The 144179-nt window shown below is 45.4% G+C and overlaps 11 protein-coding genes across 11 annotated transcripts in view; 3 read left to right on the forward strand and 8 right to left on the reverse strand.

The window, feature by feature from the left end:
• LOC311313592 (extracellular calcium-sensing receptor-like) overlaps nt 1-4258 on the reverse strand; it is a gene marked incomplete at its 3' end in the record, with an annotated part of 13380 nt that extends 9122 nt beyond the window's left edge. The window contains exon 1 of the mRNA XM_084443754.1: nt 4119-4258. Coding sequence (XP_084299880.1) covers nt 4119-4228 — 110 coding nt within the window. The 5' untranslated portion in view covers nt 4229-4258. The remainder of the gene's footprint in view (nt 1-4118) is intronic.
• An 11041-nt stretch (nt 4259-15299) lies between these two features.
• LOC311313695 (extracellular calcium-sensing receptor-like) lies at nt 15300-20335 on the forward strand (the record flags this gene model as incomplete). Its single annotated transcript, XM_084443869.1, has 12 exons — nt 15300-15470; nt 15660-15779; nt 15938-16090; nt 16213-16413; nt 16606-16850; nt 17010-17232; nt 17482-17612; nt 17744-17840; nt 18095-18218; nt 19223-19695; nt 19807-19887; nt 19967-20335. The coding sequence occupies exons 1-12, from the start codon at nt 15318-15320 to the stop codon at nt 20333-20335; spliced, it is 2370 nt and encodes a 789-aa protein (XP_084299995.1). The 5' UTR covers nt 15300-15317.
• A 919-nt stretch (nt 20336-21254) lies between these two features.
• LOC311328690 (extracellular calcium-sensing receptor-like) lies at nt 21255-24669 on the reverse strand (the record flags this gene model as incomplete). Its single annotated transcript, XM_084461309.1, has 7 exons — nt 21255-22168; nt 22280-22403; nt 22493-22714; nt 22940-23148; nt 23246-23544; nt 23950-24239; nt 24376-24669. 7 exons carry the CDS (start codon nt 24667-24669, stop codon nt 21255-21257), a joined length of 2352 nt encoding a protein of 783 aa, XP_084317435.1.
• A 1092-nt stretch (nt 24670-25761) lies between these two features.
• Nucleotides 25762-30618, reverse strand: olfcv3 (olfactory receptor C family, v3; the record flags this gene model as incomplete). Its single annotated transcript, XM_084443989.1, has 8 exons — nt 25762-26663; nt 26837-26934; nt 27169-27464; nt 27670-28209; nt 28424-28615; nt 29548-29634; nt 29915-30203; nt 30368-30618. 8 exons carry the CDS (start codon nt 30616-30618, stop codon nt 25762-25764), a joined length of 2655 nt encoding a protein of 884 aa, XP_084300115.1.
• Nucleotides 30619-33967: 3349 nt separating this feature from the next.
• Nucleotides 33968-44054, reverse strand: LOC311313870 (vomeronasal type-2 receptor 26-like; the record flags this gene model as incomplete). The annotated part of the gene is given in 5 exon segments (XM_084444111.1): nt 33968-34418; nt 34420-34468; nt 34471-34719; nt 43454-43602; nt 43819-44054. Coding segments are annotated over 5 exon segments (1134 nt in total).
• Nucleotides 44055-49612: 5558 nt separating this feature from the next.
• On the reverse strand, nt 49613-53695 carry LOC311328794 (extracellular calcium-sensing receptor-like; the record flags this gene model as incomplete). Its single annotated transcript, XM_084461320.1, has 6 exons — nt 53571-53695; nt 53172-53460; nt 52008-52820; nt 50994-51221; nt 50625-50748; nt 49613-50529 (listed from the first exon to the last, which is right to left on the reverse strand). Exons 2-6 carry the CDS (start codon nt 53457-53459, stop codon nt 49613-49615), a joined length of 2370 nt encoding a protein of 789 aa, XP_084317446.1. The 5' UTR covers nt 53460; nt 53571-53695.
• Nucleotides 53696-57426: 3731 nt separating this feature from the next.
• LOC311313965 (vomeronasal type-2 receptor 1-like) lies at nt 57427-72799 on the reverse strand (the record flags this gene model as incomplete). The annotated part of the gene is made up of 11 exons (XM_084444231.1): nt 57427-58343; nt 58787-58910; nt 59116-59343; nt 59459-60271; nt 60436-60724; nt 60851-61009; nt 68807-69045; nt 69719-69943; nt 70033-70827; nt 71002-71293; nt 72582-72799. The coding sequence occupies 11 exons, from the start codon at nt 72797-72799 to the stop codon at nt 57427-57429; spliced, it is 4299 nt and encodes a 1432-aa protein (XP_084300357.1).
• Nucleotides 72800-73401: 602 nt separating this feature from the next.
• Nucleotides 73402-82493, reverse strand: LOC311314051 (uncharacterized protein; the record flags this gene model as incomplete). Its single annotated transcript, XM_084444346.1, has 11 exons — nt 73402-74571; nt 74820-75050; nt 75164-75976; nt 77104-77389; nt 78306-78513; nt 78939-79829; nt 80006-80129; nt 80408-80635; nt 80969-81778; nt 81896-82184; nt 82357-82493. 11 exons carry the CDS (start codon nt 82491-82493, stop codon nt 73402-73404), a joined length of 5187 nt encoding a protein of 1728 aa, XP_084300472.1.
• Nucleotides 82494-84217: 1724 nt separating this feature from the next.
• LOC311328895 (extracellular calcium-sensing receptor-like) lies at nt 84218-87841 on the reverse strand (the record flags this gene model as incomplete). The annotated part of the gene is made up of 6 exons (XM_084461334.1): nt 87681-87841; nt 87273-87561; nt 86063-86818; nt 85529-85756; nt 85310-85433; nt 84218-85131 (listed from the first exon to the last, which is right to left on the reverse strand). Exons 1-6 carry the CDS (start codon nt 87815-87817, stop codon nt 84218-84220), a joined length of 2448 nt encoding a protein of 815 aa, XP_084317460.1. The 5' UTR covers nt 87818-87841.
• A 23278-nt stretch (nt 87842-111119) lies between these two features.
• On the forward strand, nt 111120-125003 carry LOC311314135 (uncharacterized protein; the record flags this gene model as incomplete). The annotated part of the gene is made up of 21 exons (XM_084444469.1): nt 111120-111250; nt 111881-112181; nt 112325-112411; nt 112560-112667; nt 112873-113039; nt 113136-113613; nt 113751-113981; nt 114354-114477; nt 114704-115176; nt 116064-116500; nt 117842-117854; nt 119526-119779; nt 120172-120463; nt 120673-120915; nt 121626-121941; nt 122052-122224; nt 122388-122618; nt 123569-123692; nt 123820-124013; nt 124102-124380; nt 124575-125003. Exons 1-21 carry the CDS (start codon nt 111126-111128, stop codon nt 125001-125003), a joined length of 5079 nt encoding a protein of 1692 aa, XP_084300595.1. The 5' UTR covers nt 111120-111125.
• An 8203-nt stretch (nt 125004-133206) lies between these two features.
• Nucleotides 133207-138539, forward strand: LOC311310986 (extracellular calcium-sensing receptor-like; the record flags this gene model as incomplete). The annotated part of the gene is made up of 11 exons (XM_084440591.1): nt 133207-133358; nt 133832-134123; nt 134260-134502; nt 134711-134806; nt 135717-136032; nt 136174-136346; nt 136734-136964; nt 137111-137234; nt 137356-137549; nt 137638-137916; nt 138111-138539. Exons 1-11 carry the CDS (start codon nt 133225-133227, stop codon nt 138537-138539), a joined length of 2511 nt encoding a protein of 836 aa, XP_084296717.1. The 5' UTR covers nt 133207-133224.
• Nucleotides 138540-144179: the final 5640 nt, after the last annotated feature.

The following is a 144179-nucleotide window of genomic DNA, read 5'->3' on the forward strand; positions in this document are numbered from 1 at the left end:
TTATCACTCTGGTAGAGTGTGTTTTTATTTGGTGTGGGTGACGCTGACAGCAGCCAGGCCATGCAGATGGCAGTTTGGACAGAGGTGAGAGTCAGGACAGTCCCTCTCTGCTGCCCAGGACCGAACCACTTCAGGCTGGCTTCACCCCCTGGTTTAGAGGCCCTGAACACAGCTAGAACCACCATGGTCTTCACCAGGATACAGGAGACACACAGCACAAAGCTTATCCCAAATGCTGCATGCCTCAGTTGGCATGTCCACAGCCTGGGCCTTCCAATGAAGAGAAGCGAGCACAGGAAGCAGAGTTTGAGAGACAGCAAAAGCAGGAAGCTGAGTTCAGAGTTGTTGGCGCGCACCACGGGCGTGTTCCGGTGGTGAATGAAGATTCCAAGGACTATGGCGGTGACGAAGGTGCCTAACAGCGAGATGGCTGTCAAGGAGATGCCTAGGGGTTCATGGTAGGAGAGGAACTCCACCCCCTTGGCGACACAGCTGTCGCGCTGGGGGCTGGACCAGAAGTCCTCAGGACACCTAGAGCACTCAGTGGAGTCTGAGAGAGAGAGAAAGAGAGAGAGAGAGAGAGAGAGAGAGAAAGAGAGAGAGAGAGAGAGAGAGAGAGAGAGAGAGAGAGAGAGATAGAGAGAGATGTCTTTTCCCATACAGATAAACAATCCCACTCTACACAATTGATCACTGTCTGAAGTGTCCTCAGGGTTCAGACAGGTCAGTGCACTCACCAGTCTTATTGTTGACCTCCCCCTCGGAACAAGGGATGCAGTCGAAGCAGCAGACAGGTTCCCCCTTCCTCCTGGCCACACGGGTGCCTGGGGGGCAGCTCTCACTGCACACTGACCGGAGAGGCTGCAAGGAGGGTACATTTTTTGTTCAATGAAACGAGCACCACGCGAGGCAGGCATCCAGTAATTACTTCTTTTTTTTTATAGATAATAATCAGTGTTTAATTAAATAGTTATTTCTTTCTACAAACCTTTTTCTCTTTGAAATTCCAGAAGATTCTGTCCTCATCGAGCATCAGCTGATGACCGGCCGGACGTGACTCATCGACCACGCCCACATTCTGAATCTGCACCTCTCCGTCTGGGAGCCACGCCCAGTTCAGTACATCATAGATGGGCAGGGCATCACCATTCTCGTCGAATGAGACACTGTCGCCAAAGCCAGTGGTGAAGTTGACCCTCTCCAGGTAGTACACCAGCTGGCCAGAGGGGGGAGATGGAAGAGAAACACGCATTGCTCTTTATGTGTCTATGGCTTCTGCTGTATGTGTATACCAGTCTGTGTACGAGTATGTGAATGTGTGTGTGGGTCTGTGTGTGTGTGTGTGTGTGTGTATGTGTGTGTGTGTGTGTGTGTACAGTATGTGGTGTAACTTCCTCACCTGCCATGGCTCCACTCTGTGCAGGCTAGCACAACTGTTTCCTTGAAAGGACCCTCTCCCTGGCATACACTGCAGCAGGTCATGGAGGGCATGGGCCAGGGCGTACACTGCCTTGTACACATTATACTCTCCCCTTAGATCAGAAACATCCAGATATACCGACTCCACACTTCTAAGATCCTCCTGTCCACTGCACACAGGACTGTCCCGATCAGCAGGCTCAAACTTACAACCAAATACCTTCTCCCAAAATTGCCGGACCTTAAAAAATAAGAGGAAGATTACAACTAATATCTGCAATAGTGGGCATGTACCTTACAAGGAGAGCACACATTGCTGAGGGTGGATTCTGTTTTATGATTGCAGCTGATTGTACAGCAATTATTACTGGGATATAGAGGTTACAATGAATCTTTACCATACTGTGTCCATGGCCATTGGTGGGGCTGTCATCAGGCTGGAGACGAATAATGAAGTCCCTGAGCCCAGGTATCTCTCCACGGCGGATAGCGATGCCCAATGTGCCCCCCAGGTAGGGCATGAGCCTGGGGTTATGGAGGACTGTGGCTACAGTCCAGCCCTCACTGGCGATCCACTGCAGCCCTGTCACATTCTGTCTCACCACCTTTGGATATTGAGGAATATATTACACTGATATTCATCCATGTCCAAGAAAACTACCTCCCTTTTGTTTTGAGTGCTACTATAGATGATATACAGATGTTCAGCAACTATAAACTTTTAACTAAGTTGGTGTGCAACAAGTGGTTAGGGTTAGTATATATATATATTAATAATATTAGCATATTTCACAGTGTATTCCATCAAACATTCCAAAGTGTTTTACTTGTCATTACCTCACTCATCAGTGGGATCATGTAGCCCTGGTTGGAGAACACCACAACCACACGGGCTGTGGAGCTTCGGACCACACCCACAATCCTGCTGATTTCTGCCGTGTCGCTGTTGCCAGGCAGAACCTCAGAATAGGCCACACAGCCCCCTCCAGACCGAGCCAGGTCCTGCTGGAAGGAGCGGGCTGCATGGATGCCATAGTCATCATCACTGACCAGGAGGCCCACCCAGGTCCAACTGAACCTCTTTAGGATCTGGAGCATGGCACGCACCTGGAGAATCGTGAAGATTAGCACCTTAAATAAGGTGTTTTCTTAACAAGCCCAAAAGGAACACTTTAAAACTACAGTTTGTACGATTTTAAACATTCATCTCTGTATTACAATGATAAATCAAGAGGGGTCAGTAAATTAACTCCTCTGTGAAAACCATGTCTTGGTAAGTTAAGAGGGATCATTAAATGTGGTGCTCTGTATTAACTGTTTGTTTACAGTTTATTAATAGACCACTGTTTGTCTGTGCTACAGTTAATCAACAATTTGGTGTTCGAGAACTACAATAGAACAGCAGGCACTCTGGTTCAAAGTATGTGCATGTGCTGAGATTCAGCAACACAGGGCATTCTTCTACAGTCTTATTTGGGAGAGTGGGTGTACCCACACCCACAAGCCGTGACTGTGAAGAAAAAAAATGTACCCTGGAAGATTGAATTTCTTCTCACTGCTAGCTCATAACAGACTCATAGCACAAAGGTTACACACTGAAGCTTTAACTTCTAAATCAATTATTTCTACTTACTTTCCACTCATTTAGCTGCTGGTGCAGATACTTGTTCACAGATCTTTAATGACATCACTGCCTGCTAATTCTCAGTCATTACCTGGAAGGCGTCACTGGGGATGGTTCTGAAGAAGGAGGGGTACTTGTGTCGGTCGCTCAGGCAGGAACAGGTGGCATAGTAACTCACCTGAGAGGTAAAGCACAGCCAACACAGGCTAAGTCATGACGTTTAATACAAGTCAAACATTCACAGCATAGCCCTTCAGACCAAGAAGTACACTATCATTTAGATACTGTCTATAAGCAGACAATAACTTACCATGGGTACTCTGAAGAGACCGAGAACACTGGAGATGGCAATGGAATGGGTTGACCCAGGATCCCCCACAATTCCTAGCACCGGGGGAGACCCTGTGCAGTTCTCTTCCAATGTAAAGTCGTCCTCTATTCCACTGGACAACGACAGTGCAGCACGGAACGACACCCCCAGATTGAGGCAGTTATCATAGAGACTGTATCCCAGGGTTACATTGGGCAGCAGGTTTGGATTCTTGTTGATCTCCTCTATTGCAAAAGCCATGGTCAGGACCTGAATGTAACCTGCTACGTCAAAACTGACAGAAGGAGCAGACAGAGAGGGAGCAAACAGATAAACATCGTACATTTTAACCAGGTATACAGGATCACTGTTTAACCAGGTATACAGGATCACTGTTAAACCAGGTATACAGGATCACTGTTACAAGAGGTTGTTACCACATGAACTGTCATCTTTTTACAGACATAAAAAGACAACAATGTCAAATTTGTATATCAGTATGTCTATTAGAACATGAGTAAAATGTTAGTGCTCATGGCATCATATCCTACTGTATCTCATCAAATCAGGACAGTTGATTACAATCTGAATACAAATCTCACTGAATATAAAATCTCTCCAGAATTTTAATTGATGTCTCGAGCCCATTCCAATCGAATCAGCAGTGTCAGAACTCCATCCTGTGCCTGTGTGAGATCAGTCTCAGCCACCCTAGACTCTCTCCCCTTGTCTGGGATAGCAGAGACTAGCGTGGGCATCACTCACCCCTGGCAGCTGGGCTGTTGTGGCTTGGAGGTGAAGGACAGCTCTGGGAATGTGGTGGAGAAGTGGACCTCGAACAGTCCACCCAGAACCACGTCCCCCTCCTGGTACATCCCGTTCAGGTGGAACTGCTCCCTCAAACGACAGGAGGAGGAGGACAGAGAGGAGGAGGAGGAGGCCGTTAGAAGGGTGAGAGAAAGGTAGAGGTAGTTACCCTGAGAGATCCTCATGACTTCCTTCTATCTCTCTCTCTCTCTCTCTGTCACTTTTTTCTATATCCCTTGGTTTTATAGAGCGATATACCAAACTCTGTGGCGATGATGTCATTTTCTAATCTAACTGATGGGCAGGACCTTGGCACATCAAGTGCCATGTGGGCATAGGGAAGGCCAGGGGACAGGGGTGGAGAGACACTTTGAAGCATTTTTCTTAAAGTGATGCAGGATTCATTAGGGATACTGCATGATATGAGTATGCCTAATGTGAACCTCCTGTTATGTCCTCTGGTCAATGTCATTGAAATAAATAGCAAAATGTAATGGGAAAGAAAATAGCAGTTGTTATTTCTTCCTGGGTATTTATACAGGTCAGTGATCTTACAGTAGTCTATGGCTATCAGAACATTAGACTTCAACATTTTAGTAGGCTACATGTCCCCTCTCCACCTCCTTGCACCAAAGTTATTATAGTAAAAAAAAAAAAAAAGTTGTGAAAAAACATTTCAGTTACCTGAAATAAAAACAAAAACTAGGCTTTACAAAACCAGGCCAGGTCGAGCCCGGCTTATGTGCGTGGTTGGCTTGTTTCTGTTCAGGACTGGTAGGACGGAAGATAGTCATGCCACTGAAATAGCTGTGAATTGAAATTACACATCAGTTCCAATACTTCCAATGCTAATCCAGCACAATAAGTGCGGGGTAGCCAGAACAAAAAACAAACAAAAAACTAATACTGAAACTAATAAAAACTAAACCAAAACTAAGCATTTTCAAAAACTAAAAACTAAACTAAACTAGCAAACCTGCTTTAAAAACTAATCAAAACTAAACTGAAATTGTAAATAATAAGTTAAAACGATATATAAATAAAAACGAATGAAAAAGGCAAAACTATTTTAACCTTGCACCTGAGCAAGGCAAGGTTGTCTGGCCAGTCTGGACTGTTTACCCAGCCTGCTCCCATGAACATAACGACCCCATGTTCCGGCTGTTTGAACGCACTCATGCTATCGTTTGATAAAGCTAGCACCTTAGGCGGCCTTAGACAATATTGCAGCTTATAAACTCTATAATGAGTGCCATATCCAGCAATGGCTGGACAAGTATCACAGGGATCACTAACAGTGACAGTCCACTAGGTAAATGAAGGCCAACTGAGACATCGACCCAGGCAGTGTATGAGTCCCAAAGTGGTAGAGTAGTATCAACAGTAGGCCACTGACAGCTGATGTGGTCCCTTGCTCAGAAAGGATGTTTGAGGCACTGAAGGATATGTACGTAAGTGAGTGGAGAGAGAGAAGGTTTCAGTATGTTTTAAAGAAAAGAGTGTCCTTTTTTGCATTTTGCTTTATATGACCTTTTTTGTGTTGCACTTTGTCTTGATGCTTTTAAAGGGCAATGCTCGTTTTTGACAACCTGGACCTTATTTACGACATATTATAAGAAGTTTGACTCACCGAGATCACTTTTGTGTAGTTCGGAGGCCTGTAGAAGAAATTTAAAATCCAGCGCGAGCTAGTATATCCAAGAGAATGTGAGCCGGAGAATAGCCAGTCTGCGCGCTGGCCTGTTCGCATGCGTGCTGGAGCAAGTGGGGAAAGGCGTGTAAAGATCATATTACAGAGGCTAAAGACCCCGTATTTGAAAACCACAACAATGCCTCGCGTTGAGGAATCTCAACTGTCGATTCATCCAATCTGATTGATGAAAACAACCGTTTAGCGGCCGAAAATAGATTTTGAGAAACTGCATTCTCGGTGCCCTGATCACCGTCATTACATGGATATACTGGCTCGCGCTGGATTTTAAATTTCTTCTACAGGCCTCCGAACTACACAAAAGTGATCTCGGTCAGTCAAACTTCTTATAAATCTCGTAAATAAGGTCCAGGTTGTCAAAAACGAGCATTGCCCTTTAATGTCTCATGTAAAGCACTTTAAATTGCCTTGTTGCTGAAATGTGCTACAGTATACAAATAAACTTGCATTGCCTCGCCCTTATTAATAAGAGTATCGATAAGTACCGGTATCGATAAGCAGTATCAGTATTTATACCAGTATCGATAAAATCCGCACGATACCCATCCCTAACCGTCGGGAATTTTTACCGTGGTTTACCGCAAACGGGAAACCGTTTCATCCCTAGTCGAGTCCCAAGAGGATGGCCCCATGCTGGCCCAGGAGAGGCAGTCAGCTTTTTTGTGTCAGCAGCATGCTGGATGCCAGTGGCGAACTCTGATATGTAGAAGAGCTGCCGCTGCTGGTGGGTGGACCATGGTTCAGTCACCTTTGACATGGCGAAAGTGAGAGGTATGTGGTCCACGAATGTTGTGAGTGCTGTAACTTTCTATCAGGAAACAGAATTGTTGAATGGTGAGCAAGAGGACGAGGAGCTTGCAATCGAAGGTGCTGTATTTCTGTTACCTGAGGGTTTACTGAAGACTGAAGAAGGCAAGATGCTGCCAGGTACCTCCCACCCACTGCTCGTGCACCACGCCAATGGTGTAGTTCGAAGAGTTCATGGTGAAGGCGATTGGCACCGTAGGTGACGGGTTTCGCCAACGTAGCTGCGTTAGCCAGAGCAGCCTTGACATCCACAAACGCCTTGTCCCTCTCCACAGTTCAGTCTATTGCCTATTCAAGGCGTCATTACAGGGGCTGCATGAGTTGAGCAGCTCGGGGGGAAGTGGTGGTATTCATATCCGGATACAAATGCAGATACAGATAATTTTGTTGGTTGAAATACAAATACAGTTAATGACATCTCGGTACACCTCTACTGGGCTGTGAGCAGGCATGGAAATGTTCTAACGGCATCCACCTTTGACAGGAGCGGGGCTGCCCCGTCTTTGGTGACTCGGTGCTTGAGGAAGTTGATCAGGCCAAAAAGGCACTTAGCTGGGTTGACGATCAGCTTGTGTTGGCTGAACCGCTCGAAGAGAGCCCAGAGGTGGGACAGGTGTTCCGCTTTGGAGGTGCTGGCTACAAGGATGTTGTCTAGATGCAGACGGAAGACGGTCCCATAGCAATGAGTCCATGAGGCACTGGAAGGTATGTGTCATCGAGCGGCATGTGTATGAACTCAAACAGTCCAAATGGAGTGATCACCGCCGTTTTGGGGACATCCTACTAAGGGCCCCCCACTTAGTAGGATTTTCTTAAAAAATAAAGTATAGAGTCATACAAAAATAATTCCTCTCAATGATCACTTAGGCTTCACTAGAATGTGTGATGGTGTGTTTACCTTCAGAGGCCCCTCCGTCTGGCTGTGCTTTGTTGTTGTTCATTCTTCAGCACGTTTCTGGGCGTCAACCTTTGGGCTGTGGGGGTGGCGTTGGGGGGAGGTGGGTACCCCTCAACCAACAATGCGGGTGGTTAGGCCCTCTATACACAAGTTGCCATATCTGTGGAGAGTGCAATAAAACTGACTCAAAGTGAGAAGCTAAGATAATGGTAGAGGAGTTGACTTGTTTTCTGTTAGACGGGTAAGCAGCTCTTATTAGCTAAATGCAGGGGGTTACTTCGTTAGTTATATCGTTAGCTAGCTGGCTAACATTGATAGCGAAGCCAGCCGAAGTTACAGTAGTTAGGCTAGCTGGTGCTGTGCCAATGTGTACTCCCGATAAGATAACTCTAGAAAGTGTCCTCCAGTGTATTTCCCTCAAGCTATAATGATATATACAGTATTGTGGGAGTACAATAATGGGGAGATGGTAGACGTAAGGCGAGTCGAGCCTAGCTATTTACTCTCACATAAAAAACAACAAAAGTTACAGCGCAGTCGAGGTAACAACAAAGTATCAAGTATAAACAATGTAACCACTAACGTCTCCTCTCTCGTAGCCTAGCAACCCAGAAAGTATCCAACGCACGAGCTAAACACATCTGCCAATTGTCTACATTTGAACTAGCTGTTAGTTCTCGTCCTGAATTCCTAACTCATGTCTCAATACTATGCAAATGTGTATCCACCACACAGCCCCCCCCCCAGAATTCACCATATCAAAAAATACAGAACAACAATATTACAGCCAACAGGCAAACATTTCATAGGGATAAAATCAACATGGTGGGGGAGGGATAAGGCGGCCAAAGTGGCTGTGTTTAACAGGCACAGGGGCAGGGATGGGTGTGGAGGTAGGCGCCGGGCCGGAGGCCTGAGCAGGTGGGCGACCCCGCCGCGGGGGCAGGGCCAGGTCAACTGGTCTGTCCAGATCCAAATGGGCAGGCTTGAGACGGTCCACTGCGACCCGCCATGGCTTACCCCCCATGTCCACCACAAAGTTCTTGGGCCCCGTCTCCAGGACGAGGAAGGGCCCGTCGTAGGGAGGCTGCAGAGGGGTATGGTGGCCGTCGTGGCGGATGAAGACATCTCTGGCCGACATCAGATCCTTGGGAACGTAGTACTGAGGGAGGCAGTAGTGAGATGTGGGGACCGGCGCAAAAGCCTTGGCGCCTTCCTGGGGCCCAGTCCGATGAGAGGTAGACCAGGGAGTGGCTGCATCCGGAAGAAACTCCCCCGGAACCCGCAGTGGCTGGCCATATACCAGCTCAGCAGATGAGGACTGGAGGTCTTCCTTCGGGGCAGAGCGTAGGCCGAGCATGACCCACAGGAGGCGATTGACCCAGTTGCTGTCCGTGAGGCTGGCCCGAAGTGTGGCTTTCATTGAGTGATGAAACCGCTCGCACAGTCCATTGCCTTGTGGGTTGTATGCTGTGGTGCGGTGGAGTTTAACCTCCAGGCCCTCAGCAACTGCAGTCCAGAGTTCAGATGTGAACTGCGGGCCCCTGTCGGAGGTGAGGTCAGCAGGTGTGCCAAAACGGGCAACCCAGGACCCGATGAATGCCCGGGCCACCTCAGCAGATGTAGTTTAGGAGAGAGGAACAACTTCTGGCCACCTGGTGGTCCTGTCCACCATGGTGAGAAGGTGAGTGAAACCATGGGAGGGGGGCAGGGGGTCCACCAGGTCCACGTTCAGATGGTCGAAACACGAAGCACTAGAAACGGCGCCAAAGGGGCTTTTGTATGACAGTGCACCTTAGCGCGCTGGCACACCACAGAGGAGCCAGCCCAGGTCTTGATGTCTTTCTTGAGGCCGGGCCAGACAAACTTAGTCGCCACCAGCCTAATAGACGCCTTCACACCAGGATGGGAACAGCATCAAAAATGCGGTGCCACCAGTCTGTGGGCACCATGGGGCGGGGTTGGTCCATGGATATGTCACAGAAGAGCATTGTGTTAGCATCAAACACCACGTCTTCCAACCACAACCCGGTAGTGGTCGTGCGGTAGGCCTGAATGTCTGAGTCCGTAGCCTGGTCTGCGGCCATGGCAGTGTAGTCAATCCCCAAATGCACGGATCCCACCACCACTCGGGAGAGGCAGTCAGCCACCAGATTGTCCTTTCCAGCCACATGCTGGATGTCTGTGGTGAACTCAGAGATGGCGGAGAGCTGACGCTGCTGGCGCAGGGGCCACGGTTTAGAAGTCTTGGCCATGGCGAATGTTAGTGGCTTGTGGTCGACGAAGGCAGTGAAACGGCGGCCCTCCAACAGAAACCTGAAGTGGCGGGTGGCGAGGAAGAGACCGAGGAGCTCCCGGTCGAAGGTGCTGTCTCATTGTCCCGAAGCTGTTTACTGAAGAAGGCGAGTGGTTGCCAGGCACCGCCCACCCACTGCTCGCACACTGCCCCGACTGCGTAGTCTGAGGCATCCATCGTGAGGGCGACTGTTGCAGTCGGAGATGGGTGTGCCAATAATGCAGCATTGGCCAGCGCAGCCTTGGGGTTTTTAAAAGTGTTATCCATCTCAGGAGGCCAGTCCACCTCATCCTTAGAGTCCTTCCCCCTCAGGGCCTCGTACAAGGGCCGCTTGAGGTGAGCTGCATGGGGAATGAACCTGTTGTAAAAGTTCACCATGCCCAGGAACTCCTGCAGGGATCTCACAGTACGGGGGCGAGGGAAACTGGCGACAGCGTCCACTCTGGTGGGAAGTGGAACGGCCCCCTGCGGAGAGTGCCCGAGGAAATCGATGGATGAGAGGCCGAACTGGCACTTGGCTGAGTTGATGATGAGACCGTGCATAATGAGCCGCTCGAACAACTGCTGGAGGTGTGTCATGTGCTCCTCCGTGGACACGCTGGCCACGAGAATGTCGTCCAAATAAACAAACAAGAACGGCATGTCGCGCAACACAGAGTCCATAAGCCGCTGGAATGTCTGTGCCGCTCCCTTGAGGCCAAATGGCATCCGGAGAAACTCGAAGAGAGCGAATGGCGTAATGACCGCTGTCTTGGGGCAGGACCACTACCTGGTGGTAGCCGCGCACCAAATCTACCTTGGAAAAAATAGTGCCGCCTGCCAGGTGGACAGAGAAATCTTGTATGTGCGGAACGGGGTACCGGTCAGGGGTTGTTGCATTGTTCAGGCGGCGAAAATCACAGCAGGGGCGCCAACCACCATCTGCCTTCATGACCAAGTGCAGGGGGGAGGTCCATGCGCTGTCCGAGCGGCGCGACGCCGAGGCACTCCATGGTTGTGAACTCCTCCCTGGCGATGGCGAGCTTAGCCGAGTCGAGGCGCTGAGCACACGCGTGGACTGGGGGGCCGGTGGTGGTGATGTAGTGCTCCACACCATGCTTAGCCACTGCTGATGAGAACGTCGGGGTCACCAATTGTGGGAGTACAATAACGGGGAGACGGTATACGTAAGGCGAGTCGAGTCTACTGTAGCTATTTACTCACATAAAAAACAACAAAAGTTACAGCGCAGTCGAGGTAACAACAAAGTAGCAAGTATAAACAATGTAACCACTAACGTCTAAGTCATGCCAAACACCTAAACATTTTCGGATTGCAAAACATTTCACAGGAGCCTACTAAGACTGGTAAGATTACACCCTGTGCTTCCCGTCTCAGAAAAGCACATTCATCATAGTTTTTCAACACATTTACGTATGCCCCATTGACTTCCATTGTAGCCCAGTGAGAGCCTGCAGATAAACTGCAGCTAGCTCAATACTGGAACGATCAGTGAAATGATGGTCTCTGTTTCAGGTTCATGGCAGAGAGACCACAAGTGTCAAACATAGCAAACTACCCCTTTAATACATTACAGACTGATGGCATACAGTATATACATATAACTGTACACTACTCAGCCACATGATGATACATTATTTTCATTTCAAACCTATTTCAAACCTACATTGTGGACATACTTTGCGCTATTTGCAGATGGCATATTTAACTGTGCACACACCTCAGGATTCCAACAGTCTGATAGCCTGCAGAAAAAAACTGTCTTGCAGCCAGCCGGCTGGTGTGCCCTGATGCTGCGATAATGTCTTCTTGATGGCAACGGTGTGACAAGGGGTCCAAGACTGAGGATCTTGTGAGTGTCATCTTGTGCAAGTGTATGGGGAAAAGGCAGTGAATGAGGCTATAACATGGACTGGAAAAGTAAATAACAAGTACTTCTACTGTTAAATCCAGTTAGATGGATATGGTGTAGGACTGTTTTTTTTTTTTATAGATATCCGAACAGTGGTCTGTGTCTTGGGTGTGGTCTAACCCATGATCAGCTTTGTCATCTGTCTCTCTTGCCTCCAAGTCAAGACTATTGTGGTTCTCCTGGCCTTCTGGGCCACTGTACCTGGTTTAAGCACCCTGAAGCTGTTTGCCCCCACCGAGCATAGGGTACTCATCCTCTGCACCATGGCCCCACACGTAGGGCTTGAGGTACTAGGATATTTGTCACAATTCGTCAAGTGAGGCAATTTTTTTTAAATTCTTTATATTGTATGCTATGAGTAGGCCTTATGTAAACCTCAATCTAATGTTCCGTATGTATATCAATGTAATTGAGATCGATAGTAAAAGGGTAACTGGAAGTAAAACACATATTTCCTCCTGGGTATTATGTGTAGGTCAATGGCTATCAAAGGCTAAATATTAGACTTCCAGGTTCTGCTCCATGATGTGCCCTAGGTGGCAGTAGCATGCAACTCTGTATGGAGGGGAATACCCTCTGTTCTTCCTGTCTTTCTGCCTCTCCTCCCCTCCTCTCCTCTCTCCTGTCTTTCTGCCTCTCCTCCCCTCCTCTCTCCTGTCTTTCTGCCTCTCCTCCCCTCCTCTCCTCTCTCCTGTCTTTCTGCCTCTCCTCCTCTCCTCTCTCCTGTCTTTCTGCCTCTCCTCCCCTCCTCTCCTCTCTCCTGTCTTTCTGCCTCTCCTCCCCTCCTCTCCTCTCTCCTGTCTTTCTGCCTCTCCTCCCCTCCTCTCCTCTCTCCTGTCTTTCTGCCTCTCCTCCCCTCCTCTCCTCTCTCCTGTCTTTCTGCCTCTCCTCCCCTCCACTCCTCTCTCCTGTCTTCTCTATCTACACCTGGAGGGCATAGTTCGGTACTTGGCACCTCAGCACAGACACAAAGCCACTACCCCATCGAGTGTGTAGAATTCCCCCCAAAAAACACGCAGGAATTTGGCATTGGCATCAGAATCAGAAACGTTTATTGCCATGCAGTTTTCCAACATACTAGGAATTTGTTTCGGTCAATGGTGGATAACATGGAGAAAACATTGGACAGGGTGCAGGAACGAGACAGGACAGTACAAATGAGCAGTACAAAATATGAATGCAAAAAGAAAAACAATATACAAAATGGAGTGCGGTCAGTGTATACAGTGAGTGTGCAAAGTGTAATGTGTATGTGATGTTTATGTATACCGTGTGTGTGTGTGTGTGTGTGTGTGTGTGACGTGATATTTGAGTGTGGTGCATGCTATGTACAGTACACAAATGTGCACGCACATGTGACGCACACTAAATGTGTGTTCACATTTATAATTTAATTTATTTCTTATTTGCTTCTTTTCTCATAATTTGTGGGCCCGCCAAGTTTCCTATACGGATACATTACTATCTGTTGCTACCAGCAGGGGGAGTGGTGTGAGACAACAAGGGGGTATAATTGTTTGTTGTTGACTTCCTTCCAGCATTCATATCTGAATAGGAGTTAGCTACTTATGTCCATGTTGACTATTGAATGATTTATGTACTTATTTTCTCTTTAGTTTAGGATTTATCCTGTTCTCAGTAGTATTGGTCTAGTTTCACCTAATGTGTCAAGTGACTATCAGACAACATGTCTATAGGGATCCATTGGATGTGACTGCAGTAAGCTTTAAGTAAGAGATTATTAGCTTTATATGTGAAATTGGTGGTGGATTATTCATTTTGGGAATATTTTAGTGAATTCTGAGAGAACAAAGTGACTTGTTATATGTTATTACTGTGTCAGATTATACATTGCACTGTTTCTTTAGGAAAGAAAAGAGAATATTAGATCTGTCTGCTGAGTGTTTGTAATAAAGATTCATCTGCATGGCTGCTAATGAGGAGGACAACTGTCGTCTGTCTCATCACTATTATCTATTTCCATCCTTCTCATAGGATTGAACTGTTGCATGTCATCCCTGAGCCATAGGGATGTGTAACACACACATACAAAGGTCTTTCCTCTTTTCTCTTCTCCTCTGAAGAGAATGCACATATACACATACAAGCTCACACACATGCACACACACATTTATGTTCTTTTCTCCATTGTTCTCTCACATCTCAGACTGTAGTTCACACAACCTGAGAGCACAGAGGCAGACTGCACTGTCTGGCTGTCACAACACACACTGTACCAATCGAAAAATATTTTCATTTACTGTACATATTACCTTTTGTGCAAATCACAGTACTGTTTTGACAGAAAGACATAAATGTAATTAACAACACGATAAGAGCATCAAAAGGAAAGTTCAGGAGCCCAGAGTGTTGTGTTAATCTGTTCTAGGTGCTCTGGTCGATTATGCTGATGCTCTGACCTCATTGGTCTGTCCGGCTGTCAGTCACTGTATGTGTCTGATGAAGGAAGTGGGCTCACGTTCTTAAGGCGGGTCATCTATCTGTATAAAATCTCAGAGTTCTCCTCTCTGGCACACACGTACATGGCACACACTCTGACAGAAGGTCTTTCACACACGCGCACACACACACACACACACACACACACACACACACACACACACACACACACACACACACACACGCACACTTAGCTCATTGTGTGTCACTCACTAACACATTCACACAGAGTGCTCGCCAGGTAAGTACTGCTCAGATACAGTATGCCTCCTCAGGTGTCAATAGTCTAGTAGATGACCTCGCCCTCTCAGTCCATCACCTACAGAATGGTACCAGCAGTCTACATGGTGCTGCTACCAGAAGGGACACTCTGGGTCCAGCTAAGCCTGCTGCTCCTTCTATCCTCTCCTCTGTCCCTGAGTTCGGAGGAGGGGATGAGAAAAGAACAAATGGAAGGACCTTGGTTTGGGTCTGAGTCTGGAACCAGGTCTGGTTCTGTACGAGTAGGGGCGAACCTGACAGCCAGCACCAGACTTTTTGGTTTGAGCGTTTCAGAGTGTGCTAGTCTGGGAGACAGCTACTCTCCGGTGTTGCAGGCGGAGGGGGATGTTGTGATTGGAGGGTTGTTTCCAGTCCACTACCTGGCCCCACAGACACTGCTCAGCTACAGGAGCCCACCCCGGCACACTCAATGCACTGGGTGAGTAGAGCAACTGTACCGGCAGGTGATATCTGCCACATAAGATATTAACGGTTTTCTTACTACTTACTGCGGAGGCACATAACCAGAGATGTGCAATTGCCCGTGCGATGATCAACAATGTTGTGTCTGTTTTGCCAATCGCTTGTGTTATTTGATAACATACTGCAGCTTTTTCATCCCTATATTCATCTACATATCATTCATTATACTATCCTTCTAATTTGGTTTTACACGTCTGTTGTATTGTCTACAAGTCTCGAAGTTCATACTGAGAACTCTCTCTCTCTCTCTCTCTCTCTCTCTCTCTCTCTCTCTGTCTCTCTCTCTCTTGCCTCGTCTCTCCAGTTTTGACCAAAGAGCCTTTCGCTGGATGATGACCATGGTGTTTGCAGTCGAGGAGATTAACCGTAACTCAGCCCTGCTCCCGGGTGTGACGTTGGGTTACCGGATCCTGGACAGCTGCGACCACGTCCACACCAGCCTGAGAGGGGCCCTGTCCCTGGTCACTGGCTCCTCAGAGACGGCCAGGCTGCTGGGGACAACGAGGGAGCAGACGGAAGATAAGACGGAGGAGAGGATGGAGGTTCCCACAGCTGAAGCTCAGAGCCCGGAGAGAGAGATGGAGTGGGGGATGGAGAGAGATGGAGAGATGGAGAGGGGTGTGCTGCCAGAGAGTGGGAGGGAGAGGAGTGTAAAGAAGAGACGTGTGGAGGGAGGAACGGGGGGGCGTCCATGTCTGGCTGGGGTTCCAGTGCCTGCTGTGATCGGCATGGCCTCCTCCACTCCCACCGGGGCCGTGGCTCACACCCTGGGCCCCTTCAATATCCCACTGGTGAGAGGGACCCACAAATGTAGACAGATCTAAATGCATTACGCACTTTCACTACAACCGTAAATGTACGGCAATAAGCTTGCCTTACTGTATCTCATCATCATGCCCTGGTACATGATCTACTCTAGAATACCATTTTTTCTGTTTCTGTCCCCCAGGTGAGTTATTTTGCCACCTGTACATGTCTGACGGATAAACGCGTCTACCCCTCGTTTCTGCGTACCGTGCCCAGCGACCTGTTCCAGGTGAGAGGGCTGGTCCAGCTGGTCACACACTTCGGCTGGCGCTGGGTAGGCACCCTCGGGACACAGGTAGGATATTCCAAAGAGGTATAAAATGATCATGACAAATATACTGTACGTATTAACAATTCAATGAAAATAAACGGTGGTGTACAGGGACCAACCCAGCATTATGTGTGCGTGCGTGTAAGGATGACTACAGCCTATATGGCATCCAGGCCTTCTCCACGCAGCTGGAGGAGCAGGGCGGCTGCCCGGCATTCCACCTCACCATTCCCAGATCGCCCTCCACAGCTCAGACGCGCGCCCTGGCGGACGCCCTGCAGGCCTCCAGCGCCCGCGTGGTGGTAGTCTTCGCCCCAGAGGGCCAGCTGCTTGGGCTGCTCTCTGAGGTGAGTTTCACGCTCACCGTGAACAGACAGGCTGTCTATGCCGCGCCGGGTAAGGAAGTGAAGTGTGACCTTATTGGAGGGAAAATAATAAGGCAGAGCAGAGGCAAGGGATATGGAATGTTAATGTTAATATTTTTTTTTTTTTACTTTGGGGTACGATGGATCAATCGTCTCCTATTGCCCTGTTGCCAGCTGGCGAGGAGGAATGTGACTGGCATCCAGTGGGTGGCCAGCGAGGCCTGGGTGACTGCCAGCCTGCTCACCTCGCCCCAGTTCCACCCTCTCCTGGAGGGAACCCTGGGCTTCTCCTTCCCGGGAGTGGACATTCCCGGACTGAAAGACTTCCTGCTCAAGGTTCGTCCCTCTGCCTCTCCGGGGTCGGAGTTCATGAACATGTTCTGGGAGGACCTGTTTGGGTGCAGCCTGCGGTTTGGAGGGTCCGGTAAAAAATCAGAGGGTAGAGTTGACATTCTGGATAGTAACCCAGTGGAGAATGAGAGTGTTTCTCAACCCAGCCCTGGAGTTAACTCTTCCCACTTATCTAGTCCTGCTAGGGGCTCTGACACTGCAGGGCCCTTGTGGGGGTCTGGGGGAAGGAGCTCTAGGAGCACAGGGGGGAACCCTTGGTGTACTGGTTCAGAAGATCTGAGGGACACAGATAGCAGTTACACAAATGCGTCCCAGGTCAGGATCTCCTATAACGTGTACAAGGCTGTGTATGCCATGGCCCACGCGTTGCACCAGCTGCTGCAGTGTGATGCTATGAACAACAGCCAGGCCCGGGGGAGCTGCAGGACCATGTCATTCACACCCACACAGGTATGTTCGATAGTTGTGTGTGTGTGTGTGTGTGTGTGAGGGGGGGCGGGGGGGGGGGGGGGTTGTATTTGATACTGTACAAGATGACTTGCACACATACAGTACAAGCAGCTGAGAGGCAAAGTTCCTCATAGAGTTCCAGTTTCATTAAAGTTCATCAAGATTTGGTATCATTATTTTAACATCAGTTGTGTATTTGCACAACATCAGAATGTACTTTGCTTCCACCGCTCCCTGTTCTTCCTCTAGTTGTTACAGCACCTCAAGAGGGTGAAATTCATCAACCAGTTTGGTGAGAAGGTCCATTTTGACTCCAATGGCGAGCCTGTCCCTCTTTATGACATCATTAACTGGCAGAAGGACAGTCATGGAGACATCAGGTTCTGAAGGACATGGCTTGTATCTTTGTTTTATAAAATGGTTACATATCCACAGGTTTGAGAGGGGGTATTTTATGAAATATTGTAGTTTTGTGACTAAATATAAACTATTGGTCTGTTACTGTATGAAGGTTCCATAAGATAGGCGGCTATGATGGCTCCGCCCCTGTTGGAGAGCAGCTACAGATGGATGAGAGTGCCATTGTGTGGACTGGAGGCCAAACCAAGGTGTGGTGTAAAAAAACTATGTTAAAAATAATAATAATAATACGATAGTAATTACATGTCATTAATCAACATCAAGAAACATAAACAAGAATAAACAAAATGACATACATACATACATACATACTGTACATACATACATACATACATACATACATACATACATACATACATACTCATAAACAATGTATACATACAGTGTTACTCTTGAACCATATCCTGACCACTGTACTGTATTGTCTGCTGTCCCTTCCCAGGTACCTGTGTCCCTGTGCACGTCCCCCTGCTCCCCAGGCAACAGACAGGCCGTCCGCACGGGAGAACCTCGATGCTGCTTCGACTGTCTGCCTTGCGCTGATGGAGAGATCAGCAATCAGACAGGTACCTACTACACATATACCTGCACATGTTTGTTATTGCTCCCTTCGTTACGTCGAGAGCTTTATAGTAGGTAGTCCAAATGCTATGTCTCTGTAACCTTCCCACGTCAAGATATGGACACTTCAATCCCCGCCATTGACAATGAATGGGGGTAAAAAATGGGCAGCCGTGTTTTGGGTGGCTCTGTGGCAACCCCCTCGGGTTGGAGCCGGCAGGGGGCAGTTCGGTGCACTCCGAGTTCTCCCCCAGCACCACCCAGTCCAAACCCCATGTCTCTAGTGCCACCAAAGGGAGCTGGCTTTGCTCAAAGTTTTGTTTTAATTTGAGGATCCGCCCCATAATTCGGATATGCTCCAAAGTTTAATGGGTTCTAAGTTGGCCCATGCTAGACCCCTTCATCAAGTTTCATGAAAATCGCTCTGATAGTTTTTGTGTAATCCTGCTAACGACCCAACCAAACAAACAAACAAACAACACACGCCACAGAAAACATTACCTTCTGCCCTGCGCTGTTGCTGGGGCTGAAGTAATTCTGCACCTTCCTAAAAGCTCTGTGGATGTATTATTATTCTTTTTAAAATGATTTGTTTCCCTAAAAATGTAATGTATATCACCTTTAATGTGCAACTTCAATTTACTTGCAACTTATATACTGAGTGCAAGCAGGATAGGTTTGGTATTTCTGAATTCATTACTGTAAGTCAAGTTTTATGCCAGTCCAAACCCCGTGTCTCTGTGACCTTCCCACATCGAGATATGCCAGTTTCAAGACCCCCCCCTCCCCATTGATAATGAATGGAGGTAAATGAGCGGCCATGTTTGGGTGGCTCGTGGACCCGCCCCGTGATTCAGATCCACTCCAAAATGTATTGGGTTCTAAGTTGGCCCAGGCTCCACTCTTCCACCGAGTTTCATGAAAATCAGGCTGGTCGTTTGTGCGCAGCAGCAGGACTGGGGCGCCTAATGTGTGTGTGTGTATTATGTGTGTGTGGATGTTTACTCAGGTTCAACGAGGTGCACCAAGTGTCCTGAGTACTACTGGTCAGACAGAGACAGGGTGAAGTGTGTTGCCGGAGTTGATGACTTCCTGTCTTTCTACAACACCATGGGCATCATCCTTGGCATCCTGACACTGCTGGGCGTTGTCACAACAACCGCTATCACAGCCATCTTCCACCGTTTCCGCTCCACGCCAATTGTTAGGGCCAACAACTCAGAGTTGAGCTTCCTGCTGCTGCTGTCACTCAAGCTCTGCTTCCTGTGCTCACTGCTTTTCATTGGCCGGCCGTCGGTATGGGCTTGCAGGTTCCGCCAGGCTGCGTTTGGGATCAGCTTCGTCATCTGTCTCTCTTGCGTCCTAGTCAAGACTATTATGGTGCTCCTGGCCTTCCGGGCCACCGTACCTGGTTCCAGTGCTCTGAAGCTGTTTGGCCCTTCCCAGCAGAGGGCACTCATCCTCTGCACCACGGCCCCACAGGTAGAGTAGGGCTTGAGGTACTGGGATATTTGCAACAATAACATAGAAACAATAGCAGCTCCATAAATCATTTACTTCCTACTTACTACAAATGACAACTCTTACTTCCAGGTGTGTCTCTGTGCAGGCTGGCTTTCCATGGCACCACCCTATCCGTTCAGGAACCCCTTCTACCTTGGAACAACTGGGAAGGTTAGGAGATATCAGTCATCCACAGTTCATCATTCCTAATAATCTGAATGAAGGTAGATATGTGTGAATTGTTTCACAGGTGGTGCTGGAATGCAAAGAGCCCTGGCCTCCAGGCTTCTACCTGGTCCTTGGTTACATTGGCCTGCTGGCCTCCCTCTGCCTCCTCCTGGCTTTTCTGGGACGGAAACTTCCAGATACCTTCAATGAAGCCAAGCTCATTACCTTCAGCATGCTGATCTTCTGTGCCGTGTGGATTTCGTTCATCCCAGCTTATGTCAGCTCTCCTGGGAAGTACACAGTTGCTGTGGAGATCTTCGCTATCTTGGCCTCCAGCTTTGGACTGTTGCTGTGTATCTTTGTGCCAAAATGTTACATCATCCTACTGCAACCAGAGAGGAACACTAAGAAAGGGATGACAGGGAAATCCCTGAGGCACTTGACATTTTGAAAATGTGGCAGATATATGTTGTCCTTTGCGATGAATAGATTAATTGAATTCACATTTAATCAAATGAATCATTGCATGTTGTATTGCACATACCATGAATAGGCATGTGGAAGTTGTCTTCATGAGATATCAACTGCTTATTGGTCACTTAAGCTATAGACTTTTAAATGATTCCTGTAGAGTTTGGGATTTATCATACTAATTCCAAAAGGAGATTTAGGTTATCCTGGCACCTGTGTACAGTATCTCCACTACATTGAAGTGGTCATGAATCATAGTGTGTGATTGACAGACTACACAAGCAATGTCACATCAAAAAAGCTATGAAAATGTTTATTTCTGTCACAACACTATCATGTTGCATAAACATACAGTATAAGGGGCAAGTGCACTGTTTTGTTCAATTAACTACTTAAATACATTTGAAATATGGAAATGTACAATGTCTACAGTTTGTTTATCCTGGACAAATGTATTTTCCACACAGTGGGTTTGCATGTCTTGGTAGAAAAAATGTTTAAAGGGGTAGTGTGCTATTTTGGACATGTATCCCTATTTGTGATCTGGCAACCATGAACCTGAAACATAAAGATCATTATCATAGTTTTTAAACACATTTGCGTATGCCCCATTGACTTCCATTGTAGCCCAGTGAGAGCCTGCATAAAAACTGCAGCTAGCTCAATACTGGAACGATCAGTGAAATGATGGTCTCTGTATTTCAGGTTCATGGTAGACAGACCACAAATAGGGCTAAATGTCCAAAATAGCACACTACCCCTTTAAGGACAATTTATAATTGTCTGTCAGTTTCTTTGGACAGAGCTAGTTGAGTGTTAGTTCAGGAGGCACATATATAGACCTAACAGTACACTCACACATTACCAGCAATCTGTCAGATTAATTTACTCTGAGTGTCTCAGAGAGCCTTGGAGGGGACTTTTCCCATGAGTTGTTTCTTGGTGTTTTTTTCGGGTCTGAATAATATGATGAAACATTTAGGAGCAAATATACATAGGATCAACCCAAAACTGGAAGCCAGAATAGCAAAGATCTCCACAGCTACAGTGAACTTCCCAGGGGAGCTGACATAAGCTGGGATAAAGGTGATCCAGACTGCACAGAATATCAACATGCTGAAGGTGATGAATTTGGCCTCATTGAAGTTATCAGGCAGCTTCCGAGCCAAAAAAGCCAGGACAAAGCACAAGAGAGCCAGGAGTCCTATATACCCCAACACAGCCCAGAAGCCCACAGCTGAACCCAAGGCACATTCCAGAATGATTCGCTCCTTAAAGGTGGTCAGATTTTTTATGGGGAAGGGGGGTGATATAACTAACCATAGGGTACATATCAGTGCTTGGATAAACGTGAAAGACAACACTGTCAGTCTCTGCTGTGGAGGCCCGAACCACTTCATAGCATTACTTCCTGGAAGTGTAGCCCTGAAGGCCATCAACACCACTATAGTTTTCCCCAGAACACAAGAGATGCAGAGGACAAAGGTGATCCCAAACGCAGTGTGGCGCAGCATACAGGACCACTCAGAGGGCCGGCCAATGAAGGTGAGAGAACACAGAAAACACAGGATCAAGGAGAAGAGCAGCAGGAAGCTCAGCTCAGAGTTGTTGGCCCTGACCACGGGGGTCCCCCGGTGACGGTAGAACACAGTTGCCGTGGCTACAGCCAGGCAGGCCCCTCCCACAGAGCAGGTGGTCAGGATGATTCCCAGGACCTCATGGAAGGAGAGGAACTCCACAGGTTTGGGCAGACACAGATCCCTCCGAGTGTTGGGCCAGAACTCCTCAGGACAGGACTGACAGTCTGGAGAATCTGGCAAAGGAAAACCAGAGAACTGGTATTAGTAGCATATAGCTGTAGCAGTTGTCCTGAGGTTAGGGCAGTGTGGCTGAGGTACATTTTGACGAAGACATTTTCACACACCTGTGGTGTTGCTGATCTCTCCCTCTGCACATGGTATACAGTCATAGCAGCAGACGGGCTTTCCTTTCTGCACGGCCTGACGAGTACCTGGGGGACAGCTCTCACTGCACACAGACATAGGAACCTGACACACAAACAACATCACATATTGTTATGGTACAGTACCTTACCCAAGCAAGATCAGTACAGAACACATGCCGGTGTGCCCCCTACCTGTGTGCCCCCATGTGCCCAGGTGATGCTTCTGCTCATGTGGAACTCCTGACCAGCTGGCAGAGACACATCATAGCGCCCCACTGTCACAAACTCCATCTTTCCACTCTTGAGAGTCTGCCAGTTCACCAGCTCATAGGTGGCGACCGGGTCCCCGTTGGCATCGAATGACACCTGGTAGCCATTACGAGTGAAATTCACCGTCTTTAGTCTCTCCAGAACCTACAGGAGGAGAGAAGGAGGAGGAGTGGAGGAGTGGAGAGTGAAGGGAAAGAAGTGAGTGGATGGAGGGAGAAAGAGATGGATGGAGGTGAAACGTTTGAAAAAGCTTCCATCAAATAAAATAAATGCATCTGATTTATCATAACACGATTTTGCTGAATTCATTTGAGTGACAGTTGTGACTCCTAGTTGTGTCTTTTAATAGGACTGTTGAGTGGCGCTGACCTGCTTCGGCTGGACGTCAGCGTGTCTGTCACAGCGAGCGGTGGAGTTTGTGTTCTCCTCGCAGACGATGGCGTTGATGGCGTGGGCTATGGCGTACACGGCCTTGTACACCATGTTAGTGATCCGCAGCTGAGAAGTGTCCGTGTATGGGGTGTGCAGCTCGGTCATGTCCTCGGTCCCATCACACTCCCGCAACTCATCCCCAGCAGCTAGACAGATAGATAGGGACGGACAGACAGTTCCATGTGACAGAATGATCGAAGAGGAGTTTTACTTCCCACGGCCCCCTGTAACGAACGCTCTCACCAGTCCCATGTAGCCTGCAGTTGAAGGCGCTCTCCCAGAACTCTGTGAGGAGTAGCGAGCCGGTCACCGTGGCAGGGGAGAGGTCCAGGAGGAAGTCTCTCAGCCCGGGGATGACAGAGCGCTGGATGCCAAAGCCGATGGCCCCGGCACACACGCTGAAGCGCAGCATGTCTGGGTCAGTGACCCAGGACTCGCTTCCTATCCACTGGAGAGGTGGAGGGGGCTGGTGCTCCAGCTCCTCCAGTAGGATGCGCATGTCTCCAGGGGCGAGGAACGCCACAACAACCCTGGCTGTGGACCTGAGGGAAGGGCATGTTGATAAGCCTGTGATAAATAGCCTAATATGATTTGCCTGTGATCAGCTATCCTTCTGCAATTTTTGATGACAAGAGAATATTCATAATGTCATTCATGGGGGGGGCTGATATAGATTGTCCTAAATAGTAGCCTAATTGATAGGCTGTAGCCCCCTTGGCTCCACTGCGTTCGTCAGCGTCAACTGTCAGCTTCCGTCAATGAAGAAATGCAGCCTACCTCGGCGATTCTCTAACGTCCGACGCAGGCATCGAACGCAACACCACGGCTGTGGAGCTGCTGTCATCAATTACAATGGATTCATTAGCGTCTGATAGTTGATTGTTGACGCTGACGCTAACGGACCCCGTGGAGTAAAACCGATAGGCTACTGAAATAATCAATCGAACCTGCGGATAACGTCGGTCACATATTGCAACTTGCTGATTGGGTCAGTTCGGTAGAAAGCCTCCGAGTATTCCACACAAATGCCCTCCTTTTTAGCCGACCGGAGGAACGCGGCCATACCGTTATTACCGTAGTCAGAGTCAGACCGGACAGCCCCGATCCAGGTCCAACCATAGTGCTTCACTAGCCGAGCCAGAGCGTCAGCCTGGAACAGGTCGCTGGGGATAGTTCTGAAGAAAGTCGGATAATGTTCCTTATTGCTCAGACACGCGCAGGTGGCAAAGTGGCTCACCTAGAAACAAAGTTCGGGAGAAGGCAGCTATAGGCTACATTAATAAAAAGCCAATTCTAAATCACCGAATTTCATAGACCACATACAAGTCGGTTAGTAAAATAATGTTGGCCTTTCTTATGAGATGTGAATTCACCTGTGGAATTTCGAAAGGCCCGATGATGCGTGCCATACTGATGGATGGCGTAGAGCCAGACTCTCCGACTATAGCTGTTACCGAGCTTGTCTGAGAACACGGTTTTCCAGTGTCAAATACCGGCTCCAGGCCATTTGCCAGCTGGAACGCCACCTTTACAGCCACAGGTACTGAGGCGCAGGAGTCATGGATGCGGTAACCGAGCTTCACTCCCGGCAGCAGCTCCGAGCTGTTATTGATCTCCTCGATGGCAAAGATCATGGCGCGCGCAAAGCGCAGTTCACGTGAATCCATACTATTGACAGAAAGACAGTTAGGCTATCAGTGCAAGAGCCAATGGCTACTCAACATTTACACATAGCAGTAGGCTATTAAACGTACAAGAAGTAGCCTACTGTACATGTGGAAGCCATATTTTTTGTCATATAGCCTACCGAATAGTTAAGCACACACAGGCAAACACCCCTCAATTCTCCTGTCACTCCTCTCCTTTCCTCATTTCACTAACCTCCCTGTGCACTGTGGGGCCTCAGGCAGATTAGTGTAGCTGTGGTCCACGGTGTACAAGTAGTTGTGGATGGAAAAAACGCCCGCAATGACAAAGTCTCCATCCTGGGAAAACACTGGGAGCCGAGGGGAGCCCTGGAGCCTGCATCTGATAGACTCCTGCGCTGACGCAGACCTACTCCTGGCCCTAGCCTCTGCAGCTCCAGCCCTAAGCCCAGGCACCAGCCCATCTCTAAACCCATCCACGGCATGCACGCCAGAAACGAGAGCTAGAAACAGTAGTCTCAGAGCCATACTTCGCTCCACAGGAGTTGAGGAAGCAGTCGTCATTGAGATGTGTGGAGAAAGGTGACAGCTCACACACGTCAGCATGCCTCCCCATCACTGGGTTTTATACCCAGTCTAGCGGCCAGCACTGCCCCGCTGGCTGTCTGGGGGCTCATCATGAGCACAGCTGCACCAGAGGGCAGGGCAAGGGGCTGCACATCCCACATCTTTGTCAAATATTGCTGACATTTTAAGAAAATGGATTGCAAGTGCTACTTTATACAGTATGTATATTTGCTGTTATAGGCTGTTATAACCTTAATCTAATCATCCCTGCAAATTATTTGAGGGCAATGTCCCATGTGTGGCCTACCTGCTGTGTTCATGCTTAGTGTAAAATTGAATTACATTGGAGAGGGAGGATTGTGAATAGGCAATATTTGGACAAAGATTTATTATTATTGTCATGTTGCATTTATTTATGTACTGCAAAATGGAGAAAGACGAAATCTGTGAGAAACATAAGTTAATGTATTCCCTGAAGAGCTTTAATACATCTAAAGTCATATACAGTTTGTACAATTTCCTAGAATCATACATTTTCTATTGAAATCACTTTTTTTCCTTTCCCATCAGATGCTGTTTAGTGTTCTTCTCTGGCTTCAGTAGAATTATGTAACATTTAGGAGCAAACAGACAGAACAGCAGACCAAAACTGGAGGCCAGGATAGCAAAAGTCTCCACTGCGTCAGCATATTTCCCTGGGGAGCTGACGTAGGCAGGAACGAAGGCCATCCACACGGCACAGAAGATCAGCATACTGAAGGTGATGAACTTGGCCTCGTTGAAGTTGCCAGGCAACTTTCGGGCGAGAAAAGCCAGGACAAAGCACAGGCATGCCAGGAGTCCGATGTATCCCAGAACACACCAGAAGGCCAGGTTGGACCCTACACTGCATTCTAGAATGATCTTAGAGCGTTGGTACTGGGTGTTTCTGGAGGGGAAGGGAGGGGCGTCTATGAGCCAGGCTGCACATATTATGACCTGGATCAGGGTACAGCTGAAGATGATGACCCTCTGGGGTTTGGGCCCCAGCCACTTCATGATGTTGTTCCCAGGCCTGGTGGCAGTGAAGGCAGCCAGGACCACCAGAGTCTTACCCAGGATGCAGGAGATGCAGAGAGAAAATGTGATGCTAAAGGCCGTATGGCGCAGCATGCAGGACCAGGAGGTTGGCTCTCCGATAAAGACCAGCGCACACAGGAAGCACAGAGTCAGGGAGAGCAGGATGAAGAAGCTCAGCTCTGAGTTGTTAACACGGACGATGGGAGTGTTCCTGTGGTAAAAGAAGACAGCCATGATGGCCATAGTCAGACAGGCGCCCACCACAGCCATCACTGTCAGGGCGATGCCCATGACATCATAGGACAGGAACTCCACCATCTTAGGGATGCACTGGGTTCCTTCTGCATTCGACCAGAAGTCCTCCGGACAAACTTTGCAATCTATAGAATCTAGAGTTTGAGAGAGACGGGGGAGGAGGGGGGGGGGCAGAGAAAGGAAGATAGAGAGAGGGAGGGATGAAAGAAGGAGCAATTTTTAAAATTGAATGTACAGTAGATTATCAAAGTATTACTTGTTGGTCCAATAGCAGTCAAATGTTATGGCCTTTTGGTTGCTGTTTTACCTGTCTGATTACTAATCTTGCCACTGTCACACGGTACACAGTCAAAGCAGCACACAGGCTCCCCACGACGGACAGCCTTCCTGGATCCTGGAGCACAGCTGGCACTGCAAACAGACACCACCGCCTGAACCACCCCGGGTCAAATTGAAAAGGTCAAATTGCAAACTCCATTGCTGTCTTCCAAAAGGAAAGTTGTGAACACAGCACAATACATTTCATAGTGCGGGATACATTATAAGTGCATCTGCATTTATATTTTGATCTCACAGTCATGAGGTGAAACTACATTACGTAAATCATCAAATCCAAACTGTCCCATTCACCTGACTTACCTCCACCTCGCCCTATAGAACTTCAAAAGTTGGCATCTGATGTAGGTAAATACACAGTGTGAGCAGCTTGCCTCTCTCTGATGCCCCGCCCACACTATTGACTCCTCTTGGATAACCAGCTCCTTCCCAGCATCCTTTGTTCCATCGAACAGGCCGACATTGACAAACTCAATGTTTCCATCTGTGCCTCTCTGCCAGTTGATGATGTCATAGTATGGAATGGAGTCCCCTTTAAGGTCAAAGTTCACCTGCTGCCCAGAAATGGAAAAGTCCACCTCCTGGAGATAGTGCTGAAGCTTTGAAAAACATAGATTGTTACTATAGTACATGGTGTTGGTGTATGACATAATGCCAAGGCCTTAGATTTAGTGCATGCATTTCAACTTATTATGAATCCAACTGACACACTTGGTGTAGCAAACTGTGTCACAAAGCAACAGATTACTTATTTTGTTCTCAGTTTAGGATTTAAAAGTGACTAAATGATAACGACATCTGTACCTGCCAGGGGTGTATGTTAGTGCTTTGAGCACATGAGTTGTTGAGGAAGGGCCCTGTGCCTGGCTGGCAGTGGAGGAGGTTGTGCAGGGAGTGGGCTATGGCGTACACAGCCTTGTACACATTGTAGGCTATTCTGGGGCTGGAGGTGTTCATATAGGCAGAGTGCTGCTCCAGGAGTGCCTCTTGCCCCGAGCATGGGGGCAGTGAGGTGATAGAGGCAGAGGAGGGAGATGGGGAGCAGCCATACAGAGCCGCCCACAGCTCCCTCACCAGGGGGTTGGAGGGGTACCTCCAGGGGTCCACCGTCTGTAGGTAGTCCCTGAGCCCGGGGATGTGGCCCCGTCTGATGCCGAAGCCGATGGTGCCCCCCAGGTAGGGGTAGTACTCGCTGCCTGTGAAGACAGAGGCAGTGACCCAGGCCTCGCTGGCCACCCACTGGATCCCGGTGATGTTCTGGTCCATGTAGTCTCTGAGGAAGGGAGTCATCTCCCCCTCGGCTGAAAACACCACCACCACCCTGGCTCTGGAGCTACGCATCACCTACGGTACAGGACAGGAGAGGAGAAAGGGGAGGGGACGTTGAAGGAAAGAGGGGCATGATAAACATCTAATTATGATTTTAGATAGAAAGAGAGAAGAAAAAAATACAGACAAGAAGAGTGTGAAAAAGGAAATCAATTGAACACATTTTTAATATCCAGTACTATACTGTAGTATATCTCTCCGGAGTATCTCTGCCCCTCTGTAGCTCTACCTGGATGATGTCCAGGGCCTTCTTGCGGTTGTAGAGTAGAGGGATCATCTCCTGGTAGGCCACACACACGTCCGTGCCGCTCAGCTCCCTCAGCAGTCCCTGCAGGGCGAAGCGTCCGTACGCGTGGTCCCCGCGCACCACCCCCACCCACTTCCAGCCGAAGCGTAGCAGCATCTGGGCCATGGCCTTCACCTGGACTCACACACACAGATCCCACTATAGCGTAATGTATACTGAAGATGGACGGTTGGATCACACGCAGGGAGCAAACGGCTCCATTCACTGACGGTTATATTTAGCTCCCAGCCAGTACAGTATACACGCTGGGACTAGAGACTCATGTCCTCACTGTTAAAGGACAATGCTCGTTTTTGACAACCTGGACCTTATTTACGACATATTATAAGACGTTTGACTCACCGAGATCACTTTGGTGTAGTTTGGAGACATGTAGAAGAAATTTAAAATCCAGCGTGAGCCAGAATATCCATGTAATGGCGGTGGTCGGGGCACTTAGAATGCAGTTTCTAAAAATCTATTTTCTTCCGCGAAACGGTTGTTTTCATCAATCTGTCTTGATGAATCGCTAGTTGTGCTTACATAGAGAGCATAGGCCTGTTGTGGTATTTCACATGCCTCTGTAATATGATCTTTAGAAACGTCTTTAGACACGAAATAGCTTCCTCACTTGCTCCAGCACGCATGCGCACAGCGTGCTGGAGCAACGATTGCGCGCTGTGCGCATTAGTGCTGGAGCAAGTGAGGAAGCTATATCGTTTCGAAAGACGTTTCTAAAGATCATGGCATGTGAAAACCACAACAGGCATGCTCTATGTAAGCACAACTAGCGATTCATCAAGACAGATTGATGAAAACAACCGTTTCGCGGCAGAAAATAGATTTTTAGAAACTGCATTCTAAGTGCCCCGACCACGGCCATTACATGGATATACTGGCTCGCGCTGGATTTTAAATTTCTTCTACATGCCTCCGAACTACACCAAAGTGATCTCGGTGAGTCAAACATCTTATAATATGTCGTAAATAAGGTCCAGGTTGTCAAAAACGAGCATTGTCCTTTAAATCTCCCTCACCAGCCCTCTGTTTCTCTGTCAGGCGCTCACCTGGTAGTCATCATTGGGGATCACCCTGAAAAAGGTTGGGTACTTCCTCCTGTCACTGAGGCATGCGCATGATGAGAAGTAGCTGATCTGAGAGAGAGACAGAGTGTAAGGAATGGCTCAGGTCGTTCACAAACACACAAGACAGCATAATAATAAATAAATATATGATCGTTTATGAAGAATCTAACTTTGGGATGTCATTTCATTAAAAGAAATCTCACTTATACAATTATTGTATAAGTGAGATGTTTTACAATCAAATGACATCCCAAAGTTAGATTCTTCATAAGCGATCATATATTTATTTATTTATCTTCTGTATTTTTATGTTGCTGCCAGAAAGACAGAAATAGAAAATGAACTCTACCATAGGGATTCTGAATGGCTGCAGGATTCCAGATACCACAATGGACTGAGCAGAGCCAGATTCGCCGATCACGGCCAGGAGTGGAGAGGCACCGGAGCAGGTGGGTGAGTGGGCCTGGCCCGGTCCGTTCAGCACGGCTAGAGCAGCCCTCTGGCCTGTCAGAGGGTAGGCGCAGGAGTCAAAGATCTTGTAGCCCAGCGTGTGGTTGGGCAGCAGGTCCTGACTGTGGTTGATCTCCTCCACTGCCAGTCTCATCGTCTGGGCCCAGCGGAAAGCCCTTGGGTCAAACCTACACACACACACACACGCACACACACGCACACACACACAAAATCAGTGTGAAATAAAATAAATGAAAGCATAGCATATAACGTTGGCTTTTGTAAGACAATAATCCTTATTTTACAGTATAACTCACACACTGAGTTTGCTTGGCAAGCAGAGAAGACTCACCCATTGCACTTGACTGCAGCTGGTTTGTAGGTGCAGTTGAGGTCTGGCATCTCCTGGTTGTAGTGCAGGGGGAAGATACCCCCAATGACATAATCTCCCTCAGCCACAAACCCAGGCTGAAAGTCACTCTGCAAAAAGCACCCTGAGGCTGGGGCCGGGGCTGGGATAGACGCTGAGGTGTAAGGGGGTGCGGAGGTGAGGGAGAGGCCAGAGCAAGGGTAAATCAAATACCACACAAAGAGGAGAGTCATCCTTGCACACACCCACCTCCTGACAGAGGAAGGGCCCTGAGTGCAGTTTTATACAGTTCTTCTCCTCTCTGCATCTTATTACTGAGGACTGAGACATTTGATTGGATATCACTTTGGTGGGGATGTGATATGTCATTCAGACACTGTACACAATTCCCCAAAGATGTTTAAACTGAAAAACAAGCTTATAAGTAAGTAAGTAAGTAAGTAAGTAAGTAAAATTTTGTTTATATAGCACCCTTCTTAGCACGAGTGCTTTGCAGTAGGAACATTAAAAACATCCAATCAGATATATAGTGTACTGAATACATTAAAGAAAAAGAGTACACATAAACATAGTGACATAAAAGAGGTCAGTGCCCGGGGAAAACAGTCAAGCTGAAAGGAGAGAGTGTGTCAGATAGAGACGGCCTAGCACTCGAAGGCTTGTCTGTATAGGTGCGTCTTTAGCTGCCCTTTAAAACTGTTCACAGACGCAGCAGCTCTCAGATCCTGTGGGAGCATTGATATGATTACATTTATATGATCACATAATGAGAATAGACTGAGAGTAACTGAGGGTACCAAATATATAAAAAAAATCTTAATTCGGACTCAAAAATTGCACCCTCTTAACGTTTCAACTGGCAGGCTCAACGTTTTCAGTGACATTCAGTCTATAGAGAGAGAGAGGAACTTTCTATGCAGCCTGATAGATCAATCTTCAGTGAGAGCAAGGACCTGCTGCCACAGCTGAGGTGTGGCTTCCACATCTGGGACAGCAGTGACGACGCACCCGTGTCCCTGAGAAGGTCTCTGTTCCCGGTCAACGGCCAGCCGGAGACAACCAGTGGCACCAGGGCGGCAGTCCTGGTCCATATCTGGACAGTTCAGCTGTGCGCAGGGCTGTGTCCCCTGTCATCATAGGAGATGCTGTCTCTTGAGTCTCCATGGCTGTGTTAAGCACTCTGGGCTGCTTTAGCATCCACCTGGTGAGACCCAAGATGTCTGTCCAGTTATTACTGTCTGACTCTGAAGCCTAATTGTATCACAATTTTTGTGTTTTTCTTTTCAGCTTAAGATAGAAGTGGTCCCATGAAATAGTACTGTGTTACGTCTCCTAGATCGGGCTCAGCTAGTCTAGGGGTCTAGCGGAGCCGTAACATAAATGGTGTGCACTGAACATGAGAATGGGAGTCAAACAACCACAGCAGGAATAAATGTACAGGAGTTTTTAATGAAGACCTGTACCATAGGCCAACCAAACACAGGCCACAAGACAACGACACAGACATATGTTCAGGGGTAGGGAACAAAACGGGTGGCTGCCAAAGAAAATGGATCATAAGATAATAAAATAAAACCTACCACCTTGGCAGTGAGTACGCACTCACTCTCACTAACCTGATGTATTCTAACAGAGTAGATACCTACGGACAAGGTGTATACCCCGGGGGGTCTAACCTGTTTCCCTCCCCCGAAGTAGTCTACATGTAAACATTTAAAGGGCAATGCTCGTTTTTGACAACCTGGACCTTATTTACGACATATTATAAGAAGTTTGACTCACCGAGATCACTTTTGTGTAGTTCGGAGGCCTGTAGAAGAAATTTAAAATCCAGCGCGAGCCAGTATATCCATGTAATCACGGTGATCGGGGCACCGAGAATGCAGTTTCTCAAAATCTATTTTCGGCCGCTAAACGGTTGTTTTCATCAATCAGATTGGATGAATCGACAGTTGAGATTCCTCAACGCGAGGCATTGTAGTGGTTTTCAAATACGGGGTCTTTAGCCTCTGTAATATGATCTTTACACACCTTTCCCCACTTGCTTCTCTGCGCTACGATCGGATTGTTGCTGACGAATGACGACGACAATATTCTCGGCACCAACAACGATCGTAGCGCAGAGAATGTGAGCCGGAGAATAGCCAGTCTGCGCGCTGGCCTGTGCGCATGCGTGCTGGAGCAAGTGGGGAAAGGCGTGTAAAGATCATATTACAGAGGCTAAAGACCCCGTATTTGAAAACCACTACAATGCCTCGCGTTGAGGAATCTCAACTGTCGATTCATCCAATCTGATTGATGAAAACAACCGTTTAGCGGCCGAAAATAGATTTTGAGAAACTGCATTCTCGGTGCCCCGATCACCGTGATTACATGGATATACTGGCTCGCGCTGGATTTTAAATTTCTTCTACAGGCCTCCGAACTACACAAAAGTGATCTCGGTGAGTCAAACTTCTTATAATATGTCGTAAATAAGGTCCAGGTTGTCAAAAACGAGCATTGCCCTTTAACATGAAAACACTTAACATTAAACTACAACAGACATAAGACAAAACGAATCACAAACTCTACAACAGAAAACTACATAAAGGGAATGACAACTAAACACACTCCAAATCTAACGATCAAACAAAGCAAACGAAAGGGGGAAAGGTGACAATAAGATATTCATTATACCTACACATCACCAGGTTGTATAGCCTGGAATTGAGTACAGTTATGGTATCATTGTTAGAATAGAGGACAATATTTAGTTATGTTGCATACTTGTGCAGCTGTGACTGCCTGACCATGCTAGCATGCCCTAGAACTAGATGCATAAAGAGTCCCATGGGTTATTACAAGCATGTTACAGTAAATTCTTAAATGTGCATGACTTGTTATTTAAACATGACATACTTTCTTCAACCACAAATGATGACATGCAAAAGCTGGTGATAAAGTCACTAGTGAGGCAATCCTTGGGGTTGGGTAGGTAGGCAGGGGGCCCTTTTAGTTTTATGGTAGGAGGTAATAGTGGCTTTGGAGAGTGTGTTTGGTGTCTTAAGAAATGTGTTTGCCTTTCCTCCTTGCCCATTTGTCATGGATGCTCCTGAGTGGTTCCTGGTCCTTAGACCTTAAACCATACAGCAGTTTGCACAAATTTTCTTACACACCTACCTGCTAGGAGTTTACGTTGGTGGTTTGAGCACATGAGTTGTTGAGTGAGACTCCACTGCATGGAGTCTAACAGTGTGTAATGTCAAGCTGACAGTCATACCTAGAGACTTTGTGTAAGTATATATATATATATATATATATATATATATAAATATATACTGATATATATATACATACATACATATAAAGGCTCAACTCCTTATACTGTAACTTGTTCATTCATGTGTTCGTTCGTTTGTTCGTTCATATATATATATAGCGACTTTGGGTTACTGAAAAGTGCTATATGAATAAAATGTATTATTATATATATAGGCTCATCTCCTTATATTGTTGGTCATAATATGATCACAAAATGTGTCTTCAATAATAGAGAGCGAGGCTAGATTAGGATAAAAAAAAAAAAGAAGATATATAGTATTAGAGATATTTAGATGGCATCTTTGCCATCATATTTTTCTTTGAATTAAGTTCTGGCTGGAAAACTATGATATAGCATTTTGGTAGAAATATGCATATCAACAAACCAAAACTGGAGGCCAGCATAGCAAAGATCTCCACAGCTACAGTGAACTTCCCAGGGGAGCTGACATAAGCTGGGATAAAGGTGATCCAGACTGCACAGAATATCAACATGCTGAAGGTGATGAATTTGGCCTCATTGAAGTTATCAGGCAGCTTCCGAGCCAGAAAAGCCAGGACAAAGCACAAGAGAGCCAGGAATCCTATATACCCCAACACAGCCCAGAAGCCCACAGCGGAACCTAAGGCACATTCTAGAATGATCTTTTCCTTAAAGTGTTCCATATTCTTGTAGGGGAAAGGAGGGGAGATTGTTAACCAGAGCACACAGATCAGCACCTGTATGAGAGTGAAAGCCAGGACACTGAGTCTCTGCTGTGGAGGTCCAAACCATTTCATGACATTACTTCCTGGAAGTGTAGCCCTGAAGGCCATCAACACCACTATAGTTTTCCCCAGAACACAAGAGATGCAGAGAACAAAGGTGATCCCAAACGCAGTGTGGCGCAGCATACAGGACCACTCAGAGGGCCGGCCAATGAAGGTGAGAGAACACAGAAAACACAGTTTCAGGGAGAAAAGTAAAAGGAAACTGAGCTCTGAGTTGTTGGCTCGGACAATTGGTGTTTCTTTGTGAACCAAGAAAATTACTGACATTAGCAGTGACAGAAACACACCAAGACAAGAAAATACTGTTAACAAGGTTCCCATTATTTCTTCAAAGGAGAGGAATTCCGTAGGTTTTGAAACACACTTATCTTTCTTTTCATTCGACCAGAACTCTGGAGGGCACTTTAAACAAACGGGTGAATCTGTCAGAGAAATGAAAAAGAAAAGTTTGAGAAATATTCATTTGGTGACTGTGCCTACATTCATTTGGGAACATACTGCTCTACCTATCAAATGAAAGATATAGATTTGATGTAAGCAGCTATGTACCTGTTTGATTGCTGATCGTTCCATCGGGGCAATCAAAGCAGTCAAAGCAGCACACTGGCTTCCTTTTGTTTAAAGCCTTACGAGTTCCGGGAGGACAGGGCTCAGTGCAAACTGATATGGGGACCTTTCAGGCACAAGACGTACAATAAGACTGTAGAACTGTACAAACACTTACAAGACAAACACTGCCTTTTATTTAATGCAATGTCATGGGACTTCCTATTGGACAAAAAATGTATCATGTTTTGTATATCATGTTTTGACATCATACAGCAATGCTCCTTAGTGACAGTTACTGACATATTTGTAAAAAAAAATAAAAAAAGTTTATTCAATGTAAATTAGGAGCAGTCTGAAGAAGTCTCATATAACAATACACATTTTTCTTACCTCCGAATGGTTTCCACCCCACACAATTTTGATAGCATCCTTCATATTGAGTCTTTCTCCATCTGAATAGGATCCGTCATATCGGCCAATATTAACAATTTTAACCGAGCTATTCTCTTCCATTTTCCAGTTAACTAAGTCATACTGGGCCACTGAGTCTCCGTTTGCATCAAAGGAAATTTTGTCCCCAGCCGGCGTGGTGAAATTCACCAATCTTAGCTGTTCAAGCACCTGCATGAAGAGACATTCACTATAGCATACACAGTACTGTAGCATACTGTAGAAAAATTATAATAGAATTGCTCATGTAGACCTATTATAAAGATAAATTAAGAAAGCAAAGAAGGTATGCATATAAACTTTTTCTTTCCTCCTAATCTTACCTGTTTAGGCTGAACATCAGTCTTGTTAATGCAACCCTTCCCTGTGATGGGATTTGACCCATTTTCACATTGCAATAGATTATGGAGAGCATGTGCTACTGAATACACAGCCTTGTACATATTGTTGACAGTCCTGAACTCTGCTGTGTCAGTGTAGTCATTGACGACTGTCCTCAGATCTTCCGTGCCATCGCACTGTTTAGAGGTGTTTGAGGGGGAGAGGCTGCAGTCAAAGACGTCCTCCCAGAATGCCTGGATGTGAGCACTCTCTGGTGCGTCCGATGGCCTCAGACCCAGTAAGAACTCTGCTAGGCCAGGGATCGGAGACTCAGGAATTGCAAAGCCCATCGCCCCCTGTAAGATACTCTGACTCTCAGTAGATGCCAAGTCCCCTGACGTGATCCAAGACTCAGTGCCTATCCACTGTTTGCCAGTAATATTCCTTCCGTACATTCTCTGTAGAAATGCACCAGCATAGGACAGTGACATAAACATCAGTACAACCCTGGAAGTGGACTGTTTTATTGTCTGTTCTATTTTGTCTAGCTCAGTAGTATATTTTTTGAGGAAATATTTTGTGTATTCAACACAGATTCCTTCTTTCTTTGCCTCCTTAATGAATTCTGCAGTTCCTTTTACAGCGTATGTCCCAGAAGCATAAACGATTCCAACCCAGTTCCAGCCAAAGTGTTTCATAAGTTGTACCAGGGCTATAATTTGGAACTGATCACTGGGCACTGTTCTAAAGAATGAAGGATATTGTTTCTTGTCACTTAAACAAGCACAAGTGGAAAGGTGGCTGATCTGTGAGGATGGACAAAGCAAAAACAGTAAGATGTTGCTCTAGAATTACTCATAAAACTACATTTTGAGACAATAATTGATGGAGAGATGCAGTATATGGTCGGAAATGTGTGTGTACTCATTAAATTCAAGCAGACGATTTACACACAATCTATTGGAAGTGGTTGTTTGTAAATCAGGCAGGTTTGACTTTCTCACCTGTGGTATGTGCAAAGTGCCAATGATAGTGCTGATGTCCGCGCTAGGTCCAGAGGAGGAGTGTCCTAACAGTGCCTGTAGTCTTCCTGCGCCACAGCTCTGCTCTGCTCCGTTTACAGCCTCCAAGGCAGCTCTCACCAGGTTGTGTCTCCCACAGCCTTTGTAGATTCTATATCCCAGAGTCACTCCTGGGAGAAGGTCCGGGTTTCTGTTGATCTCCTCCACAGTGAACATCAAAGTCCGGGCAAACTTCAGTTCTCTGTCATTTCTCCTGGTAGTCAAGGTAGTCAAGACAATTGTGCAACTGTCCAATACATATACAGCACAAGCCCAATAATTTACATCCACTGAAACATACAGTATAAGAATAGTGACAACTTACCGTCTACAGTATTCATATGGCAGAGCTTTGAAGCCATAGTCTATTTGAGTTCTTGATTTCTCTAAAGAGAAAATTCCTCCCACTAAAAGGTCACCGTCTTTTGTGAACTCCTCAAAACCTGTATTTCCTATCAGTTTGCATGCTGAGCTCTCTGACTGTGTCTTTGCCAAAAGAGCAAATAGGATAACTACTAACAAACTCATCTCACAGTCCCTCTCCCTCTCAGAGTGACATCTCTGACAGAGGAACTGACCTTTATAGAAAATAATGGATGTCACTGGCCAATGGAAATTCATCGCTAATTCTCAAATGTGCATGATTTTTACATAACAGATTTTCTTCAATCTGCACCATTTTGCCAATGAGCATAATGTTTCCTGAGGTAGTCTTTATTCCCCAATGAATAAATTATATATCTGGTGAGTGCCACTGGGATACACATATTTGTTTTATCCTGCAACAATACACCTCAGTGTTGATTTTAACGTCTACTGTATGTTGTTTTGTAGGGATGGATGTTTGCCAGTGCTCACAGCAGCACTCAAGGCTATGATGATTCATAGGTGATAGATGTCAAAGTTGACAATATTTTGCACATTTGCACTGCAACCCATTTTGTTTAGCGATGATATTTAACTTTTGTGTCATGAGCTGTTTTCGAGCTACTGTCGCTTTGAGAGAAAATAATGTCTGCCAGTGTAAATTCAGTCTGCTTCACAATTACGATTTGACGGTATGGGAACGCACACACTCCCAAATAAGGTTGTAGAATAACACCCTGTGTTGCTGTTTTTTTGTTGTTGTTTTGGTAGCAGAGGTAAACAGGGGTCTACAAAGATTACTTACATTTTGTAAAGCTTGTTGAAACAGCACCAGTTGCTTCTCTTTTGTGAAGTACCTCTCAGTACAGAGCTAATTTTGTAAATGGTTGCTTCTTTGCCAGTATAATTTTGCCAGTAGATTGTATGCAGATGGTATCATTATTATCATATACTGATTTTGTATAGTGACCATCAACCAATTTATTGATCAAATGGAAGTTACTGCCTTTTGCCTTGGCATGACTCCATATTATATGCAGGCAATGAAAAGGCAGAGTACAGTAACTTCCAAATAAGGGTCAAAGGTCAAGTTTGAACTAAATATTTTTATGTAGATAAATTACTTCATAGAAAAACAAATCATTGCCAAATTTTCCAATATCCTACCTACAATAGATTTGGCTGGACAACAAAAAAACTTTAAAGTCATTTTTCTCATTTCAGCACTCTGACAAGTTAAGGTCTTTTGCCTTTGTAGGGCAGTATAAGTCACACAGCTTAGATACTTACATTGTACGAATCAGCACAGTTGTGTGAACATTTCGACATATAATATGTTTATGAGCTGTTAAAACTGTAGGCATAGCGACATGTTAGAAAAAGGGTAAAAATGCTAAATTAGCAGCTCAAAAGCTAGTGCGTCGCCATACGTTTCAATGGGGTGCGCAGTTACCGAACAAATCGTCATACAGCGAAAACTATAAGTCACACAGCTTAGATACTTATATTGTACGAATCAGCAAAGTTGTGTGAACATTTTAATATATAATGTGTGTGAGCGTTCAAAACTGTAGGAGTGCCAGCAGTTTACAAAATGTGTGAACAGCTGCCACCACTCTAAAAACAAAGTTTCTGAACATTCCAAAAGCAGTTTCAAGCAGTTTCAATGGGACAAAAATTACTATTAAAAGTTAAATTACTAAAAAACTATAAAAAATATCAAAAATCTGAATACATCCAATTAATAGCTAAATGTCATGAACATTTTAAAGTTTGAATGAAGTTTCTAGCACAAAGTATGAAGAAGTAGTTAAAGGAGTAGTAAAAGGAAAGTGCATGTTTATCCCTGTTTTAAGGTTACTTATGATCATATACAATGGTTCAGATAAAAACGTTGACAAAACTGTGTGGGTGGGCACCGTGAAAAATCATAAAAAAAACATGTTAAACTCTCAATTTCAAAGACAAGAAAGTCACCGAGCTGTTAGTTGGCGTTCTGACATATAATTCGCCATAAAGTATAAATATTTAGCTTAGAACTATTTAGTCGCAGCACATACGTGTGTAAACTTCCGCAAACTAGGTAGCCTAGCAACATAAACAATAACAATAGCTACCGTAAGTAGTTACGCTTCCTGAATCGTCTCTGCGGATTGATCTACAACGGTCGCGTCAATAGATCAAAGTCAATGGATTTCATAAAATGATCAAGAAAACCCTACAGGATTCATACTTTGCGGTGAATTTGATGTCAGAACACCAACGGACACCAATTACCCCCTCAGTGAGCTTCTTGTCTTTGAAATTGAGAGTTTAATATGTTTTTGAAAGATTTTTCAAGGTGCCCACCCACATCCATTGTATGACCAAAACGGTGGTAGAGCAATTATCACTTTCTCAAAAGTGCTAGTTTTGTCAACGTTTTCATCTGAACCATTGTATATGATCATAAGTAACCTTAAAACAGGGCTAAACATGCATTTTCCCTTTACTACTCCTTTAAGCAATTGACCACGAGAGGCAGTGGGTTACACAGGATTTTACCACAGATATGGGGCGTTGTTAGGCCCGACGCGATAGACACTTATTTACCGATCATTCTTATAATTTTATTATTTACAAAATCTTCCGCGATAGGCTATAGTTCTGAATTAAATGGTTGCCAGGCAACATAGGCTATCTCGCCTATTTGGGTTGGCCTTGTTCACATAAGCCATAAGGCATAATTCGGGTGGTTCACGTTTATTTGAATATTTCCAGCTATGGTGCAGTTATTAAAACAGTTCTCCAGAGCACTCGTTTTTGCTGGTAGGGGTGTGGAAGTGTTGGAGTCGGACTGATGAGTGCGTTTTTGTAATAGAATATGAAAAAGGTGAGGTTGCTGCGAGTAGTTGCTACGCAAAGCATAGGCCCAGTCCCAATGTCCACCCTTGCAGACTCACAGACTTAAGGGCGTGCTCCTGCGAAGTCCGCGAGGGCTAAGGGGTGTCCCAATGTCAAATCGGCAGGTGCATGAGGGCTCTCTGGCAGACATTTTGAGCCCTTTATGCCCCCTTACCGTAAGTCTGCAGACTTTGCCTAAGGGAATTACCCACAGTTCATATCGTTGTGACGTGAAACACAGGGTTACCTGAAGAACATCCAATAAACAAGCACGGACAGATCAACCAACCCTAACATTCACGTTACAAAACAAAATATGTTTTCATGTTTTCAGCTGGACTTGCTTATCTGCACAAGTAGCCTTATAATTATTTGGGTTTCATTATTTTTAAGTATGCGTTATTAACCCCATGGGTTTGTATAATGTGATTTGTTTAAAAATATGTAGGCTATGGTTATAATTTACATTGATTTCTGTTGCTCTAAATAATATGATTGCCCAGTTAAAAGCAGTATGACATTAATCACCCATTTCGGTGCAGTGTTCTTTGAATTGAGATTTCCAACATGAATATGGAAAGAGTTGTGAGGTGCAGAAATGTGTATACATAATATATTATCATTCTTAAGTTAATACTTTTGGATTCATCACAAACAAGAATCACAGGCAGTAATGTAGTTCGCATATGACCACAAAATGAAATGATTTCAACAAGTTTAACAGACATGTTTTGAGGGTAACACAGAGAGTTTGGATAATGTAAAGGGGATTTGACTCAGCCCAAAATTAATTTACACGAAGGCCTACAAGAAACATGTAAAATTGAAAAATTTATTTAAAAAAAAGCCCCACACCCACAATAGTAAGAAATATGTTTTCACGTCAACGTAATGTGATGTCGCAAGTGCTGTCCCATTCCTTTTTATACCAATTCGAGCCCTTGCAGCCTCTTGCACTCAACCACTTTACCAGGTGACGTCAATAAGTCTGTGAGGGCTCAGGGCTTGAGGGTTTAGGGGGGACATTGGGACTGGGCCATAGCCTACCTCTTGATCTTATCAATGGCCTCGTCAATGAGGTTGACGGCACATTAATATTAATTGTTATGCGGTCGCAACCGTGGGTTACAGAGTATTTTACCACGGCTGCTAGCCAATCAGAATCAAGTATTCAAACTCTCCGTTGTAGAAAAACTATTTTAACACAGCTTCCAGCAAATCAGAAATATTTCAAGCCTTTTTTGTTATAATCTTTTTGACTGTACAGTATGTTCAGTATGTTCATTTCTACACTCAATACTTGGTCGGGGCTCCTTTTGCACAAATTACTATATCAACGTGGAGCGTGGCATGGAGGCAATCAGCCTTGAAATATTTCCCTTCATGTGCAATGAATCTATAATACATGAAAGTTTCACTTTTTGAATTAAATTACAGAAAATAATTAACTTTCCACAATTTTCTAATTCTTTGAGATGCACATGTATGTATAAAGATACAGAATTTGATATTTTAATGATATGATCATTGAGTACAGTATAAGGAATAAAGAGTGACACAATAATGTAAATAACCATTTATTATTGCACTCATTAGGACACACATTTTTGTTTACAAAGAAAGCATTGATACAAACTACAGTATGCATGTTGCAATTGTTACTATTTACTTATTTACATGTATTTATTGCATGTATTCAAAAAGCAAAACACTCTTGTTTACAATGAGGATCTGTTTATTTTAATAACAAGAATGTACTTTATTGGTGCTCGGGAGGATTGCAGCCAAGCCATCACTTGTACCTGAATGAGAACACTCAGTAAAATCAGTTTAGCCTGCATAGAATAAAGCCTGTTGGCCAAAATGTATAGTACAAAATACAGAAGAGCCAGGAATCCTATATACCCAAACATAGCCCAGAAGCCTACAGCTGAAACCAAGCAATACTCTAGAAATATATTTTCCTTGTGTTTTATATTATTGCTTGTGCAAAGACGGGATATTGTTAACCAGAGCACACAGATCAGGACCTGTATAAGAGTGAAAGCCAGGACACTGAGTCTCTGCTGCAGAGGTCCAAACCATTTCATGACATTACTTCGTGGAACTGTAGCCCTGAAGGCCATCAACACCACTATAGTTTTCCCCAGAACACAAGAGATGCAGAGAACAAAGGTGATCCCAAACGCAGTGTAGCGCAGCATACAGGACCACTCAGACGGCGGGCCGATGACAGTGGGTGTTGTGAGAGAACACAGTGTCATAGTGAGGAGCAGCAGGAAGCCGAATCTGGGGTTTGTTCCCTGAACAGTTCTGTGAGTCGTTGTCATTGCTCTGGTCAGACAGGTTCCCACCAAGCACAGAGCTATCAGTAGCACTCCCTCCACCCAGCCACATGACACATACTGCTGGCTGCTGTCCTCCAGCCTGCTGTACAGGATATGATAGACATACACACTGTCATCTAGAGAGAAAAAAAAACAGGTTGAAAAGGTTTAGTATCGCAATAAGTAATAGCCAATACAGCATTATGATGTACTGAATGTGACAGCCACATGTATTTTTTCATTGATTCATTCACATTAATTTCTCATATTTTTTGTTTTTTTGATTTCCTCAGTTTTGGAGGAATTTAAGTTGTTCGTTACCATTTTGTTGATTTTTTTTCTCATTCTTTAGGAGAAGATCACAGCAGCTTGATAGTCGTACATGTGTCCTCAGCGGACATGGCTTTATGCATACTGTCATCACCTATACAATTACAAATTACCACAGTGAGGCAAATATGTGCTTTCTCAAGTGCTTTCTCTCTCTCTCTCTCTCTCTCTCTCTCTCTCTCTCTTCCTCTCTATCTCTCTCTCTCTCTCACACACACACACACACACAGATTCCAGTATGCCAATGTGCAGAAATTATACAAAATTCAACAGTGGTTAATGCAATACAAGTGATTAAATAACTTATTTTGGATGCACTTATTTTACAGGTGCGACTCTTCAACATTCATATCATGTATCAAATGCAGTGTATTTTGGGTGGTTACAAACACGGATTAACATGTACAATGCAAGTACCTGGCGTGGTTGAAATCCAGCACGTTTTAGGAATAACAGTTGGGCACAGCTGCCTCTGTGTGCTCTCCCTACGGGGGTGCTTACTGGAAGCACTGACACACAGGTTGGTGTGTAGAGACCGGGCCATATTTGGCTCTCGAGTGGAGGGGAGCAGAGCCACTGCAGAGCAGCGAACACACAGGACCAGATGTTCCTCCAGAGGTGGGCAGCACTCTGCTGGGCATTTGGGCACCTCTGACTCACACAGACCACAGCCAGGGTCAGGATAGAATGGGTCTCTTTGCGGGCACATCCCTGTGCCTCCAGAACCACACTCTGTCTCTGGGCTCTGAGCTTCAGACAACACATGGTAACATAGATGTAAGGAGCATCCAGGCTGTTTCTGTGGCCCAGAATCAGGACCAGGGGAAGGACCTGGTAGCAGTCTCTGGGCATGGCACTGTGGAGCATGGATGAGGTGCACACCTTTCTGTTATTGAAACATGCACCGATCTGTAGATGTCTCATCTGTACAGTGGAAATTATAAAAAAAAAAAAAAAAAGAGTGTGTAATTTTAGTTTGTAATACTGCCGTTGGAATTTCAGATAAGGATACATTATAAAGCCTCCGGTAAAAGGGCCAGTTTGTCTCTTCTCTGTTACCTGTGCTGAGTACATGGGGCAGCAGGCCCCAGAGGAGGAGTGTCCCAGCAGCGCCTGCACTCTTCCTCGGCTCCTCTCCTTCTGCTCAGGTTCGTTTACAGCCTCTAAGGCAGCTCTCACCAGGCTGGGTCTCCCACAGCCTTTGTAGATTATGTATCCCAGAGCCACTCCTGGGAGAAAGTCCGGGTTTCGGTTGATCTCCTCCACATTGAACCTCAGCAGCAAGACAGACAAGTATTTGTAGAGCATGCTGATGGCAGAGAGAAAGATACTGTACATACATGCAAAAGACTCAATCATCTTTTCATATCTAGAACCCAACCATGTTTTTGTATGTTACCAAAAGAGACTTCTATGCTCATTAATCATATTTAAAAAGTGACTTCATTTAGGAGATGCAAAGTTTAAAATGAATGAAGGTCTGCAAGTGTGTAATTGGGTACCTTATTTACCATTTTGTTTATGATCTCATACTTGCATACTGTAATAATAGTATGCCTTTTAAAATATGATTTTAAGTACAAATCAAAGTTCCTTAAAACCTTATCAATACCAATGCATATTCAAAAAGCTAGTATAGTCAAAGTTCATAATATTAATTTTGTAATTTTATTACAAAGATTAAATGTCCAAAATTATGTCTGTAAAAAATTAACTACTCCCACAATCTGGATTTTCTCTGGAGGTGCTTTAATTGTGGTTTTAGTTGTGCCATGATATGCCATTAGACTCCAATAATTGAATCTCAGTTTTCCACTGAGAGAATTAAAACAATTACAATTTTAGTATGTTACAAAACAAACACAAGGCAGCTTTCACCCCATCTCCACCACATGGGTGATTTAAGTATTCCTAAAGGAAACGCCTGAAATGGGATATAGTTAGTTGAGAGAAAACATGCCCATATGCAGATTAAAATCAGGTAAAAGAACATTTAGACTAAGAACTCACCTCTGACTTATCTCTATCAGCTCTGTACAGCAGAGACAGGGAGCTTCTCTGAAGGAGCAGTTCAGAGCGAAGCCTCTTCCCACTCCATCCTCTCCACTCTGCGTCAACTCAGCTCTGGTGTCCAGACAGAGCCATGCTCTGCAGCAGGGAGACACTGGCCCAGTGAACACGGCTAACAAGACAAGAGTGACTGGTCTCATCTCAGAGCTTTGCACCCTGGTGCTCAGTCTTCAGCCTGGAGGCGACTTGTTTTATAGCCTCTTATTTACTACCCAGTCGAATGGCTACGCACTCAAGGAGGATTGTGGGATAGTCTGACCCGTTCTCAGAGGGACACACAAAAATAATTATTGCGTAAGGCTTCCAGGACTCGTTGACATTACATTAGTCATTTAGCTGACGCTTTTATCCAAAGTGACTGACGTGACAATAATTGCATTTAGGAAGTCAGTGTACTAATACTCACCAGAACTCACAAGTGCATCTCTCTTCTAAACAAGCGACTAAGAGCATAAACTAGTGCTACATACAGTATAACAACAACAAGAACAACAACATGGTCTTTTCAAGTAGATAACAATCACATCGATTCAGCTAGTCATAGGTGTTCAGCTTGGTCATTGTTTTTGTGCTGTTGTTGTTATTGTTGTTGTTTTTGTGTGTGCATATGAGTGTATAAATGAAGAGAGGGTTATAGGCCTTATTCAGGCTTGCAAAGTTGAAACATGAACTAAAACACAACTATGGCCTGTATAAGGTTAATGTTAAGGGCACATCTGCCATCTACCCATGTGTGACATCACACTGTCACCTGCTTTGTTTCCTCCTTAAAAAAATATAATACATTAGAAAGTGGAGACATCTTGTTTATTTTGGTTTCAATTATGCATGTTGCAGCAATCTCATAGCATATAGGTAGTTATTCGTTTGACAGTGTTCTCATTCAGGTAATCATGTGCTGTACAGTATGATACATGTTCCATTTTGAATGAAACGTGATTTTCCTTCTTTCCAGTTCTTTAATGTCAAATTCATAAATCTTTCAAAATAGATAAATGATGAACATAAAGGCTTGATATGTAGACACATAGACACATAGACACAGAGTGTACAAAGATTCATGTTTATATTAAATAAACTTTAGGGCAGTGGCTAGTTTCAGTGCAAACTACAATGGAGAAGTAAGACGCCTCCTTCCCTCCACTAGTCTGGGGTCCACCTTGGGCAAGTGGTAGTACTCCCTTACCCCCCCTACCTGGGGTTACAGGTAAAAACCCCTGATGGAAGAAGACCTAAGAGGAAGAGAGACCCGCCCCGGAGGAAGTCCGGGGCCCTCGTCTGGAGCCAGGCCCTGACAGAGAGCCCGCCTGCGAGCGCCTGGTGGCCGGGCTTACCATGGAGCCCGGCCAGGCCCATCCCGAAAAAGCGACATGGAGACACAATCTCATCCTCCATTCCGTGGACCCACCCGCGGGAGGAATTGTCGGGGTCGTGTGCGCTGCCAACTAGGTGGCAGTGAAAGCGGTGGGCACTGACAGACCGGATCCGGGCGGCAAAGGCTGGCTCTGGGGACATGGAACATGACCTCACTGGGGGAGAAGGAGCCGGAGCTTGTGAGGGAGGTGGAGCGATACCAATTACACCTGGTGGGGCTAACCTCCACGCACAGCACCGGCGCCGGAACCAAACTCCTGGATAGGGGTTGGACCCTGTTCTTCTCCGGAGTTGCTCACGGTATGAGGCGTAAGGCAGGTGTGGCTATACTAGCTAGCCCCCAGCTGAGCGCCTCTGTGCTGGAGTTCACCCCAGTGGACGAGAGGGTCGCCTCCCTGTGCCTTAGGACTGTGGGGGGGGGGACTCTGACTGTGGTTTGTGCTTATGCACTGAACAGCAGTTCGGAGTACTCGGCCTTCCTGCAGACCCTAAGTGGAGTCCTATTTGGGGCTCCTGCACGGGACTCCACTGTCCTATTGGGGGACTTCAATGCACACGTGGGCAATGATGGAGAAACTTGGAGGGGCGTGATTGGGAGGCATGGCCACCACGATCTAAACCCGAGTGGTGTTTTGTTGTTGGACTTCTGTGCTAGTCACGGTTTGTCCATAACAAACACCATGTTCGAACACCAGGATGCCCACAAGTACACCTGGCATCAGAACACCTTAGGCCAAAGGTCAATGATAGATTTTGTTATCGCATCATCTGATCTGAGGCCATGTGTTTTGGATACTTGGGTAAAGAGAGGGGCAGAGCTGTCCACTGATCACTATCTGGTGGTGAGCTGGGTTCGATGGCGGGGGAAGCCTCTGGACAGACTTGGAAAACCCAAGCGTGTAGTGAGGGTGAACTGGGAACGTCTGGAGGAAGAACCTGTCTGGAGAGATTTCAATCGTCACCTCCGGCGGAGCTTCTCAGGCATCCCTGTGGAGGTTGGGGACATCGAGCATGAGGGGTCAGTGTCCAAAGCCTCCATTGCTGAAGCTGCGGCTGGGAGCTGCGGCCTAAAGGCCATAGGTACCTCAAGGGGCGGTAACCCTCGGACACTGTGGTGGACAGCGGTGGTCAGGGAAGCCGTCCGACTGAAGAAGGAGGCCTTCTGGGTTATGTTAGCCCGGGGGACTCCAGAAGCAGTTGCAGGGTATCGACTGGCCCGGAGGGCTGCACCTTCAGCCGTGACAAAGGCAAAGCCGCAAGTGTGGGAGGAGTTCGGAGAAACCATGGAGAAGGATTTTCGGTCGGCACCAAAGTGTTTCTGGAAGACCATCAGACACCTCAGGAAGGGAACGTGGGGGACCATCCAAGCTGTATACAGCAAAGAAGGGACACCGCTGACCTCAACTGAGGAGGTTGTTCAGCGTTGGAAGGAGCACTTTGACGAACTCCTGAACCCGACTAATCCACCCTCTACAATCAAGGCAGAGCCGGAGGTCACACTTTACAATAAGGGTCACAAAAAACATTAGTTAACTGTTAACTAATGCTTATTTAGGGTTAGGTTAGGTTACTAATGTTAATTAATACTTTAGTTAAGGTTAGGGTTAGGTGACTTAACCTTAGTTAACATAAATAACATTAGTAAATGGTTAATAGAGACATTAGTTAACTGTTACTTAATGCTTAATAATGCATTAACTAATGCTTATTAATGTACCCTTATTGTAAAGTGTTACCGAGCCGGAAGATGATGGGGGGTCAACGTCAATTTCCCTGGAGGAGGTCACTGAGGTAGTCAAACAACTCCCCAGTGGGAAAGCCCCAGGGAATGATGAGATCCGTCCAGAAATGCTGAAGGTGCTGGGTGTTGAGGGGCTGTCTTTGTTGACACGCCTCTTCAACATTGCGTGGAAGTCCGGGTCAGTGCCAAAGGAGTGACAGACTGGGGTGGTGGTCCCAATATTAAAAAAGGGGGACCAGAGGGTGTGTGCCAATTATAGAGGCATCACATTACTCAGCCTCCCAGGGAAAGCGTACTCCAAGGTGCTGGAAAGGAGGGTCCGGCCGATAGTTGAACCTCAGATCGAAGAGGAACAATGTAGATTTCATCCTGGTTGTGGAACCACTGACCAGCTCTTCACTCTCGCAAAGATCTTGGAGGGGGCTTGGGAGTTTGCCCAACCTGTCTACATGTGTTTTGTGGACTTGGAGAAGGCTTTTGACCGGGTCCCTCGAGAGGTCTTGTGGAGGGTTATGCGGGAGTATGGGGTGAGGTGGTCCCTACTTAGGGCCATCCGATCCTTGTACACGCAGAGCAGAGCTGTGTCTGTGTCCTCGGCAGTAAGTCGTCTTCCTTTCTGGTGGGGGTTGGCCTCCGCCAGGGCTGCACTTTGTCACCAATCCTGTTTGTGATTTTCATGGACAGGATATCGAGGCATAGCCGTGGGGAGGTAGGTTTGCAGTTCGGTGAGCTGGGGATCACGTCGCTGCTATTTGCAGATGATGTGGTCCTGATAGCATCATCTGCCTGCAAACTCCAGCACTCTCTGGATAGGTTTGCAACTGAGTGTGAAGCGGCTGGGATGAGAATCAGCATTTCTAAATCTGAGGCCATGGTTCTCAGCAGGAAACCGGTGGTCTGTCCGCTCCGAGTAGGAAATGAGTCCTTATCCCAAGTGAAGGAGTTCAAGTATCTGGGGGTCTTGTCTTGTCTTGAGGGAACCATGGAAAGGGAGTTTGGCCGGAGAATTGGAGCAGCTGGTGCGGGTCTGCAGTCGCTTTTCCACACTGTCTCGATCTACCGGTCTATCTTCGTCCCCACCCTCACCTATGGTCATGAAGGATGGGTCATGACCAAAAGAACGAAATCACGGATACAAGCGGATGAAATGAGTTTTCTCCGGAGGGTGGCTGGGGTCTCCCTGAGAGATCGGGTGAGAAGTTCAGTCATCCGGGAGAGACTCGGAGTAGAGCCGCTGCTCCTTTGCGTCGAAAGCAGCCAGTTGAAGAGGGCATCTAGTGAGGATGCCTCCTGGGCGCCTCCCTAGGGAGGTGTTCCAGGCGTGTCCGGCTGGGAGGAGGCCGCGGGGTAGACCCAGGACTAGGTGGCGGGACTACATCTCCACACTGGCCTGGCAGCGGCTAAAGATTCCCCAGGCACAGCTGGTTGATGCTGCCAGGGAAAGGGATGTCTGGGGCCCCCTGCTGGAACTGCTGCCTCCGCGACCCGACCCTGGATAAGCGGATGAAGATGGATGGATGGATGGATGACATAAAGTTTGTTTCAATCATAAATCATCATTTCAGGTTGCAAAGAGTGCAGACAGTTCACATTTGAAGTTTGAACCTGTTTGTAAATTGTTGTGATTTAGTTCATATCCACAAGAGGGAAACGTGTGGTATTGATAAGTAACTGGTTATTCTTAATACCGTATATCATTTCTTGTCTTGCTCATGATATGTTTTTTGTTGTTCTGCTCGGGTCTGAGCAAAATAATGAAACATTTTGGAACAAAGATACAGAAAAGTAGGCCAAAACTGGAGGCCAGAATAGCAAAGATCTCCACAGCTACAGTGAATTTCCCAGGGGAGCTGACATAAGCTGGGATAAAGGTGATCCAGACTGCACAGAATATCAACATGCTGAAGGTGATGAATTTGGCCTCATTGAAGTTATCAGGCAGCTTCCGAGCCAGAAAAGCCAGGACAAAGCACAAGAGAGCCAGGAGTCCTATATACCCCAACACAGCCCAGAAGCCCACAGCGGAACCTAAGGCACATTCTAGAATGATCTTTTCCTTAAAGTGTTCCATATTCTTGTAGGGGAAAGGAGGGGAGATTGATAACCAAAGCACACAGATCAGCACCTCTATGAGAGTGAAAGCCAGAACACTGAGTCTCTGCTGTAAAGGCCCAAACCATTTCATGACATTACTTCCTGGAAGTGTAGCCCTGAAGGCCATCAACACCACTATAGTTTTCCCCAGAACACAAGAGATGCAGAGGACAAAGGTGATCCCAAACGCAGTGTGGCGCAGCATACAGGACCACTCAGAGGGCCGGCCAATGAAGGTGAGAGAACACAGAAAACACAGGGTCAAGGAAAAGAGCAGCAGGAAGCTCAGCTCAGAGTTGTTGGCCCTGACGACAGGGGTCTCTTTGAACTGAAAGAATATTGCCGCTATGGTAACTGTCAAAAAGACTCCAATCAAACAAAAAAATGTGAGAATTATCCCCATGACTTCTGTGTAGGAGAGGAATTCTATTGCTCTTCTGACACATTTTTCACCTTTGGCGTTGGACCAGTAATCAATCGGGCATTTCATGCATTCAGTTGAGTCTGTTTTTGAATAGAGCAATAAAACCAGTTAGTCTTTTGTAACATTTCAATTAAAATATGATTTAAAGAGTATGTGTTAGCCAAGTGGCATATACCTGTCTCATTACTGATCTCTCCCTCTGCACATGGTATACAGTCATAGCAGCAGACAGGCTTTCCTTTCTGCACGGCCTTACGAGTACCTGGGGGACAGCTCTCACTGCACACAGACACAGGAACCTGACACACACAGACACACACACACATCCTATGGGTTCATGTTTGCTCGCATATCAGTTATACTTACTATTGCTCACTACAGTATATTACACAGTGCTTATATACAGTAGTCTTTACAAGCCAGGCGTACAGCACATATCCAGCTGTTGAGCTTCAGGCTGGTGCATCTGCTATGGAATACCATGCAAGATGGCATTATGACTCACCACCCAGAAGTGAGAGAACAAAGCCATGTGTATATGTACCATCTCACTTCCTCCCGCCCACACTGGGCCTGCGCCACTCATAGTGAACTGATGGGCCTTAGGCAAAGATGCATCGTAGAAACCGACGGGGACAACTTCCATGGTTCCTGATGATGCTCTTTGTAAATTGATGAGTTCATATCTGGCAGGTGAGTCTCCATTGCTGTCAAAAAACACTCTCTCCCCCTCACTGGTGGTGAAATTGACAGTCTGCAGATAGTGTAACACCTGTTCAAAAGAAATGGTTGGTAACACTTTCTATAAAGGTCATGTTTCTAAAGCATCATAAGCACATTCATAACACCTTATTATGCACTTATAAGGGTTTATACAACTCTTGTGTATAATGTGAAATGTGTATAGTCATGCATGCCACTTTATAAGGTTTATAAATTATTATGAATGGTAAATATAATATATTTCCATGCACATTATAACTACCAAACTTTATCCATTTATAAAGACATATAGAGAACTTCTATTAGTATTAGTATTGGTCTTATGAGCAGTATTTGTTGGCTGTAAGTAAAGTGTAAGACAAAAACATACATACAACATAATTGTGTGATAGTATGTTACAATTGCTAATAACCTATATGTACAGTGCTGTCACTTTACTCACAAAGTCTCACAAAGTCCTGCTATAGCGTATTATTGATGGTAATAAGACATTATTCAATTTAAGAAACTTAGAATGTATAATCTGTTGTGATACATTAGAGCAGTTCTCTGTGTGTCTTTATAACTGCCAAAATGTTGGTAGTTATAATGTGCTGTGTTGCACTGAGGTATAATACATTACATCTACGACTTATAATAATTTAGAAACCTTATTATAAGTTGTCATGCATGGCTATACATGTTTATAAATATTTTTTAAAGGCTTATAAGTATATTATAATGTGCTATGAATGTGCTTATGGTGTATTGCAAACATGACCTTCATAGAAAGTGTTACCACACAGGCTAAACTGTTAACAAGCTCAGCAAATCCTTAGGCATAGCCTTTCTCACCTGCCATGGCTGGATGTGTGTGTGCTGAGCACAGCTCCTGTTAGTGAAAGGGCCCTGGCTGTCCTCACAGGAGAGCAGGTTGTGCAGGGCATGAGCCACTGCATACACTGACTTGTACACGTTATTACAGAATCTCAGCTCAGATACATCAGTGAACTCGTTGTCGACATCTCTCAAGCTCTCAGAGCCATTGCATGGTTGTCTCTGGATGTTTGTAGTCCCATCCAGAGAGCAGTCAAACACCGCTTCCCAGAAGTCTCTGAGAAACATGCTGCTGGGGAATTGGGAGGGGTGAACCCGCCGCAGATGCTCCCCCAGGCCGGGGATCTGAACCCTGCCGACAGTGAAGCCTATGGAGCCCACAAGGATACTGTGTCCCTGGGTGGCAGTGAGAGACTGGTCTGTGATCCAGGCGTCGCTGCCGATCCACTGCAGTCCTGTGATGTTCTGTCTGTACAGCTCCTGCACCAGAACCCTGACCTCCCTGTGGGTCATGAACGCCATGATCACCTTGGAAGTAGACTGTTTTACGATCTCCACGACTCTGAGCAGCTCCTGTGGAGGAGCTGTTTGCTCAAATGCCATTGAATACTCTATGCACACTCCTTCCTCCTGTGCAGCTTGAATGAAGGTTGCAATACCATTTTTTCCATAATCATTGTCGCTACATATGGCTCCCACCCAGGTCCAACCAAAGTATTTGACCAGCTTTGCCAGGGCTCTGCTCTGGTAGTAGTCACTGGGGATGGTTCTGAAGAAGGAGGGGTACTGTTTTCTGTTGCTCAGACAGGCACAGGTGGCAAAGTGGCTGATCTGCGTATAGACAATCGATATCAAAGTATATTACTGTATTACCTGACATCCAATGAGATAAGATACACAGACTATAAATTCTATGTACTCTCATCCTCATAATGAGTCACAAATATAAAACGTTCCTTAGGCTAAAAGAACATGTTGCCCCCCACCCATGATGCATGTTACTTTGTAATAATAAAGGAGCTATTATCTTATGAATATTAATTTATTACATATTATTATTATGTAGTACATGTTTTAAGTGTTATTGATTTGATGTGCATTGTATTTAACATCCAGAGCTTTTAACTCTGTTAAGTTTTTTATCCAGTGGGGGGCAATAATTAAACAAAAGCATCTTCTTACCACTGGTACACGAAACCTTCCAATGATGCGTGCGAATCCCATGGTTGGTGTTGATGCAGAATGTCCTAAGACTGCCTGGGCTGTGTCTGCCTTGGTGCAGTTCCTCTCATCTATGATCTCCTCCTGGCCGTTCGCTAGGGCTATAGCCGAGTTCAGGATGTTGCCAAATCCGCAGGGGTTGTAGATCTTGTAGCCCAGTGTATGGTCTGGTAGAATTTCACTATTTCGATTTATCTCTTCAATTGCAAACATCATTGTTTGGGCAAATTTGAACTCTCTGAAATTCATACTGAAGAGAAAATACACATCGAGTGGATTCGCTGTATGCAATGCAATGCAGTAAATTAAGTTAAGTCATGATACATTTCACATGTTTAAGGTCAGAAGGGTCATACTCACTTTAAACACCTTGGTGGGTCGGGTAAGCTGTGGAAGCTGGGCACACTCCCCCAGTAGCCCGTCCTGAAGGTGAAGATGCCTCCAATGATGAGGTCTCCGTCTTTGGACAGTTCAGGCAGCTCTGCCCTCCCCTGCAGCCTGCAGACAGGGTCTCCATGCCCGACGAGGACAGCCAAGAGGAGCAGCTCCAGCACTGGCATGGCTCCACTCAGCCTCTGTGTCTCTGACCCTCCATCTCTTCTGTATTTATAAGCCCAGGAGCCTTTGAGTGACAGAGGTCCTGCTCACTTTCCCGTTCTCATCCCTATCCAACTAGGAAGCCTCCTGACGTAAAGAAGGAACATGTTAGAGGTCTCTGGAGAGAAGCTTTGAGGAGGACAGACTGATTATCACTTGCTTTATGATACTCCTGTTTGACAAAAAAAATGCAATAGGATACTATTACAATACAAGAAATGGTGATGAGAGAACACAGACCTCCGCCCATCAATGCATTTCATGGCACTGTACGCACATGCATGTGAGCAGGACATGCGTGCGAGCAGGACGTTTGGCATTCGTTTGGTCGAGAGTTTTATGTCAGTCCAAACCCTGTGTCTCTGTAACCTTCCCATGTCGAGATATGGCTGATTTAATCCCCCTCATTACCAATGAATGGGGGGGATTTTTCGCTCTTGACCCTAAGTTGCCAAAAAATGAATGGAGATGAATGGCTGGCTGTGTTCGGGCAGATTGTGGACCCACCCCGTGATTCAGATCCGCTCGGAAATTGAATGGGTACTAAGGTTGCCCATGCTACACCCCACCACTAATTTTAATGAAAATCGGTCTAGTGGGTTCTGCTTAATCCTAGTCCAAATAATGAATGGAGGTGAATGGACAGCCATGTTTGGGCGGCTCTTGGACCCGCCCCGTGATTCGGATATGCTCCAATATTTTATGGGCTCTAAGTTGCCCCGTGTTACACCCCTCCACCGAATTTCATGAAAAATGGGTCTGGTAGTTTTTGCATAATCCTGCTAAAAAAAAAAAAAAACAGCCAATCAACACACGGGACTGAAAACATTACCTCTTGTCCTGCACAGTCTCTGGAGCGAAGGTAACAATGCCTAGATGACTGTCGAATCACTGTTTCCTCAAGCTTAAAGGACAATGCTCGTTTTTGACAACCTGGACCTTATTTACGACATATTATAAGAAGTTTGACTCACCGAGATCACTTTGGTGTAGTTCGGAGGCATGTAGAAGAAATTTAAAATCCAGCGCGAGCCAGTATATCCATGTAATGTCGGTGGTCGGGGCACTTAGAATGCAGTTTCTAAAAATCTATTTTCTGACGCGAAACGGTTGTTTTCATCAATCTGTCTTCATGAATCGCTCGTTGTGCTTACATAGAGCATAGTGCTTTGGTGGGTTTTCACATGCCTCTGTAAGATGATCTTTAGAAACGTCTTTCGAAACGAAATAGCTTCCTCACTTGCTCCAGCACGCATGCGCACAGCGTGCTGGAGCAACGATTGCGCGCTGTGCGAGGATGCTATTTCGTTTCGAAAGACGTTTCTAAAGATCATATTACAGAGGCATGTGAAAACCCACCACAGGCCTATGCTCTATGTAAGCACAACTAGCGATTCATGAAGACACACCACACAAGGGTCACCGGCAGTTTTGATACTCAGCCAAGAGTTGGAGTTGCCATTGCACAGGCTCCGATTACCAGCTGAAGGCCTCTCAGGAGCTCACTAACCCAGATCTGAGAGATCATCGCCACACGGCAGCAGGAGACACAAAGAAGGTGGTTGACAAGCGCACAGGGAAAGGCTACCATTAATCCAGGTCTCTGACTGGGTCAGGGCTCAATGCCCACAAGGACATAACAAGATGGCCTCATTCTGGACCCAGCCCAGGCAGGTCAGACGCCTTCTGGGGCCTGCCACATTCCTGCTCGATGGCACACTAGCAGACTGAGGAAAGTCCCAGCTCCCTTTTCCGAGCATGTAGCTGCAGCACTCGACACATTTGTCTTTAGATGTGAGAGGGTGTCAGACCCATAGTCTTTTCAAAGTCTTCCAGTGTTTGGTAGGCATTAATCAAAATATTGTTTTATATAGTCAGATTATTGCAGTCCATTTAAACATAGTGTGTCCATGCTTTTGTATTATTAAAGTTGTCAGAATAGATCAATGAAATTATAGAATATTGGCCTTTGGCATCTAAAAAAAGAGGCCTACAGTAGTTTCCTGGTAGGCCTATGTTTTTATTTTTTATTACATATAAAAACACTTCTGCTCAAGAGCCCTTCTGTGCTGGCAGACACTGAGAAACCTCCTGTCAGGGCGTGCTTTGTGGGCACATAAAACGCGCACATTGGACGCTGTGTCAGTAGCTCTGCCACCCTAACAATTCTAGGGATCCCAACTGGCCACCCCTATGAAAATGTTCTGGGGGCGCCACTGCCTCCTACTCCAGTACTGGATGCACCACACCAAAAGCCAGTGGTGCTGGAGCCCAGACCAGAGTGACTCAGGACCCGGCCTGTTTCCTTGCAGGATTATGTCATGTCCTACTGTACCATGCTTAGGCCCCAGGCCTAGCAGTTCATAAATACATGGTTATATGTCTCTCTTAGTGGGTTGTTTTAGTCTATCTTGCTGTGCTGTTTATTTTGAAAGCATCAAATTCATACTTTCAAAACTCAACATCATCACATCCCCTTTTCTGTATAATGTGAGCGAAGACAGAGTCTCCAATTACTTTTTTAGTAGGTGTCTGCAGATGGGCCTTGTTCATTGTACCACCCATTTGTCTGAATGGTGAATGAGTGGACTGGATTTAGGGTGTAAATACTATGGAGCAAGAGGCCTTGTTGTGGTGCAGTGTCTTGCTTTGGCAGGCGCCTTTTGGGCCCACCATGGATCGTCATAAAGATCTAAAGAGCCCCAATTATTCAGATGCATCTCTGGCTGGATTATTGCATTGTCTGATGTTGAGGTGCTGTCCCTTAGTGTGTGCTTAGTTCCATGCTATGCAAAGGTCAGTGTTCTTGACCCAGGATATAAAGAGGAGGCTATGTGTGATAGAACTGCTGACTTAAATATCAAACATGACAGATTTCAGGTTGAACAAAAATACATTAAACAAAACCAGGTTTTTACCTGTCACACATTTTAAATAAAACAATATTATTTACTCTTGTGAGACAGTGCAACATATGTTGTAAGATATCATCATTTTCACCCTGAAGCAATGTGTGTCGCCCTGGAGCTGTTGATGTTGTTGTGTGTGACAGGATGAGGCAAGGTGTTATGCTGTGTGATCTCCTGTGACTGTTCTGCAGCAGGTCTGCCTCCAGAGATAGACTTCTGGGTGGCACAGGGCCTGCCTGAACAAGCTGGTAACTTATTTACCCGCTGTCTCTGTATGTGTTTTCCTGTGTGTGTGTGTGTGTGTGTGTGTGTGTGTGTGTGTGTGTGTGTGTGTGTGTGTGTGTGTGTGTGTGAAAAAACATGTGCCACATCTCATCTTTTTATTGTCACATCTGTTTTATTGTCAACACGGTGACATCATTGTTAATCAGAACGGTACTGTATGTTGACAATGTAGCCAGAGGTATGACCTGTGTCTGGTCACTTGATTAGAATTTGTTTTCATAATTTGTTCCAAATAAATATAACTACAAAATAAATGAGACTATAGTCAGCATTGTTGAACTGTACTCAAGTTGGTTTTCATATAATACAATCTGAATCTTGATGTGTTATCGTCATACAATCTGAAAAACAGACAGAAACAAACAGACATGAATCCATAAAACTATTCAAACAGAAGAATTTTACATTTGTAAAATGTACAATAGTTAATATCGTATATCTTTAGATGTCTTCCCCATTACATGTTTTTTTGTGTTTATCTCAGGCCTAAATAATATTATGAAACATTTTGGAATAAAGATACAAAAAAGTAAGCCAAAACTGGAGGCCAGGATAGCAAAGATCTCCACAGCTACAGTGAACTTCCCAGGGGAGCTGACATAAGCTGGGATAAAGGTGATCCAGACTGCACAGAATATCAACATGCTGAAGGTGATGAATTTGGCCTCATTGAAGTTATCAGGCAGCTTCCGAGCCAGAAAAGCCAGGACAAAGCACAAGAGAGCCAGGAGTCCTATATACCCCAACACAGCCCAGAAGCCCAGAGCTGAACCCAAGGCACATTCCAGAATGATTCGCTCCTTAAAGGTGGTCAGATTTTTTATGGGGAAGGGGGGTGATATAACTAACCATAGGGTACATATCAGTGCTTGGATAAACGTGAAAGACAACACTGTCAGTCTCTGCTGTGGAGGCCCAAACCACTTCATAGCATTACTTCCTGGAAGTGTAGCCCTGAAGGCCATCAACACCACTATAGTTTTCCCCAGAACACAAGAGATGCAGAGGACAAAGGTGATCCCAAACGCAGTGTGGCGCAGCATACAGGACCACTCAGAGGGCCGGCCAATGAAGGTGAGAGAACACAGAAAACACAGGGTCAAGGAGAAGAGAAGCAGGAAGCTCAGCTCAGAGTTGTTGGCCCTGACTATGGGGGTCTCTTTGTTACAGTAGAATATAATAGATATTAGTAAGGTCAGAAACATCCCCAGTAAAGAAAAAAATATTAATATTGCTCCCATGATTTCATCATAAGACAAGAATTCAATTTCCTTTGGATCACAGGTGTCTCTGTTCTTGTTGGGCCAGTATTCCAATGAACACTTCACACAGTCTATGGAATCTGCAAATGCAAAATAAAAAACAGTTAAAAAGTTAAACAGTTTTTAAACTAAAGGACAAAGGCAGGGATACTATCTAACTGCATATATGGGATGCATTAAATATAAGCATGGGATATTTACACTGCATACGATTAGCACTTACCCCACATACTGTAAATTAAAGCTGCATTCATTGATTTTATTTTAGCACTAGTTGGCAGTAAGGGACTTGTGAAAACCTGTTTACAAACCAACAGCTACGGCTCAGTAAAAACAATTTGATATCAGGTGGTTTTAATTAGTTTTGACGCTATGCATAAAATCAATGAATGCAGCTTTAATTTAACACAGTAACAACGAACTGGGGGAAATAAAGGTATTACGATAAAACAATGATATAATGTACTTCAGGGAGTCTTTCCACAGTTACAGCTTAGACAGAAGTGGGCCGGAATGTGTGTACCTGTCTCATTACTGATCTCTCCCTCTGCACATGGTATACAGTCATAGCAGCAGACGGGCTTTCCTTTCTGCACGGCCTTACGAGTACCTGGGGGACAGCTCTCACTGCACACAGACACAGGAACCTGACACACAAACAAAGACGCACACAAGGACAGAATTGAAATATAAAATATTATACAATAACAGACATGCTTAATCATGTTACCAGACCCTAGACTTTAAGAGAACTACAGGCTAATACATTAACTACGTTAATAATGTTGCCTAATCGGGGAAAAATGGGATACACTATACTGTAGTAGGCTATGGTATGACTGAGGGCTTTACCATGGTCACCCCTCCTCCCCAGACAACAGTGGCGTTATTCATCTGAAACTGTTGGCTCAGTGGCAGAGAAGCATCGTAGATACCAACAGTGATTCCATTCATGATCCCACTTTTAGCCCGCTGTAAATTTACAAGTTCATATCTTGCTGGTGAATCTCCATTGCTGTCAAATAAAACTCTTTCTCCCTCCGTGGTGGTGAAATGTACTGTTTGCAAGTGATGAAGAACCTTTTCAGGAAATGACAGAATAATATTGTAAATACACTTATAATCTATTATTTTTTGTGAACATAGATTTGGTGACAGGCTGATGAGGTCATGCACACTTATTGCAACTACACACCTGCCATGGCTGGATGTGTGTGTGCTGAGCACAGCTCCTGTTAGTGAAAGGGCCCTGGCTGTCCTCACAGGAGAGCAGGTTGTGCAGGGCATGAGCCACTGCATACACTGACTTGTACACGTTATTGCAGAATCTCAGCTCAGACACATCAGTGAACTCGTTGTCGACATCTCTCAAGCTCTCAGAGCCATTGCATGGTTGTCTCTGGATGTTTGTAGTCCCATCCAGAGAGCAGTCAAACACCGCTTCCCAGAAGTCTCTGAGAAACATGCTGCTGGGGAATTGGGAGGGGTGAACCTGCCGCAGATGCTCCCCCAGGCCGGGGATCTGAACCCTGCCGACAGTGAAGCCTATGGAGCCCACAAGGATACTGTGTCCCTGGGTGGCAGTGAGAGACTGGTCTGTGATCCAGGCGTCGCTGCCGATCCACTGCAGTCCTGTGATGTTCTGTCTGTACAGCTCCTGCACCAGAACCCTGACCTCCCTGTGGCTCATGAAGGTCATGATCACCTTGGAAGTAGACTGTTTCATAATCCCAATTATCCTGAGTAATTTGTGAATTGGCCCTGAGCTTTCAAAAGCCTCTGCATACTCTATGCACACTCCTTCCTCCTGTGCAGCTTGTATAAAGGTGGCCAGGCCATGCAGGCCATAATCATTGTCGCTACATATGGCTCCCACCCAGGTCCAGCCAAAGTGTTTGACCAGCTTTGCCAGGGCTCTGCTCTGGTAGTAGTCACTGGGGATGGTTCTGAAGAATGAGGGATACATTTTTCTGTTGCTCAGGCAAGCACAGGTGGCAAAGTGACTGATCTGTAGATCACAAGTTAGATATATTATGATTAAAGGAAATTATACCAAAAAGTTAAACATGCTGAAACACACAAGATTAGTTAAGTTAGTGATGTTGCACTATTAGATTTCAAGGCAATGTTGTGCTTTAAACCATATGGTGACAAATGACAACACTTTCATACCACTGGTATTTGAAACCTCCCCACAATCCGTGCAAATCCAATTGTAGGAGTTGAACCAGAGTGTCCCAGGATGGCTTGCACTGTGTGAAGTTTAGTGCAATTACTGCCACTGATGACCCTCTGCTGTCCACTCACCAGAGCCATGGAAGCTCTGAGTATGTCCATCGCGCCACAGTCATTGTAGATCTTATAACCGAGCTTGACACCTGGAAGAATCTCAGGATTTCTATTGATCTCTTCAATCGCATAAATCATTGTTTGGGCAAACTTGAACTCTCTGAAATTAAAGCTAGAAAGCAGAATGAACAAATATGATGTTATCAAAAGGTGCATGGCGATCAAGAACACTTATTTAGAACACATTTATCAACTTTTCACAGTCAATTTAAAAATGCATAGAATTTATGATACATACTTTTTGCATTTGCGTATATTTGGCATCGCCTGATAGGTGTCAATGACTCCATCTTGCCCAGTGCGGAATGAGAAAATGCCTCCGATGTTGAGGTCTCCATCTTTTTCCAGCTCAGGCAGCTCTACCCTCCCCTGCAACTTGCACATAGGTTCTCCCCACCTAATCAGCAGAGCCAAGAGGAGCAGCTCCAGCAGTGGCATGACTCTGCTCCACTATGCAAGCTGGCCTCTCCAGCACCTCAGCACATCTCTTATACAGTATAGTCCCCAGCAACATGGCCCCAGCCCTGTTGAACCTAGACGAGAGAGGCCTCTGGGGACCAGGGGACACCAAACAAGATTACGGAATGAAGGAGGCTTCTAACCAGTGAGGACACTGTACAGTACATAGCCTATACAGTCATTCCAACTTCGTCCTACCTCGTAGTGAGAGCAGCAACAACAGTGGCGGTAAAACAATATTACAACCCGCAACCACGAGGGGCAGTAGAGCACTGCTACAGGGGCAGTAAACTGCTACAGTGTAGTAGGCTACTAGGGTGTCTGACAAGCTAGTAGCCATTGATTATAATGTAGGCTACGTTTCTTAGTTTGACTGGTCTGAATTGCAAACTGCTTTTTTTTTATTAGCTACAGCAAAGATAGTAGCCTACATACAATTGTTTATTTGAGGGGATATCATTTTACGAACTGATCGGACTTCATTCATTCTTTAGATTCAAACCCGGAAACTCAAAAATCCCTCATTTTCAACACCTATTTGTTTGGGTATGCCTTGAATCTAATAAATGTATAATGCGTTGTTAAATACGGGTTGAAATTAAATGGTCCTCACTGGTTTAGTGCTATTTATTGATTGTATATTTTCAACGATGCATTCAGAGTGAAGACATTACTTATACAATCATTAAATAGCACTAAACCAGTGAGGAGTATTTAATTTCAACCCGTATTTAACAACACATGATACATTTATTAGATTCAAGGCATACCCAAACACAGCTGCCATTAGGGCAGAAGACTTGTAACATAAGGCTTGCGGGTTCAACTCCCCGTCCTACCATTTGATGTTTGAGTAGGTAGTACCTTTAGAATTATATTCAATCGTTTTTAAGAAGGAAATACTTGTAGAAGCTAGCCCAACTTGTGATATTCCCACTATTTCTTTCTTTCTTTCTTTCTTTCTTTCTTTCTTTCTTTCTTTCTTTCTTTCTTTCTTTCTTTCTTTCTTTCTTTCTTTCTTTCTTTCTTTCTTTCTTATTATTCTCCCCAGTTTTCTGGCCCTTAACTAGGCTACTTCTTCATACTTTGTGCTAGAAACTTCATTCAAACTTTAAAATGTTCATGATGTTTAGCTGTTTCCCGGATCCATTCATATTTTTTATAGTTTTTTAGTAATTAAACTTTTAATAGTCATTTTTGTACCATTGAAATTGCTGGTGGAATGTTCAGCAACTTGATGTTTTTAGAGTGGTGGCAGCTGTTGCATTGAAAATAGTCACACATTTTGTAAACTGCTGGCACTCCTACAGTTTTAACAGCTCATACACATATTATACATCGAAATGTTCACACAACTGTGCTGATTCATACAATGTAATTATCTAAGCTGTGCAATTTATAGTTTTTGCGTTATGACCATTTGTTTGATGACCATGCTCACCATTCAAACTAATGGCGCTCCACTCTAGCTTTTGAGTTGCTAATTCTGAATTCATACCTGTTTTCTAACCTGTCACCTCTCCTACAGTTTTTAAGCTAAATGGACATATATCATCTTTGGACATATATCATATCAACATTATATCTCAAAATGTTCCGCTGCTTCCCAGGATTCCTATGATGTAAACATCTAAGCTGTGACATTTATACTTTTTGAGCTGGAGCTGTCTGAAGCTGGTCATGCTTTCCCATGCAAACAATTGATGGAATGTTCAGAGTGTCAGTTGTGATTTGAATTTGGGTGCATGCACAGCCTCTCTTAAAGGTACAGACACCCTTCTATGACTACTGTAGCATTATATTCCTACCTTCAGATGAATTATACAGATTAGATGTAACTCTAAACAATCTGGAGCTCAAGGCTCTCAAGACAGTGGAGATGATTGCAGACTTTAGGAAGCAACCAGCCACCCCGCGCGCACGCACACACACACACACACACACACACACACACACACACACACACACACACAAACACACACACACACACACACACACACACACACCTTAGTATTCTACACAATCTGGGGATGAGTCTCGCCACACACAGTCTTCATTGGTGAGGGCAGGTAGGTGGCCCGGAGAGGGGTACACTGTCCCTGACCTGCTATGACATGGGGGGGAGGAGTTTTGCCATCACGCCACTAACCACGCCACGGACCCCTCAACTCAGCCTTTGAGTGAGCTAGAGACACACGGTCTTCGCCGGTGGGTGCATGGTGATGTCACTGCACTGCCCTCAACCCACTGTGATCCGAGGGGGCGGAGTCTCACCACCATGCTACTAACCACGCCACGGGCCCCACAACTCAGCCCCTGAGTGGGCTAGAGACACATGGTCTTCACCGGTGAGGGCAGGTGGGTGGCCTGGAGAGGGGTACACTGTCCCTGACTCTTACCTGAGCGGGCGGAGTCTCACCACCACGCCACTAGGAGAGGGTTTCTGAAGAAAACTCACAGGGCCTCCAACAACCCAGCGTGGCCTGTGTTGAAATCTTCAGGTGAATGGCACCTCTGTGTGAACTACAGAGTGGCCAATGAGTATGTGGATAAGATAGCACCCCTAGTGGCAGACGCGTCCACCATTTTCAGTGCCCTGAAACCTGAAAACCAGCAGTTTTCAGTCATTGACATGATGCAAGGCGATCGTGACACCTGACACAGATTAAGATGAGTACGTCCCAAAGTAAACGAACCCTCATAGATTGGATAACTTGTAGAGCCAAACACTCCAGACTAACAACATCGTAGCTTCAGGCCTAGCACCCCAAAATTAGGGACAGTCGTTGCAGCTGTTGTTCAAGCAGAGCCCTAGAGCTAAAGATCCACATGGTTTAGGTGTGGGGGCCTACTCGGGGTGAAGAAAGCAAATGTGGAAAATTAAACGATAATGTTCCAATTTGCTCCCACTGTTCGGATGACTGTAGCACTGCTAAAGGGCTAGAGAGAATGGGTGCTAGGAACGTAGGCAGTTTAGAACGAACCTTCCAAAAGGTCAAGTCTGGAGTCGACGATGGCTCTTCTATAAAAAGATAATAATAACCTCTATATATGATCTGAGAGAGAGGAGACATGCTCTCACAATCAGAGAGTGGAATGCATAATGCTGTCGCAGTTCTCTTTTTTTTTCTTCTCTTTTTGTGCTAACAGGTGGAGTTGGAGAGAAGGACTTCTGGGTTGACTTGGGACACGGTGGCCAACGTGTGCTGGAGGTCGGCAGAAAAGACTACACTACCTCAAGTGGAGACGTAAACAACCAAGACGGGACACTTGAACTTTTCACCCCACATACACTAACCTTTTCATCCTCCATTCAGAGCTTGCTGGTTAGGGAGCAGGAAGCTGATGTATTTTGTGAAGTGTGTGGGTCATTGTTACAATGTGAATAAAACTCCAGGTTGTACTTAAGATATACTCATTAAAACGGAGACAGGGGTATTGTGAAGTGTAGTGTATGTTGTTTTTTTTATCTCTGGGTCAGGGACGCTCGAATTTTGAGTAATTTTCCTTTCACAGCATAAATTCACACAGCAATACATGAAGTGATCTGATAAGATACATATTTTTGCTTTGCTTTAGAATTGTAATCATGCTAGAGTAAGGTATGATTATGTTATGGTTTAGACAGTAACCTGTTTTAGCTTAGGCATGTTTCCATGTTTGCTTCTTTTTCTTTCTGCATAATGGCTGTTCAGGTTTAGGTTTTGGAAGTCAACATTTCTCTTGATCATTATGATTTTGCGTGTTCACATATAATCTAGGGGGGATTGATGAAAAAACTCTGCAAATCTCTGCGAAACTCTGCAAAACTCTGCGTCAACAACTCGCACGTCAATCTGAATTGCCTGTCAGCACCCCCCCCCACTCTATCAATCACAATCGGAAAGCCCATCCGTTCATTTCACATTAAATTTCATCAGTTTCATTTTGTAAATTTTACAAAATGAAACTGAAAGTGTTCCACCGCGTCGGCTGGGGGGGGGGGGGGGGTTCGCCCAGTGTGGCATATAAGCTAGGAACGCCACTGGTGGCTTTGTAATGGCTGACGGGTACGGGTAGGGTTGTAACACATAATATAAAATGTTACAACCCTACCCGTAAGATGAATTGTTGTACTATTTCCTTTTGTAGCATGCCTAGGCAGTGGAAAAGGAAGACAGACGGGAGTCCCTGCTGAAATCCTTCGAAAGGCACCCTGGGAAGTCAGACAGGGAACATCAGTGAGAGCAGTTGCCAAGGCCCACTCCATCTGCCATGTCACCTTATATAGATACTGCAAAGCCGCAGAAAGGCTCAGAGAAGAGGGAAACTGAGCTACCCAGCGTAGGCTACTGGAGTCATAGCAATGTGTTCAATAACGAACAGGAGGAACTTGTGGTCCAGTATTTAAAAGAGGCAGCAGATATGTATCATCGCTTAATGCCCCGAGAGGTAACAATGAGATTTATTTGATGTTAAAGGAAAATATTTGGGGACTGCCCATTAGTCCGACCTCCCATTAGTCCAACCATTGGTTAGGGTTAGGATTAGGGTTTGGGTTAGGGTGGTCGGACCATGGGAGGTCAGACCAATTACATTAAACCAAATATTTAACTTCACATTATTGTAAGTAGGAAGAAACTATCAATCGATATAGCTCTTATGTAACAATTGCTGTGGCTGTTTTATGGGTTCATGCACCATTCATGGTCAATAACATGTTGTCCTTTTGATTTGTTTTTAGGTAAGGAAGTTTGCCTACCAGCTGGCAGTGCAGTACAACTGCAAGACATGGGATACTTACTCTATGGCAGGTCCTGAATGGTTTACCTCATTCATCAAACGCCATCCAAGTCTGTCCCTCAGGAGTGCCCAGCCCACAAGCCTGTCTCGGGCTACCAGCTTTAATCGTAACAATGTGGGCAGATTCTTCACCAAGCTCGGAGAGGTAATCGAGAGGCATGGCTTTACTGAAAACGACATCTGGAACCTGGATGAGACGGGTGTCACCACTGTTCAGACCCCCGACTGTGTCGTTGCACGATGTGGAATGAAACAGGTGGGTGCAATGACCTCAGGGGAGAGAGGTGTGCTGGTCACTGTGGCCTGTGCTGTGAGTGCTCTTGGGAACAGCACACCCCCCTTCTTCATCTTCCCACGTAAACGGTACAACGACTTCTTCCTGTGTAATGCTCCATCAGGCAGTGCTGGCTGTGGGAATGGCTCAGGATGGATGCAGGAGGAGGAATTCCTCATCCTCCTGCAGCACTTGGTCAAACACACCAAGGTCACCCCTGAGAGTACTCTTGCTGTTGGAAAACCACAGCAGTCATTTGTCCGTGCAAGCAGTCAACTACTGCAAGGACAATGGAATTGTGCTCCTCACCCTCCCACCCCACTGTAGCCACAAGCTACAACCCCTGGACCGGACTGTATACGGTCCTTTTAAGAAGATGGTGAACACAGCAGGTGATGGGTATATGAAGATGAACCCAGGGAAGCCAATGACCCTTTATGACATACCAGGCCTGGTCAAGGTGGCATTCCCTCTGGCTGCAACTCCATCTAATATTCAAGCCGGTTTTAGGTGTATCGGCATCTGGCCCTTCCACCCTGACATCTTTCAGGAGTGCGACTATGCCCCGTTACAGGTCACAGACCGCCCCGAGCCATCTTCCACTTTGGCCTCCACGTCCACCAGCCAGCCAGCCCAAGCCTCCTCCTCCACCCAAGCTCCAGGTCCACCAGCCTAACCATAATTTCCATTGTAAATGTGTGTGTCAGAATATCTGATATGTCATTGTTTAAATCATTTCACTCCGAATTGCTTGTTATTCGTGTTGATCAGTCTTGAGATATAAAATATTTTGATTGTGTGTTAATAATTTGATTTTGGTGTAAATTAATGAATGTTGTGTTTTGTTTTAAATCTTTGACCGTTCTGCAAAAGCACTGTGAGATTTCGCTGTAATACGCCTACATATAATACCAACAAATCCATGACCATTTCATTAATTGGTGTTTGCGGTCACCTCAATTCTACAGTTGGATGTGTTAGACGGAGAGTCTGCTGCGGAGAGGGGGTGGTAGTCCGTGTCCCTGGTGTCTGTATCCATATCGCCAGCGGCGGGCACACCGAACAGTGCTGTTGTTCCTATTATGGCATCAACGCGCTGGTCGAACTCGGACAACGGTGGGCACGCCGGCCCCCCTCCAGTGGCCTACATATCTCTCCTCAAGATTAAACATTCACGATTCCTTTATTTGTCACATGCAGCCTAATGTCCAGTCACAGTGGAATGTTGCTGCTGGCTCCAAGGTTATGGTCATTACACATAAACTCCAATACTCAATTTACAAATAAAACAATAAGGACCATTTCTATACAGTATGTAGCCTAGATAAGATCAGATAAGTAGGGTACCTATGTTTCGCAATGCGTTTTTTGCTGTCCGATTTCACATCAGCACATTTATTTTTTATTTCAGCAAGTGTGCGCCCTTCTCCTGATACTATATTAAAGGAGTAGTAAAGGGAAAAATCATGTTTAGCCCTGTTTTAAGGTTACTTATGATCATATACAATGGTTCAGATCAAAAAGTTGACAAAACTAGCACTTTTGAGAAAGTTGATAATTGCTCTACCACCATTTAGGTCATACAATGGATGTGGGGGGGCATGTAAAACATGTTAAACTCTCGATTTCAAAGATCAAATGTTTAATCAGTTGTTAGAATACAGTACCATACAATATACTATGTGACAAACATTTGCTAGAAAAACATTCAAAGACAGATGTTATATTGAGGCCAGTCACCCAGGCTGTAGGCCAATGACAGTTCTACCTGGTCAGCTGTAGGAAGTCTATATTGTTCAGGAGGAGATAGTAGACCATGGTGGTCCAGAGCAGGCCAGAGAAAGAGAGGCAGAGCCAGGACTGGCAGGTGTGGGGGGTCCTGATCTGGCTTATGCTGCAGCAGTCTCTGGGAGCACAGCCTGTGGAAGCAGAGCAGGCCTGTCATTGGCCACTGGGGGACAGCACTGCTGCCTACACTTCAAACGGGTACAGTAAACAGGTACAGACCGGTGCCGAGAACATATCTGTTCATATAGTCATGCATCGGGTGTATATTGGACCGCTTGATGGATTTTCTGCTGTTCCTGTATTGTACTTGCACATATTTTGAAAAAGCTGTTAGATGTGACTACAATAAGTTCACTGTGGATGTCAATACTTTGTTATGGGGGTATAGTAAGTTTATTTCAAAGGGCCTTTGAAGCTGACTTCTCCATCATGTGTTTCTTTGTGTTTTGCTCTGGCCTCAGCAATATAATAAAACATTTTGGGGCAAATATACAGAAAAGCAAACCAAAACTGGAGGCCAGGATAGCAAAGATCTCCACAGCTACAGTGAACTTCCCAGGGGAGCTGACATAAGCTGGGATAAAGGTGATCCAGACTGCACAGAATATCAACATGCTGAAGGTGATGAATTTGGCCTCATTGAAGTTATCAGGCAGCTTCCGAGCCAGAAAAGCCAGGACAAAGCACAAGAGAGCCAGGAGTCCTATATACCCCAACACAGCCCAGAAGCCCACAGCAGAACCTAAGGCACATTCTAGAATTATCTTTTCCTTAAAGTGTTCCATATTCTTGTAGGGGAAAGGAGGGGAGATTGTTAACCAGAGCACACAGATCAGCACCTGTATGAGAGTGAAAGCCAGAACACTGAGTCTCTGCTGTAAAGGCCCAAACCATTTCATGACATTACTTCCTGGATGTGTAGCCCTGAAGGCCATCAACACCACTATAGTTTTCCCCAGAATACAAGAGATGCAGAGGACAAAGGTGATCCCAAACGCAGTGTGGCGCAGCATACAGGACCACTCAGAGGGCCGGCCAATGAAGGTGAGAGAACACAGAAAACACAGGGTCAAGGAGAATAGCAGCAGGAAGCTCAGCTCAGAGTTGTTGGCCCTGACGATGGGGGTGTCCTTAAAAATAAAAAACACAACTGCTACCAGAGTCGTAATAAAGGTCCCAAACAAAGAGAAAATAACCAGGACTATGCCCATGACTTCTTCATAGGAGAGGAATTCAATCGTTTTCAACACACAGCGGTCCCTGTTGTCATTAGACCAGTATTCCAAGTCACAAGGCAAACAGTCATTAGAATCTGTAAGGAAATTAAAAGACAAACATGGCATCACTTTATTTGCAAAGGTAGTGCTTTAATGGTTTCACTGGAAGTAAAAAAAAAAAAAACTGTCAACAATTATCTGAGAATATTGCGCTGCATTACCTGTGGTGTTGCTGATCTCTCCCTCTGCACATGGTATACAGTCATAGCAGCAGACAGGCTTTCCTTTCTGCACGGCCTTACGAGTACCTGGGGGACAGCTCTCACTGCAGACAGACACAGGAACCTGACATAGTGATAGGAATTAATAGAATAGATATAATACAATTGGAATTACTCATACTGCAGGTCAGCGCAAATATTTAAACACTGAATTCCTGCTCTTGTACATAAGGTCATACCAATATTCTTTATGAGGAGAGGTTACCTTTTATTCAAAGCAAATCTACTACATTATAGGATTTATATTTCAGAGGGGCTTTGATTTTTGGTGGGTATTTAACATGTCTGAAGTAATTAGACTTTACCTCAGTGTGCCCGTTGACCCAGGCCAGGCCCTGACTGATGCTGAAGCGCTGCTCTTGGGGCAGAGAGGCGTCATACAGCCCCACAGACTTAAACTGCAGGGTCCCTTCCTCCCCCTGCTGCCAGTTGACCAGCTCGTAGCGTGCCGCTGGGTCACCGTTAGCGTCAAACGAGATCTCCTCCCCCGTCTTCACCCTATAGTGTACCTTTCTCAGGTAATCCAGAACCTGGTGACACGCAACATGGAGAAGAGGTTTAGTGATCGATACTGTATGATAAAGTGTTGTCATACCTGTTATTTTAGCTATAGCTGCACCTGCTGGGGTTTGATGTTGGATATGGTGCTGCTGTCAGTGTTGTTCAAGTCGCTCATCAGGTTGTGTAGAGCATGTGCCACAGCGTACACGGCAGTGTAAACTTTATTGGTTATTCTCAGCTCTGACACATCAGTGTACTGGTTATCCACGTCTGCTAAGCTCTCTGCTCCTGTGCACTCATTCCCTCCACCGCCACTGTCCACCTCGAATGAACACTCAAACATCGTCTCCCAGAATTCTCTGAGCAGGTTGTTGCCGGGGGCCTGGGAGGGGTGCACGCTGTCTAAGAAGCCCTCCAGGCCGTCCAGACGGGCCTTAGCAATGGCAAATCCCACCGCCCCCCTCAGGAAGATGAAGTCCTTTCTCTCTACCAGGTACCTAGCAGTGATCCAGGACTCACTGCCCACCCACTGCAGCCCGGGGACCCCGTCCAAGGCCAGTTGATTCAGCAGTGGGATGATTTCCCCCAGAGCCAGGAAGGCCACCACCACCCTGGCCGAGCCCCTCTTCATAACCTGTATGACCTCCAGCAGCCTTTCCTTTGGGTCTGTCCGGTAGAAGGCCTCAATGTACTCGACACACACACCCTCATCCTGCGCTGCCTTAACGAAGGTGGCCATGCCGTTGTTGCCATAGTCACTGTCGGAGTTCACTACCCCTACCCAGGTCCAACCAAAGTGTTTGACCAGCTTTGCCAGGGCTCTGCTCTGGTAGTAGTCACTGGGAATGGTTCTGAAGAAAGAGGGGTGCTGTTTTCTGTTGCTCAGACAAGCACAGGTGGCAAAGTGGCTGATCTGCGTAGTTTTAACGAGGGATAGGGCAAACATGAAACAGTTTTGATTGTAATTTACCATAGCTGAATATATTAAAATGTAAATGTAGCCTTCACACAGTGCACAAACAACAATGCGTATTCACTGCATCTTGGCAACCCCTAGAAGCCTGACAGCCATAAGAGTATGTCTCACCACAGGGATGCTGAAGGGTCCTGCCACAGAGGATATCCCTATGGTTGATGAAGAGCTGGACTCCCCTATGATGGCCAGAACACCAGGAGGTCTGGAGCAGGAGGGGTCCTTCTGGAGCTCCGCTAGGGGGTTCATGAGGCCCAGGGCTGACTGGATGGCCTGGGGGACAAAGCCACAAGCGTCGTAGATCTGGTAGCCCAGAGACACCCCCGGCAGCAGATCACTGCTGTTGTTGATCTCCTCCAGGGCAAAAATCAGGCTCTGGGCAAACTGGAACTCGCGCAGATTCAACCTGGACATATGGAAAAGTACTGTACAGCTACACATACATAACTACATACATACAAACCTTTTGAGCTAAAGCTAATATTGAGGATGTCAGTAAAATATATTAGAGGCCACTTATATTAAACCGTGTATAAAAAGATTATATAATGACACTTTCTCATGAAATATACAGTAAACAGAGACACAGATTGTGTACTGTAGATCCTTAAAGGAGTAGTAAAGGGAAAATGCATGTTTAGCCCTGTTTTAAGGTTACTTATGATCATATACAATGGTTCAGATCAAAACTTTGAAAGCTAGCATTTTCGAGAAAGTTGATAATTGCTCTACCACCGTTTTGTTAATACAATGGATGTGGATGGGCATCTTGAAAAATCATTCAAAAACATGTTAAACTCTCGATTTCAAAGACAAGAAGCTCACAGAGGGGGCTTGGTGTTCTGACATCAAATTCGCCGCAAAGTATGAATCCTGTAGGGTTTTATTGATCATTTTAAGAAATCCATTGACTTGTATTGACGCGACCGTTGTAGATGTGTAGATCAATCCGCAGAGGGGATTCAGGAAGCGGAACTACTTACGGTAGCTATTGTTATTGTTTATGTTGCTAGGCTACCTAGTTTGCGGAAGTTTACACACGTATGTGCTGCGACTAAATAGTTATATGCTAAATATTTAAAAAAGCCTTTCCAGATGAACTAGAATCTTACTTTATGGCGAATTATATGTCAGAACGCCAACTAACACCTCGGTGAGTTTCTTGTCTTTGAAATCGAGAGTTTAACATGTTTTTGAATGATTTTTCAAAATGCCCATCCACATCCATTGTATGACCAAAACGGTGGTAGAGCAATTATCAACTTTCTCGAAAATGCTAGCTTTGTCAACGTTTTGATCTGAACTATTGTATATGATCATAAGTAACCTTAAAACAGGGATAAACATGCATTTTCCCTTTACTACTCCTTTAAGTTATTCACTATGCACAACTCCAGTACTGAAATTAGACATGCTTCTCTATTTCCTTTCTCACACTATTGGATGAAATGATTATTCAGGTGTGCCTGATCATTGTGCTGCAGTCAGGCACACCTGATTAATCACTTCATCCAATAGTGTAGGACAGGAAATAGAGAAGCATGTCTAATTCAGGAAGTACTGGCGTTGTGCAATTGGTTAATATCAACGATGCATGTAGTATCAATGCAAACCTTTGAGTGTGAAAAGCACGCAGCATTTCAAAGCTGTGTCAGATAAATATCAGATAAGTATTGAATAGTGCAGATACCCACCTGATGCAGGTCACAGGCTCCGGTCTGGAGGTGTAAGAGTGAAACTTGACCAGGGGTTTCCGGTGGAGGGAAAACATTGCCCCGATGTTGATGTCTCCCCCAGCAGACAGCAGTGGCGGGATGGAGTGGCCCAGCAGAGAGCACCTCTGAGCGGAAGCAAGGATAGCCTGGCTCTGTGTCAGCAGCAGCAGAAGAACCAGCTCTGTCCACAGTGCCATGCCAGCCGTCAGCAGGGCAGCCCTATCTGAACTGGAGGTGTGAGTAATGTGGCTCTGATCTTTATAGAGGGGTTTGAGTGCCTGAAAGTGACTGGCACTGCCCAGGCACTCCCCCTTCAGACGCACTCTAGAGTGACTTATGGTCTAGAGGGGTGTTGAAAGAACAAGGGAGGGAAGGAGGGGTGATGACACCTTGGGCATGGCCAGCCTAAATTGAAAAAGCAACTTAATTGCATTCTTGTTTTCTGCACTGTCAATATAGTCTTGTGGTTATGGGATACTGTGTCATTTGAATGCTTCATGTACTGGTCATCGGAGGTGATTCATTCACCTCCCTTTTCAAAGCACTCAGTAATTATATCAAATATTCCACATGCATCCAGGAGTGTTCTTTACAGGGGTGAAAATTATGGGGAAAGGGTAGAGAAACCATAAGAAGCAACAACAGTTTATTGGATATTGCACTGATCAGCGTCTTGACCTTGAAGGCAGATAACAGCCAGTTAACCTAATAATATTTACTACACCATTAGCAAAGGCAATGATTATAGAAAAACAGTGAATACAGTCAGAAAATACATACATTAATCATCAACATGCACTCAGAGATCTTTTGAAGATGTTTTATCCATCATATGTTTCCTAGTGTTTTTTTCTGGCTTCAATAAAATGATGTAGCATTTAGGGAGAAATATACAAAACAGCATTCCATAGCTAGAGGCCAGGATGGCAAAGATCTCCACAGCTACAGTGAACTTCCCAGGGGAGCTGACATAAGCTGGGATAAAGGTGATCCAGACTGCACAGAATATCAACATGCTGAAGGTGATGAATTTGGCCTCATTGAAGTTATCAGGCAGCTTCCGAGCCAGAAAAGCCAGGACAAAGCACAAGAGAGCCAGGAGTCCTATATACCCCAACACAGCCCAGTAGCCCACAGCGGAACCTAAGGCACATTCTAGAATGATCTTGTCATTATAATGTTTAATATTCTTGTAGGGGAAAGGAGGTGAGATTGTTAACCAGAGCACACAGATCAGGACCTGTATGAGAGTGAAAGCCAGAACACTGAGTCTCTGCTGTAAAGGCCCAAACCATTTCATGACATTACTTCCTGGAAGTGTAGCCCTGAAGGCCATCAACACCACTATAGTTTTCCCCAGAACACAAGAGATGCAGAGGACAAAGGTGATCCCAAACGTAGTGTGGCGCAGCATACAGGACCACTCAGAGGGCCGGCCAATGAAGGTGAGAGAACACAGAAAACACAGAGTCAGGGAGAAGAGCAGCAGGAAGCTCAGCTCAGAGTTGTTGGCCCTGACTATGGGGGTCTGTCTGTAGTGGTAGAATATTAGGGCTATTGTCATTGTCAGGCAACCTCCAAACACAGAGAATGTCACCAAGAGGATACCCATCAGCTCCCTGAAGGTCAGGAATTCAATTGTTTTCAAATCACAGTTATTCCTTTCTTCATTTGACTTGTATTCGGGAGGGCATGCGTTACATGTCACTGCATCTGAAATCATAAACATATTTAAGCAGTACAGCAGTGACATCTTTAGGTAGACCAGTAACGAGCTGGCTGAGATTCGTCCTGATAGAAACATAAGGAAGGCTAGGGAAAAGGCTACAAGTCCCGCTGTCTCACTTGTGGTGTTGCTGAACTCTCCGTCTGCGCAGGCAATGCAGTCGAAGCAGCAGATGGGCTTTCCCTTAACGAAGGCCCGGCGAGTGCCTGGCAGGCAGCTCTCACTGCATATGGACCTGGGCACCTAAACACAGAGACACCTCAGCAACACCATATACACTCAGTTACAGTACCATACGACCACACCGAATCACAATGCACAGCTGCTACTGCAAGAAAACAAGGCCTTAGAATAAATACCATACATGTCATCCCAGTTAGAGAAGAGGATACCGATTCATGCTACACAACTGAAATACCGGATTTGCTTTTAGACATAGTAACATATTTCAAATTATGTTTTTTTTATTTTTTAAATCACTAGCCCCTCACCTCTGACCTTTCCCCAGCCCACACGGCCTGCACCCTCTCCTTCATCTCAAACTGCTGGCCCTCTGGGTGTGAGGCATCATAGTAGCCGATGGTCTCAAACAGGATGTAGCCCACCTTGTCCATCTGCCAGTTGACCAGGGCATAGCGTGCTGCGGGGTCCCCCTGTTGGTCGAAGAACACCCTCTCACCGTGCTTAGTGGTGAAATTCACAAGGGTGAGGTAGTGTAACACCTGTAAGAGCACCGAGAGGGGGTTATTATTTAATTCAATACTGTTTTACAATCACCCTCTTACAGATTATATCACAGCTTTAGTTTTTTAGGTTTGATGACAGCTGTCTTTACCTGCCAGGGTTTGATGTTATCCTTGTCAGCACACGTGTTGTTTTCAAATGGGCCCTGTCCATTCTGACAGGCGAGCAGCAGGTGCAAGGCGTGGGCCACGGAGTACACAGCCTTGTAGACGTTGTTGAGCAGGCTGGCGTCTGTCACATCCGTGAAGCGCGAGTCGGCCTCCCTCAGGGACTCCTCGCCACTGCACGCCCTCACCGAGCCCTGAGCGCCGGGAGTCAGAGAGCAGCTGAACACGCTCTCCCAAAGCTCCACCAGTCCCCGGTCCCCGGGCCTGGTGGAGGGGCGGCTGTTGGCCATGAACTCCCTCAGGCCGGGGATGTGCGCGTTGGGCACGGCGAAGCCCACCGCCCCCTGGGCCACCGTGTAGAAGACTGGGGAGGCGATGTAGCGGTAGGTGATCCAGCCCTCGCTGCCCACCCACTGTAGACCCGTCACGTTCTGGAGAAACAGCTCTTTGACCAGGATGTCGAGGTCAGTGCCATCAGCAAAAGCCACAATCACCTTAGAGGTGGACCTTTTGATAATGTCAACCACCTCTAGAAACCACGTCCTGGGATCTGTCCTGTAGATGGCTACTGAGTACTCAACACACACACCCTCGGTCTTGGCTGCCTCTAGGAAGGTGGCCATGCCATTGTTACCATAGTCACTGTTGGTCCTGATGGCTCCCACCCACGTCCAGCCAAAGTGTTTGACAAGCTTTGCCAGGGCTCTGCTCTGGTATAGGTCACTGGGGATGGTTCTGAAGAAGGAGGGGTACTCCCTTCTGTTGCTCAGACAAGCACAGGTGGCTGAATGACTGAGCTGGAACAAGACATAAAAAACGATTTTCAAAACAAAGTTGAATCAGAAATATTAGAAATAACAAACATTAAACATGTACAGTACTGGTCTTTCTTGACATAAATACATTTCCACACATGATTATCGCTTACACCCATTCATACATCTGTGACACACGCGGCCACATTCACACAAGGAGGCGCATCACACACAAACAGGTGCAAACATACTGTACAAACAGGCACGCACACACAGACATTAAAGGAGTAGTAAAGGGAAAATGCATGTTAAGCCCTGTTTTAAGGTTACTTATGATCATATACAATGGTTCAGATCAAAACGTTGACAAAACTAGCACTTTTGAGAAATTCTGATAATTGCTCTACCACCGTTTTGTTAATACAATGGATGTGGGTGTGCACCTTGAAAAATCTTTCAAAAACATGTTAAACTCTCGATTTCAAAGACAAGAAGCTCACAGAGGGGGTAATTGGTGTCCGTTGGTGTTCTGACATCAAATTCGCCGCAAAGTATGAATCCTGTAGGGTTTTATTGATAATTTTATGAAATACATTGACTTGTATTGAAGCGACCGTTGTAGATATGTAGATCAATCCGCAGAGGGGATTCAGGAAGCGGAACTACTTACAGTAGCTATTGTTATTGTTTATGTTGCTAGGCTACCTAGTTTGCGGAAGTTTACACACGTATGTGCTGCGACTAAATAGTTCTATGCTAAATATTTAAAAAAAGCCTTTCCAGGTGAACAATAATCTTACTTTATGGATAATTATATGTCAGAATGCCAACTAACACCTCGGTGAGTTTCTTGTCTTTGAAATTGAGAGTTTAACATGTTTTTTGAATGATTTTTCACGGTGCCCATCCACATCCATTGTATGACCAAAACAGTGGTAGAGCAATTATCAGAATTTCTCAAATGTGCTAGTTTTGTCAACGTTTTGATCTGAACCATTGTATATGATCATAAGTAACCTTACAACAGGGCTAAACATGCATTTTCCCTTTACTACTCCTTTAACAGTTGTGCACAAGTACAATACATAGACTCTTTCTCTCTCTCTCCCTCTCTCTCTCTCTTTCTCTCTCTCTCTCTCTCTCTCTCTCTCTCTCTCTCACTCACTCACCACAGGTATACTGAAAGGCCCCATGGTGCGTGCTATGCCTATGGTGGAGGTGGAGGTTGTCTCCCCTATGACAGCATGCACAGTGGAGGGCTTGGTGCAGCTCTCTTTGCCCTCTTCATAACCGTTCATCAGAGCCAGGGATGCCCTTACAGACAGGGGGATGCTCGGGCAGGCATCGAAGATCCTGTAGCCCAAAGACACCTCTGGCAGCAGCTCAGAGCTGTTGTTGATCTCCTCGATGGCAAAGATCATTGTCTGGGCATACTGGAGCTCTCCTGGGTCTAGCCTGCACAGAGGTGATGGACCAAGCTGGTTATCATCAGTTTTTGTGGAAGAGTTTGATGACATTAAAGTTAAAGGACAATGCTCGTTTTTGACAACCTGGACCTTATTTACGACATATTATAAGACGTTTGACTTACCGAGATCACTTTGGTGTAGTTCGGAGGCATGTAGAAGAAATTTAAAATCCAGCGCAAGCCAGTATATCCATGTAATGGCGGTGGTCGGGGCACTTAGAATGCAGTTTCTAAAAATCTATTTTCTGCCGCGAAACGGTTGTTTTCATCAATCTGTCTTGATGAATCGCTAGTTGTGCTTACATAGAGCATAGGCCTGTTGTGTGGTTTTTTACATGCCTCTGTAATATGATCTTTAGAAACGTCTTTAGACACGAAATAGCTTCCTCACTTGCTCCAGCACGCATGCGCACAGCGTGCTGGAGCAACGATTGCGCGCTGTGAGAATGCGTGCTGGAGCAAGTGAGGAAGCTATTTCGTTTTCGAAAGACGTTTCTAAAGATCATGGCATGTGAAAACCACAACAGGCCTATGCTCTATGTAAGCACAACTAGCGATTCATCAAGACAGATTGATGAAAACAACTGTTTTGCGGCAGAAAATAGATTTTTAGAAACTGCATTCTAAGTGCCCCGACCACCGCCATTACATGGATATACTGGCTCGGGCTGGATTTTAAATTTCTTCTACATGCCTCCGAACTACACCAAAGTTATCTCGGTGAGTCAAACGTCTTATAATATGTCGTAAATAAGGTCCAGGTTGTCAAAAACGAGCATTGTCCTTTAACACAAAAATATACTGTATAACTGAGTTGCAAGCACACAGAGATATAATTGTGAGATTTATTTATCCACTTTTTTTTTTCATCATACATACTTACAAATTGGAACTGGTTCTTACCCCTCACATTGGATGCTCCCGGGGTTTTCCTGTGGCGTTGGGCTCACACTGACTGGGTGTTGGTGGAAGGAGAAGATGCCTCCAATGTTGAAGTCTCCCTCCTTGGAGAACTGAGACAGCTCTTTGGTCCCGTATGGTGTGCACACAGGCTTCTCCGCCCCGGCTGTGAGCAGAGTGAGCAGTACCAGGTCTGCTAGCATCAGCATAGCTGTCGCTTTGAGTCCTCACCTCTTAGGGACCAGTAAAGAAATGTTGCATGTCTGGCCTTTATATGCTGCTTGGAAAGAGGCTGGGTGTCATTTTCATGACTCTCTACCAATGGCCTATCAGCTGTTACAGCCCCCCTTGCATCACATAAAACATCATGTCTTCTGTCTTATCTTGGTCATGCTTTGGGGTGAAATGGGGCCTGACCTTGCAGTCTAATAATAAAGTAAATGTTATTATACCAGAAAATATATTTGCATTATTTTGATAGTCTCTCTCTCTCTCTCTCTCTCTTTACTTACCTACCTACCAATTTATCTTAATGTGTAATTTGATCATATATCTTGGCCTGGTACCTGAAACGGTCCTAATCCTGATCCTGACCTCAGCAGAGTGTTCTAGACTAAGATTCATCGTGTTTGTGACTTTTTCCAATCATATTTTTCTTCGTATTTTTCTCAGGTCTTAACAAAATGATAACACATTTTGGAGCAAATATGCAGATCAGCAAACCAAAACTGGAGGCCAGGATGGCAAAGATCTCCACAGCTACAGTGAACTTCCCAGGGGAGCTGACATAAGCTGGGATAAAGGTGATCCAGACTGCACAGAATATCAACATGCTGAAGGTGATGAATTTGGCCTCATTGAAGTTATCAGGCAGCTTCCGAGCCAGAAAAGCCAGGACAAAGCACAAGAGAGCCAGGAGTCCTATATACCCCAACACAGCCCAGAAGCCCACAGCTGAACCCACATCACACTCTAGGATGATCTTCTCAGTGGCATGGGCTGTGTTTTTGTGTGGGACCGGAGGGTCTAGAGTTAACCACAACACACACACTATCACCTGCAGGAAAGTACAGCTAAACACACTGGTTCTCTGAAGAGGGACAGAGCACTGAGGGACCATGTTGCCTGGCATTGAGGCCTTGAAAGCCATTACAACCGCTATGGTCTTAGCCAGGACACAGGACATACACAGGGCAAAGGTGATCCCAAACGCAGTATGGCGCAGCATACAGGACCACTCAGAGGGCCGGCCAATGAAGGTGAGAGAACACAGAAAACACAGAGTCAAGGAGAAGAGCAGCAGGAAGCTCAGCTCAGAGTTGCTGGCTTTTATGAGGGGCGTGCTTCGCAAGTGAAAGAAGACCAATGACACTACAGTGCTCGAACACGCTCCAACCAATGAGAATGTGGTAAGGAGGATTCCCATGGTTTCTTCAAATGACAGGAACTCCACCATCTTTGGAACACACTCATTCTGATCCTCATTTGACCAGTACTCCAGGGAACACTGTGTGCATTCAGCGGAATCTAAAAAATACAACAATATTATACAACATTATACTTAGTCTCCAATTAATCTCGGTGAACTTTTACGAGCAATAATTAGATACAAGTTTCTCCGAACTCTATCTTTATTCTGAACAGTGATATACTATATGTAGATAGTATGCGTACACTATGACCTGTGTGTGCCTGTCTCTCACCTGTGTGGTTGGTGATTTCCCCGTCAGCACAGCGGATGCAGGAGAAACAGCAGGCAGGCTTGCCCTTGATCACCGCCTGGCGGAACCCGGGCAGGCAGCTCTCGCTGCACACAGACCCTGGCCTCTGAAACGCAGAACCACATATGCTCCGGTTCTAACCTCACTCCCTTAACCTCCTTTCACTCACTCACTCACTCACTCACTCACTCACTCACTCACTCACTCACTCACTCACTCACTCACTCACTCACTCACTCACTCACTCACTCACTCACTCACTCACTCACTCAGACTTACAGTGCATTACATGTTTCTCTCATTTTAACTCTATTCATACAGTCATTACAGATCCAGTTCCCCGAAAATAGTTTATTATCATTATGTTGTTTTTATCAGTTATACCTTTAATGGGTCTCCGGCCCAGGTGATGCTGATTCCGTTCATGGTAAACTGGCGTTCTTTAGGGAGAGAAGCGTCATAGTTCCCCACAGTCACAAACACGGTCTCTCTCTCCTGGTCTCTCTGCCAGTTCACCAGCTCGTAGGTGGCGGCGGGGTCCCCATTCTCGTCGAAGAATACTCTCTCTCCTGACTTCATGGTGAAGTTGACCCCCCCAAGCTGCTTCAGCACCTGCAGTAAAGGAATAGCAGTTTGTCCACATGCAAACGCTTAATATGACTATTACACAATAATAATTAATTGGTCAGATAAAGTGATGGTTAATAAGTCAGTCAAAAAAAGCGGTAAAAATATAGGTATTTGAAAAGAAAAGAGCTTGCACATCCACAATGCAGACCAGGTGCTAAACTGTGGTAAATGAGAAAAAAAGAGTGAGTCCGCACACTGGAGCATATAAATAATGGACTGTTCCGATCATGCAATCTTCATTCTGCTGAAGATCGCATGATAGAAACATCATAATAAACTAATAGGAACAGTCCAAAAATATAGTTATCCCATCACCTGTTCTGGATTAATATTGTCTCTCCATGCACAGGGCTGATTCTCTTTTTGACCTCTCCCACTTCCACTGCACTGTAACAGGTCTTGTATGGCGTGTGCCACAGCATAAACTGCCTTGTACACGTTATTGGAGATCCTAAGCTCAGACACGTCAGTGAAAGGGTTCCTGATGTCCTCCAGTCTTTCTGAGCCAGAGCAGGTCCTGGCCTGGCCACCTGCCTCCAGGCTGCAGCCAAACGCCATCTCCCAGAACTCTCTAAGCAGGGCGTTGTGTGGGTTCTGGGCAGGACCGACTCGCAACAGGAAATCCCTGAGCCCAGGGATCTGGGACTTCTTGATGGTGAAGCCCAAAGACCCTCTGAGGATGGCAGAACTCCTCCTGGTGGCCAGATGGCTGGCGGTGATCCACGATTCGCTGCCTACCCACTGCACCCCTGTCAGGTTCTGGTGCAGAGCTTCCTCCAGCAGAACCCCCATCTCCCCCTGGGCCAGGAAGGCCACTAGAACTCTGGAGCTGGCCCTGCGGATCACCCCAACCACCCTGGCGATTTGCTCCCTGGCATCGGTCCTGGAGATGGCCTCCGAGTACTCGATGCAGACCCCCTCCAGCCCTGCTGCTTCTATAAATGTGGCCATGCCATTGTTGCCGTAGTCATTGTCACTTCTAACAGCTCCCACCCAGGTCCAGCCAAAGTGTTTGACCAGCTTTGCCAGGGCTCTGCTCTGGTAGTAGTCACTGGGAATGGTTCTGAAGAAGGAGGGGTGCTGTTTTCTGTTGCTCAGACAAGCACAGGTGGCAAAGTGGCTGATCTACATGGATCAGGATGAAAAGAAAAAAGAAAAAAAACATTTAAAGCTACAGTGGCTACAAGAGGATTGCAGTGTCCAAAAGAAATGTAACTTGATACATTATTCATATAACTTTACCACTGGAATTTTGAAAGTGCCTGTAGTTTGTGACATCACTATTGTGGTGGAGGACTCAGATGCTCCAATTATGGAGTGGACAGCTGATTGTCCAGAGCAGTTCTTTCCTGTGGTCTTCTCCTGACCGTTCATCAGAGCCATGGCCACATGCATAGAAGGCAACGTTGAGCCACAGCTATCAAATATCCTGTAGCCAATGGAGACATTTGGGAGTAGAGAGCTACTGTTGTTGATCTCCTCAATGGCAAATATCATGGTCTGAGCAAAATGAAACTCTCTGAGATTCAAGCTGTAAAACAAAGAGGACAGATTAACCTACTTTGCGAGTACACCATAATCCGTTTGAAAGCATAGTGAAACACATTTTCTCAAAACTTTAGAAAGGTAACTGGAAACAGAAACTGTAGATCATTTTTGCATATACTGTAAAAAGAAAAAAATGCCAGGGACTATAAACCCACCTGGAGCATATGAGTGGTGCTGGGGTGTCTGTGAAGGAGAGGGGAGGCTCTGTGATCTTGCTGTGGATGGAGAAGGCTCCTCCGATGGTCACGTCTCCTTCCTTGGACAGTAGAGGGAACTCTGGGCTCCCCAGCATCCGACAGAGAGGCTCCTCTCCCTCTGCCCCATAGGCTCCCAGCACCAGCAGCAACAGCACCCACAGCAGCAGCATCACACACTGATTATTAGACCTCAGTCTCAGGTCCGATCAGGTGCCCCCTCCCCCCAACCTGCTTAAGATGCAGGCCTTTATGTAGAGGTTAGGAGACTGCGATGAGTTCCTTTCAGCTAATCATAGCAGGACCAGGTCACATGGTCTCTGTTCGGCCTCAGTGATGTTTGTGACGTGCCGTTGCCAGTACAACTGGCATATCACCTGCAGCCGTGTTTTATCTTCTTATTTTCCTGTGTCCACTGGCTGATACTTTCCCATGAAACTTAAGATATAGTACACACAAAGCTTATAGACTCAGTGTAAAATGTGTTCAGGGACAGTTTGATCCAAGCCAGTCAGTGTGGATGCCAGGTGGTGGAAGGTTTGGTGTTGTCTGGGGATTATTAAAGGGCAGAACACTGCACCAGTAAGGTGTCAAGTTCAAGTTTGAGTCGTTGTTTGATCGGCCATTGATCGGCCCTAAAACAAAAAGAGAAATGCTCTTTAAAAATCTGGAGAAACTGATATCCTGGATTAAACCTGAGGTCTTGGTGTTATCCTAGATTCAGATTTAAGCTTCAAGTCCCATATTATCAAGGTGACGAAAACCTACTTTTTCCACCTTAGAAATGTACAGTAGCTAAAGTACAACCATTTATAAATCAAACAGATGCAGAAAAAGTGATTCATGCTTTTATTTCAAGCAGACTCGATTACTGTAATGCACTCTTCACTGGACTCCCCACAAAACACACTGAGACTTCACCTCATTCAAAACTCTGCAGCTCAGCTATTAACCAGAACCAAGAGGAGAGAGCACATTAGTCCAGTCTTAGCTGCTCTGCATTGGCTTCCGGTAACATTTAGACTTGATTTTAAGGTCCTCCTCCTTATATACAAAGCCCTTCATGGGCGAGGACCAAGCTATATTGCTAGCTCCCTCGTCAACTATGTGCCTTCAAGAACACTGTGATCATCCACTGCTGGTTTACTAGAAGTTCCCAGCAACAGTTGGACGGAAATTGGGAGTGCAGCCTTTGTCAATATGGCCCAAAGCTATGGAAAACAATACCTATAGATATCTCCATCTCACTAAATACTTGTAAAAGAAAGCTAAAAACATATCTCTTCACTTTAGCCTTTAACTAACTCCTTTTGCACTTGCGTTCTACTGCACTTTTGTAAGTGTTTTTCTCCAGCACAATATTTTATGAAATAGTTGTTTATTAGATTTTTTATCTTTATGAATGTATGAATGCATCTTATTTTTCCTGCTTTTTGTTCATTTTAAGTCTATTTTTATGTGAAGCACTGTGTGCATATAAATAATAATCATAATAATAGCAATAACAATAATAATAATAACTATTATTATTATTATTATTATTACATAATGCATTTAACAGATCAATGATGTAATGTGTGCTTGGGTGACATTTTGATTATGAGAGAAAACTGTATTTGTCCTTCACAAAATGTTTTGTGGAGGTGTCATTGAGGTAAAGAAAACAGAGAACAGGACTGGACATGGAGTTTGTGTCTCACTGAGGGTAGAGTCAAAGTAGCCATTGTGTTAATGTATATATTATTCAAGAAAGACATGAGTACATATAGTCTTTTATTTTTTAAACATTTAGATATACTGTATCTATCTAATATCTAAAGATTCAGAGAGACTTGGATTGCACTTTTCCCATCACATGTTTCTTTGTGTTTAATTTAGGTTTCAATACAATAATGTAACATTTTGGGGCAAATATACAGAAAAGCAAACCAAAACTTGAGGCCAGAATAGCAAATATCTCTACAGCTACAGTGAACTTCCCAGGGGAGCTGACATAAGCTGGGATAAAGGTGATCCAGACTGCACAGAATATCAACATGCTGAAGGTGATGAATTTGGCCTCATTGAAGTTATCAGGCAGCTTCCGAGCCAGAAAAGCCAGGACAAAGCACAAGAGAGCCAGGAGTCCTATATACCCCAACACAGCCCAGAAGCCCAGAGCAGAACCTAAGGCACATTCTAGAATTATCTTTTCCTTAAAGTGTTCCATATTCTTGTAGGGGAAAGGAGGGGAGATTGTTAACCAAAGCACACAGATCAGCACCTGTATGAGAGTGAAAGCCAGAACACTGAGTCTCTGCTGTAAAGGTCCAAACCATTTCATGACATTACTTCCTGGAAGTGTAGACCTGAAGGCCATCAACACCACTATAGTTTTCCCCAGAACACAAGAGATGCAGAGGACAAAGGTGATCCCAAATGCAGTGTGGCGCAGCATACAGGACCACTCAGAGGGCCGGCCAATGAAGGTGAGAGAACACAGAAAACACAGGGTCAAGGAGAAGAGCAGCAGGAAGCTCAGCTCAGAGTTGTTGGCCCTGACGATGGGGGTGTCTTTTTTAATCAAGAATAGAATGGCCACTAGCAAAGTAAGCAATACCCCAAATAACGAGAAAAACACAAGCACAATTCCCATAACTTCAGAAAAGTGCAGAAACTCAAAAGCTTTTAACACACATGCATCTCTGCTGGGATTGGACCAGTACTCAGTAGGACAGTGTGTGCAGCCATTAGAATCTGAAAGGAAACCACGATTAGAAGGATTAGGTGCACCGTACACAAACATGATGTGTGAACTAAATACTTAACACATAGACCAGACACTGAACCCTGAAGAGCCTAAGCAGGACGCATAGAGAGGATGTGGTGAGTGTTTGGTAGAGAGTGATAAACGCTGGGCCTGTTGTACATGTACCTGTCTCATTGCTGATCTCTCCCTCTGCACATGGTATACAGTCATAGCAGCAGACAGGCTTTCCTTTCTGCACGGCCTTACGAGTACCTGGGGGACAGCTCTCACTGCACACAGACACAGGCATCTGAGAGAGCAAGAGCAGACGGGGTTAGTCTACATTTGATATGATTTGTCTTGGCTACGTTCTCATCCACGCAGTGGTCACTCACTGTATTGTACCTGTGCCTGTCCTCCAGGCCACATGATGGCCTCAGTCCTGAGAACAAACTTCTGTCCGGGGGGCAGGGAGGCATCGTAGTACCCCACAGGTTTGAAGTGGACCGTGCCGTCTGGACCGCGTTGCCAGTTGACCACCTCGTAGTGGGCAGCGGCCGCACCGGTACTGTCAAACCACACCTGCTCTCCATTCTTAATGGTGAAGTTAACCTTCTTCAGAGACTCCACCACCTGTCCAGGGGGAGATTTAAGATCTTAGTTTATTTTCAGGAGCCCCTTATAGTAGTAAGTAAAAAGTAAAAAGTAATTTTCCACTAACCCGAATATTAATCATATAACGGTTAATTTGATAGTAGCCTACACGTTGTTCGTCTGTAGACGATCACTAGAGATAAAGTCTGATTTTATACTGTAGGAGGGCAGTCTTTCCATGTAGCTGAGTTGTTGATTCATGTAAATGTAAATCAAGTAAAAGATAAGAGTACAAATGTTGATTAATCACAGATTAAGAGATTATAAGAGGGTAGCTATGGTCACCTGCCAGGGTTCAGTTGTGGCACTCTTGTCACATCCCTGACTGGCTGTGCACCTCAGCAGGCTGTGTAGAGAATGGGCTACAGCGTAGACGGCCTTGTATATGTTACCGGAGTATCTCAGCTCTTCTACATCAGCGTTGTAATCTTTCATCTTGATCAGATCTTGATTCTCACTACAGGGTAGCGTTACGGTGATGTTGTTTTCATCTGTCTTGGTGCACTGAAACGCTGTCCTCCAGAACCGCTCAACGACAAAGTCATTGAAGCCGCTGATGTTGGCCTTCGGGACAGCGAAACCCAGTGCCCCGCCGAGCACGCTGAAGCTGTTGGGGGTGACCAGGCTATCGGCAGTGATCCAGGCCTCCACGCCGATGAACTGCAGACCGCTAATGTTCTGGAGACTCAGTTGCTCCAGGAGGTTGTTCATCTCCACGTGGGCCAGGAAACCCACAATCACCCGGGCAGAGCTGCTCCTGATCACCTCCACCACCTTCAGCAGCTTCTCCGGCTCGGTCCGGTCAAACTTCTCAGAGTACTCCACGCAAACGCCCTCCTCCCCGGCAGCCGCCAGGAAGATGGCCATGCCGTTGTTGCCGTAGTCGCTGTCACTGTTGACCGCGCCCACCCAGGTCCAGCCAAAGTGCTTGACTAGCTGGGCCAGGGCTCGGCTCTGGTACAGGTCACTGGCGATGGTTCTGAAGAAAGAGGGATACTCTGTCCTGCTACTCAGACACTCACACGTAGCAGAGTGACTGATCTGAAAGACAGACAGAGAGAGAGAGAGAGAAAGAGAGAGAGAGAGAGAGAAAGAAAGAGCAAACATGGAGTTGTTGGTCTTAAATACAGAGACCTATGGCACACAGTGAGATACAGATATGTATACTCTATTGATAGTCATGTCTCTCCTATGAAGTATTTAGTCCATGTTTATTGCTCTGTAAATGTTCTTAGCCAATAGACAAACATTTTCCAGGAGCTTGCTCGATCGTCTCATTGAGAGAGGTCAGGGAAGAATTTTTACAGCTCACTTTTCTGGCCCCTGGGTGAAACTGTTTTTTTTTTTGCTTCCCTCCGGAATATGTAAGCAGCCCACCCTTGCTATGAACCTATGCCCACCCTTGCTCTCTGTAAAGCGCATTCTGTTGCCTCTGTGTATGAAATGCACTATACAAATAAAGTTTGATTTGATTTGATACAGGGAGTTGTCTCACCACAGGTATTTTAAACGGCCCTGTGGTGCGTGACAGGACTATGGTCGAGGAGGACTCCGATTCACCAATGATGGCGTGGACCGCTGACTGACCTAAGCAGGTCTTTTCTGAGGTCTTCTTGTGACCGTTCATCAGAGCCATGGCAGCACGCATTGAGTACAGCCTGGAGCCACAGTTGTCATAGATGCGATATCCGATAGATATGTTGGGAAGCAGGGCGTCACTTTGGTTGATCTCATCGATGGCGAAGATCATAGTCTGAGCGAATCGGAATTCTCTGAGGTTGACTCTGGGGGAGGTTGTGTTGGATGAAATCAGAGTTTTGAAAATTATGTCAATAAGTCAATGATTGAAAACAAAGTATTTTGAAAATTAGCTATCACAAATTATCACAGATATGAAACCTACCTGGAGCATGTGAGTAGTGCTGGGGTGTCTGTGAAGGAGAGGGGAGGCTCTGTGATCTTGCTGTGGATGGAGAAGGCTCCTCCGATGGTCACGTCTCCTTCCTTGGACAGTAGAGGGAACTCTGGGCTCCCCAGCATCCGACAGAGAGGCTCCTCTCCCTCTGCCCCATAGGCTCTCAGCACCACCAGCAACAGCACGCACAGCAGCAGCATCACACACTCTCTCTCTCTCTCTCTCTCTCTCTCACACACACATACACACTGAGAGGGCACTACCACCCTGACCAGAGTTAGAGTCATCTTCAACACTGATTTAAAGAGCTTCTGGATTGCTGCAGGGCATGGTGGCCGTACGTTAACCAATCAGAGACGGGCTTGGCAGGGCACCAAGTTTACCTGAGAATAAGGTGTACAGATTGTTCTAATACTATTTAAAGGAGTAGTAAAGGGAAAATAATGTTTAGCCCTGTTTTAAGGTTACTTATGATCATATACAAAGGTTCAGATCAAAAAGTTGACAAAACTAGCATTTTTCAGAAAGTTGATAATTGCTCTACCACCGTTTAGGTCATACTGTACAATGGATGCGGATGGGCACCTTGAAAAATCATTAAAAAACATGTTAAACTCTCGATTTCAAAGACAAGAAGCTCACCGAGGGGGTAATTGGTGTCCGTTGGTGTTCTGACATCAAATTCGCCGCAAAGTATGAATCCTGTAGGGTTTTATTGATCATTTTATGAAATCCATTGACTTATATTAACGCGACCGTTTTAGATGTGTAGATCAATCCGCAGAGGGGATTCAGGAAGCGGAACTACTTGCGGTAGCTATTGTTATTGTTTATGTTGCTAGGCTACCTAGTTTTCGAAAGTTTGCACACATATGTGCTGTGACTAAATAGTTCTATGCTAAATATTTTAAAAAAGCCTTTCCAGATGAACTAGAATTATATGTCATAACGCCAACTAACACCTCGGTGAGTTTCTTGTCTTTGAAATTGAGAGTTAAATTTTTTTTTTAAATGATTTTTCACAGTGCCCACCCACATACATTGTATGACCAAAATGGTGGTAGAGCAATTATCAGACTTTCTCAAAAGTGCTAGTTTTGTCAACTTTTTGATCTGAACCATTGTATATGATCATAAGTAACCTTAAAACAGGGCAACATGATTTTTCCCTTTACTACTCCTTTAACAATTTTTTTTCACTATTTTTTGGTCTAATGGTAAACTCTTTTTGGTTTAACGGTAAACATTGTTACTATGTCAAATGAAGATATAGGTCTCCAAAGGAGGAGACCTATATCTCCTGCTGTTACTGTAGCTTCCAGCTCAGTGCAGGCCACTCTGCCCATATAGTAGAGATGAACAGGTACAACAATTGTATGAGATCATTTTATGCGATATAGTACATTCAACTTTTAAGTACGACCTGACAGAAACACACATGCGAGATTCATAGTGATTCTTGTAATATCTGTACTACAACAATCAACTATGAATCTCGCATACAACAAAAGTAATATGTATTGTATAAGAACAATATGAGATACAGGTACAATATGTTCTATTTCATGGAGCTCCACCCCACAGGGCAAGCTCCTATTGGCTTGAGAAACCCTAGCCAGCTACATTTACTGAAGAAAAAAAACATACACGCCTGTGTCCAACTAGGTCCACTGCACTACTCTATGAGTGGGTTTTGCCGGCACAACTGCTCCTAGAAACGTTCAGCTCGCAAGACGAAGAAAGAGATGACTACACAGCGACTCACCATAGAGCCGGAAGCGTACAGCCGGCAGGGCTGGTCGGCAGCGTAGAGCCGGCCATCTCTGCCAAGTCTACCTAAGAAATTCTGCAGTTGCAGAGCCCTCAACAGCGACGTGGGACATCCACTCTGCTTCTGCTGCATTCCAGTGATGATGTTGGCATGCCCCTTCAGCAGCCGATGTCGATGCTCTCCCTCCCGCCGTCTGATGAAGAAGATGGCTCTGAGGCCGACGAACACTCAGCCTCAGAAGCCCCAGATGTGAGCGGTTCGGGCCCTGGATCCCTGGGTCTTTCGACCATGACCTCCCGAAGCTGCTGGAGAGAGCCGCGCATTATCTTGATTTTTCCCTACCGGAGCCCATGGCTGTGAGGGGGCTGCCTCTCTGGAGCTCCGTCTGCTATGGGTCGTCCTCCAAGCCTGCACCTCGTTTCCTCCCAGCGATGCCTGACCTGGAGACATTCATAGAGGCGGGACGGGCCCAGCCTGCTACACTGAGAGCTCCGCTACGTCCTTTCGCGAGAGCGACCGAAGAGTGACCGGCTGGAATGATGTGATGACAACTGGCTCTCCACCACTGGAACCCGACATCGCCGCCGTCCTTGATCCTGTCTCCTCCGCCTGGGGTTCATCCATGCCCGATCCCAAGGACAAGACCACTCTGGCCTTGGCGGAGAAGAGTTATGTGTTGGCGGCACAAGCTGTCGCTGCCACCACCATGCTAGCCATTTACAGTGGCCAGCTGGCTAAGGAGTCAGACCCCTCTTCCCTGGAAGCAGAGCCGCCAGGGCCGTCGCCCAGCTTGTGAGAATCTCCGCCTCCTGCCTAGGTGGACTGATGCCCACTTCTGTCATCCAGCAATGTCATCTGTGGCTATTGTTAACCGGTTTGCATGAGGAGAACAAGGGCATCCTTCTCAACTCAGTGTGTAACACCCTGGAGCAATGTCGCAACCAGGAGCACCGGATCCTCCTCACTCGGGAGGCACAGTGTGCAGGCGTTGGCAGCGAAATGAACCAAAACAACCTGCTGTGGTGTCCCACCCCACTGCGGCCCGTTGCCAGGCTCCTCTGCCAGCCTTCGGGGCGGCAGGTAGGGTGCTTCCACCACCACCACCACCACCTCTCCCTACCCAGCCAGTTAATCTCATGCTGTACTTAGCTTAGCTAGCAAACAGTGTTGTAGCTCTGGGGAGGAGGGGGGGGGGGGGGGGTAGTATGCTTGTAAGTACGACAGGGCCCAGCTGCTCAGAGCTCCAGTCCCATCAGAATACTTTGAGGCCTCCGGTTCCAGCTGTGGTGTCTTCTCCTGCTATATCAGCAAACGTGACTACTGTACCACCAGTCTCATCGTTGAGATGGAGAATCTGTGTTCAACAAGATCTGCCGGTTCGCTGCTGCCTTGTTTGAACTTGTTCCAACCTCAGGTTCGTGCCGCGTTGTCTTCCCCTGCTATATTAGCAGACGTGACATCCACAGGTGACAGGTCTCACTGTTGAGGCTGGAAAAGGTATGTGTTCAACCGGGTCCGTCTTGTCATTACTGCCCTGTTTGAATTTGTCACAACCCTTGGTACGACAGACCTAGTCTAACGCTCACCTGTCCAGTGGCGGTCATTGACTCGAATCGAGCGACAGCGCCCTGTTCAACAGATAGATCGGCTGCACGCATAACGAGCAATGTGTACTTTCGGGGTTGTCGAGTCCTCGGTTCGAGCACAGCACATTTTTTTTGCTTCTACAGCAGATAGAACATTTCCACTTGTCACTGGGGACAGAGAGTGTGAGAGAGTTGTGTCGGTAGCCTCTTCTAGCTATACAAACAAGCGAGTGAGGCTCTGATGCTTTTGATGCTCAGCTTTCATTAAACAGTAGGCCTGTTGTGTATGATGGCGTTCTCTCTCTATCTCACAAAATGCATGAGTCGAGTAGCTCACGTTTAGCCACTCTGCATAATGTCTTTGATCAAGCACTGTCTGAATCTCGTGTATCGCTGGATTCAGTGGGAGCAAACGCCGCAGACCCAGCTAGATAGAAAAATGAGGTGACAAGGTTCCCAAAAAATTTTGTGAACAGCGTTCTCACTCTCTCTCACAGCGCACATGAGCCGGCTGACTCACGCGCAGCCGTTCTGCATAATGTCTGTGGACATGTTTTGTCTGGGTCTCATTGTGTAACACCTTTACCAACGGCGTCAAGTGCCTCGCTGGTTTTGGTTGGATATGCAAATGAGGTGACACGATTCCCTGTGTTACAAGACACAGCCGTTTCATCTGAATGGGCAAATTGGTGGCGGGTTGTCTGTAATGCGGACACAGCGGACTCACTTCCTCTTTCTATGAATGAAGTGCTTCCTGGTAGGAATGCCATTCACCCTTGCACAGAAGTGCAGCATGAAAAATCCTATAGAGAGTGGCTCCCCCCAGAGGTGGAGCCACTTGCATCAGGGGCGTTGAAGGTGAAGTTACCGTCAGCCTCAGAACCTCGGTCTTCTTCGTGTCAAACCCGAGAAGGATCAGCATGGGCTCTGGCTGCTGGACCAGAACGCCGAGATCTTCTCCCCCGTCCTCCGTGGGTACAGGTTCTTTGTTCCCTGGCGGCGGCAGGCAGTTGAAAAAATGTGCCCGGCGAAACCTCTCAGGATGCTCTAGTCGAGCGCAGGTCTGGCAGGCAGGAGACGGAATCAGACCGGCCCTGTCATGCTGTGACCCCATGCAGCGGAAGCAGGGTGGATGTCCCGCGCCAAACTCAAGTATTCCTCAGGCAGACTAGGCAGTGCCGGCCGTGAGGATGAACGGTCTCAGTTCCCTTATAAAGGGGTGTACCTCTTCTGATTGGTCACAGGTGCGTATATGTTTAGTTTTTTTCTTTAGTCAACATGGCTAGCTACGATTGAATAAGCCAATAAGGAGCTTCACGAGCTCCACAAAATAGAACTGACATTTGGCTCCTGAGCCCAAGTCCAAATGAATGGAGGTGAATGGCTGGCTATGTGGGGGCCCCACTAGGTATTGCTGGATTTGTTATGTCTATAGCGGTCTGCTAGTCCAAACCCTGTGTCACTGACCTTCCCATGTCAAAATATGCCCCGTTACGATATTGTGAGTATTATGAATTAAGCACAATAAAATGGGTAGTAGGACATTCAGATCGATATTTCCTACCTGACAGGATGCGCTACCCATGAATTAAGCATACTATAGTGAGTCGTAGGGCATAGGTCACCCTGAGGATGTAGGCCAACTTGCCTGCCAAACAGCTGACTAGGGCTGGGGAGAGGCTAGGGCCGGAGCTGGGAGACTGACAGGCCATTCAGACAGGACACAATTCGAGCTGCCCTTGCCACTGGTCACGAAGGCACAGTCCCAAAAGTTCAACCTAGTTCGCATTTACTACTCTCGGAGAAAGGCACTGAGCTACGCCTGCGATTTTCTCAACGAAGTGAAAAGCCGCTGTGGCGCGGCGCAAACCATTGGAAGCGAATGGCCTCTGGGGCTGGGACTGCTGGTAGCCCACATGCATTTTCTCCAGGAGATGTACATTTCTTGTTGAGGCCTAGGCTTGATGAGCCAGGGTTTGATTCTGCTGGGTAGGTTGGCTGATAGGTGTGCGGTAGGGTGTAAGGCCTTCCTGTCTGAAACCATAGCACAGGTGACAGACATGTAAATGACATGGTCAAGACATGATCACTCACTCATTTCTTTGGATCAGGGCTGGATGAGTGGCGTACTATAGGTACTGTATCTCTGATAGGGAACCTGGGGCCTATAGACAGACAGGCTTGTGGGAAGCTCAGTCTTCTCATTGTAACGGATAGGGTTTAGCTAGTCACTGGCCCGTACAATATTCAATTTAGTGTTATTGTTATTTTTCAGTCCTGCGGTTGTTTAATGATCTGATATGCCTCTTAGGTCAGTTTTAATTGAAGGTGTTGGTTGTTTGTGTGTTTGTGGAGGTGCCTGTCAGATTGGGTTCCAGCTGTATGCTCTGGTGAGGACCCTCCTCCTGGGAGCCAGAGTGATTAAGAGCACATGTTTTGAGGTGCAGGAGCCTGAGGCCTCTCCCCCGCGTGCACTCAGACCCCCGGCACTTCCTATTGACACTCTTCTAACTAACTCCCCCCCCCCCCCCCCGCCCTGCTACTCCTCACTGAATCCCTCCACCTCTTCTCCCTGTGTGTCCTCCTCAGCTCCCCATTGCCCCCCTCCCCTCCCTCATCCAGGCCTGTTGCATCAGGGTTCTCTCAGGTCTTGACAGAGGGCAGAAGTCTGGCCTCGACCCCTGGCCTTGACCTCTATCCCGTTCCCTTGGTGACTCCTCACTATCTGACCATGACAGAAAGAAGAGGAGCTTTGTAACCACAATGAGATTTTAAATAATTGTCCTATTCGGCCTTAACCCTGAACCTTATCTCAACCATCCCAACCTTATTGCCCATATAAAAAATATTTACAATAATTAGCGCATATGTATGTTGTCTTCTACTGTAGGTTGTCTTATATTTCTCCTACGACATACCATACATTTATTACGAAAGTGGCCTTTTTTCATACAGTACATATGACAACACAATATGTATTGTCCCATTATGCATTTTGAGTTTTACATGTTTCTCATATGGTTTGAATACTGTAAATGCCATTTTTATGTGTTTAATGGTAGACTTCTCCTAAGTCAGTTTCAACAATAATTACCTATGAATCTATTTTGCTGTAAAGGTTTCAGGTATAACACACAGTATAGAATTGTTATGACATATATCGTATACTGTACATGTGTAAGAAAGTGGCCAATTTCACAGTAAAATCACATAGGTGTTTTGTATGTTTTTCATATACTGTATGTGTTGCCTCTCTAAAAGCTATAATCTGTGGGTGACTAGCATAGATAGATAGATAGATAGATAGATAGATAGATAGATAGATAGATAGATAGATAGATAGATAGATAGATACTTTATTGATCTCCCTAGGGGGAAATTTGGTACATAGCCCACCTAGATAAACATTGATGGTTGTTGTTCAACTTTGTTGTCAGATGTCAGAGACTCTCAGATGTTCACAAGATCCAATGTCATAAGCAGAGGAGTGAATAGTTGTGTTGGATTTGAGAAGAGACTAGGCATACATGCAACGGCACTGACTCACACAGCTGGTGCACCTGCTGCATAGGGACTCAAGACACAGACTCCATCGCCATCTAGCGACGTTTTGTTTTGGACACATTAAACCTTTATTTATGAGGCGATTAATTGAGCACCCGTTCTCTTTTGCAGCAATGAAAAATAATAAAATGCTATTAAACAGAACAACATATATAGTAGTAAAACATGCAATAATGACCTTGTTAGCGTATGAGTTAGGAGGTATACTCACTTAATTAAAACTATAATTATACATGCAGTACATGATTTAACTTATGCAACCGTATCAGTCATTGGGTCAACAGTTTTTCTAAATGTATGTATGTATGTATGTATGTTTGTATGTTTGTATGTCTGTATGTATGTATGTATGTATGTATGTATGTATGTATGTATGTATGTATGTATGTATGTTTGTATGTTTGTATGTATGTCTGTATGTATGTATGTATGTATGTATGTATATGTATTCTACCATGTTAATTCTAAATTGGAATCCTTTCATTTGGTTCAATAAAATGAACCCCATACAAATTCCATTTTGATGCAGTACTGTATAATACTGTGCCAGGCCTACTGTACTATTGGACATCACTAAGCCTGTCATGTGGAGGAACCCTGATGTCTATGGGCCCATATGAAAATGATATTCAAGAACCTATTGTACAAGATCCATACTATGAAAGTGACAACTTTTCAACAGATACAGTAGCCTATATGCAGTATTAACCCTCAAAACGCATCTCTTCAAGAAGTACTACAACAATCCTCCCTCATAAGCACCTATTGTATTTCAGATTGCTAGTCTTGCACTTTCCCTTCAGCACTAGATTATGCTCTTAGTCACTCGTTTTAGAAAGGAGATGCACTTGTGAGTTCTGCCAAGAAGTAGGCTAGTACATTGACTTTTCCTACATTAAATGCAATTGTTGTTGGTCGCTTTGGATAAAAGCGAATGCTAAATGACTGTAATGTAATTTAACCCATGCATGTGTGATTTGCTTCTCATATAGTTTTAATACAGCATGTGCTGCATTGTCTGTATTTTTATGGTAGCCTTATTGCACTACATAAACCAATCACAGATGTGTTTTTTATACAGTGTGTAACCACAAGTGTGCTATACAAATAAAGTTTGATTTGATTTGATACAGTAGAGTAAAGATAAAGTACAGTATATATATTTGTGTCTCTCATAAGCGTATGGAAGTGTTAACCTTCATAGCCAGGATCTTATCTGATGTAAGAAACATAGAACACACATTGTATAAGATTTGTATCATTTTCATATGGGAAACAAGTTATTATGAACAACTCACAGTACAGTAGCCTGTGTGTATTTTTTACTAAATATTGAAATACCTTTTTCAGCACACCAGTCTGCTGAGTCCAGCTGGTCTTCTTATTTTCACTAAGCTACTTATTAGCTTTTCTGTAGATATGTTTGGATGTTTATCTTATGTAAATTAAAAAAGGAGCATGGTGCATGGAGGCCTACACAGCTTATTGATTATTATTGTTTTGATTATCTGAGTGAGCCTTACCAACTTTGTGAGTCACTTAATCACATCCCTCATCCCCCATCAGACCTGGAAATTACAGTAATTATGACTGTTTGCCACACCTGGTGAGCTCCTGTTTCATAGCCCGCGGCCCAGATTTCATCAGCTGAGAAGAACACTCTTACCTGCCTCTGCTTGCCTGACCTGCTCCATCGTTTCACCATTGCCCCCACGAGTAAACTGTAAATTGGCCGGTCTGGGGCGACGTCTCCGCAACGGTACTGCTCCCTCTGCAGCTGATTTAAGCGCTTCACTGGTCTTTGTTACACTTGATTGCATGTAGAGGTTTGTGTCTCATTAATGCACTGCTCCAGGCTAACGCTGGGATGCAACAGAGGCACAGAGGTGGTTTTACAGGTGTTCAAGTTCACAAACAACCCTGCCCTTTCCCCCCGCAGGTCAACTTCCCTTCAATTATTTTTATTGCCAGGCTGCTACTTGGTAGTTGATACTTTCCAAGTTGCTAGAGTGCCAATTGGCTGTGGCTGTGCAGAAATTGTATGGGAGCTTTTTTTATTTTCTTTGACTACTGAATATGACTGAATGACGTAGAGGGTACTTGTTCTAACTATGTTCATAGAAAATAAGTATTTTAGAAATTAACTTCTTCAGAGAGCACTTATGAGAACGCGACATGATTAACTGATGAGTCAATATTTGAGTCATTAATTAATCCTGTCTTGCTTCCATAAGAGGTGAGGCCTAGCAGTACATTTTGGTCCATATTTTCAAGACCCTTTCATGGTATTCCTTGCTCTCTGTCTGTCTGTCTGTCTGTCTGTCTGTCTGTCTGTCTGTCTGTCTGTCTGTCTGTCTGCCTGCCTGCCTGTCTGTCTGTCTGTCTGTCTTTCTGTCCCAGATAGCAATATACAGGCCAGATCTGGCCCTTGTGGCTTAGTTCTGGCCCATATATGGCCCAGAATTATTACACATCCGCTTGCTATCTGGGGTCTGTCTGTCTGTCTGTCTGTCTGTCTGTCTGTCTGTCTGCCTGAGGTCTATGACCTGTGGGTAAGTGACATGGCTGAATGGATTTTCAATGAGCCCACACATAGCCTCAATCAATACGAGCAGAACCAGGGTAAACTTCATCCCCAAAGCCATCAGGCTACAGAGCAGTTCATCTCAGTACAATAGTGACATTGGGATGTTTAAAAAATTACACTTGTATAGCATCATGATTTAAGAATACAGAACATTTTTGCATCTTTAAACCTCCATAAATTGACTATAGCAAACTGTTTTTTTATTGTTAATAATTTAGCAATTTGTGCCACATCCACTTTCATTGCATATGGCATTGCTGTGTCATACTGTAGTTGCCCTCCGTGTCATACTGTAGTTGCCTTATTGTTCTATGAAGTGTTGTGTGCATTATGTATCCTATTATGTATTGTTGTCTCGGCTATATGGCCCGATACTGAGTTGATTTATTACTTGCAATACAAAATTAATTTAAATGGACAATAAATGAGGTTGTCTTGTGTTAGTCTGGCCCCCCGAGTGACAACAGCAGTCCTATACAGTGTGTACTGTATCTGTATACAGCAGACTGCTTCTCCATCACAGTTTGTGGTTTGGGTACGCCCACACTCCCATAAGATCATAGAAAAATGCTCTGCTGATTGAATCTCGGCACATGTGCACACTTTCAACCAGGTGTGGCCATTTCTCAATGGGAGGAGGCACCTAGGTTTTTTTATGCTCTGGTGTCAACAGTACACCAAATTATTATTTTTTTTATCATGCCTGTTAGCAGAGCCATATAACGGTCTACAAAGATGCAATTTTCACAGAGGAGCTCATTCCTCTTGATTTATCATAGCAATATATATAGCAATAAATGTTTAACACTGTACATACTGCAGCTTTAATGCTCTCAGAGGGAATGTGTGACTCCCAGCACACATCACATGAACACATTTAAAGACATACTGTAACAAAACAAACATTGCATCGGTTACACTCCTACAAATTCCTGCTCTACAAAATCAGGAGGATTCGCCCCTTCCTCACTGACGAGATGGCACAGGTGCTGATCCAGGCTCTCGTCATCTCCCGCCTGGACTACTGCAACTCCCTCCTTGCTGGGGCCTTGACGTCAGTCATTAAACCTCTGGAGTTTGTCCAGAAAGCTGCAGCCTGGTGTTCAAACGCCCCATGGTCTTCCACACAACTTCCCTTCTCAGTTCTCTACACTGGCTCCGGTGCCAGCCTACAGGGTAGTGATAGGAACAGCTCCTTCCTACCCCCAGGCTATGGTCAAGCCCTAAACCCCCGCCCGACCACTTCGCTCAGCTGCCTCGAGGCGATGGGTTGCTCCATCGCTCCGAGGCCCCTACAGCCGATCGATCCGGTCACGGCTCTTTTCTATCCTGACCCCCCCCAATGGTGAAATGAACTCCCCACTGATGTCAGAACAGATGCTGCCCGTCTTTTGCCATAGGCTGAAAACTCACATCTTCAAGAAATACTACCCTGATCCATCCTCTTAGTACTTACTGTATTTGTATTTATTTCTTTATGTGTCAGGACTGGAGTGCCGGCCATACCCACAGGAGCCAACAGAGGGCGCCGAGGCCTCCGGTCTCGGACAATTGACTGATCATTACCTGTGATTTACCACACCTGTGTCAGTTTGGGTGTGTGGCCTATTTAAACCCCAGTGATCTGATATTCTGTGCTGGATCTTGAATTATGCTGCCGGGAGTTGTACTGGTGAGGTTTTGGTTTCTCTTTGCTCTTTGAGCTGGATTGTTATTTTGACTTCTGATTTTTGTTATTAAAGCCCTCAGATTTTTGCTCCACACCGTTGTCCGCAATTGCACTTTTTCAAGCCCGTTGAGACAGCAAGATCCAGCCAGACGATGAGTGCAGCGGAGGACGTAATCCGTGCGGTTTCCGAACAGGGAAAAAGACTGGCTCAACAGAAGACGGTAATGGATGGAATGGGAGAGGCAATCAACCAAGTGACCAGCGCCGTCAATGAGATCCGGACTTTTCTCCAGGCCTCTCCACCAACCCCAGCCCCAGCAACTGGAACCCCAGCCCCAGCTCCACCGGCGGCCAACCCCGTTTCCATTGCATGTCTCCATAAACCCCAGAGGTATGATGGATCCCCAGATTCATGTCGAGGGTTTTTGACTCAATGTTCTCTCTTTTTTGAAATGCAACCAGGACAATTTCCCACCGAGAAGTCGAAGGTGGCTTTTATGATCTCACTACTGACTGGGCGAGCGCTCTCATGGGCAACCGCTCAATGGGAGGCCGAATCACCAGACTGTGCCCGAGCAGACACATTCTCTGCGTCTTTACTCCGGGTGTTCAACCATCCGGTGAGCGGCCGGGAGGCTTCTCGTCGCCTGAATTCCCTCAAACAGGGGTCACGGTCAGTGTCTGAGTTTTCTATCGAGTTTCGCACGTTGGCTGCCGAGAGCAAGTGGAATGACGAGGCTCTAATGTCAGCGTTTTACTCTGGGCTGTCTGAGGCGGTGAAGGATGAGCTCGCCAGTCGTGAGTGGGGACCTACACTGGACGGTCTGATCACCATCGCCATCTGCCTAGACCAGCGCATCCAGGAGAGGAGAAGGGAGCGCCGACAGCACCATCCTGGCCGCCCGGCTACAGTGTCCACTTCGCCATCTCCTTCCTCAGCACAGGCCCAGGAGGAGCCCATGGAGGTGGACCGCTATCGCCTAAACCCCACAGAGAAGGAACGGCGGCGCCGGGAGAAGCTCTGCCTGTACTGCGGGGCCGCAGGCCATTTCCGGGATCGATGCACTAAGCTACAGGGAAACGCCCTGGCTCACGAGGGGCAGGGGACCACCTTGTGAGCGCCGCAGCACAGTTCCCCTCAACCACAAGACGCCTTCAGTTGGATGTACTGCTAACGTGGACTTCTGTACAACCCGGTAAAGCGCGGGTCTCTGCCTTGGTTGACTCCGGTGCCGAGGGTAACCTGATGGACATTAGCCTGGCCAAATGCCTTCTCCTGCCTATCCAGGTAAGCCCTAACCCCATGAACATTCAAGCTCTTGATGGTAGACCCCTAGGGTCGGGTAGAGTGGACTACATCACAGGCCCCCTGTATATGTGCATTGGTGACCATAACGAGCAGGTCCAGTTCTCTTTGATTGAGTCCCAGCAGGAAAGCGTAATCCTAGGCTATCCCTGGTTACGGAGGCACAACCCACAGATCGATTGGGACACTGGGAGAATCAGGATGTGGAGTCCCGAATGTAACCGGTCAGGACATTTATCTCCCACTCAGGTCAGCTCTGTGTATAGTAGCCCTCCACACAAGGTTAAGTTTCCTCTCAATGCTGATCCAGATTGTGACCTCAGTCAGGTTCCCTCTGTGTATCATGACTTGGCTGAGGTCTTCAGTAAGTCACAAGCTGCCGCGTTACCACCACATAGACCTTATGACTGTGCTATTGAGTTGTTATCAGGAGCCACGCCGCCCAGAGGCCGGCTATACCCATTGTCAGTTCCTGAGACCAAGGCCATGGAGGACTACATCAACGTGTCAGTAAAGAACGGTTTGATTACACCTTCCACCTCTCCTATGTCTGCAGGATTCTTTTTTGTACCTAAGAAGGACGGGGGCTTGCGCCCATGTATCGACTATCGAGCATTGAACAAAATAACTATTAAGAACAAGTACCCCTTGCCACTAATGTCCACTGCCTATGATCTGCTCCGTGGTTCCACTATTTTCACCCGACTGGATTTACGCAATGCCTATCATCTAGTCCGAATCAGAAAGGGTGATGAATGGAAGACTGCTTTTAGCACCCCTAGTGGACACTACGAATATTCAGTCATGCCTTTCGGTTTGTCCAATGCCCCAGCAGTGTTCCAAGCACTAGTAAATGATGTCTTGAGGGAGTACATCAATCGGTTTGTGTTTGTCTATCTGGATGATGTGTTAATTTTTTCCAAGTCTCTTGAAGAACACCAGAAACAGGTCCGACTGGTCCTCCAGAAGCTGCTTGACCATCAGCTGTTTGTAAAGCAGGAGAAGTGTGAGTTCCATGTGCCTAGAACTACTTATCTGGGACTGGTGATCTCTCCTGCTGGAGTCGCGATGGACACTGGGCGGGTTCAGGCCGTGGTCAACTGGCCGGTCCCGTCGACATTGAGACAGGTACAGAGTTTCCTGGGGTTTTCTAACTTTTTCAGACGTTTTATCAGAAACTTCAGTTCTGTTGCAGCACCCCTCACTGCATTGACCCGTGGAGCCCCTGCCAGAGTGAAATGGACTTCTGAGACCCAGAGGGCGTTTGAGGACCTCAAGGCCCGATTCACCACAGCTCCCATTCTCGCTCACCCAGATCCTACCCTCCCCTTTGTCGTTGAGGTGGATGCCTCCAACACTGGGGTAGGAGCTGTCCTCTCCCAAAGAGCTGAGGCCGACAAGAAGACTCATCCATGTGCTTTCTTTTCTCGTAAACTCAGCCCCACGGAGAGGAACTACGACGCTGGAGACCGAGAACTACTAGCCATCAAACAGGCCTTGGAGGAATGGAGACATTGGCTGGAGGGCGCGTACCATCCGTTCCAAGTCATCACCGACCACAAGAACCTCCAATACCTCCGGGAGGCTCGGCGCCTGAATCCAAGACAAGCCAGGTGGGCCCTGTTCTTTTCCCGTTTCAATTTCATTGTGACTTTCCGACCAGGAAGCAAGAACGTGAAAGCTGATGCATTATCACGTCAATTTGACACGGATGTCACTGACTCTTTGCCTGAGAGCATCATACCCCCCAGGTGCATTGTGGGCCAGGTCATTCTTGCCTTGGAGGAGACAGTCCAGCGGGCCCAACAGGTGGAGCCCGGTCCGGGAGGGGGCCCCCCCAACTGCCTGTATGTTCCTCTCGAGGTCCGTCCTGACGTCCTGCGGTGGGGCCATGACTCACCTGTGGCAGGTCATCCCGGAACTGCCCGGACAGCCGAGCTCATCAGCCGTCGCTTCTGGTGGCCACGCCTGAGGGCTGATGTGGAGGAGTACGTCCACGCCTGTACCATCTGTGCTGCTCAGAAGGCGAGTAATCAGGCTCCTGCTGGACATTTGCTTCCACTACCAGTGCCACATAGACCATGGTCACACATCTCTATGGACTTCATTACTGGCCTACCGCCATCGGCAGGTAACACTGTTATTTTTGTCATTGTGGACCGTTTTTCTAAAGCAGCACATTTTGTTCCACTGCCCAAGCTGCCCTCGGCAAAGGAGACTGCGGACCTAGTAGTCCGTGAAGTGGTCAGGTATCATGGTGTACCCAGTGACATAGTATCGGACAGAGGTCCACAGTTCGCGTCCAAGTACTGGAAAGCTTTTTGGTCCCTGTTTGAGACTGCAGTTAGTCTGTCCTCAGGTCATCACCTGCAAAGCAATGGCCAGACTGAGCGGGTAAATCAAGAGCTGGAGACCTACCTGCGTTGCATGGTCTCCTCCAACCCAGAGTCCTGGAGCCAGAGGCTGGTGTGGGCGGAGATAACCCACAACCAATTGAGAAGCTCGTCCACTGGCATGTCACCATTTGAAGCCCAGTTGGGGTACGTTCCCCCATTTTTTCCCTGTCAGCAGGCTGAGTCAGCGGTGCCGTCAGCTGATGCGTCAATGGCCAGATGCCGTCGGGCATGGGACAAGGCCCGCTCTGCTCTTATCCGCACGTCTGACCGCCACCGCTCCCAGGCCAACCGCCGTAGGCGACCCACGCCCACGTTTCATCCTGGGCAGAAGGTGTGGCTTTCCACCAGGAATCTACCCCTGCGCACGAAGACCAAGTTCACACCCCGGTTCATTGGGCCGTTCGTGGTGGTAGGGAGGGTCAATCCCGTGGCATATAAACTGCGCTTGCCTAGGTCTCTTCGGGTGAATCCTGTTTTTCATGTGTCCCTGTTGAAGCCTTTCTCAAGCTCTCCCTTATCTCGCCCCGTCCCACTCCCTCCTCCTCCTCGTATTGTTGCAGGTGGCCCTGTGTACACGGTTCGTCGGCTGCTGGATTCTCGCCGGGTGGGTCGCGGTCTTCAATATCTGGTTGATTGGGAGGGCTACGGCCCGGAGGAGCGATCCTGGGTTCCCTCTCGCTGGGTGCTGTGCCCGACCCTCATCCGTGACTTCCACCGGGAGAATCCACGCCTGCCGGGGCCACCTGGTGGTGGCCGTAGAGGGGGGGGTACTGTCAGGACTGGAGTGCCGGCCATACCCACAGGAGCCAACAGAGGGCGCCGAGGCCTCCGGTCTCGGACAATTGACTGATCATTACCTGTGATTTACCACACCTGTGTCAGTTTGGGTGTGTGGCCTATTTAAACCCCAGTGATCTGATATTCTGTGCTGGATCTTGAATTATGCTGCCGGGAGTTGTACTGGTGAGGTTTTGGTTTCTCTTTGCTCTTTGAGCTGGATTGTTATTTTGACTTCTGATTTTTGTTATTAAAGCCCTCTGATTTTTGCTCCACACCGTTGTCCGCAATTGCACTTTTTCAAGCCCGTTGTGACATTATGCACTTTTACTTTAGTACTGGTCATGCTCCTAGATGCTTGTTTAGAAAAAAGACACACTTATAATTACAGGAACTCGAGGGTCTTTTATTATCCACACGGCAGTGATACACACAAATACACATGAGAATGAGCATCAACACACTACCCAACACACACACACACGCATCTGCAGTTGCCGGTGGAATTTATCCTCTGCATTCTTCCCATCCAAGCTGTCCTCCTCCAGGGGCCAGTCAGGAGTAGCAGGAAACCTCATCAGTGGCGCCCAGGGACCATGTCCAAGTGCTCAGTCCAAGTCCTGGTCAGGGACCGGACTGAAGAACATCTGTTCTTCTGAATGTTTTTCATATTGGGGTTCTACTGTATGTAGAGGGAACACAAGTGATGCCCATGCGGGAATCAAACCCAGGACCTTCTTGCGAGGCGACGGTGTAACACACCGAGCCACCATGCCACCCATGAGCAATTTGGGGTTCAGTGTCTTGCTCAAGGACACTTCGGCACACTGCCACACACACTGCTGGCCAGCCAAGTCTCACTAATTTTTGCTCCCGAGGATAGGAATATTAATCTATTGAATTACTCTCCACTGAACGATTTTCTTCATTTTCGTCATGGACAAAGCGACAATTAAACCCATGTATTTCAATTGAATTTGTTGTGCACAGAACACATTTTAAACCAATGCATTAGAATGGATTGGAATGATTGCAATGGATTGGAGGTATTTCCTCAGAATCATTTGGATCATTATGATATTAGCTACCTATATGTTTAAACAAATAGTTCTAGTTGAATGATGAATTCTCTCACTCAAAGAGTTCGAACAGGCTGGATTTATATGGTGCACAGCTCACCCGATGTTCTAATTAGTTCTCTTTCACTTCGATCTCTGTGTAGTCTGGTCAATTATAGGTAAGGCAAGTGAATATAGTCTTGGTTTTTGTCTTGTTTATCTAAACATGTCCAAATTTTAATCTTCACGTAAGGTATTATGAGGATAAATAATATTGCATATCAAGACTGATCTCACCGTTCTCAACTGATCTCACCGTTCTCACTGCTGAGTCATATACAGGAAATAAATATGGTAATAAATATATATATATTAGACTTGATGTGATAGCTATGTTTATAAGGTGGATTACTTTCGGGTCTCAAACATTTTAATCATTCAATTTAGCTGTTAAGAATGAAATCGGGTGCAGCTCCAGACCTCGAGACCCTCGCACAAACCTAGATATGCAGCTGTTGTGCCGAAAAACGTCTGACCTGTGGGGCAGTCGGCGTTCCATAGAAATACATGGGTTAAACTTTTGTCCAGTCCAGAGCGAAATTGTTATGAAATACGCTCTGTGTAGAGCGATTCAAGAGATTACATTTCTTTTTCTGGAACGAAAAGTTGTGATATACGGTTGTGCTGGCACACCTTCCGATCCCCATCCGGCCTCTATACCTCCAGAGCTACAGGCAAAACCAAACTTGCACATCAATAGAATTATAACCATTTATTTGGAATTTATCATTCAACTGAACATGGAAACTGAATCCAGGTGACATGGATAGGGTCGATGTTGGAACTGCATAGTCTGACTACAGGGGTTCCACAAGGGTCTGTCCTGGGTCCTCTCCTTTTTTCCCTTTACACTATATCTCTGGGCTCTGTCATTCACTTGCATGGCTTCTCCTATCACTGCTATGCTATGCCAATGACACCCAACTGGTCCTGTCATTTCTCCCTTCTGATACACAAGTGGAGACACGCATAGCTTGGCTGACATCTCGGAGTGGATGACGACACATCACCTCAAGCTCAATCTGGACAAGACTGAGCTGCTGTTCCTCCCGGGGAAGGGCTGCCCGCACCGGGACCTGGCCATCACCATTGAAGACACAGTGGTGACACTGACTCGGACTGCGAGGAATCTGGGTCTGACCGTGGAAGACCAACTGTCGTTCTCCGCACATACTGTATCACATCCGACACGCTCCTGCAGATTCATGCTCTACAACATCAGGAGGATTCACCCTTTCCATGTTACTGACTCAAAAGTAAAGTCTTGTTAAATGTTACTGATACTGCAGTATGGTGTGACTCTGTTCCATTCCATGAATAGTGCAGTGCAAAAATGTATGTATGTATGTATGTATGTATGTAATGTGATGTCTTTGGCATCTGGAAGGCCTGCAGTCATCTTGGAGAGGGTGTCTTTTGCAGCCAGGGTCTTCTGCATACCCCTTCAAGTGTGGGTAGTAAAGTCCCATAAGGACAGTCATTTGACATAGTGTTTTTGAAACTGGACAGTATTTTGTTGCCAGCACAGCGTGTACAATGAACATTAATATTCTTGTCGTCCTTAGTTGACACAAACTCAAACTATAAAAAGTAACTACGTAATAAAGTAACTAGTAATATAACTTAGCTACTTTTAAAATCAAGTAATCACTAAAGTAACACAATTACTTTTTAAAGGAGTAATCAGTAATCAGATTACTCTTTCAAGGTAACTGTTTTAGAAAAAAGATGCGCATGAGTTCTGGCAAGAAGTAGCCTAGTACATTGGCTTTTCCTACGTTAAATGCAATTATTGTCAGTCGCTTTGGATAAAAGCATCTTCTAAATGACTGTAATGTAATTTAATACTACCTGATATTTCGACCTGCTGCCATCAGTGCTCGGGTTGTTTACATGATACTGGGCGCGTCTGCTTGCTTGCATCCATGAATATCCGATGCAATGACGTTCCATGTGTCCGAAAACCATTTAATCATTCCCTATGTTGTTCACTATATGTGTAACACTACATAGGGAATAGGGAGTGAGCGAACCATTTCAAACACATCTCTAGTCAGCTCCTTTAGCTAGCTTGCTCGTCCTGATGCCATGTTCCATATGAGAACACTCTGCTGGCTAGCTAGTTAGTTAGCTACAGTAGCTTACTGTGTTAAACCTCTCCTTGTCCCGATACCTTGTTCCATATGAGTTAACAGACATAGACCTGACGTCAGTTACAGAGATAGATACTGTAGATAGATAGGCTGTTGGTAATAAATTAAATTACAACCAGACGGAGAACAAGGAGTTTGAGAACAAGGTAAGCTCATCTAATGTGCCAGATGAGCTACAGCAATGGGTCAATGAGTAGTATTACTTCTCCCTCAATGGGCATGAGAGTGGTGGTGCGGAATGACGCAGACGGTGCGTTGAGATCCCGCGGGTCAGGTTACTACTCCCAAGGGCTCACCCCACCCCCTCCCCTGCCCTCCCTCACTCCATCCCCCCGCCTTTCACACCCCCCCCTCCCCTCCCCCACCCCCCTTTCCCTCGTTACAGTACAGTGCTGTCAAGATATTGGCCGCGCCTGCTTGTATGGCTGCTTGTCGAGGCTGGCTGCCTGTATGGTAATTCCCTCCCCCCTCCCCTCCCCTGGTATTGTATTTTGTATGTCATAATTGCCTGTATTTTGTATGTTGTATTGCATTTTGTATGTCGCTCTTTCTTCCTTTTTATGTGTTATTTGTATTGTGAAGCACTTTGTGCATTCTTGCTGTGAAAGGCGCTATATAAATAAAGTTTACTTACTTACTTACTTACTTACTCCCATCTGTATGTGCTGCCCCACATGATTATGATTCATGGTGACTAGTAGTTCTCTTGACTATAATGTTGAATACACTTATTGTCTTAAGTCACTTTGGATAAAGGAGTCTCCTAAATGACTGTATTGTAGTGTATTAACACATTAAAAAAAAAAGTTTAAAACAAATGCATACTGTTACAACTACTGTACCACAGTCTCTGTATGTAGGCTCTGTCTGTCTGTCTGTCTGTCTGTCTGTCTGTCTGTCTGTCTGTCTGTCTGTCTGCCCGTCCACCCCCCCTCTTTCCTCCCGTCCATCCTCAGAGGACAGTTTTGATACCGTCACCATCTCAGTGTTTTCCACTCTCAACCGGTTTTCATTACCGCCAAATCTAACCCCCTCTGACAGCAGAGCATCCTGGGAGATTTTGTTAGGTAGTGTACTAACTGAGCTTGGACATTGACGCGTGAGCCTATTAACTGCGCCGCAACACACCTCTCCTTCCGTATCTCTCTCACTCTCCTCTCTGTCAGGTCCTCCCTCTATCTCACATAGGGACACATTATTATATTTACAGATTTTCTCCTCGGGGATCATTAAAGTACTATCTCTCTATCTATCTATCTATCATTACTGTGAAGCAAGGCCAACTGTAGCCTGGGGTGGCACAACACAACTCTTTCAACCTCTTCTCTCTCTCTCTCTCTCTCTCTCTCTCTCTTTATCCTCCATAAAGCATAGCCTGCAGGGCTGGTGCTAATGATGTGTTCCTAAGCACCAAAGCATATTATCCCACACACTGGGGTCTAATGAGTCATTAATCTGTTGGATTAAAGATGCCCAACCCCACTGAGAGGCCATGCCAGTCAGGGAAAGAGCTGGATTCCAGACAAGTAACATTCATCCCATAATGTACATGACCGCCACTGGAGGTTTGTAGTCCTGAAAATGTGCTAGAAGAGCAAAATATGTTTTTTTGTTTTTTTCTGTTTTCCTTTTTTTCATATTACAAAAATTTAAGTTGTGAAGAATGCATTCAAGTACAACAAACTAAATAGTCAGGATCACTAAATTGGCAATTTTTGTCATCAAAAGCCATGTTCTGTGAGAAATGTGAACAGCTCAGAATCTTTGAAGCCATTTTTCTCTGCTTAGTGATTTCAGATGTACATTCACAGAAATCATATTCTTCAAATATGTGCAGATTTCAATGCATAGTACATCATTTGTAAGCTTGCAATTGATACTTTCATAATCTGTAAAAAAAAAAAAAAAAAAAAACCTTGGCAGACATCAGGACCAAACCTCCAGTGGCAGTAGTAGAGTACTGTAGCTCACAATCCTTGTCATCTTTAGTAAGTCGGTATTCTAGTGTTGGGAATGGATCAAAGAGCAAAGCCACGTGTCATTTTTTGACTTCTCCACCAGAACAACCACCTGGACCCCCACCAGTCCGGGTTCAAGACTGGCCACTCGACAGAGACCGGGCTCCTTGCAGTGACTGAGTCAGTGCATGCCGTGAGAGTACGGAGAGAACTCTCTCTTCTGTCTTGATACTCCTAGACCTGTCAGCAGCATTTGATACGGTAGACCACCAGATCCTCCTCTCCACCCTCGAGGAGAAAGGCGTCGCTGGCTCTGTATATTCCTTGTTTGCATCCTACCTGACGGGCCATTCCTACCAGGTGAAATTGAGAGGGTGGATGTCGGAACCGCATAGTCTGACTACAGGGGTTCCACAAGGGTCTGTCCTGGGTCCTCTCCTTTTTTCCCCTTCACACTACATCTCTGAGGTCTGTCATTCGTTTGAATAGCTTCTCCTATCACTGCTACGCCGATGACACCAAACTGGTCCTGCCATTTCCCCCTTTTGATACACAAGTGGAGACACGCATTACTGGGTGCTTGAAGACACAGTGGTGATGCCAACTCGGACTGCGAGGAATCTGGGTGTGACCCTGGATGACCAACTGTCGTTCTCCGCACATATGACATCCATCACACAGTCTTGCAGATTCCTGCTCTACAATATCAGGAGGATTCACCCTTCACCGGTGCAGGTGCTTATCCAGGCCCTTGTCATCTCCCGCCTGGACTACTGCAACTCCCTCCTTGCTGGGGCCCCGGCGTCAGCCATTAAACCCCTGGAACTTGTCCAGAAAGCTGCTGCTCGCCTGGTGTTGAACCACTCCAAGTTCTCCCACACAACCTTCTCCGTTCCCTACACTGGCTCCCAGTAGCAGATCATATCCAGTTTAAAACTCTGGTACTAGCCTACAGGGCAATGAAAGGAACAGCTCCCTCCTACCTCCAGACCATGGTCAAACCCTACACCACCTCCAGACCACTACGCTCTGCTACCTCGGGGCGACTGGTTGCCCCGTCTCTCCGAGGCCCCTGCGGTCAATCGACACGGTCACGGCTCTTCTCCCCCACAGTGGTGGAATGAACTGCCCACTGACGTCAGGACAGCAGAGTCGCCCATCTTTTATTGCAGGCTCAAACTCATCTCTTCAAGAAGTACTACCACGATTCTCCCTCTTAAGCGCCTATTATATTTTTTTATTGCTATTCTTGCACTTTGCCTTCAGCACTAGATTATGTTATTAGTCACTTGTTTTAGAACGAGATGCAGCTGTGAATTCTGGTAAGTAGTAGTACATTGGATTTTCCTACATTAAATGCAATTATTTTAAGTTGCTTTGGATAAAAGTGTCAGCTTAATGACTGTAATGGAATGTCATGTAATAACTGGCTACAGTACCATAAGATTACCCCCTCAACTCTGTGTGTGTGTGTGTGTATGTGTGTGTGCGTGCGTGCGTGTGTGCATGCGCGTGTGTGCGTGTGTGCGTGTGTGTGTGTGTGTGTGTGTGTGTGCGTGAGGAAGGTAGAGAGAGAGAGAGGAGTGAGAGAGGGCAGTTGGTAGGCACTTGTCTACAGGGAGGTGAGCAGGGGGTCCACTGTCTCTTCACATCACTGAAGGATCAGTGGGGCCCACTCAGGCAGAATAGTGTTTGGCTGTGAAAAACAGCCCGTGTCGCTTTCCATTATGGTCAGGTATGCATCTCTTCCTGTTATTGCCTCTACCTGCTGTGAACCTAGCGACTGCTGTCTTTCCGTCAATGAGCGTCCACGGGGAGATGGGATATTTAACAGGAGGTGATGGGATGCAGGAGGCACATATAAAGGGCAGGGTTGGGCATGACCCATCAAGAGTGGGAGGGTGTGGGTTGCGGGTGTGATGTGTTTCTGTAGGTGCTATACTGTAGCTCAGAGGGTATATGGTATTTCACTATGTTTGCGACAGATACTGTAGGTGTGTGTTGTGGCAGACAAGCTCTGTTTGGTTATGGAATACAGTAATGGTAAGGTACTGGTAACTGAACTGGTTAAATAATGTACCGTATTAGTTGGAAATTGAGTGTATACAATACTTCCTCTAAGGCTTTCACTATTAATCATTGTCTGTTACGCAGGGTTTAAAGTAGGTTAATTAAGAAAATTATATTCTAGCCCTTTGATTGGGTCATTGGGTTGCATACTCTGGGGTTGTGATTGGTTGGACTTTAGGGTATGACCAAGCTGGTGGTGAGATATAGTTTCATGTAAATAAAACACTTTACACATAATTGTATTCACAGTATGTGATACACCAAGCATTTGGTGCCTGAAATAGTATTGGATTCTGTGTTTATGTGTTAATGTGTATTGTGTGAGGCTGTACTAAAGAGAATGCAGCTTCTTAAGTCTGAGCCGGAAGGGTCCACGCTAGGGCTTCTGGGTTCAATTGTGCTGTGCTGGGGGCTCCTCACCCCGGTCCGGGCCCAGACGCAGACCCTGGCCCAGCATTGCAGTCTGATCCCAGGCTCCATGTCCCTCCCGGTGCTGCAGAGGCCCGGGGACGTCACCCTGGGGGGCCTCTTCTCTCTCCATGACACGGTGGTGGATCCAGACCTGGCCTTCACCTCCCAGCCTGCAGCCACACGCTGTGCCGGGTGAGTGGCATCATCTCCTAGTCCACGGATGTCATGGATTCTAGTCACAACCCTGGGGGAGCCAGATATACTGATATACGGATGTCGTAGCATTTAGTTAACACACACACACGTACACACAGACATACACCAGCCCACTCCCGGCTTTAGGCCTGGGCCATAGCAAACACACACCAGTATTTGCCATGTCTCTCCTATGATGCTTTTTTAGCCTCTCTTACTCTGAAATGTAATTTAATGTAATGTACTGCTTTATAAATGTTCTTAGCCGGTAGACAAACATACTCCAGGAGCTTGCTTGATCGCCTTGTTGAGAGGGGTCAGGGAAGAATTTTTTTTCAGCTCACTTATCTGGCCCCCAGGTGATTACTGTTTTTTTGCTTCCCTCTGGAATATGTAGAGGTGGGTCGTATGCTCACCTCCCTTGTTCTCTGTAAAGCGCATTGTGTTGCCTCTGGGTATGAAATGCGCTATACAAATAAAGCTTTGATTGATTGATTTGCATTTGGTGATCTAGCCAGGTGTTACTGTTGTGGTTAGATTGATACATATGGATGGGTATAGATATTAATTCCTCCTCCTCCTCCTCCTCCTCTCCCGCTTCTCCACATCATCCTGCTTCTCTTCCAGGTTTAACTTCCGGACGTTCCGCTGGATGCAGACAATGATCTTTGCCATCGAAGAGATCAACAGAGATGGCAGTCTGCTGCCCAACATTACCCTGGGCTATAAGATCTATGACTCGTGCAGTACGCCTTACCATGCTCTCAGAGCTGCCATGGAACTAATGGGGGGAGAGGAGGATGAGGGCGGGGGGATGAGAGGGCAGGGTGGCTCCTGTGCTGGTTCTGTACCTGTGGTGATCGGAGATGGAGGATCAACTCAGTCTCTGGTCGTGGCTCGCTTCCTGGGCGTCTTCCATGTGCCACAGGTACTGTAGGCTTTGTCTCTATCTCTCTGCCCCTTTCTCTCTGTCTCTCATGTCTCTCTGTCTGAGACCCTAGAGTGTGAATAAATTAAAATGTAGAATTTGTTGGAGCTGTGATTTATCGTCAAGGCTTCTGTCTTTCTTAGGTGAGTTATTTCTCCAGCTATGCAAGTCTCAGTAACAAGGTTGAGTTCCCTGCCTTCCTCAGGACCATGCCCAGTGACTTCTTCCAGGTCAGAGCCCCGGAGCTTGCCTTCCCTCCACGCCTTAGAGCCTCCAGACTAAGACACTTTAGAGCTTGTGTTTAGTCTCATCGTATCTCCATCTGTCTCATTATATCTCTGTCACTGTTTCTGTTTCTCTCTCCCTCTCTCTCTCCAGGTGGATGCTCTGGTGCAGCTCGTCAAACACTTTGGCTGGACCTGGGTGGGTGTGGTTGCTGGGGATGATGCATACGGGCGAGGAGGGGCCAAGACCTTCACTGAGGAGGTGAGTCATGTGACTCTATTGGTAACAACACTGGGGTAGAATTAGACTCTTGCCCCACGATTCCTACAAGAGTGAACATTGATAGAGTTTAAATTGCCGCTCAGCCAGGAAAACATCCATTTCAATTTTATTTGATAAACTGATGACATTCACAAAAGTATTTTGTACAAGAGGATCTTCTAAATGGCAATCATTATCATATCAGGTCCAGAAGCTGGGCACCTGTGTGGCTCTCCATGAGATCATCCCAAAGGACCATGCAGGGGAAGCCATGGCTGCCATTGTGGCCCGTATTCATTCCTCCCAGGCTCGGGTGATTCTGGTGTTTGCCCTGGAGCAGGATGCTGGAGCTCTGTTCGAGGAAGCCCTCAGGTAGCACCTCTTTCTTCCAACTGTGGATGATTTTAGTTAGCATTCAATTAGTTATACAGAGTATCATGCCATTTTACTATTAGTATTTCTTTCCAGGCAGGGGCTGACAGGGATCCAGTGGCTGGCCAGCGAGGCCTGGAGCACAGCCTCAGTCCTCTCCACCCCCAGCCGGTATCAGCCCATCCTCCAGGGCTCCCTGGGCTTCGCCATCCGCCGGGCGCACATCCCCAGGCTGCAGGACTTCCTCCTGCGCCTGCACCCCTCCAGCCCAGACACCCCCCAGGACCCCTTCCTGCCCCCCTTCTGGGAGGCGTTGTTTGGCTGCAGCCTGGGCCAGACTGGGGGTCAGGGGAACCGTCAGGGGAACAGTAAGCCTCGGTGTTCTGGAGCTGAGCAGCTGGGCAGCGTGAGGAGCATCTACTCTGACGTGTCCCAGCTGAGGATCTCCTATAATGTGTACAAGGCTGTGTATGCCGTCGCCCACGCATTGAAGGCTATGGGGAGATGTGAGGCAGGCAGGGGGGCGTTTCCTCAGCAGGCCTGTGCAGGCACAGATAGCATGCAGCCTTGGCAGGTACAGTACTTACCACTGGGAGCTCTGGCACTTTTTATTCGAAGAGCACCATTTACAAAGCCTAGTTTTGCTGAGTTGATTATAATAGCCTCCTTTTTAACACCATATAGTCCCTTCCCTTCTCGATCTCTCCATAGTTGCTGCATTACCTGAAGCATGTGAGCTTCTCCAACTCATTTGGTGATGAGACCAAGTTGGATGTGAATGGGGACCCGGTGGCCATGTATGACCTGGTGAACTGGCAGCAGAGGGCTGATGGCCAGGTGGAGTTTGTCACCGTGGGCATGTTTGACCAGACAAACAGCTTGAGCAGGAAGAATCTGCAGATCCAGGAGAGGGACATCGTATGGAATGGCAACCAAAACACAGTAGGTTTGAGTAGTTTCAACTTACAAGAAATACGCTTACCCCATTAAAAAAGTTGTGTGATCCTTTTTATTGCTATATAACTACAGGTACATGTACTGTGTATATATATACACATTTATATATATATATATATAAATATATATACACATATATTTATATATATATATATATATATTTATATATTTATTTATATATTTATTTATTTTTTGCAACTACAATAACTGTGAGATAGACTTGACAAGAATGGGATTTGGGCGAAAAGGGTTTAACTATCACCTGTCCTACATCATTTTTCTAATATTGCACCTTATCTATTGTTATCTATTGAATGGTCCACTCTGACCTGTGTAGTGTGTCTCTCTGCCTCTCAGACTCCCCTCTCAGTGTGCAGCAGCAGCTTCCTCCCAGGCACCCGGAAGGCGATCAGACCTAACTTCCCTATCTGCTGCTTTGACTGTTTGGTCTGTACAGCTGGGGAGATTAGCAATCACACAGGTGATTCCCCCTTTTCCTTGGAACATCGCTAACCGGACGCTGGCAGCAGCTATGTAGAGAAGCACATATTTTGATCTATCCAATCATGTCATCTCAGAGGTTACCTCAAAGAGGGAAGGATGCATTTTTAGAGAATTCAAACAAGGCCATGGCTCTGTTCAAATGCCAGATAGACTGAGGGATCCCAGAAGCCCATGTCTCTGACTTCATGTCTTCTCTCCCTCAGATGCCATTGAGTGCGAGCGCTGTCTGCCAGAGTTCTGGTCCAATGCTGAGCGCTCTGCCTGCATCCCGAAGCAGGTGGAATTCCTGTCCTACAGCGACACCATGGGCATAACCCTGCTAGCTGTGGCCCTGCTGGGGTCCTGCTGCACCGCCACGGTCATCCTCATTTTCGCCCACAACAGAACCACCCCCATCGTCAGGGCCAACAACTCTGAGCTGAGCTTCCTGCTGCTCTTTTCCTTGACCCTGTGTTTTCTGTGTTCTCTCACCTTCATTGGCCGGCCCTCTGAGTGGTCCTGTATGCTGCGCCACACTGCGTTTGGGATCACCTTTGTCCTCTGCATCTCTTGTATTCTGGGGAAAACTATAGTGGTACTGATGGCTTTCAGGACCACCCTTCCAGGCAGTGCTGTGATGGAGTGGTTTGGTCCCTCCCAACAGAAAGCCATCATCATCGTCTGTACACTGGTTCAGGTAAGAAAGTGATGTAAGCTGCCCATGACAGAGATTTGAGATAGTGGTGAGGTCAAGGGAATAGAGAGCTGTACGGACTATTACCTACCTACTTCCCATGGACACAGATCAATCATGTTTTTACAATTGCAGGACATTAGCTGTTACCCACCTCTTCAGTCATTACTGCACCACTGTCTGTCTCGAACAAGCATAGATTTTTGTTGATTAAAGGTATTAATAATGAATAATTATTACGAATTAGTAGGATTTGTCAGTTGTGTTTTGACTTTTTCCCTGCTCCTTCCCCACTCCCCCTAACCGCTGTTGCCAAGTCAGACAGATTTTCACATTTTCACATATCTGCACGTCAGCGAGAAATGAGCAACATCCCACACACTAATAACACCACAGAGCTCAACTGATCCACAAGCACAGATAGGCTTTTCTCCCGTTTCTAACAGAGAACAAGCCAACTCTGTCACTCTTCATCCTCATCCTCTGCTTCAGTGTTCGCCAGTGGGTGAATGCCAACCCCAGATTAACTCTCGTTTTTTAACAAGCTTTGTCAGTTTGGCATTTTGCCTCGCTATATTTTGGTATTTTAGGCTCTGGATCTATCATTATCTTAGCTTCTTACTTTGAGTCAGTTTGATTGCACTCTCCACAGATATGGCATTTATACCCCCCACCACCCCGTCCCGAATAATGAACAACAACAAAATACAGCCAGACGTAGGGGCCTCTGTTGATAAACACACCATCAATGATTCTAGTGAGGCCTAAGTGATTATTTTTGTATGACTCCATAGTCCATACTTCATTTTTTAGGAAAATCCTACTAAGTAATCGCATATCAGGGTTGGATCACAAATGTTGATGGACCACGCCTGTCTCCTCCCCCCCAGGTGGTGATCTGTGCTGTGTGGCTGGCTGTGGCCCCGCCCACCCCGCGCAGACTAGTGAGTCGAGAGACCGCCCAGGTCATCCTTCTGTGTGACGAGGGCTCTGCCCTAGGCTTCTCCCTGGTCCTGGGCTACATCGGTCTGCTGGCCTCCATCTGCCTCCTCCTGGCCTTCCTGGCCAGGAAACTCCCAGATAAATTCAACGATGCCAAGCTCATCACCTTCAGCATGCTGATCTTCTTTGCCGTATGGGTGGCCTTCGTCCCAGCCTATGTCAGCTCGCCAGGGAAGTACTCCACATCCACAGAGGTGTTTGCCATCCTGGGCTCCAGCTACGGCCTGCTGGTCTGCCTCTTCACCCCCAAGTGTTACATCATTCTGATGAGGCCAGACAAAAACACAAAGAAACACCTCATGGCCAAGTCAGCAGCCGACAAGAGGTTCTAGTCTATTGACATGACTCTCAAATGCATGCTGACATTCACTTTCTACTGTGGAAATATACAGACCTTCAAGGTAATGACTCCTGTTCTGGAGTCTTTAATTACATGGCTTTATAGTGATTTTTGCATAATATAAAATAATAGGAATCCTGGCCCTTTTTTCATAAATAAAATTATATAAAATAGTTAAGTTTGAATTGCTTTGATTTAGGATTCTAGGACTCATCGTTATCATGCACCTCTTACTATTAACCAGAGGAGGGTGCTGTTGTGCCATTGTTCTTTCCCTTCAATCCTGACATGTTAACCTATAAATATGCCGTCTGTAACTTCTACCTACGCTAGGTAATCGGAATTTAACAACACCAAGTTTTTTTTTTACGTGTGGTTTAGTGAAGAACGATAGTGATCCAAGGGATGTGATTGGCTGCAACCTGCCTTCCCTCCAGGCCCTGCACTCCACCCCAGTCACAGTCTCTTCGCACCACTCCCCTCTGGCGGGAGGCTGTGGTCCATCAGGGCCAAGACCTCACGCCATAGAGACAGCTGCCTCCTCACGGCCACCCGCCTCATCAACAAGGCTCGTGTCCCCCTCTGACTCTAACCTCCCCCCCTACCCACACCCCTGACTCCGTCACCCAAGGGCGCAGCCATCATTTCAGAAGTGAGGGAGGCAGATTGTTCAGGCGTAACACAAAATCAATATGTATTTCAGATAAACAGATTGTAATTGAATCACAGGGCTTTCGAGCGCCAAAACTAATGGCATAGATAAGTTCACTGTTTTTCCAATAAAATCATAACCACAAACTCATCGCATTCATTAGAAATAAACCAACTTGGTCTCCATCTGCTGTAGCTTATTATATCAGTCGCACTCACTGCCTTTCTTTCTTTTTGGCCCAAGAAAATTATATCCCATAACAGCTAAAAACTAGGTTTTGATATCTTGCCATGACCGTCAGAGCTGCCTGCTGAATGAATGTCCAACTTCGCACCGCTGCCAAGATTAAGCCCTTTATCTCTCCCCCAGATCTAGAAACAGTCATTCACTCGTTCATCACATCTAGACTAGATTACTGCAACTCTCAAGACTCAACTACTGGGACTCGGCCCTGTCCCACCTGCAGCTAGTCCTAAAAGCTGCTGCTCGACTTTTAACAGGCACCAAGAAACGTGACCACATTACCCCTGTCCTTGCCTCCCTCCCCTGGCTCTGGGTACCAGTGCGCACAGGATAGAATTTAAGGTTCTTCTCTTCGTCTACAAATCACTCAATGGCAAAGCCCTCTCCTATATCTCAGACCTTCTCACCCCTTACTCTTGTGTGACCCTTAGATCGGCCAACCAGGTGCTACTTACAGTACGGAAGGCCAATCTCAAGCACAGGGGCTATCGTGCTTTTGCTGTTGCAGCCCCCAAACTGTGGAACAGTATCCCTACCTCAATCAGATTTGCCCTCTCGATAGAGTCCATTAAATCCCAGCTCAAAACTTAGATTTATTCTCTAGCGTTTCCTGATTCATCCTGACCTGAACTCTGTGCAATTTGTTGTCTGTTCCATGTTGTGCAAACTGTTGTCTGTTCCATGTTTCTATGTGTCCTAACTGTCACTTGTAAAGCACATTGGTTGACTTGTGTCATGTTTAAATGTGTATATTTAAATGTGTAAATATATATAAATACATAAGATTGATGTGTACGATAAATACATACGATTGAATGTAGCCTACTGTACATACTGTAGGACACACCACATTTATTCACATCACGCCACACACTAAACATCACGTACAAGTTACACCTGGCACACTCACTGCATACTGTAACTGTACACTGACCACACTCCATTTTGTAATGTTTTTATTTTTGCATTCGTATTTTAGGCTACTACTCTTGCACTGTCCTGCCTCTGCACTGTTTCATCTCATCCCTGCACCCTGTCCAATGTTGTCTCCATGTTATATGCACCATTGACCAAAGCACATTTCTGACTGAATTTTGCATAAGAACATTTTTGTATATCCATGATTCTTCAAGGCAGTCGAACAGGGGCTTCAGGGAGCATTTTTCATTTTGTTTTAATGGGAGGCACAGCTGAGTATTATCGATGGAAGGAGATGCCGTGTTTCTGAATAATATTATTATTCATTGATCCATTGGATCCTTGTGGGATGTACACAGAGAATACAGTAGACTACTGTAGGACCTAGAATTGACTCTTCGGAGACCCCAGGGGGCAGGGAGGCAGAGGAGGATGAAAGATTGCCAATCTGCACTGAAAAGGTTTTGTCTTGTAGGTGGGACGTGAAACAATTAAAGGCAGTTCCATGAATGCAACCCCATGATTTAGTCGTGAAATATGAATTTATTGACACCAGCACTGAGGTCCAGCTGTATTCAAAACTGTGAGCACTGTGGGGACAAGATTTGACTTTTTAATGAGAGACTGAACCATGTTAACATAAAATAAATAGAAAAAAACACATGTTTAAAATAGGATGGAACATAACCAGTACCAATCCATCTCCTGATAATTGACAGAATGCTATGCCCAGGATGTCAAAAGCCTCTTTCAGGAGCATATTGTAACAAGTTACACCACACACCCCTTCTCCTTTCAAATGAACCCCATCCTTCCAATCTGTCTTACCTGCCCCCCCTGCTGCTGCATACCCCCTAGTGGCCGTGGGTTGTTATCTAGCCAGGGGCAAATTGATCCCTATATCAGTTGAACATCCATCCTCCCCTCTCTCTCTCTCTCCCTCTCTTTCTCTCTCTCTACCTCTCTATCTTTCACTCTGACAGTAGGACACCCCAAGCATCTCTTTCTTTCTGTACTCACTTCAATACAAGGCTTCTTTCACAGTTGTGTGGAGTTGTGTGGAGTATATGCTTTCAGGAGTGGGGAAGGTGAACGTTTGATTCTTATAGTGTAAGTCTCTCTGCCTAACTGTGTCTGATGAATATTAATCCTATCAAAAGGTGCTGTGTTGCTCCACCTCTGTGTGATGGTTCTCAGCCTCTCTCCCTCCTGGACTCTCCCCAGGTGATGTGCCTTTCTGTCTGGCTGTGGTTGCTGGGCTGCCTCCCTGATCTCATCCAGGTGCTGGGGCTGGATGGAGGGGGGCACTGCCAGCTGATGGCTAAGCCCGCCTCAGGCAGCATTTATCGGGCAGGAGATGTGGTCATCGGGGGCCTTTTCGCTGTCCATGTGGGAGCACCGGAGCCTGAGAAGGAGTTTAGGAGCGGGGAGAGCAATGCTACCTGTACAATGTAAGTGGTTTCTCTCTTTTTTCTCAAATTTGATCCTCCTTTCACTTTTTTCCTCCAATGTGCCTTCATTTGTGTAACCGAGTGAATCGGGAGTCCTCGTAAACCTTTGTGGAGTGAGTGTAATCTACCCAGGTAGTGCAGCTGGTGAAACTCACTCCCCTACTATATGAAGGATGTAACGACCCTGCTGATAGGTATATCTCACTTGGCATAGTTGTTAGCACATCCGACTTTTGAGCACAAGGTTGCAGCTTCACGTCCCACCCTGGACAATCCCTTAACATGGGTCCAACGAAGGAAACACAATGCAGACGAGAGTACTACCGTTACACTTGCATACTGTAGTAACACGATCTCTTCCTCTCACCCCATAATGTTCTCCCCTGCTCCAGTTTCTACCAGCGTGGGTACCGCTGGCTCCAGACCATGATCTTTGCTGTGGAGGAGGTGAACCGTAACCCTGCTCTCCTGCCAAACCTCACCCTAGGCTACCTGGCAGCCGACTCCTGCGACTCCGAGAGCACCGCCCTGGGGCTAGCCCTGGACATGGTGACTGGGCAGGAGGCTTCTGTATCGGGCACAGACTGTGGCACAGCCCCTGAGGTGCCAGTCATTATCGGAACCGCTAGCTCCTCACCCACCATCGTGATGGCACAGACTCTGGGAGTGTTTGACTTACCCATGGTGAGCTGTAGTGGTGTTACAATAAGATGGTATAACTGCTGTAACTGTCAACCTGTGTCTGCTACACTAAATATTCCTCCCTCTCTCCACCTCCCTCTTCTGTAACAATTCTAGTTTGATGCCAATCCTTCTTTTTCGTATTAATTAAAACTCCATGTCTTTGGCCTAAGTGCCCTTTATCACTCCTTCTCTCTCTACCTCTCCCTCAGGTGAGCTACTTTGCCTCCTGTGCTTGTTTGAGTGACAGCAGGAGGTTCCCCTCGTTCTTCCGTACGGTGCCCAGCGATGCCTTCCAGGCGCGCGCCATGGCCAGGCTGCTGGTCCTGATGGGCTGGACCTGGGTGGGCCTGGTGTTTGGGGACGATGACTATGGGAAGTATGGGGTTCAGATGCTGCTGGAGGAGCTCAGGGGATCTGAAGTGTGTGTTGCCTACTCAGAGATCGTCCCCGAGGTACAGTCGGATGATTTGTTTCTGCCCGTCTCAGTCTCTCTATCTGTCTCTGTTTGTGTCTCAGCCTCTCCCTCTGTTTGTCTATACTGTGGCTTTGTCAGTCTGCTCTCTCCCTGTTTGTTTGTTTGTTTATCTCTCTCTCTCTCTCTCTCTCTGTCTTTCTTTCGCCCTCTCCTCTCTCAATTTAACAATCCCCAAGGTCCACTCTCAGAGAAGGATCAGAAGAATTGTTGACACCATTCAAAGGTCGTCCGCCACTGTCGTGGTGACATTCGCCAGCGACAAATATTTAAAGGTGAACGTTATTTTTCCTGATAAACAATGTTTCTGTGTACTTCCATTCATTTGATCTGTTCACAGTTGCCACATATTGTACAAGAGGTCAGATGAAAATAGCAGGGAACACACAAGAAATAGATTCGTTTTTTGCTCTTTTCATGTGTAAGGTCTAGAATCTATATTTGACATATATATATATATATATATATATATATATATATATATATATATATATATATATTTATATATATATATTAGATTTGAGTGTACCCTTCTATCTTCTTCTGACTCAAGCTCTATATATTTTGGCATAGCACCACTGCTGCATGTGCATGTTAATGATCTGCTTGGTGCAGAGCATGTTTTTTTTAGTCCTCACATAAAACTGGTCGATATCTCTACGTCCCTATATTTTGGCCTCCTCTCTGCAGGCTGTTCTGGAGGAGGTGGTCCGTCGGAACATAACAGATAAGCAGTGGATAGCCACTGAGACTTGGGTCACCTACACCACCCTCTCTATCCCCCAGAACCTCCCCTCACTGGTGGGCACTATCGGGTTCGCCCTGCGGAGAGCCGACATCCCCGGCCTGGGACCTTTCCTGACCCGGCTGAAGCCTGGCGGATCTTCCCCATACTATGACCCTTTCCTCAAAGAATTCTGGGAAACGATGTTTGAGTGCTCTCTGGAAGACGGCCCGAGAGTGGCCCCTGTATCAAGGCAACGATGTTCAGGGCTGGAAGTCATAGGTGAGCTAAAACACGAACAGAATTCTGTGATGATCAGAATGATCTTACTTGACTTACTCCTGTGCTTGTTGGGTGTTTTCCTGTGCAAATATAAATGATCATACAAGCAGTCGAGGGAGAGAGTCAGTATGCTGATGTGTCGCAGCTGAGGGGCACCTATAACGTGTATAAAGCTGTGTACGCCATCGCCCACGCCTTGCATGACATGCTGGCCTGCCAACCAGGGCAGGGACCCCTCCCCGATGGCCAGTGTCCCAATATCAGACAGCTGCAGCCTAAAAATGTAAGTTGACCATGCAGGTCAAAACTAAAGAAAAGAGAGCATGAGGCAATATGAAAGATGTAACTAAAGTCACTGTCTTCAATATCATGACATGATGGTTTTAGTGTTTTGAGGAACCTGTGAGTGCTGCAAATTCTGCATCTTGCTACAATCTCTCCTGCAGATCGTCCGGTACCTGAGGGGGGTTAATTTCTCCACACCTATGGGAGAGCCCGTTCACTTCGACCAGAAAGGAGACCCGCCTGCTTCCTATGACATCATAAACTGGCACGTGACCCCACAGGGTAGGGTGGAGTTTGTCCATGTCGGCCATTTTGTGTCCTCTGAGGGATCCGAGGGCCAGTTTCACATGGACATGGAGAGAGTGATGTGGGGTGGGGGCCGAGGACCTGAGGTAAGATTGCTGGAGATGATCTTCACAAAACAGACAGAATTACAAAACAGAAGAAAATGAGGAAAATGTCACTGTCCATAGAGCCCGAATGTGTCTAGATTTTATTTTTTATTATTCTTTTTATTTAACCTTTATTTAACCAGGTATGTCCCATTGAGATTAAAAGCTCTTTTACCAGAGACGCCTGGCCAAGAAGGGCAGCAGTACATGTGTTGTGGTTTCAGACACAACTTAAAACTCACAGTCACGCTCATGGTGCAATACAACAAAAGTGCAATGGGAATACAATCCTATAATCAATTAAAACATTAGATATGATCAATGGTCTCAGATTCCATGGACTTCATAATGCCTTTAAATTAAGTTAAAATAACTAGGTGGCTATTCCAAGCAGATGGTGCAGAAAACATGAAGGCCTTCTTTCCCAACTCAGTCCGAAACAGTCACAAGAAATAAGTCCTGAGACCATAACCCATGAGTGCCATGTTTTAGGGACAGAAAGGCAAATAAATAGCAGTGGAGTCCATGGCCTTACAGATAAAAACATACCAGTGACAAGCCGTCATGTTGACAGAGCAGGCCAATGACTTTGGAGTACAATATACAGTGATGGGTGAGGGCTCTACAGTTTGTCATGAACCTTAACATGCGATGATACACAGTATCCAACATATTAAGACAATGAACTGATGCATTTATGTACAACTGATCAACTTAGTCAAGAACAGGCAAGAATGTCACTTCAACCAGTCTTCGTCTGACATCAAGAGAGAAACAAGACTCGTTCCGAAAATAAAAACCTAACTCCAATTTCAACTTTTTCACCAGATCATGTCTATGAGGCTTAAAAGTGAAAGGGTCATCAATTAAAAGTATTCTAAGTATTTGTATATTATGCTATGATTTGTGATGCTATCAGTGATAATGATGCCAGGATTCCTCTCTCCCAGGTTCCTGTGTCTGTGTGCAGTAACCCCTGCCCCCCTGGCACCTGGAAGGCTGTACAGAAGGGAAAGCCTGTCTGCTGCTACGACTGTCTGCCCTGCGCTGAGGGAGAGATCAGCAACACCACAGGTAATTCTGACTCTAACCTGTGTATCATCATTATACCATTATGATTCCTGATTATGATATTAGAGTCTGTCTCTGGTTCGGACTCTGATTCTAATTAGAACTCCTGATTGTGGCCCGTCTCTCTCAGGGTCGGTGGAGTGCAGCAGGTGTCCTGAGAGGTTCTGGTCCAACCCAGACCACACTGCATGCATCCCTCAGCAGGTGGACTTCCTGTCCTACAGCGACATCATGGGCATTATCCTGTCCATTATCTCTGTTGCCGGGGCAACACTAACAACTGCCACCCTAATAACGTTCTTATGTCACCGACACACGCCACTGGTAGGAACACAAGCTAGTTGTGTGGTGATGTGATGGTATTGAAATCTCTGTGTTTCTCTCATGTCATAAATGACTCTTCTCTGTCTAGGTTCGGGCCAACAACTCAGAGCTGAGCTTCCTGCTCCTGTTGTCACTCAAGCTGTGTTTCCTGTGTGCGCTGGCGTTCATCGGCCGCCCGGAGCCCTGGTCCTGTATGCTGAGACACACCCTGTTTGGGATCAGCTTTGTTCTGTGCATCTCCTGCCTGCTGAGCCGGACTGTGGTGGTTCTGGTGGCATTCCGCTCCACACTTCCTGGAGAGAACCTGATGAAGTACCTGGGTCCGACACAGCAGAGGCTGGGCATCTCCCTCTGCACAATGCTACAGGTAGGTCTGCTGCCAGCTGGGTTGTTTACATGTTCTTATCCTTCACCGGTAAAAAACAAGAGGTGACACACACCCAAAATATGTTTCGCTTGGTGCTGAGTAATGGACAATTTGTGTGATATGCTCCCAATTATCTAATAGCATTCAGTGTCTTCGGGATTATAAAATGCATGCTTGAATCCTCTTGTTAAAAGGTGCTGATCTGTGTGTTCTGGCTGGCCCTGGACCCCCCTCGACCTGCAGAGAGAGGAGTGAGAGGTGACCGAGGGCCCAAGATTGTCCTGGAGTGTTCTATGGGCTCCGTGGTTGGCTTCTCCCTGGTCATGGGATATATCGGCCTGCTGGCCACCATCTGCCTCCTCCTGGCTTTTCTGGCCAGGAAACTCCCAGACAACTTCAACGAGGCCAAACTCATTACCTTCAGCATGCTGATCTTCTGCGCTGTGTGGGTGGCCTTCATCCCAGCTTATGTCAGCTCCCCAGGGAAGTACACAGTTGCTGTGGAGATCTTTGCCATCCTGGCCTCCAGCTACGGCCTGTTGGTCTGCATCTTTGCCCCCAAGTGCTTCATCATCCTGCTGAGGCCTGAGAGGAACACCAAGAAACACATGATGGCTAAATAGCATAGGAAAACCCAGAGACTGCAATTTCTTCTGAAAATGAATAGTGCTTATAATGACTTAATTGAAACTCTTTCAGTTTCAACTTACAATTTGTTTACAAATCTGTAAAAGTAAATGTTGTGTCCTAATACTACTCAAAAGTACTACCCTGTAATTCTTTCAGCAAATGACTTTGTTCCAGCCTTCTATGTGTTGTAAATGCTGTCTTGGAGTATATGAAGTATGTTTATACTGTAAATCTCTGAGAATTATAATAAAGATCACAGCATGTAAGATGATCATAGCTAAAGCTATTTTCTAAGTTAAAAAGGCAATTAGACTTGTAACCAGTTATCGCATGTTAACTAGCTAACATAAGGCCTACTCTATCAAGTTCAAATCTGTGGTCAAGTCTGCCCAACGCAGTGAGAAGGCTATTTTACCTGATAATCCCACGACTCCACCAATCGCACGCCAGCAGCTGTCTCTTCTCACATTGTCCTTATAGTAGCCTATTTGGACTGGGGATCATAGATCATTGTGTATTTCTGCACTTAACATAGGCTACTTAATTATTTTTCACTGCCGTTGTTTTAACGTTTGGAAATACATGGAAGTGAATGCAGCTGACGGCTAACTATAGGGGAGACTGGGGATGGTTGTCACACGGGTTGGTTGTCACAGTGCTTATTACAGCCACACTAGAGGGCGCTGTGACCTCATGTTGATATCAAACATTTGGCCTGACATCCTGCTCCTTCTGCACTTGTCATTTTCTGGAACATACACAAAAGGTTCAGGTGAGGAGATATTTTGTAATTTTTATGGGTCAGAGTAATTTTTCTTGTTGGTATTGTTTTTGTATTAACCCCTTGTAGGTGATTAGTCATTTAAAAATCCAACACTTGTTAAAAAGTCGAAGGTAATAGCTTCGATTTGAGTCAACTTTTAGCTAGCAAGCTAAAACCATGTGGTAGCTAGCTTAAAATGTTTGTCAAGAGGTCAATTGGGGATGGTTGTCTCACTGCTCTTGGGGTTGGTTGTCACACGTGCACATACAGTGAAACTGGACGTTATCGGGGGGTTACAGAAGAAGAGCGCATTTGTATCTACTGTAATATTGATATTGAGAATGAGTTCCATTTTGTCTTTTATTACCCCTTATATCATGAGTTGCGTCAAAAATTATTTGAGAGATATTAATTTGATGTGGTTGAGCGATGCAGAGAGACTAAAATGGATGTTTGATCATAGGGTATTTGCACTTGCAGAATATTTAGAGAAAGCTTGGGACAAACGAACAAAGATAACTTATATGTGATGCATTTATTTAGGATTTTGACGAAAGACTGTTATTTTTATTTATTTATTTTCTGTTATTGTTTGGATACATTGCATAGCTTACAAACTGTGAGAAGTGTATGTGATATAGTTAATTATTGTTTACTGTTTATGGTGTCTTATAATCCCGTAAGGGATGGGTCCTCGGACATGACACGAAAATAAATATTCATACATACAGTAATACACTGACTCCCGGTTGCTCAAGTTGCTTGTTAGAAAATGTTGGACATGTAGGCTTCTTCTTTTTGATGGGGATAAATCCTTTCAGAAGGACAACATGGCAAACATGTTATAGTCCATATTTTCTCAGGTGTTTTTGATTAGACCCAATTTTGCTTTAGTTTCTCATTAGAAAACAATGTTGTATCTAAATAGTTCAAAAGTTCCTGGTCATATTTTGATGGAGATTAATCTATTCCAATCTCAATGTTAAATTTTAATAAAGGCTACATTTTTTCAGTACTGTAAATTCCTTCATTTTACTTATCATTGCAGAGGATATTTCAAACAAATAATCAGCTGGAACAAAACTTATTTGGTGTGTGTAGCATAAAAAAACAAAAAGTTACACGTTTTTTTAAATCTTTTTTTTTTACTGAAACCCCATTGATAACTATAGGGACAACCAACCCCATACCTTGTGACAGCCAACCCCGTGATGGGGTTGGATGTCACAGTGTGTCAGTGTCTTTGATGGTTAATTACTTCTTGTTACAATAAGTTGTAAAAATGAAAGGGAAACCCATTTCAAGCCAAGACCTTAAGGGGAGACACCCCAGGTGAATAGAAAAAAAAAAATCCTTAATAGGTATCACCATCAAACTCCCCCAGTTTGTTAGGTACCCTAAGGAGCATCTTTTTTGTATTACAAGTTTTCTGAAATCGTATGGATAAATATGCAAATTAGGCATTATATGCGCTAAATATGCACCAATTTGCATAATTTCGGCATATACATTTTTAAAATTGGTTCAAGACAGATTCAAAATTCGTTTCATTTTGTTCACATATCCCTATTCAAAACTTTGTCCAAGAGGGATTTTTGATATCTCTTTTCTTCACTTCAGAAATCAGAAAATACTGTCAACAGTCATAAAAAGACCAATTTTCGCCATGTTTTAGGGATAAACTGTTATATAAATCAGGCTATGAATGAGATATAAACAATTCCTCTTGGACAAACCCTTCAGAATATGGATTGGAAGAAAACTGGACAGTTAGGTGTATGTAGGTGCTACTCAAGTGGTGGTTTTGATGTCACAAAGATCATTATCATCAACTCATTTTGAGAAAACGGGCTTTGAAAATGTATATTGTAAAAATACCCATACATTTGCATTGTAAACCAATATTTACAAACACAATATCCAATCACATCATTAGTAACAACATAACACAACATCTGAAAACACATAGAAACTGAAAACTGAATAACACAGCATGTTGTGGATTCAGAAAAGTCCAGGAGTAGACATTTTGTATAGAGAAGCAAGACCTGTTTAGTTGGAAGCCCACTCACCACGTCAAGGTACAGCCCACGAGTGGGGTGTTAGTAAGACGAGACTAGAGACAGGCAGGGGATTGTGAATCAATAGGCTTTAAGAACAAAAGGCTGAAATCTGAAAGGGCTGAGGCCAGTTGTTAGGTTGAGAGCTTTATGCTGCATTTGTTAAGTTGAGAGCTTTATGCCAGTACAACCCCTGTGTCTTGATGATCTTCCCAATTCAAGATATGGTCGTTTCAATTTCCCCCATTGACAAAGAATGAAGTCCAAAAAACTGAATGGAGATGAATGGCTGGCCATGTTTGGGCGGCTCATGGACCCACCCCGTGATTCGGATCCGCTCCAATATTTAATGGATTCTAATTGGCTCATGCTACACCCCTCCATCGAGTTTCATGGAAATTAGTCTGCTAGTTTTGCGTAATCCTGCTAACACGTGCATGCACACTAGGGATGTGCCCCAATACAGATATATTATTCGTAAAGGCACAGATAATGTGATGGAAAAAAAAATTATATCCAGAGTTACTCGTTATTATTCGGGGGGGAAAAACATGTGCGTCATCCGCATTAGCATATTGTCATGAGTGAATCATCGGAGACGCTATGTTAATCTGATGAGAGACCTCTGGCAATGGCTACAGTGAGGCAGTAAGGACGCATTTTCACTCGCCCATTGTCAGATAAAGTTGACACGTCAAACAGCAATTTTCTTAGTTCAGCTAATGCTGACTGGTCATTCAATTTTGGTAGGTATGGATTTGAAAGCTCGTTGCACGGGCAGACTTTATATCCATTGCAAAAAATATGGCTAGAGCCATAACGTTAGATAGAAGAGTTACGTTATTGTCAACTAGACAATTCTTCAAAACCTAAAAAAATAGGCTACACTCAGTGTGAGATGAAATGTAGCTTGTGGATGCTTAGTACAGTATGTACAGTATGTGGAGCTTTAACGTATTTTCACACCAAACGCGAATACGAAAAGTGAAAATAAATCGAGAATTTCACCTAATTAATTTCCCATACGAAAAATAGCGTTCCATGCATTCTAAACAGAATTTGCGGAAATTAAAAACTCCATGTCAATCATTTTCATTCAGTTATCACGAGCCAGATGCTCCGCCTACCACTTTTGCACCTAAGCTACTTTTGCTACAAAGTGTCACAAATCAAATTGTATTCAGCGCTTCAATGTTGCATCCAACACATCGAAATAGCTGCAGTTGCATAGGCCTATTGACTGGTTACATGCAACGCACGTGACAAGGACACAGAAATGAAGGACAATATCTGGGGCAGGGTTGAACAACTTGGGACAGATGACACTTGGGACACTTTGCTAATGTTAACCATAGCTAACGTTAATGGCCTAATGTTAGCTGTCGACGTGGTTGTAACAGTCTGATTTCGCTATAGGCTATAACGTTATCAGAAACCTTTGTGGTAATTGTGGGCCATTTACCGCGGGCCAGGCCAGTCAGCACGCCAGGCCACCGGGGAAACTCCCAGTGCTCCCGATGGCCCGCCCCTGGGGGTGTGCTGTTAAAGCATGCCGTGATGGGAGGTTTCACAGCACCAGATGGGCGCTGAGCATTGGCATTTTTATATGTAGCCCAGGCTACTGATGTTTTTTAACACATCAACAAAGGCCAATAATTTGACAGCGAGTGAATAAGAGGGCAATATTTAGGCCGAAACAACCAATATTTTAGGGACACACTAAATAAACTACAGAGCCATTATATGACAACAATGGCCAAGCACCACAAAGATGAATGACAGGACGATAAAATACACTCACTTCATTTTGGAATCAACTTTCAACAAATACTCAAGATCTCCATTTTCCTTGTTCATTGATGCTGCCAGTAACTAGATAGCTGAAGTGGGTAACGTGATTGACAGGCGATGTGAATGACAGGACAGTCATGACAAGTTTTGATTGGATAAACGTCCCAATGTTAAAATGTCAATGGGAATTCCAATGTAAGCACTTTGAGAACTGGCTTAGGGCTACTCTACGTCCACTTTTATACATTTTGACAAATGACAGATTAGGTTACATATCGACTGATGACGACATTTTCGCGGTTTTGTGTGGGATAATTTAATTCGTTGTTTCTTCACTTGGTCTTGATTTCCGTAAGCCAGAATCCCTTTACCTGGCCTTGTGAATGACGATCGCCACTTCTCCAATCACTGCTGTCTGCTGCTATACTGTACCTACGTTAACTGTACTGCAAGTTGGCCTCTAGCCTATTACAGAGTGGTCTACAAGTAGGCGCGTTAGATCTAGACCGTCCAGGTTTATTAGGCTACAGTAGGGACCTAATCATAGCTGTTCTAACCCCATTTACTTGCCTAGGCCTACTTATATGAGCTGAGGGTAGGGTTATGACAGAGTTTATTGATCAACATAATAGTTGTGTGTAGGGTAAGGCCCTATCGGACAACAGGCTCTTGTCTTGTGCTGTGCTGTCAGCATGCTCGGCTTGCCGTAATTTGATTGTGACATGCTTGTCAGGCCAGAGAAATCCGCCGAAAAATCAAAACATTTGCGAAAAAAATAAATTTCACTTTTGGAACGCGGAAATTTCGTGTTTGTTGTGAGCAGACTACTTGAGAAATATGGATTTTGATTTTTTTTTTTTTTTTTCGCAAGAATATTCGCATTTGGTGTGAAAATACCTTAAGCCAGGCTTATCCTGGCTCATAGGAGCAACTGTCACTGCTCCAATCACTGCCGTCTGCTGCCATAGCTACGCCAACTGTACTGCAAGTTGGCCTCCAGCCTATTGCAGAGTGGTCTACAAGTAGGCACGTTAGATGTAGACCGTTCAGGTTTATTAGGCTACAGTAGGGACCTACTGTAATCATAGCTATTCTAACCCCATTTACTTGCCTAGGCCTACTTATATGAGCTGAGGGTAGGGTTATGACAGAGTTTATTGATCAACATTATAGTTGTGTGTAGGGTAAGGCCCTATCGGACAACAGGCTCTTGTCTTGTGCTGTGCTGTCAGCATGCTCGGCTTGCCGTCATTTGATTTTAACATGCCTGTCAGGCCAGAGAAATCCGCAGAAAAATCAAAACATTTGCGAAAAAAATAAATTTTGCCTTTGGAACGCGGAAATTTCGCATTTGGTGTGAAGAGACTAATTTAAAAATATGGGTTTTGATTTTATTGTAGTTTTTTTCGCAATAATATTCACGTTTGATGTGAAAATACCTTTATTCATGTCCAAACTCTGTTTTGTTTGCTTCATGTTGTTGTCTGACTCTGTGAGAGTGAATTTTGCTAGTCACTTGACAGCTGGCATCTGAAATGGTAGCACAGCGCCCCTTCTGAACAATTTAAAAGTTGTTTTCCCCCACACCCCAATAATTGAGAACTCGTCATCTCCCTTGCTTCTGGAGTCACAGTTAGAATCTGTAGTTAGAGTCTTAGAATCTGTAGTTTCTAGCATATGTGTAAATGTCATCCATAAAATCAGATTGGTATGAAATGTTTCAAGTATGTTTAAGTTACAGTACTGTATGTCTCCTAGCCCATCCTGATCTTGCGAGATCAGTTTCTCTCCACAGATCAGTCTGGACTTCCAGCCATCTCGAACGATTTCTCGCAGATTATGTTTTGATTGTACCAATCGGGGATTGTGTTCTGACTGCTGTTCTGCCCCCCAGTAGAATGTAGTTAGTTTGCCACTGCAAAACAGTCTCTTGGAGCAACGAGCAGTAACGTACAATACATCTGCAATCCTTGACCCATATAGTCTTTAAAGGAGTAGTAAAGGGAAAAATCATGTTTAGCCCTGTTTTAAGGTTACTTATGATCATATACAATGGTTCAATCAAAAGTTTCTCAAAACTAGCACTTTTGAGAAAGTTGATAATTGCTCTACCACCGTTTAGGTCATACAATGGATGTGGGTGGGCACCGTGAAAATTCTTTCAAAAACATGTTAAACTTTCGATTTCAAAGACAAGAAGCTCACCGAGGTGGTAATTGGTGTCCGTTGGTGTTCGGACATCAAATTCTCAGCAAAGTATGAATCCTGTAGGGTTTTATTGATCATTTTATGAAATCCATTGACTTGTATTGACACGACCGTTGTAGATGTGTACAGTAGATCAATCCGGGCGGATTCAGGAAGCGGAACTACTTACGGTAGCTATTGTTATTGTTCAAGCGAAAGTTTACACACGTATGTGCTGCGACTAAATACAGTAGTTCTATGCTAAATTTTAAAAAAGCCTTTCCAGATGAACTAGAATCTTACTTTATGGCGAATTATATGTCAGAACTCCAACTAACATCTCGGTGAGTTTCTTGTCTTTGAAATTGAGAGTTTAACATGTTTTTTGAATGATTTTTCACGGTGCCCCCCCACATCCATTGTATGACCAAAACGGTGGTAGAGCAATTATCAGACATTCATAAAAGTGCTAGTTTTGTCAACTTTTTGATCTGAACCATTGTATATGATCTTAAGTAACCTTAAAACAGGGCTAAACATGATTTTTCCCTTTACTACTCCTTTAATCGCATGGCTTTATAATTATCTTTTTTTAAATGCACAGTATAAAATCATAGGAACCCTGGCTCAACATATGGCTATATTCACACATTTTTTAAATACAATTATATAAATTGAGATGTAAATTGAGTAGTGATTATTTAGGAATCATCATTCCTTTTATGTGCAATGCTTACTTTTAAGTAGAGGTGGGTGTTGTTGTACTGTTGTTCTCTCCCTTCAATTCTGACATCATTGTGGCGTGGTTCTGTGTCCCTGGTACAAGCTATTACACCAAACTCACATGGGCTTTCCCCAATTACCCAATACACCCCTTCCTCTGAAATTAGACCCAGAAGTCCAGTCTCAGCCTAATCTGCCCCTACTGCTGCTGCATGACCCCTAGTGGCCGTGGGTTGCTATCTAGCCGGGGGCAAATTTATCCCTATATCAGTCGTACCTCAGCCCTCCCCTCTCTCTGTCCCTCTCTCTCTTTCTCTCTGACAGGACACCCCAGCATATCTCCTCTCTTTCTTTATGTCCACCTGTTTATTCACTTCAATAAAAGACATATTTCATAGTTAGGTAGAGTTGTGTGGAGTATGCTTTCAGGAGGGGGGAGGTCGAAGGTTTGAGTCCTGTATGGGCAGTATATCCAGAATAGATCCGCTAAGTGTAAGCCTCTCTGTCTGTGTCTGATGTCTGACTTTTAATCGTATGACAAAATTCTGTTTTTCCTCCTCTGTGTGATGGTTCTGAACCTCCCTCCACTTGTACTCTCCCCAGGTGATGTGCCTCTCTGTCTGGCTGTGGTTGCTGGGCAGCCTGCTTGATGTGGCGCTGGGGCTGGGAGGAGGGGGGCACTGCCAGCGGATGGCTGAGCCGGTCTCAGGCAGCATTTTTCAGTCAGGAGATGTGGTCATCGGGGGCCTGTTTCCCATCCATTTAAGAGCACCGGAGCCTGAGCAGGAATTCAGGAGGGGGACGAGCAATGCTACCTGTACAATGTAAGTTATTTACAATAGCTACGGTATACAAAATAATTCACTCTACCTTTCTCATTCTCTCTCTCCCTCTTTCTTTTATCTTTATTTTTTTATACATTTTTTAAAAGTTATATATTTTATTTTATTATTACCTAATGTATTTACTACAAGCTGATTTTAAACTGTTTTATTATAACATTTTTGTAATTTTCTCAAATTTCTTTTGCTCTTTTTATACATAATCGTACTGTCAATTCATTTTTCATTACTTTGTGAAGCACTTTGAATTGCATTCAGTGCTGTCATGTGTATGTGTTATATAAATAAATGTAAATTTTATTTTTCTTTCTCTTTTCCAAACTTTGATCTTCTCACTTATCTTTCCCATACCCCTGATCCCCTCTCCCAATGATGTCCGTTCTCCTCTCTCTCCCTTTTTCTGTCACTTCTTGTCTCCTTTCTTCTGCTCTGCCTTGCTCCCCGGCCTGCTCGAGTTTCTATCAGCGTGCCTACCGCTGGCTCCAGACCATGATCTTTGCTGTTGAGGAGGTGAACCGTAACCCTGCCCTCCTACCCAACCTCACCCTGGGCTACCTTGCAGCCGACTCCTGCCTGGCCGAGAGCACCACCCTGGGGGCCGCCCTGGCCATGGTGACCAGGCAGGAGGCCTCTGTGTCGGGCACAGACTGTGGCACAGCCCCTGAGGTGCCAGTCATCATCGGAGATGCCCGCTCCTCAGCCTCCATCGTGGTGGCACAGACTCTCGGAGTGTTTGACTTACCCATGGTGAGCTGTTGTGGTGTTACTGTACAATAAGAGGGAGAACTGATGTAACTGTTAATCCGGCCCAATTCCCCTTTAACAATTCCCCTTCTCTCTCTCTCTCTCTCTCTCTCTCTCTCTCTCTCTACCTCTCCCTCAGGTTAGCTACTTTGCCTCCTGTGCTTGTTTGAGTGACAGCAGGAGGTTCCCCTCGTTCTTCCGTACGGTGCCCAGCGATGCCTTCCAGGCGCGCGCCATGGCCCGGCTGCTGGTCCTGATGGGCTGGACCTGGGTGGGCCTGGTGTTTGGGGACGATGACTATGGGAAGTATGGGGTTCAGATGCTGCTGGAGGAGCTCAGGGGATCTGGAGTGTGTGTTGCCTACTCAGAGGTCATCCCCAAGGTACAGTCTGATGATCTGTTTCTGCTTCTGTCTTTCTTTCTGTGTGTCTCAGTCTTTGTCGGTCTGCCTCTGTCGCTGCTTCAGTGTGTGTGTGTGTGTGTGTGTGTGTGTGTGTGTCTCCCTCTCTCTCCTTCTCTCTCTCTTTCTTTCTCTCTCCATCTCCCTCACTCTATCTCTCCTCTCTTAATTTAACTCTGCTATCCCCAAGGGTCAATCTCGGAGAAGGATCAGAAGGATTGTTGACACCATTCAGAGGTCCTCTGCCACTGTTGTGTTGACATTCGCCATCGACCAGGATGCAAGGGTAACCTTAGTTAATGCTGACAAGCATTTCTGTTTTTCTATGTTCATTTGATGTCTGTACTGTTCCCACACACTGAATTATTATCACCTTTATTTAAACTCGAGGATCAACAATAATACAGAAGTGTGCATAATAAAAAAAATCAAATCAAATAAAAATAATAATAATAAAATTAGTACTGTTTTAAAAGCCTCCATTTTTGCATATTTTCCCTTCTATGTTCCTCTCTCTATATCTCTACATACTGTACTTGTGGGTGAGCACCACAACTGCATGTGTATATTATCTATCTGCATGATATGATAGCGATATGCGATAGCCTGGCCGGAGGCATTATGGTTTCAGGTTGTCCGGCCATCCGTCCGTCCGATGTTTGTTAATGCAATATCTCGGGAACGCATTGATGGAATTTCTTCCCCTTTGGTACAAATGTTCACTGGCACTCAAGGACGAACTGCTTAGATCGTGGGGGTCAAAGGTCAAAGTTCAAGGTCACTGTGACCTCACAAAATATGTTTTTGGCCTGATGAACACAAGAACGGCTTGACAGAATTTGTACATATTTGGCCAAATGTCCAGTTGGACTTAATTAGATTAATTGGATTCGATTTTGGTATTCAAATGTCAAAGGTCAAGGTCACTGTGACATCACAAAAGGCACTTTTGAACGCTAATCCTAATGATAATGCTAATGCTAGCTAGCTAACGCTAATTCTAACACTAATGCTAGCTTTAGCTAGCTAGTGTTAGCATTAGCATTACAGTTAGCATTAGCGTTAGCTAGCTAGCATTAGGGTTAGGTTAGCAGTTAGTCAGGGTTAGGGTTAGTTAGGTTAACTGCAACTGACATTGTTAGGCGGAGGCATTTAGCCGCTACGTGTTTTTTCTAGTTTAGTCCTCCTGTTTGCAGGCTCTCCTGGAGGAGGTGGTCCATCAAAACGTGACAGATAAGCAGTGGATAGCCACCGAGGCCTGGGTCACCTACACCACCATCTCGGCCCCCCAGAACCTCGCCTCAATGGGGGGCACCATTGGGTTCGCCCTGCAGAGGGCCAACATCACCGGCCTGGGACCTTTCCTCACCCGGCTCAGGCCTGGCGGGGTCTCACCACACCAGGAGCCTTTCCTCCGGGAACTCTGGGAAATTATGTTTGAGTGCTCTCTGGAGGACAGCCCGGGCGTGGCCCCTGTATCAAGGCAACTGTGTTCAGGGTTGGAGGTCATAGGTGATCGAATTTGTTGAATGGCAACAGAATTCTATGATGATCATTATGATTTTATTTGACTTATTAATTCTGTCTAACATGTTTGTCCCTGTTCTGTCTGTTATGTGTCTTCCCATGTGAATATAATTATCATGCAAGCAGTCGAGGGAGAGAGTCAGTATGCTGATGTGTCGCAGCTGAGGGCTACCTATAACGTGTATAAAGCTGTGTACGCCATCGCCCACGCCTTGCATGACATGCTGGCCTGCCAACCAGGGCAGGGACCCCTCCCCGGTGGCCAATGTCCCAATATCACACAGCTGCAGCCTAAAAATGTGAGTTGACCTTGCGGGTCAAAATGAATGATTAAAGAAGATATGAGATATGATATTGTCACTATCAGGTGGAAGCCTCATATCTCCTCTTTTTCTTTTTGTCTTTTATATCAGTTGAAAGCTGGAACTACAACCTGAGCACCTCCCAACCTTGGGAACAATTCGCTCGTCATATCTGATTTTATGTAGGAAAAAAATAACATGGAAATTGGAATATTCTTTTCTTAACTAACACTTTCTAACACTTTATTCATATAGTCACTTAATCTTTTTTTTTTAAAGTTGGGCAGCGAAGATATGAGAAATGTCAGGATGTCATGGAAGTCTCTGTCCATATGTATTAAAAAATGTAAATTTAGCAACTTGCTAAAATCTTATGTCCTCCAGATTCTCCACTACCTGAGGAGCGTGAACTTTTCCATACCTATGGGGGACCTCGTTAATTTTGACAACAACGGAGACCCGCCAGCCTCCTATGACATCATAAACTGGCACGTGACCCCACAGGGTAGGGTGGAGTTTGTCCATGTCGGCCATTTTGTGTCCTCTGAGGGATCCGAGGGCCAGTTTCACATGGACACGGAGAGAGTGATGTGGGGTGGGGGCCGAGGACCTGAGGTAAGATTGCTGGATATGATCTTCACAAAACAGACAGAATTACAAAACAGAAGAAAAGGTGGAATAGTTCACTGTCCAGAGCCTGAATGTGTATCTAGACTTGTGATGCTATCAGTGATAATGATGCCAGGATTCCTCTCTCCCAGGTTCCTGTGTCTGTGTGCAGTAACCCCTGCCCCCCTGGCACCTGGAAAGCTGTACAGAAGGGAAAGCCTGTCTGCTGCTACGACTGTCTGCCCTGCGCTGAGGGAGAGATCAGCAACACCACAGGTAATTCTGACTCTGACATGTGATTTATTATTATCATTATGTATTAGAATCTGTCTTTGGATCTGGTTCTAATCTGATTAGAACTGACCTACTTCTCCTGATTGTGGCCTGTCTCTCTCAGGGTCGGTGGAGTGCAGCAGGTGTCCTGAGAGGTTCTGGTCCAACCCAGACCACACTGCATGCATCCCTCAGCAGGTGGACTTCCTGTCCTACAGCGACATCATGGGCATTATCCTGTCCATTATCGCTGTTGCCGGGGCAACACTAACAACTGCCACCCTAATAACGTTCTTATGTCACCGACACACGCCACTGGTAGGAACACAAGCTAGTTGTGTGGTGATGTGATGGTATTGAAATCTCTGTGTTTCTCTCATTTCATAAATGACTCTTCTCTGTCTAGGTTCGGGCCAACAACTCAGAGCTGAGCTTCCTGCTCCTGTTGTCACTCAAGCTGTGTTTCCTGTGTGCGCTGGCGTTCATCGGCCGGCCGGAGCCCTGGTCCTGTATGCTGAGACACACCCTGTTTGGAATCTGCTTTGTTCTGTGCATCTCCTGCCTGCTGAGCCGGACTGTGGTGGTTCTGGTGGCATTCCGCTCCACACTCCCTGGAGAGAACCTGATGAAGTACCTGGGTCCGACACAGCAGAGGCTGGGCATCTTCCTCTGCACAATGCTACAGGTAGGTCTGCTGTCAGCTGGGTTGTTTACATGTTCTTATCCTTCACCGGTAAAAAACAAGAGGTGACACACACCCAAAATATTTTTCGCTTGGTGCTGAGTAATGGACAATTTGTGTGATATGCTCCCAATTATCTAATAGCATTCAGTGTCTTCGGGATAATAAAATGCATGCTTGAATCCTCTTGTTAAAAGGTGCTGATCTGTGTGTTCTGGCTGGCCCTGGACCCCCCTCGACCTGCAGAGAGAGGAGTGAGAGGTGACCGAGGGCCCAAGATTGTCCTGGAGTGTTCTATGGGCTCCGTGGTTGGCTTCTCCCTGGTCATGGGATATATCGGCCTGCTGGCCACCATCTGCCTCCTCCTGGCTTTTCTGGCCAGGAAACTCCCAGACAACTTCAACGAGGCCAAACTCATTACCTTCAGCATGCTGATCTTCTGCGCTGTGTGGGTGGCCTTCATCCCAGCTTATGTCAGCTCCCCAGGGAAGTACACAGTTGCTGTGGAGATCTTTGCCATCCTGGCCTCCAGCTACGGCCTGTTGGTCTGCATCTTTGCCCCCAAGTGCTTCATCATCCTGCTGAGGCCTGAGAGGAACACCAAGAAACACATGATGGCTAAATAGCATAGGAAAACCCAGAGACTGCAATTTCTTCTGAAAATGAATAGTGCTTATAATGACTTAATTGAAACTCTATCAGTTTCAACTTACAATTTGTTTACAAATCTGTAAAAGTAAATGTGTCCTAATACTACTCAAAAGTACTACCCTGTAATTCTTTCAGCAAATGACTTTGTTCCAGCCTTCTATATGTTGTAAATGCTGTCTTGGAGTATATGAAGTATGTATACACTGTAAATCTCTGAGAATTATAATAAAGATCACAGCATGTAAGATGATCGTAGCTAAAGCTGTTTTCTAAGTTAAAAACGCAATTAGACTTGTAACCAGTTATCGCATGTTTACTAGCTAACGTAAGGCCTACTCTATCAAGTTCAAATCCGTGGTCAAGACTGCCCAACGCAGTGAGAAGGCTATTTTACCTGATAATCCCACAACTCCACCAATCGCACACCAGCAGCTGTCTCTTCTCACATTGTCCTTATAGTAGCCTATTTGGACTGGGGATCATATATCATCGTGTATTTCTGCACTTAACATAGGCTACTTAATTATTTTTCACTGCCGTTGTTTTCACGTTTGGAAATACATGGAAGTGAATGCAGCTGACGGCTAACTATAGGGGAGACCGGGGATGGTTGTCACATGGGTTGGTTGTCACAGTGCTTATTACAGCCACACTAGAGGGCGCTGTGACCTCATGTTGATATCAAACATTTGGCCTGACATCCTGCTCCTTCTGCAATGTGAACATACACAAAACGTTCAGGTGAGGAGATATTTTGTAATTTTTATGGGTCAGAGTAATTTTTCTTGTTGGTATTGTTTTTGTATTAAACGCTTGTAGGTGATTAGTCATTTAAAAATCAAACACTTGTTAAAAAGTCAAAGGTAATAGCTTCGATTCGAGTCAACTTTTAGCTAGCAAGCTAAAACCATGTGGTAGCTAGCTTAAAATGTTTGTCAAGAGGTCAATTGGGGATGGTTGTCTCACTGCTCTTGGGGTTGGTTGTCACACATGTGCACATACAGTAATACACTGACTCACGGTTGCTCAAGTTGCTTGTTAGAAAATGTTGGACATGTAGGCTTCTTCTTTTTGATGGGGATAAATCCTTTCAGAAAGACAGCATGGCAAACATGTTATAGTCCATATTTTCTCAGGTGTTTTTGATTAGACACAATTTTGCTTTAGTTTCTCATTAGAAAACAATGTTGTATCTAAATAGTTCAAAAGTTCCTGGTCATATTTTGATGGAGATGAATCTATTCCAATCTCAATGTTTAATTTTAATAAAAGCAAAAAATGTTCAGTACTGTAAATTCCTTCATTTTACTTATCATTGCAGAGGATAATCCAAACAAATAATCAGCTGGAAACAAACTTATTTGGTGTGTGTAGCTTAAAAAAACAAAAAGTTACACGTTTTTTTAAATCAGTTTTTTTTACTGAAACCCCATTTATAACTATAGGGACAACCAACCCCATACCTTGTGACAGCCAACCCCGTGATGGGGTTGGATGTCACAGTGTGTCAGAGTGTCTTTGATGGTTAATTACTTCTTGTTACAATAAGTTGTAAAAATGAAAGGGATACCCATTTCAAGCCAAGACCTTAAGGGGAGACACCCCAGGTGAATAGAAAAAAAAATCCTTAATAGGTATCACCATCAAACTCCCCCAGTTTGTTAGGTACATTAAGGAGCATCTTTTTTGTATTACAAGTTTTCTGAAATCTTATGGATAAATATGCAAATTAGGCATTATATGCGCTAAATATGCACTAATTTGCATAATTTCGGCACATCAATTTTTAAAATTGGTTCAAGCCAGATTCAAAATTCGTTTCATTTTGTTCACATATCCCTATTTAAAACTTTGTACAAGAGGGATTTTTGATATCTCTTTTCTTCACTTCAGAAATCAGAAAATACTGTTAACAGTCATAAAAAGACCAATTTTCGCCATGTTTTAGGGATAAACTGTTATATAAATCAGGCTATGAATGACATATAAACAATTCCTCTTGGACAAACCCTTCAGAATATGGATTGGAAGAAAACTGGAAAGTTAGCTGTATGTAGGTGCTACTCAAGTGGTGGTTTTGATGTCCCAAAGATCATTATCATCAACTCATTTTGAGAAAACGGGCTTTGAAAATTTATATTGTAAAAAAAAAAACATACATTTGCATTGTAAACCAATATTTACAAAAACAATATCCAATCACATCATTAGTAACAACATTACACAACATCTGAAAACACATAGAAACTGAAAACTGAATAACAGCATGTTGTGGATTCAGAAAAGTCCAGGAGTAGACATTTTGTATAGAGAAGCAAGACCTGTTTAGTTGGAAGCCCACTCACCACGTCAAGGTACAGCCCACGAGTGGGGTGTTAGTAAGACGAGACTAGAGACAGGCAGGGGATTGTGAATCAATAGGCTTTAAGAACAAAAGGCTGAAATCTGAAAGGGCTGAGGCCAGTTGTTAGGTTGAGAGCTTTATGCTGCATTTGTTAAGTTGAGAGCTTTATGCCAGTACAACCCCTGTGTCTTGATGATCTTCCCAATTCAAGATATGGTCGTTTCAATTTCCCCCATTGACAAAGAATGAAGTCCAAAAACTGAATGGAGATGAATGGCTGGCCATGTTTGGGCGGCTCATGGACCCACCCCGTGATTCGGATCCGCTCCAATATTTAATGGGTTCTAAGTTGGCCCATGTTACACCCCTCCATCGAGTTTCATGGAAATTAGTCTGCTAGTTTTTGCGTAATCCTGCTAACACGTGCATGCACACTAGGGATGTGCCCCAATACAGATATATTATTCGTAAAGGCACAGATAATGCGATGGAAAAAAAAAATTCTATCCAGAGTTACTCGTTATTATTCGGGGGGGAAAAACATGTGCGTCATCCGCATTAGCATATTGTTATGAGTGAATCATCGGAGACGCTATGTTAATCTGATGAGAGACCACTGGCAATGGCTACAGTGAGGCAGTAAGGACGCATTTTCACTCGCCCATTGTCAGATAAAGTTGACACGTCAAACAGCAATTTTCTTAGTTCAGCTAATGCTGACTAAAATCCATTTTGGTAGTGTTAATATATTTATTCCTTAATACTTGGATTAAGAATAAGAGCACGCGAGTGGTCGATTCAGCTGGTTAAAACAAAGACGATATCTTTATTCTTCAATACGTTTGCAAGCGGTCTCTCACAACAGGAAGTGAATTCAAGTCAGAGAGCCCCGTCAATGAGAGGCGGAGCCCTTTTAAAGGGGCCGTGTCGTGACAGTGGGTTGTGCCAGTTGGTCTGGCAAAACAGATGGCCGTGAGAATGCAGTTAAGGTCGGCTTTCCACAAACATTGTAAAACAATAAACTCAGAGAAAACAGGAACCTAAATAGAGTAAGATAACAGAAAACCTATCTTGGCGTGAACACATGGGTGATGAGTTGAAATTCTTTAACAATTCCCCAATCTTGTGGGTAAAACATCCACAACAATAATAATATAAATGAAAGAATCAACCATGTGGAATCAAATTATAAAATATCATCATAAGCAAGGTAAAAAGATAACATGATACTAATCTAATACAGATTTCATATATTCATGAGTGGGGAAAAAAAAACCTCTTTCTTTTGAGAGGAAAAAAACTTAACTTCAAGTTTCAAAACAATTCAAAATCCTTATTTCCAATGGCACAGACTTGACTAAGTTCTTGAGTTGAATGAAGATCTAATTCAACTTCTCCTTTGAACATTAATGCAGTAATGGGCATATCTGTAACAGTATTCAAACACTTTCCAATACATTTAAGAACAATGCTAATAATAATAATAATCAAAATAATAATCATAAAAATGATACCTAGAGATCTGAGAATATTTCCAGAACTTGAAAAAGCATTATCGAAAATTCCCCAAGCATTAAACCCATGGACAGTCTTTAAGATCTGAATACCTTTCATGTTTGATTCATGGAACTCTGTTAAAGTGGCATTTGGATCTGAGATGAACGAACAGCATTCTGACCCTACAATCGCGCATGTTCCTCATTTACTAGCAAGAATTATATCTAAGGCAAACCTATTTTGTAGCACAACTTTCTTCATTTCATTCACCTCCTTAGCTAAGGCTGAAATTACTCTGTCCGAAACATTCAAGTGATCCGCCAAGACAGCGGAGAGAGTCATGAGTTCAGTTTGGGTGTTATACATGCCATAGTTAGGGAAAAATACACCAAAAATAAACTGAAAGGGCGATATAGCACGACGATGTCTATAATTTGATTGATGATGAATTACCTGCATTTCAGCGTGATCCACCTTCCTAATCATGGGAATTAAATGAGCAAGATAGCATCTTCCTACACTGTTGCTATTTAGGGTTGAATAAGCTGTATCGCCACAGACTAAAAATACACCTTTTGGAAGGCCTATCGCTGAACCTGGATATAAGAATTCGTAGATAGGAGCAACGCAGGAGCTAGTGCCTAGATCATTAATTTGTGTCCTAATTTGTGTGTTGTATCTGAACATCTTTAGTTAAAACACACCAATAAGGAGAGTCTTTCTCTACATTAACTTCAGTCACAGTTACAACAGTAGAACCTGGGAATCGTTTGTTACTTTCAAATCTCACATAAGCAGTATGCAGCATCTTCCATCCATCTTCGTCTATCGTATAGATCCAACAGTCAAGTGGAGTGCAACGCTCAACGGGACAAACGAATACTGGAGTGTGTTCTTGTCTTTTCCTTCGTTCAATGGTTTCAGTTTCAGGAGAGAACTGGTCCGAGTTCTCTTTCAAGGGGGGTGCGAGTAGGTGTGTGAGGGGGAGTGTGGTTGGATTATGATTGGGCGTTGCTGGGGCAGGGGTCAAAGTTGTCATCATGACAGCAATGAGGAAAAGATAGGGTGTGTTATCCTTGGTCTGATTCCTCAGATGAGGAGACCAGAGAGTGAGCTTTCGCCCTGGTGGTGACACCGGGTAATGCATCTTGGTTGTTGGAATCTTTTGGCCGGCTGGCCTCGTCTTGGTTTGGAACCAGCCTGCAGTGGGTGGCGTGTACCCAAGACGTCCTCTCAGCTACTTTGATGGCCGTCTGGGTTGTCAGCAAGATCTGGTACGGGCCCAGCCAACGAGCACTATTCCACGCCTTCCGTTTCAGGTCCCGGATCACCACCCATTGGCCTGGCTGGAGGTGATGCAAGAAACCCTCTCTGGCATCCGGGATGGTCGCCTTCACTCTGTTGAAGAGATCTTTTAGTATGTTGTTGAGTGCCAGACAATACTGTACCATGTCTTGTTCACAGGACATCAGAGTCAGCTTGTTCTGGGGAAAAGGTTTGTTAAACATTCTCATAGGTCTACCAGCAATGATTTCATATGGGGAGAGCCCCGTAGTTTGGTGGGGACGGCCCCTCATGAACATCAAAGCTAAAGGTAAAATTTTCATCCATGACAGATTTGTCTCTGCCATCAGTTTGGTGAGCTTAACCTTCAATGTCTGGTTAGCTCTTTCTACAATCCCGGCTGATGCAGCATGGTAACTGCAGTGCGTTCGGAGGTCAATTTGCAAACTCTTACAAATCTCATTAATCACATTATTCACAAAATGGCTTC

Source organism: Borostomias antarcticus (assembly GCF_949987555.1).
Source record: "Borostomias antarcticus genome assembly, chromosome: 1".
NCBI lineage: Eukaryota > Metazoa > Chordata > Actinopteri > Stomiiformes > Stomiidae > Borostomias > Borostomias antarcticus.